The sequence below is a fragment of the Lycium barbarum genome, chromosome 12, assembly GCF_019175385.1.
Source record: "Lycium barbarum isolate Lr01 chromosome 12, ASM1917538v2, whole genome shotgun sequence".
NCBI lineage: Eukaryota > Viridiplantae > Streptophyta > Magnoliopsida > Solanales > Solanaceae > Lycium > Lycium barbarum.
Window position 1 is genome coordinate 100,522,788 of NC_083348.1, and position 132,436 is coordinate 100,655,223.

Sequence of the window (132,436 nt, forward strand, 5' to 3'; positions counted from 1 at the left end):
TACCGATAATGAGTCTTGTGATCATAGTATGAACGTGTTTCTTCAGACGGCTGAATCAACCAAGTCGCTTCCATCCTCTTCTGTAAGATCAAACTTCTATTATTCCTTTTTTTTTATAGTATTTTTTCTAGTTTTAACTCGGACTAATTGTAGGGTAAATATAGTTGAAGACATTCTTAGAAAAGGCTAAAAAAGAAAAGCACTAGGAAATAATAATCCATCCGTTTGCTTTTACTTGTCCACTTTTGACTCTACACATTCCTTAAGAAATAATAAATAAAGTACATAATTTACCAATTTACCCATATTAATTGGTGCATATTTTTATTGAATTTGAAAAATGATTTGGAGTGAGTATTTAATATTATGGGTAAAACAAAAAAAAATTGTCTAGTCTTAATATGCTAAAAGTGACAAGTAAATATGAAAATCTATTTTTATATTACAAAGTCACAAACATCACAATAATATAATTCTTGCAGCGGTTAAATAACTGGTTGATATCATAATTTTTACGTGTCAAAAAACACACACACACATATATATATATATATATATTACCATCAAAGATTGGGCTAGATATTAAGTATCCCTCTATTTTTTACTAGAGATTTCGTGTTAAAGACTTTGAAAATATATTTACCTTTCGTAGAGCATGCTTTGCCGTAAAGTGCAACCTACGGTACCCAATCAGGTACGGTACTCCCCAGTAGGAAACACAAAAACGTGTCATTTGCGTGGAATTTAAATAAAATAATTTATTCTTAGTTAACTTTTTCCTTAAGTTACGCCTATTTCTCCTAGAAAAACATGATTCCTAACGCAATTAAATTCTTTTTCATTGTCCTATTAACAAAATATACTCAGATTTACTTTTATGCCAAAAAACATTTTTAATATTTTTGAAAACGATAACTCCTTCTAGTTTTAATTCCAACTAATAGGGCTCTGAATTTCATAAGAACTCTATTTTTCAAACATTGCTTGCTGATAACAATTTTTTATTCCTATATTCATTGAATAACCTGATTCTTAACACAATAGTTTTAATTATCTAATTAGCGTCTATCAAATCTTTAATTTTCTCTATGAAATCACATAGAGTTTTGAAATGTGTATTGTGATGAAACAGGTGAGCTTTGTGGTAGTGAAGGTAACTGCACTTTGTACACCAAAGCTGCTCAAAAGAGTTAGCGATTTACTAAGATGGGAACACAAAAATCCTTCCTTCAATCTCCCATGGAAGCACAAGGCACTTCCACTTTTCGCCGATTCGAGCCCTCTTTATCAAACAACAGATAAACCTGAGCCTTTAACGGTTGATGAAGAGCGTGATCTCGAATTGGCTCATGATAGATTCATGAAAATATGCAAGAGATGCTTGGAACTTGATGTTCAATTACTAATTGATGCAGAGGATACATCTATTCAACCCGCAATCGATTACTTTGCTTATTCTGCAGCAATTAAGTACCACAAAGACGACCACCCTTTGATATTCGGAACAATTCAAGCTTACTTGAAAGACTCCAAGGAACGAATGGTGATCGCGAAAAAGGCTGCAGAGAAAATGGGAGTTCCAATGGGTTTTAAACTTGTGAGAGGTGCTTATATGTCAAGTGAAAATGAGTTGGCTTCTAGTTTAGGTTTTAAGTCTCCGATTCACGATAGTATTCAGCAAACACATGATTGCTACAATTCTTGTGCTGAGTTTATGATTGACGAGATTGCAAATGGCTCTGGTGCAGTTGTTCTTGCAACTCATAATATTGAGTCAGGTAAATTTCTAGACAATACACTTTTATTTACTCAATCATATAGTATTTGATGTGTCCTCTTAACCGATTATTTTAATGTTTTGGTTAATAGGAAACCTTGCTGCATCCAAGGCTATAGATTTAGGAATCAGGAAGGATAGTCAAAAGCTCCAATTTGCTCAGTTATATGGCATGGCACAAGGGCTTACATTTGGCCTGAGAAATGCAGGATTTCAGGTGAGCAAGTATTTGCCATTTGGACCTGTAGAGCAAGTTATGCCGTACCTTATAAGAAGAGCTGAAGAAAACAGAGGCCTCTTGTCTTCATCTGCCTTCGACAGGCAACTCATGAGGTAAACATCAGTAAATTGCAAACTCTAAAACAGATAAATATCCCAAATTAAATATTTTATTAATTTTGTATATAATGGTTTGCAGGAAGGAGTTAACCAGGAGATTTGAAGTGGCAACTTCATGAATCCATATTAATGGGAGTGGATATGCATATAGTACTACGAATAATGCGAGGAGCCATGTCCAAGCTTGTAACGGAGGCACAGGGCAATTGACGCTCCAATCCTTAATTCATTATTTTAGCACGTTAACGTTTTTTTTTTTTTTTTTTTTTTATTAAAAGCTGTCAGCAATATTATTGCACAGCACTATTTATTAAAGTTTTCGGCTTGTGGGCCTTGGTAAAAAAAAAAAGGGACCAAGCAAGGAAGTGCAACCATTGGCCTTACTAACAAAAGGGGGAAGTGAAGGAGATAATGAGCTCGCAATTGTAATAGCTAGTGCCTTTCGCACCAAGAACAGTCCGCTTGTAATAAGTGGAGTAGTATCTTTCTTCATGGGCAATAGGTAAGATCTAGTCATCTTTTTGTAGTACGGAAGTTTATTCCTCCTTTTGTATTACTCCTTTTGTTATTGGTTTACAATAATACAAACCAAAGCTGCCGAAATGATTAAAAGCATAGACCTTTATTTATTGCTCCATGTGATAATGTGTCATATTAAATCAAATTTACTTAAATATCTCTTAGTTAGCACTTTAGTGTCGGCGACAAGATGTTAAGGCATGAGCATCTTTACTGATTGGCTCTTTTTGTGTCAATGGACTTCCACAAGATGTGAGAATTGAACTTTGTGGTCCAACTAATCATATTATTATTGAGTAAATTTTTAAAAGGTCACTCATCTTCAATTAATATCACTTTTGCTTTTTTAGAGCTAAAATATCATTCAACTTTTATTATTTCCTCAGAATATACTAAACATACAAAATTCGCATTTCCTAGTTAACATGTCATGTCATATCCTTCTTTCCTAGTTGGCATACCATGTCATTTATCCAATCCATTTAACTCAACCGAAACCCATTTTACCCAACCAACCCATATCTTAATCCATTTAACCCATCAAACAAGTTCGTATTTTTACTCAATCGTTCATATTCCACAAGGAGATAACAACAGTATTCATATTTCAATGTTTTTATACCCTATTTTATTCACTCAAGTTAATGGCTTATATTACCAAATATAATTAGGAGGACAATATTTTCTCTCCATCCAAAGATTTGGTGTTTTAACTCTATTGAGGAGACAATTAGACTAGTTCTTTAAGATTGATCTAGAAAGAAAAACACTATAAAAAAAATGGGTAATTTGCGGAGGTTGAAAGTTGCAATTTGCGGAGCTTTTAGCCTCTACTAGTTGCTACAAGAGGCTAAAACCTCCGCAAATTACAACTTTTAACCTCCGCAAATTACCCATTTTTTTTGTAGTGAAACAGATTAAGCTAGTAACATTTTTACCATATGCCTTGTCAAAATATGTGCACAAACAAAGTTGATCTTCAAAAAAATAAATTACAGCAGTAATACTTCAAAGAAGCTTGTGAAGAAGTATGTCAAGTAACCTGCTTCAAACCATAAAATGACCGTGAGAATTTAACAAAAGAAGACACATAATGTGCCTAAAACAGTTTCACATAACTAACAAAAGACAGTAACACATAATCCCTATATTTTACTAGAGTTTCTATTCTTCTTAGCTTCTGCACAACAACTGCATAATCCTTCATAACTTTTCTTTTTAAAATGCCTTCCTCTCTTTGCCATAGGAGAGGGTCAATCAACAGATTCAACAGCAAAAGTTACGGACTTGTTTAATCGGTTAAATGGATTAAGATATGGGTTGGTTAGGTAAAATGGGTTTGAGTTGAGTTAAATGGACATGATGAGTTAAATAAATTTAATAGTATTAAAAATTTATATGACATGACATGCCAACTAGAAAAGAAGGAAAGTTTTGTGTGTTTAGTATATTCTGAGAAAAATAGTTAAAGTTGGGTGATATTCTTTTCCTAAAAGAAACAAAAATGATATTGATAGAGAATTCTCAATACATGAGTGACCTTTTAGGAGATTTACTCTATTATTATTAGATCAATTTGAGGCTTGAGGGTTTGATCTTGATGAATAAAGATCATCTGGTCATTAGAAAATTTGAGTGTACGTTAAAAAAGATCGATGGTGGTGCCGCTGCCAAAATAGTGACCATGTTCTTCAAAGTTTAAGGAAAAATTTGAATCATTCGTATAATCCAAGAACAAATTTAATTATTTTCACTTGTGATAACTCCTCACCTGTGGACACATCACGTCATTAGCTGCCAAACATTAATTGTTATTAGAGATTAAGTTTTTGTCGTTATTTAATGAAGATAAATTTAACTTAATATTCACGGTAAGGATTGATTTAATTAGTTTCAACTATTAACGGAACGAAAATTAGAACATTTTTTAGTTCAACTCCAAGAAGTAGTGCATCTCCACTAAAATAAGGTCACTTCTAGAGACTTCCTTCATGGTCCACATTTTCTAGCATCTTCTGTTATAGGGTTTACAAATCAAAGTTGCCTAAAGAAAAAAATTTCAAATGGTTCAGTAATTGCACCCACGTGATTATTCGGCATATCAAATCAATTTTACCACTTGCCAAAGAATCTTGGCCCAAGATTATGATATAAAGATTCCTCAACCGGAGTACGCCATACGAAAAGTCCCTTCTAGGGAATCTAGATGATTTGAAGGCGGAGATTCAGATTCCTTGACCCACATTTTTTATGCATTTCGAGTGTACCGCAATAGTTGAATAAAAAATTGGAATTTTGGAAAGCAAAACGCTAAAATCATCTGTCGACAATTCCGTCCGGATCGAAAAGAGTATTCACTTAGCTTTTTTTTTTTGATAAAAAAGAATGTTCATGTATCTAATCAAAAAAAAAATTAATCTTATTTTTTCAAATTTGCTTTATTAAGTGTTATGTGATCAAATCTCACTGCCTATTTAATTAGGAGTAATTTTATCAAATTATCTATTCTTATCTAAAAATTAACATTTTCTTAAGGTGGGTCAAAAGCTAAGAATGGAATAGTAAAGTGGGTATTAAAATTCTAACAAGAGGGCTTGACACTAGAAGAATAATCTAATTAGGAGTACCAATTTTCAAACAAGTGTGCTTTAAGAATAGAGATAAATTCAAAAAAGAGCCGCAAAGCAAGAGACAAGTTGTTGTACGAAGTGTTCACGAACTCAATATTAAGAAGTGTCCAAGAAACTAGGAAATTGGGAGGATTGAATCATAATTAAAGCAAAAGGCGGAATCCAAGACAAGTGGAAACAACATAACAGCTAAGAGATAGACATTTAACCGTGGAATACACATGGTGGTACTGACTATCTACAGTGATGCATCGTCGGTAACAGCACACCATCTACTCAGCATGATTTAAATATATTGGCAAATGCCGTAATTTAAGTTATCACCTTGACCAAATACCAACCCCACTCCTCTATAAATACCATGCAACTCTTACAAACGTAACATATCAATTTGAGAGAGAGAGAAAAAAAAAAAGAAAAAAAACACACAAAAATTTCTCATTCTGCCGCTCACCGTTGCATGGCAAATAAGGTTTTCTGTCCGAAACTCCTTAAGAACCTCGGATTTCATGTCCGCCGCTTAAACTCCGCTCCGTCACCTCTTTCCGCCGTTCCACCGTTGAATTTCACTGGCGATTTTAACGCCGCTACCGTTACCGAACCTAATTTGTTAGACACCACACCACAGATTAACACAGCCCTTCAAAACCATAATAACATTATCAATTTTGACGATGTTAAGGAGCTATTCCATGGGGTTCCAACCACAAAGTTGATTCGATCATCGCTAACGTTACAGATGGCGGCGATTGAACCAATGGTTGATTTGGGTATGTGGGTAATGAATTCTAAACTTATGGAAATGCCTGTTTTTAAGGAGGTAATGTTGGGGTTTGTTAAAAATACATTTTATGAACATTTTTGTGCCGGAAAAGACTTAACGGAAGTCCGTCGGACCGTTACAAATCTTTCTAATTCTGGCTTAAAAGCCATGCTTGATTATGGGGTGGAACATGCCACCGAAAATGAGTCGTGTGACCAGAGTATGAAGTCGTTTATTCAAACCATTGAATCAACGAAATCGCTTCCAGAATCTTCTGTAAGAATCTAACTTCTAATGATTTGATTATTCTTGATTCCATTAAATTTAATGTTTATTTAATACTAATATTCTATTGCTGAAAAGGAATGATCTGCTCTGCATAATTTAATACTTTTTCCAAGATTCACTTTTGTACTAAAGAGAATCTTTCAAATTCTTCCAATACTCTTGGATCTACTTCCATTTACAATAAAAATCTCCAACTTGTAGTATTGCATTATTTTTTCAAGGAATTTAGGAAGATCTCTGAAAATAGGTTAATTTTTTTGAAACAGGCTAGCTTTGTGGTAGCAAAGATAACAGCAATTTGTACACCAAGGCTGCTCAAAAGAATGAGTGATTTGCTTAGATGGGAACAAAAAGATCCTTCATTCAATCTCCCATGGAAGCAACAGTCACTTCCACTTTTCGCCGAAAACAGCCCTATTTATCATACGTCGAAAAAACCCGAACCTCTAACGGTAGAGGAAGAGCGTGATCTTCAATTAGCTCATCAAAGACTCGTGAAAATTTGCGAGAAATGTGTTGAACATGATGTTCCCTTACTTATTGATGCGGAAGATACAACTATTCAACCTGCAATCGATTACTTTGCGTATACTGCAGCTATTAAATACCACAGAGGCGATCAACCTTTGATTTTCGGAACAATTCAAGCGTACTTGAAAGACGCCAAGGAACGAATGGTTATCGCGAAAAAGGCTGCAGAGAAAATGGGAGTTCCAATGGGATTTAAGCTTGTGAGGGGAGCTTATATGTGTAGTGAAAAACAATTTGCTTCTAGTTTAGGTTTCAAGTCTCCGATTCACGATAGCATTGAGCAAACACACGCTTGTTTCAATTCATGTGCCGAGTTTATGATTGAAGAGATTGCAAATGGCTCTGGTGCAGTTGTTCTTGCTACTCATAACATTGAGTCAGGTACCAATCAAAAAAAGTTTAGTCTATTATTTATGTTGATTATTTTGAAAGCTGTTGTCTAACCAGTATAATGTGTTTGTTATATATAGGAAGACTTGCTGCAACCAAAGCTATAGACTTGGGAATCAAAAATGAGAGACAGAATCTCCAATTTGCTCAGCTCTATGGTATGGCTGAAGGGCTTTCTTTTGGGCTGAGAAATGCAGGATTTCAAGTGAGCAAGTATTTGCCATTTGGTCCTGTTGAGCAAATTATGCACTACCTAATGAGGCGAGCTGAAGAAAACAGAGGCCTCTTATCTACATCGGCTTTCGACAGGCAACTCATGAGGTAAAAATCATTAAAAAAAATCCAAAAATAGAGAAAAAACTTTGTTATACTCGAACGTTATTAATTTGATTCTGTAATGTGTTTGCAGGAAGGAATTGACCAGGAGATTCGAAGCGGCAACTTCTTGAATACATATTGGCATGGAAATTATATTAGTAAGTAAGAATAATAAGCGAGGAAACATCGCCAACTACTGTAAATAATTCAAATGGCGTGGGCAAAAAAGTTGATGATGATGATCAAGCAACCATGGATGGGAAAAATGCAAGGATTTATCTCCTTGTGTTATGAACATAAGCATGTATGTATCTAGCTTTTTTAGGTTCACTTGTAGTATCTTTCTCCATGTGCTATATTAGGTCCTGTTTATACTGTAGCACATTTGTTATAATTGGTATCGTATTAGAAAATGGAAGAAGGTACCCCAGAGTGGAACCGAAATGTTGAAATTACAAAGTGTGTATTGTTTCTCTCTCTCTCTCTCTCTCGACATTATGGTACAATAAATCAGATTTACTGTCCATTATTCAGATTTAAATTATCTCTCTCTCGAGACATTATGGTACAATAAATCAGATTTACTGTCCATTATTCAGATTTAAATTAAGCTCCTTAGTTATTAAATTAAAGTTGCAAAAAGTAGACTACTTAACTAAAATGACTGTGAAAAGAGCCGCAAAATGAACGACAAGTTGTAGAACCAGAAGCCACTAACTTAACATCAGAGAAATCGAAGAAACAAGAGTATTCGGGTTCAATCATGAAAAAGCAATTTGTTGTACAAAAAAGGATCAGGCACAACTGAAGGACCTACCAGTAAAAACATATTACTTGCTAGTTGGTTCCGAACGTCAATTTTGAAAAGGACATTGTTGAAAATGAAAAGCTCCCCACTAATACATTATCTATAATGGTACATAATTTTTTTCATGAAACATAAATTTTGGGATTCAAAATACGAGTTCTTAGACACAAAGATGCAACTTGATTTTAAAGGTTAAGCGTTATAACTAAGATATTGAGACTATCTCAAGACAATAGCGTTTTTTCTGTCCTAATTTATGTAATACTTTTCATTTCTCTCCTAATTTATGTAATACTTTTCATTTCTCGAGATTTAAATTATTTTAAAAGTTTAAAATATATTTTTTCATCTTATTAATATAAAAATAATTGCAATTTATAGTATTTTTTCTATATATTTTTTAATATCTAGATTTTAATTTTAAATTATGTTGTTGATCTAATCCAATATAATTTCAAATATTAGTCAAATTAACACTTGAGAGATAAACAATGATACATAAAGTGAGACGAAAAGAGTAACAAACGACTACTAATACGCTCAATCTCAAGTTTGTTGAGATTGCATGTGAATTCTCAATAATCATATCACTCCATTTATTCTTGTGTTAATCCATGATTTGAGGACTTCGGTTCTCTAAAAATACATTGAAAAATAAACTCATAAAATGAAGAACAAGTAAATTCAAATTAATGGAATTAGTAAATTTTGGGTACTAAATAGTTATAAATAGAAAACTAGTACTGACTACTGAGCAGATTGAGCGAATCTTTACGTACCACGTCGTACACTTTATATATCCCTACCTAACAGTTGTATAGATGCAAATATTTAATCAACCCTTATTTGCCAAAAATCTTCAGTAACTATTGTAACTTTCACAGTCCACAGACAAATACTGTCACTATCACAATCAATTAAACAAAGTTTCTATCAGTTATCATGATTATATTTTATTAACAGGTGTATTAAACAAAGCTATCTCAGGCTGCTTATTTCGCACCTACCCTCCAAAGGCAGATCTATCATTTTAATATGCATAATTCGACTTTAATATTTTTAGCACCGATCAACTTATTACTTTTTAAATTATGAATTAAAATCTGATATTTGTTGAAATTTTATACTCTTTGTCCTAATTTATATGACGTTCTTTCTTTTTAGTCTGTTTCAAAATAAATATGCTCTTATGCTATCTCCAAAATTTCATGGAAGGTGCATGAAGGACCAAGTAGGAAAATTAACTGGGGTAGTTGAATTTTAAGTTGCAAGTAAATCACATCACAACAACAATATTAGAGAGTACGTAGCTCCAGCTCATTTATTGTCCATGTCTCAACACCCACCGCTCACCTAACACCCTCTCGATAAGAAGATAGAAAAGGAGAAAAAGAAAACAATATTCAGCAAATTAATCATGTCCAAACAAATCTATCTCTGTTTCCACCTGCCAAACACATTCATTTGTTACAACTTTATGTACTAAGTATTAGTAATACATGAATTATTAGTTATGCAGGGATAAATTATGTAGGGTTTAGTTATTTGTGTATTTGTTATTTTCTCTTATATACACACACACACTCATAACTGGACACATTTTATTTATGTGGATTGTAAAATGATAATCAGACACCGTATTTGATGAGCTAGGTTATATGTATAAAAAAGTAAAATGCTTAGCTCTCTTCTTAACCAGCAACCAAACAACCCCTGAGTACTATATGTAGTCATGATTAAGAGCAAGAGCCAAGCAGAGGCGGGAGCCAGGATTTGAATCTTGTTAGTTCGAGGTTCTAATTTTTAAAGTTACTAGGTTCTAAATTAATAATTTGTACATATTTGAAAAAAAAAATTAATACAAATATATGGTTTGGACCAAAGCTATTGAGTTCTACCAAACTCATGCCCGAAGGACTAGCTCCGCCCCGGGAGCCAAGGCCTATCCTCAGCTGAGTCGAGGAAACCAGAGAGGAAACAATTTCTCTAGTTAATTCCTTGCCTTATTATAATGGAGGTGATTTGCTTATTATATGTCCGGTGTACAAAGTAGCCGTCTTAGCAGGGTTCCTGCTTTGGGTCGGGGAAGGGCCGCACCCTAAGGGGTATGATGTAAATTGTTTATCCTAATGCAAGCAATATTAGTGGCTGCTTCCACGGCGATTTGCTTATACAGTTGATCCAAGAATTTCTGCACTTAAACATGATCAGCTACTGTAGAATAATAGAAGTAACATTGCAGTTAGCTAGATGCTTCAGCCATAAAATCCTTCAGACACATTAACTACAATGCTCAACAAAGTTTATATTTTATGTTTGTGTTTTTGTATGAATCTAGCAAATTTTTGGAGAATTAGTTGCGTGTCGTGCAACTAGTACAAATAGTTACTACAACTTAAGCAAGGATTTATTCTTTGCCGAAATCATTTGGGGCAAGCATCTATGCGTCCACAAACATCTTTGCTAGAAAAAACAGATGAGTCATGATGAGTAGCATATTTCTGTTGCATGTATGTGTCACAACCCATCAGATATTACCAACACAATTAGCACACCCCAGCATGCATGAAAAAGTTTGGTAGTGGGATGACTCATTATTGTCTTCTATTGGACGTGCAGAATGCAGACTGATAACTGACTAATGCTAGTTTTTCATATAGAGCTGAAGGCAAAATGTGGAAAGGTGATCTCAACCGTTAATTTTGTTCACAGTATAAGTTATATAGAGACCGCTAGTATGAATATTATTTTATATTATTAAATTACTCGAAATATACTTTCAGGTAAACCTTCTTAAAATATAAGACTTTTGATTTTGAAAATAAAAATATATTATTTGCTGGTGTAAATTTTTACACTGGTAGTGTATAACAACAACAACATTTATACCGATATATTAAGAAATTTTAGAAATTGCTTATTAATATTTGATTAATTATTATTTTATACTAACTTAAGATCATTATAGGAATGGATAAAGTTACAAAATGTACACTTCTAAAAGTTAAAAGGAGACACATATACACAGAGTCATATTTTCAGATATACTCTAGATATATAGAAAGGACAATTTATGTTATTTTGTCCACTCTACATCAAGCTTGAAGGGAATCTAAAAGCCGCCTTTAGGTCACAAAGTAATCCCTGATGATGAGTATGGGCTAAAGTGGATCAAAATTCTTTACATTTACACTGGGATCTTTTATTATTTTCAAGACTTCGGCTATTGATCACTTGGACAAATCATCTATTGGGCCTAATTCGCTTAGCCCTTTCTCTTCGACCAGCCTAGCAGGTATCCTACTAGATTCGAACAGCAATATCGATCACCAGCCCAAATGAAATTAGAATAACTTGGAATCTAAAATTTACTTCGCATAACTTACAATATTATTTATGTATGGAACATAACTAAACTTTACAATAATTATATTTAGTAGCTAAAATATAACATATTTACTTCCTATAGCTACCACTTTTTTACCACTCATCTGATAACTTCCCACACCCCTAAATTTAAGCAAAAAAAAAAGTCCTTCTCTCCTATCCCTCTATATACACGCCATTACGCCCAATATTCCTTAATTTCCTCCAATTTCAAATCAGTTTTACAATAGTTCATATTCCTTGTATATCTCTAATTAACTACTTATTAATTTCACTCATAATTCAAATCTAATTCCCAAAAAAGGTAAGATTCTATACTAATTTTTACGTTTCACCGTGTATTTAACCTATATATTTATGTTGTATTTTCATTATATTTAGTTCGTTTGTATTTTTTAGTTCAGTTATTACAGATCTGTGACTTAACCAGATCTATATTTTATGTGCATTCTAAGTATACTTTGTATTGTTTGTTTTTTTCACACGTTTCTTCAGTTAATTCGTGTATATTGTTCTTCACCATAACTGTAATTTTTTGTAGTATATTTAACCATTTAAATACAGTCGAAATATACAGCAAATATAACTTAGATATATTCCATAAGCCCGCTTTTAATATACAGTGTGTTATAGAAGTTAAAATTTCATCTAAATACACTCCCAATATATGTAAAATATATATGAAATATAGTTAACAGTAAACCAAAATAAGTAGTACCTAACAGATCAGTCAAAATGCAACTAAAATATAGCCAAAATATATACGAAATACAACTATTAAAACATAAATCCAAAACAAAAGGTCAAATCAATTTATATAGAGTAGACTTTTCAAATCTTTTTAAACGACCAATATAACATAACATCTTGTTAGCTGTTTGAATGAGATATGAGATCAGATATGGAATGGGAGGATATTTGCGTGAACCAGGGAACATTAAAAACTGATTTTAATTTAAATTGGAATAGATTTTGTTTTCATAAATATAACACTTTCAGTTTTCTCAACATGTGTATTTCCGTTATATTTATCCTATATTTAAGTCGACGCGTCTACTAACTAAATATAGGGTCCTCCAGCTACGAATTGTAAATGTAGAAATGTAGTTATAAGTTGTTAGAAAGAGCTAAAAAGTAGCTATTTGTGAAAATTTTACATTTGGAATAGCAGTAGCAGTTGGCCCCTGTCCAGGCCCAAACAAATGCCCTTTGATATTATCAAGTTTCTTTTTTTGCATATAGTTAGCAGAAATTTTAGTTATACTCCTTGAATTATTAATGTCATTAAATATATAAGGACTACAAAATCAGATGATTAAGGATGGTATCACGATAAAGTTCTGAAAGTACCGTAAAAATGTTCGAATAGCATAGTCAACCAATAGCTGTTATTTTATTCAAGTGTATGTTTTTTTTTTCTTGATGAGCAAGTAATCATTAGCTGATAGATTGAGGAGCAAAGTTAGTATGACACGTTTGGATGTGTAGACTCTTTGCGGCCAAAGATAGCGAATCTCATCTTTAGAAAAAGTGACCATGTTTACTGAATTTTCAAACCAATCCCTGCTGGAATTGTCTACCATTTGCTATACATATTGCTAGTGTTGTCACTATCTTTTTTTTCTACGTATTTTATTCGGGAAAGGGTCAAATATACCCTTATATTATTGGAAAAGGATCAAATATAACCCTCGTTATACTTTAAGACTAAATATGCCCCTATTGTTATACTTTTGGTCCAAATACACTCCTCTCATTATACTTTGACACATACCTCTCATTTTAACGGAGGGATACGTGTCATCACCTATTTTAACTATGTGATTAATTAATTAAAATCTAAAACCCCTAACCCATACTTATACCCAGGAAAGCAAGCTTCAAAGGTTCTGCATCAATGGCTGTCAAGTTAGAAATAATAAACAAACTGTATACCAACAATAATGGTGATTGTTCCTGGTATAAGTATGGGTTAGGGGTTTTAGATTTGAATTAATTAATCACATAGTTAAAATAGGCCAATAAAATGATGACACGTATCCCTCCGTTAAAATGAGGGGTATGTGTCAAAGTATAATGGGAGGAATTCCATCTCTTTCCGCACACTATTGCAGACATGTCGTGCAAAAATTCATTCAGATTTCTCTGACCACCAAAATTTCCTCTTTTCCCTTTCCAATCATGCACATTTATATGAATTCAAACACTGAAATTTTTTTCCTTAAAAAATCACAAAATCAAAAGGAATCCCCTTCCAGATTAGCAAAACGTTGAAATTCCGTAGTACTTAATACTGTAGTAATGATTTGATTAAATTCAACAATCAGAATTTGAGATAGAATTCAGTTAACAATCATGGTAGCCATTGATGAAGAAGCTTTGAGCTTGCTTTCCCAGGTATAAGTATGGGTTAGGGTTTTAGATTTTAATTAATTAATCACATAGTTAAAATATGCTAATAAAATGATGACACGTGTCCCTCCGTTAAAATGAGAGGTATAATGTGTCAAAATATAATGAAAGAGGTATATTTGGACCGAGAGTATAACGGTAGCGATATATTTAGACCGAAAATATAATGAGGGTTATATTTGGTCCTTTTCCGAACAGTACAAGGTATATTTGGCCCTTTTCTGTATTTTATTTCTTCGCCAGCCTTCGTGGTATTCATTTGTCAAATTAATTTCAACCAAATCAATTGGCAGCAAACTAGCTTTTGATTACTCCTTCTATTCAAATTACACATTTTTCTTTTTAATCTGGTTAAAAAATAATGTCATTTTTTATAATTAGAATAATTTAATTATGGAGTATAAAATTTTATTTTACCCTTAATGATTTATAGCCATATAAATGTCTAAGGTTTATTTTAGACGACGACAAATTTCAAAATCTTTCTTTTTTCTTAAACTTGAGTCAAGTCAAATGATGTCATATAAATTAAGATGGAGCGAGTACTTTGTAACGAGTACAAAAATGACATGAGTGTTTTTATCTTCCTTGCTTGAAAAACGATATGAGATAGAAATGCTTGACATTATTACTGATAGATTGGTCTATTAGATTGAAGAAAAGTTCGAGAAACCAATGAGAGAAAGTGTGAACTTAATCATTTGCCTTTTGGTCATGTTAGGGGAAGAAAGACATGAGAAGAGAGAAACAGAGGATTTCAGGAAAAAAATATTTAATACTGTAATAAATTTCTTTTCTGTCCGAATTAACCTGTCAAGAACAAAGAAAAAAACGTGACCCAATTTAATCAAATCTTGTGATGCAAGAAGGATAAAAAAAAAAAAAAAGGCTAACAGCATATTATTTCATCTCGAGTATTAACGTCGAATTTCGCATTCCACAAGTTCATTATTTTTTATTTCTGTAGTCAATCTAGTACTAACAAAATACTATCATCCTTTCCTTAAAAAGAAATTTTTAAATGGTGTGAATCTTTTATCTTTTTTTTTTTTTTGTCCATCCTAAAGATTCATAAACATTAATTAGAAGGAAAAAAAATGAGTACCTTTGCAAGAAGCATCTAGGGGAGGCAAATCGGTAAAATAACATTGTTAAGTTTTTCCTTTTTTTATTTTTTTATTTTGTTGTGATGGTATCTCGTCTCGTGAATGGTAGGTAAAGAAAAAAGAAAAGGGAGAGATGCTTATGAGGAAGTTTAAACATAGACGTAAGTGTTAGTAAGTAGAATCTCAATTATATTAAACTATAATCTAAAGCTCAAAGTCGACATTCTTGGAAAATAGGCATTAGAAAAAGTCCTTATAGAATTTTTCAAAAGGTCCATATACAACCCACTAGAAAAGAGAAAAACCTAAAGACACTTTATATCCGAATTTGACTAAACCTATTCATATTCGCATTAGCATTTTATTCCCACTACTATTATTTTATTCCCATTCCTTTAAGTAAATTTCATTTTTAATCCCTCGAAAAATTCTAATTTTAATTCTTGTGTTAGTATTTACTAAGAACATTTTCAAATATACATAGATCGAAAGTCCATATTGCAATTGATTGGAGATTGATAAAGTGTCTTAACCAAATATTGCAAAAATCATAAGTAGAGGATATTTCAGGAACCAAAGTCGAATTTTCTCTTCTTTTTTTTTCTTTCTTTTCAATATATGGTTTGACGTGAATCATGTTTTACTTGATCACATCCCCCAACAACCAAAAAAATAAAAAAAAAAATGAAATTGTTTGGAGGGAGTGGTAGAGTCCAATCGAAACAAGAAGAAAACATACAGCTGTGTTTTTTGTATGTACTGACGAGTCCTGCGTTGTCACGACGCTCATATTACCACAAGAAATATACGTGGTCCACATAGTCTCAATATTTTCGCAAAAAAATGAGAGGTCACAAATTTCGCACTACACACGTGTCAAAGCCTCATTATACGCGCTTCCTTAGACCAACACCTCCAACCCTATATAAATAGGATCCACACGTCTCCATAATATTATGTGCTTCGCTCTCTTCAAAAAAAAAACAAATCCTAGACCTAATAATTCTCTCTTCCCACTTTGCTAATATTCTTTGATTCATAAATTCAAAGCTTTGTTCTAATCCCCTTTCAGATCTTGTTTATTATTTTCATCGTTGATTTAACCAGTAAGTCTTTTTTTTTTTGTTTGTTTCTTTTATGATTCTTGAATTTTGTGCAACTGCTGACATGGTTTGATTTTTAATTTGTGTTTTATAGGGTTTGATCAAAGAAGGTTTCATTGAAGGAGGTCTCTCTGCATCAACTTATAACACCAATTTTTGTACGTATAAATTTCGTTACTTTATATTCATCTTCCTGTATCGTTTTCTTGATAATGCTTGCCGTTGTTGTGATTAAAGTTCTAATTTTACCTTTTTACCTCTTATTTTGGTAGAATATCCCCTTTTTGTACGATAAATTCCTTGTCATCGTGTATAGAATTGATTTCTTGTTAGGAACTTGTTTTGTCAACTTTCATAAGTTTTATATGGATTCTTGAACCATATCAAAGGTTGAACCATATCAAAGGCCTCTTTAACAATTTATTTTTTCTTTTGATGTTACGAAGGCCCCTTTTTTCATTTATTTTTTCGTAAAGAAAATAGTTATGACTGTTAAGATTTGTCTATGGAAAATTAGTGTTTGATTTTGTCTTTTGAAGAACACATATCAAATCTGTAACATGAGTTCTTTTTCTTATGGGTGAAATCGACAGAATAAAACTGAATAAACCTTTAGATGCTATATACATATTCAATTTTGGGAAAATTATTTTTGGTTTGTCTGAAGAGAACATATCAAACCCTGAAAAATGAGTTTAATTTCTTATGTCTGAAATTGACAGAATAAAACCCGTTAAACCTCTAGATGCTATTATACATATATAATTAAAAAAAAAAAAAAAAAAAAAAAACTTAACAAGCTTCAAGGACTATTTGATATAAGGCAGCTTTTGTGGTTCTGTATAGAAAAATCCATCTTACAAACAGTAACAATAATTGGTGGCTTTGATTAAAGATTTAATAACATTTGTTACTAGCCACCTTAATCAGTTTCGTTGTTTAAGGGGTTATATCATATTTGTTGCTGATCTATTTGCTCGTTGTGTTTAACTATCCATGAAACTATCAAAGGCCAAACTTCTTAACTTTTCTGACCATCTTGTTTCTTTTGATGCTCTAAGCAGGTTTTGGGAATCGATGTGCTAATGGAATCCAAAGGTGGGAAGAAGAAGTCTAGCAGTAATTCCTTATTCTACGAAGCTCCCCTCGGTTACACTATTGAAGACGTTCGACCTGACGGCGGAATCAAGAAATTCAAATCAGCTGCTTACTCCAACGTGAGTTTATTTATCCTTTACCTTATGTATCTAAGTTGTTTGTGGTCTTCGTGTATACATACTGACTGTTTGCTCTGCTATGTTTTCTTCATATGCAGTGCACTCGCAAACCATCCTGAGATTTCCCGTGATCTAGAATAAACCACCAGAGGTGGTTCTAGTAAATAGTAGTTTAAATTTTAAAGTTCTGTTCTTCTCAACTTTTTTCCTTCATCCCTCATCCTCGTTATACTCTCCAAAAAGTAGTAGTCCTTCCCGAGCACTCTCTTTCAAGCAAGATGGAATTGCCGGTTTCTGCCATTGGATTTGAAGGTTACGAAAAGCGACTTGAGCTTTGCTTTTTCGAGTTAGGAAACTCTTATGGCCCTGGATTTGGTCTAAGGTCTCTCTCTAAAGACCAGCTGGATGAAATTCTGACACCTGCTGCATGCACCATAGTGTCTTCATTGGCTAATGATGAAGTCGACTCTTATGTCCTTTCGGAGTCTAGCCTCTTTGTCTACTCTTACAAGATCATAATCAAAACTTGTGGCACCACTAAACTGCTGCTTTCTATCCCGCCCATTCTTAAGTTAGCTGATGAACTTAACCTGAAAGTGAAGTCTGTGAGGTACACTCGTGGTAGTTTCATCTTTCCCGGGGCTCAGCCATACCCACATCGCCACTTCTCCGAAGAAGTGGCCGTGCTTGACGGATATTTTGGTAAGCTTGGTGCAGGCAGCAATGCTTATATGATGGGTGATGCTGATAAACAACAGAACTGGCATGTGTATTCTGCTTCAGCTGAATCTGCCGATGCCAATAATGTGAAACCAGTTTACACACTCGAGATGTGCATGACTAAATTGGACAAGAAGAAGGCATCCGTGTTTTTCAAGACTCAATCAAGCACTGCTGCTGAGATGACTGAAGTTTCGGGCATTCGGAGGATTCTTCCAGAATCAAACATATGCGACTTTGACTTTGATCCTTGCGGTTACTCAATGAATGCTATTGAGGGGTCAGCAATTTCTACTATTCACGTGACACCCGAGGATGGATTCAGCTATGCAAGTTTTGAAGCAGTGGGTTATGATTTCAGAGACTTCAACTTGACTGGAATGATTGAGAGGGTGTTGTCCTGCTTCGGACCTGCTGAGTTTTCTGTGTCATTGCACTGTGACACTCCTGGGAAGGAACTTTATACCGACTCTGGCCTGGACATTATTGGATACGCGAATGGAGAAAAGACTACTGAAGTGCTTGGTGAGGGAGGATCACTTACGTACCTCACATTCAGTAGCGGTGGTAGCTGCGGATCCCCTAGGTCAATCCTTAACAACTGCTGTTGGAGTGAGAACGAGGATGAGGAAATGGAGAAGATATATTAATGAGAAAATTTGTTTATTCTCCTTTTTAGTATGCAATACTATAGTCTGGTATAGATCCAGGCATGCAAATAATGTTTCTTTGTTTTTATCAAGTCTGTTAGTAGTATCAGTTTTTGGTATTTGAATTCAGTCCTGTGGTATTTTGTGTCATGAAATAAACTCTCTGCTGAGTTGATGAAGCTAGTAGCTTTATAAAGTTTGGTATTAATATTCAGTTGTCTGGTATGTGTAATAAAACTTTTCGGAGACTAATAAAGAATATTGTATTCTATGTTTTGATGTGTCCTTGAACATTCAGATGCAATGTTGGTTACCTTCCACCTTGAACAATCTTCAGTAGAAGGACACTTCCCAGATACAGGTTGTCTTATGAACTAAAACCTTGTGTATTGAAATGGCTTCTTCTATCTACTAGCAATAGCACTTGAAGGTTTGTAGTATTAATCTGTTAGTTTAATTGTGAGGCACACCCAGTATAATAGTTGTAGTCTGTTTCGTAAAGTTCGTTGCGTTTGCCATTATCAGTTTGCCCGTTGTATTCCAAGATGTCTAGAATACTTCTTAATGTCCTTTTCTTTAATTCGTCAAAAGATATACTTCAAAAAGAAAAAGATGTGCTAGGTTTCACTTCACTGTACTTCGCATCTAAAAACTGAACTTACATAAAATATCATAGAGAAACAAAATGCCCATATCATCATACTCTTGAAAATTATACTAGAAAAAATAATATCCAACTTAGTGAATAGGTTCCATTGATAAATAGAAGAAAAAAAAAAAAAAAAAAGGAGTCAATTTTATTTGATTTAATAGAATTCGTGATTATATTTGGAAATAAAGAATAGTTGATGTTGACATGAGCCCATGTCTCCATCTGGTGATGAGCAAATCAAAAAGCATAAGAAGGTGCTTTCATACAGGTTTCTCAATAGGAGCTTTTCCCATTAGATATCTGGGCTTACCACCCTCCTCAAAGAAGTGGAGTAAGTTGGAGTGTCACCAGCTGATGGACAAGATCACACATAGAATAAAAAATGGCTATGCTAAGCAACTTTCCTATGCTGGGAGGCTACAAGCCATTACTGCAGTACTATTCTCCATTCATAACTTCTGGGGAGCTGTCTTTATTCTTCCTCAAAGTGTGTTGAAAGAGGTTGGTAGACTATGCAAGGATTACTTATGGGGAGGCAAAGAGGAAAGGAGGAAAATTAAACAGGTCTCTTGGGATAAGGTGTGTAACCCTAAGAATGTTGGTGGATTAAACATTAAAGGATGTAGCCCTTGGAACATAGCACCTGTTAGTTAACTTCTCCATGTGGACACTGTTGAATTTGCTTATGTGTTGCACAAACTGCAGAAACTCACCTGGACTTGTTTGCAAAATGTGCCTAGACCAAACAGTTGAGAGATGACCTCTCTAGTTGGTTGGGCATTCAACTCAGGCTGGTGATATGAAGATGATCTTGGAGAGGATTACGGGAAAGCACTGGAAGTAGTTTATGGAGGAGATTGTAGCGGCTACATGGGAGGCAATTGTCTAGCATACTTGGAGGGCTAGGAACTGGAAAATCTTTAAACATTAAATTGTACATACTGAGGCAGCTTTGACACAGATCATAAGGAACATGTAGAGAGACTAAACCTGCTTAAGCATAGGAGGAAAGCTGATAGTTGCAATAGATTGATACAAAGGCTACTCTGTAATTAGTTTTATAGTGGAGGCCTAATTTTTCCTCACATCACCCTTCCTAGAAGGTGGTTGTGAGATTAGGTGTTCCCTTGGGTGTATTTGTTGTTACGGTAATTCTTTACGTTGGTTACCAAGAAAAAGCCAGTCCGTCATTAGCAAATTTTCCAAGTATCAACAGAGTTAAGTGCTTGAAAACAGAAGCGAGCAAAAATTTCACAACGTTTGTGAGATGGTAGTCAAAACTTCTGCCATCAAAATGTTGGCGCTTGGAACCTTCTAACAGTTGACAAATCTTAGCAAAACTTGCAGGCTTATTGACCAAACTCACCAGAAAGTATCGCTTTAAGATACATAGAAGGAGAGAATGCCATAGTAGAAAAAATAAAATAGTTTTTTATTTCCCTGACCCCGGGGAAAATCAGCCAACTCTAGGCTGAGATGTAAGTGAAATTCCTACCATTAACAGCATAAAGCATAAGCTTCGGTAACAAAAATTTTGCATCTAGCCCACTACAACGGGAACGGGAACTACATACAAGAAAAATAGCTCATCTATACTCATCTCACGCGTATCACATAACCTTATCAATCACCTCTGCTGTTAGTTAAGCTGGTTCTCTTTAAAGAAGCAGAATTTGAACTTAATAATTTCGAAACCGGTTCTCCTCCGGAAATTTTTTGTAGCTTACAACTCTGTTCCGGAAATTTTCTTTGTTCAGTAAGGTCGAAACTTTCTTGCAGCCCTCAACTGTTGTATCCGCTTCTTATCCTGCTCAAATTTGCTCTGCAGCACCATGATCTCTGTGCATAATACAAATGCCAACAATGATAAGTTACAAACAAAAGAAACAGAAATAACCATATTGAGATTCAATAAGGGAATTTATTGGAACTCAAACCAATGAGAAGCCAATTAGAGTAATATAGCAGTTATCAAATCATGGCATGTTCTTTAGAGGACCAGATGGATCAAGGAAATTTTTAACATTACTAGGCCAACATAACGTAATAAGATCAGGTTTACATTGACTCAAATTCTTTATACAACGTAATGTTCATAAAATCATGAAAAGGGAATCCCTACTGAGCCCTTGATGGGACTAATGACATAAAACAACAAATAGAATAACAGAAGAGAAACCATTGGTTTTAAAACCAGCAAACATAGGCAGCTTAATCAGTCCAACTTTTATGCAAATGAAAGATGAACCACAGTTCCACGATAGAGAGAAAAGGACTAGAAGTTCCATGACAGGAAAAGTTCACAGCCGTGATCACACACCGCATATATACAGGTAAGACAAAGTGAGTGCATGGACAACTCGATCTTGAAAAGAGAAGATTACAAGAACAAGCATGTGTGAAGGGTAACTCTTTTTCTCTCTACAATAAATTCTTTCTCCATAAAAAAGGGTGCACTCTTTAAACTAAAACAAATTGATGCTGCTTTTTCAGGTGGTTTTCAAGAGGTCAAATTTACTGATGTTTCAGGGATTATCTTCTCATTTCGGCTATCTTCCATGAATGACAGAAAAAATTGCTAAACCAATTTTATAACAAGTTTCCAAAACACAGCTGCCTTTTCAAGCATCCTAATATTGACTAACTTAGCTATGACACTTCCCTTCAAGCTTAGACACCCCTTCATGAGAAAATGTAAATACCTTTTCGTTATTTGATTTTCTGATAAATTTAAACTTTTGAGAATATTTAATCGAGGGAAACAAAGTCAGTTGGATATATGGACGCAGAAAGTATTGACAAAGGTAAAGATACAGTAAACAGACCGTTTCTCTTTGCTTCTCTTTTCTGAAACCGGTAGAAATCTAATCCCACGTCTTTATTTTTCTTTTTGGCCATATTATCCATAACTGCAGCCTGAGAAACAGAACCAACTGCAATTCCAGTTTCAGAATCCGTAGTCTTTTTCCTGCCTTTGTGATGTACAACAACGGTCCATCCATCTTCTGCAGCAAGGGCTTCTTTTTCTTTCTTTTCCTGTATGTACCAGAATAGAAAAAGATGTCAGGGTAAACATAACTTGAACATGCTCACCACATATACAACCTCTAGACTGTAAGAACATGATTAGTTGGCGGCAAGTAAACAAAACTTCTATGACATATCAGTATGAGGTGGTCACCAGAACCAACTTCATCAGCAAGGCCACAATATAAGTGGAAAAATATTTAAAGATAAGTCTTTCCAATATGAAAAAATAAGCTATTACTACAATGAGAACTTTTCCAAACCACTGATATGAAAAGGCTCATAAACACCCAAGCATTCTACACATACTCCAAAAAAGGATCATTAACAGCAATAAATGACATGATAATCTGGAAATCTGATGTACCTGTTCCTTTTTCGCCTCGTAGTCAGTTATAAACTCATCAATCCTTTGTTGCAACACTTCTAACCCTGGCCTATTCTGATGATAATCAGCAACCCATTCTGCACCAAGAAAAAAAGGAGATTTTCTATTTATCAATGTATAGATAAATATACAGCATTAAAAAATCATTTATGTAGTGTGTGCAAGCTAGCTTGGACACCAATATTATCCCCATTTTAAAAATTAAAAAAAAAAAAAAAAAAATTCAATTCATCACGTCTAAGAAAATAGCTGGCCAAACATTGAAGTAAAACCAGGCATGTATGAATCATGTCTCGAAATAAAAATAAAAAGAAATATTCAACAACAAGAACTTATTAATTAGCATACTTGATGAGGCAAATCTCATATCAAAATCACAACGAATATAACACTAGAAGCAAAAAGTATTTCGTTTATATTACTTTTTTGATATAATATTGCAGTTTTCCAAATTACAAAGCAACATGTATTTCGTTTATATTATATAGAAAATCATACTTTTCATTCCTTTGGAGTAATCCTCGTCCCCTGAAGATAGTTCATAAATCTCTTCTTCTTTAGCTTGTTCTCTCTCCACTGGAAAATTATCCTTAGCCATTGAAACTGGACGATCCTTCTCTACAACATCGTCGGCCTCTTTTAAATTGCCTAGAGGAAATAGACAGTATGGCAGGAAAAAAAAATCAAATATAGATCTTTAACATAAGATTTTTTCACGATCATACGCATCAAACGACTGTCACTAAATCAAAATGCATGATGCTCTTGGGTATAACTGTTATTTATGACACCATATGCGTTTAACTGAAGCAATGTAATTCATGTCAATTGATAAAAGTTTCATGTCACTACCTTTCAGCATTTAGAGTATTAAAGTTTATACTATATGGTTTAAAGTACTATACGTTACTACTGCGATTTCCTAAAATAATTCACAGTTTCCTAGGAGAAGTATGTGATTTCTTACAGTTTCCTGGAAATAAATATTTTAGGTATTGCAATCAGAGCTCACTTCATTATGTTCAAGAGTAAAACTTTTCAGAAGTTTCAATGCTGCATAACTAGAGACATTAAGGCATGCTAGCAAGTGCTACAGACTGCCTGGTTGCGAGAAAGTTTATTGACTCGCGTCACTTGCTTCACATTTTTCAATACCTTAGATATTTTAAATTTGAACAACATGATTAAGAAATCAGAGAGATAAACATGCAACTCAAGAATATTTTTCTTAAACCTCTTTGTCGTTTAGGGACACCGTCAGCTTCAGCTTTTCCAGCTCTCTTATCACTTTTTCTCTTCTTTTTCCTGGATTTCCTTGTCTCCTCATTACCAGGTTCACTCGATATGGTATTTTCTTCACCAATTCCATCCTCTATTTCATTAGATTGATTAACTCCACCACTTTCAGCAAGTGCGTGATTTTTCCTCTTCGGCTTTGATGATTTGCTTTTCTTCTTTTCGCCATTACTTGATTCATCTGCTAAAAACCTCAAATAAATCACCCATACAAACCAACAATTGATGCTCACAACATAAATTATTAATCAACTTTACCAATTCATTACCTTTATGATATGAGAGATGGCATTCATCTATCTCATCCTTGCTTCTTCTATTTTGCATTTCCAATTTGTTCTTCTTCCTTTTCTTTTCTTTTGTTACCTTGGGAAAATTTTCCTCTACAAAGGAAAAAGTCATCAATCAGCATCTATATTCAGGAAACAGAGATAAAGTAAATAAGTATTGGATGAGTGAAGAAGCACAAAAGATCCTGGTAGGCACATTTTTCTTTCAAGTTTATCCAACTTTCAGGATCCTTACTGTCACATCTTGTCTCATTGACATTATAGACAAAGTTGAACCCTAGATCTAACATAATTGTCCTTTTTGGGTATCAAGAGTGTAGGATTACACTGGGTATGTTGTTGTTGTTTTTGGGTATCAAGAGTGCTGATGATTTTGCATAAAAGACAATATCCTGATTAATATTCATGTGTGCAGAGTGCCAACAAAAAGACATTAAGACTTTCATCTAGGGGAGATAGGGCCATATTGCAGCTGAATGTATGAATCAACCAAAGTTTCTTCATAAGACAGCCTCAATATGAATAACTGAATTAAGTAAATAGATAAGCTTCACAGCAATGGATAACTCCCAAAGAATATCTGATGTGAGCAAGGAATAATTCATGGTTATGGTCAATGCATTGCCATAATGATTCCCTCAGTCTGCTGTTTCTAGTTCCTTGCATTTATAATACTAGCTAACGAACTTATTATGGCAGTTGACGGTTCACAGGTTCCCAGGGGACGCAAATTGATAAGGAGATGGTCGCTGAGCGTATTAGTCTGTTTGATATATAAGACCTGTCTACTGATGGAGTATACTATGAAAATCAAAAGCAATTAAATTATGCTTTCAACATAACCAACAAGATGCAGATCAATTAAGTTTTCAACCATTTAGGTACCCAGGCAGCAGTAGTTGGAAAAAAGGTATCTATAACTCAGAGAAAAGAGCTAAAAATCTAATACCTCTCAACAGTTAAACAAAGAATTTTTTTCACAGACTAGGTTGAATATGTATAAATTGTTCCCTTTTCTTTACATATAGGTAATTGCCCAACAAGATACCAATGAGATTCAAACTAAAAATGTGGCCTTTTTGCCTCTTGGGGTTTATTAGTTGGATGAAAAAAAAAGGGGGTTTATTGCAATGAAAACCTGTACAGAGAATAATACCATTTTGAACAAAGTTAGAGTTCATTGTTTGGGAGTCTCCATCTTTATTCTTCTTTTTCTTTAGCTTCTTCTGCAAGTCCTTAGCTCCCATCTTTCTCTCCCAAACGTCTGTTAATGGATACCAAAAATATTAGGAAAAATATTCTTTATAAAAAACAGGACCTTTACCATAGAAAAGAAATTCAATTGTACTAATAACTTGTGCACCAATATTAACCAGAAGCCTTAAAGAGAACTGTTGGACAATCTTTTACAGCCGCCAAGGCACGGAGAGGTCTCTCAAAGTATAAAGTTTGAGACTTGTGAGAAACTGGAGAATGAAGTGCCTCATAAAGTTTTAATTACAAGACTTTAACCCCCTCCTCTTCCTAACATTTAGAGCCCGTTTGGCTCAGCTGATTTAATTAGCTGATAAACATGAAGCGCTAATTTTTTTTATGTGCTGAAATAACAATAACAACATACTCAGTATAATCGAATACGGGAAGGGTACAGTATACGCATATCTTACCTCTATCTTTTGACGGGTAGAGAGGTTGTTTCCGGTAAAGAAACTAATTTAATAAAAAAGTTGTGTGTTTGAATAAAAGTGTTGAAACTAATAATAAGCAGTTGAAGTGTTTGATAAAGAATGCTAATAAACCCTTTTATAAAAAGGCTTAACTGCCCTTAGAATTATTTACATTAATAATGTTTACAGGATTTAAATTGCAGATACATTCAAATACAAAAGAATTTATCTCAATTTATTTTAATACAAAATTGATTATATAAGATAATTTTTTATAAATAGTTTATGATAAGCTATGATATCATAGTAAGTTATAATATAATAATTGATAATTTGAAAAAGGTTTGTTATCGAAAAAACAGAGTCAAATAGTACGAAGAATCATTGTGTAAAAACAACTAAAATAGAGAAAAGCAAACACCCCTAGAAAAATTATGAATATTCTAACAAGAAAAAAGGGTTAGATAAAAGTATCATATCATATCATATATAGAGAAAAAGAAAGAAGACTTGATTTTACTACTATATTAGAAGCACCAGTTTGGGCACTTCGTCGTCCGTTTGTGGGCTCAAAAAAAAATTATGGGCCCACATATTTTAAACAACAACTACTAATATTTTAAAAAAAAAATTGTGAGCCCACATATTTTAAACAACTACTAATATTTAAGGAATTTTTACTAGTTATAGCTTCTTATAAGACATATTTAATGATAATAACTGTCATTTTATTTATTTATATTTAGTAACTAATTTACTTTTTTTATTTAGCATTTATAACTACATCAGTAAATTACAGTTATTGGTAAATATACACAGTTAAATACACTGGTAACTGACCGTATTAGACGCTACCATATTCCCATATCCCAAGTTTAACGGATACATCATTATTCAACTTGATTTCTCTCTCATTCTCCATTAATTTTCACCGTTTTTTTTCTCCATTACCTCTTTCACGATCAACATTAGCAAAAGATTCTTCCGTGATTTTTGGGGAATGTATATTTCTTTAGATTTTTTCTTGCTCGGATAGTGTATTTTCATATTTTAGTCTTTTTCTTTCCACCAAATTCAAGTCAATTGAAGTATTAAATTGCTAGGGTTTAAAGCAATTGGAAGTTAAATGCTTATACATTAATGGTAGACGGAACAAAATCAAACATGGTTACTCGAGGTATACCTTCTACTCTTCAAAATTTTGGTTATCCTTCTTTTGATTTGGGGATTTCTCAACAACAACATGATGTTGTTGTAGGTTCGGCTGAGAGAATCAGTGCTGAAAGAAGGACAAAAAATAAGCATGATCCTTCCCACATGCAAAGGCATAAAAAACCGGTAGTCACAAAATCAACAAAGAAAATAGATACCGGAAAAGAGATGAAGAGGAAAAAAGTCGTACAACATGAAGCAGGAGAAGAGGAAGAGTTTGACCCAGCGATGAAGCAGGTATTTATGAACTTTCCAATTTTTTTGATGTATGTTATGTAATGATGTACGTTATGTATTGACGAATGTATTTGACATATTTTATGTATTGGTGAAGAGTGTTTTTTTTCGATTTTTTTTTAATATATGTTATGTATTTGCAAAATTGTTGAACTGAGAATCATATTTTATTCTGTGTATCTTATGTTATGTATTTGGAATATTGAAAAATTTATGAGCTGGGAAATTTGCTGAGTATTTGGATAATTTATGAACTGAGAATCGTATTTTTTGAATGTATGTTATGTATTTGGATAATTGATGAACTGAGAATCATTTTTGTTCAGTGTATTTGGAAAATTGGAAAATTGATGAACTGGAATCCCATATTTGGAAATTTGCTGAGTATTTGAAAAGGTTGGTGAACTGAGAATCATGTATTTGAATTTGGAAAATTGAAGAACCTGGAACCATTTTCAATGTATGTGATGTATTTATTAGAAAAATTGATGAATTGAGAACCACATACTTAAGCAATTTTACTGTGTAAAATTGATCAGTTTTATGAGAACCTCATAAATTTCTTCACCAGTTTCTTATGATATTCGTATACATATATTTGTTGTGTCTTCTTTTTAGTTAACTACTTGTATTTATACAGGATGTTAAATTCTTTGTACAATATCTGCCCAGTCATGCAATACGATATGCTTCTTACATGAACCCGAAAGTTAAAAAGGAATTGAAGGACAAGCTTACAGATAGACAGTTTGAACTCTTTTCCGAGACTATATTTGGGAAATACCTCGACATGCAGCATTGTGAAGTTCAACCACAGATGTTCAGGTGTTTTATGGTTAGAGAGCTGAAAAAAAGTACCCCTGCTGCTTTTGTTATTGATGTTAATGGTTTCGAATTGACGTTCCAGCTTTTCGATTTTGCATTAATGACTGGGTTGAAGTGTTTCGGGGAAGAAATTGTCGTTAACTCTAAGAAAAACACACTGTTGGATACATATTTTGGGGGTTCCGACAAAAGTGTGAAAAAGACTGAATTGCTTGAATGCTTTAAGGATCAGAATTGGGGCGTTGACAATGATGCAGACGGAGATGCTGTAAAGATTGCATTATTGTATTTTATCCATACATAAATCCTATCCGGTGAGAAAAACAATGTAGTGATTCCAAGGCTCCATTTTGACTTGGTAGAGAGTGGGCGGTACGTAGACTATACATGGGGAAAGGAAGCGTTTGATGATTTGGTCAGAAGTATTCACCATAAGATGGATAAGACAAAACAGTATTATTGTCTTCGTGGTTTTCCGTTTGCTATGCAAGCATGGCTATACGAGTGCTGCTCCAACGTTTCCCCAAATTTGGCAGTAAAAAATGGAGATCGTATTCCTAGAATGTTCAACTGGAAAACTATAGACGGGACTCCACATTTTAAAGATCTCATGACTAGAATGTTCAATGAAGAAGACGAGTCAGAGGTAATTTGCACTCATTATTTTTAATGCAAAATTACATGGATGTTCAAATTAAGACAACGTACTTTTCAACATGTATTTGAATCATAAATATCTATTTTGATATCCACATGTATCTGGAGCATAATTATGTATTTGAACTATGTATATGAAATTATGTATTTGAACCTATGTATATGAAATTATTCATAGACTCAATATGCATGAAAACAAGTGTACATCCACATGTATCTAAACATGTGTCAAGCAGATACATGTATCTGAACCTATGTCAATCAGATTACTAGTCATTTACAAATGTATAACCACATGTATCTGAACATAATTATGTATTTTCAACCTATGTATATTAAAATAAACATAAGTTCAAATACATGAAAAAAACCTTGAAATATTTGGTGTTTTTGTATATGACTTATTTAAGTACATTATTTTTGCAGGACCGTCTTACTTATACGAATATTGTGCCGACCATCAGTGAGATTGAGGAACTTGGATTGCGTCCATATCTCTCCGGTAATTCTACATCGACAAGTCAACAACAGGTGGCGGATGACTATGATGATTTTAGTTAGACACCACCACATGTTTCTACAACCAAGCAGCCTCAAAATAAAGGTGTATCACAATCTCCACCTCACAAGAAGCCTAGACAGATGTCAATGGTACCATCGCCATTGAAGAAGACCGCATCTCCAAATACACGTGTTGGTAGTCATCCGAGTGGTGGACGATTCACCAGACGTCATGGGCTGGCATCAACTGGGCATGCTTCAGCAGTGGAAAAGGAACCAGCTCCAATACCCAACCCCCCGACTGCTGTTCCTGTTGACGTCCCATCCACCAGCAAATCCGAGGATATCTCTGGTCTGACGGAGGAACTCAATGAGTTTAAGTATAAAGTAAGACTTATTATTTCTTCTTTATCATATTTTTGTTTGTTTGTATTATACAACTGTTTATTAAGGTATGCAGTTTTATGTTTATATTGTTTGAAACTTTAGGTTTTCGCCGAATTCAAGGATCTTCACAAAGCCATCAACGAAAACTTTGCCAAGGTTTTTGAATATAGGAAAGTGAATCAAACTACAGAAAAGGTATTAAAGATGCATACATATACAATTATTTGATATTTTGAAATACAACGGATAAATAAAAGTTAGCAATAAAAATGTTTTTATAGGGTGCTGACAGTGCGGCCCCGGTTCAGCCAGCCGACGAGTACATTCAACGGGAAGCTGGAGTACAAATGCAAACCGATACGGGTCATGCAGCGTCAACAGAGGTAATTTTTTGGTGAATTCGATGTATTGAAACTGTACTTGTATTTTCTGATTGACATAATTTTTTTTTGTTAAATGTTTTGGTGGTTGTTCTAAATGTATTTGTTTTCCATCAAAATACTTTGTTCTCTAAATGAATGTATTTGATGTATCTGTAAAACTATCCAGTGTATTTGGTTCAAGTTGATTCTGACATATTTTGAATTTACATTCCATGTATCTGGTTGCCTTTTTCCAAATACACCACAGTTTTCACTGTTTCATGTGTTTATTGGGTATCTTGAATTACGCTTTCATGTACATGCATGTACGTTGAATATACTTACATTTTATTGTTGTATTTGTATTATTTATTTATTTATTTATTTATTTAATTTCGCTATTTTTTTTTACAAAGGGAGAAGGCTTGCAACAATTTGAAGTGCCTAATATTGGAATGGATCACCGCAACGAAAGTGGGGAAACATTAAAGGCATCTACTGAAGAACTTCTGGAAGGTGGTGATAATTCTGGAGAACAAAAAGATTCGACGGTAGGCATAGATCAAATACATCTGACTGTTTCCTATTCCTTCACAATATATACTGTGTACTTAATGTATTTCTATTTCTTGAATAGGAATACATAGTTGAGTTTCCCGACGACACCGTATCTGTCAAATCGCCAGTCGTATCAGCAAACTCTGCTGACATAGCAGAGGTCCTAGCTGATATTTCTCGCACAGGCTGGTCTTCGGGTCCCACTCACGACAAGAGTGTTGTATTGCAGGAAGATCGTCATATTTTCGAGACGCCGCCCAAAGTTGGTGAGAATGTGATTCCCTTATCTCAGTTTCTTTTGCCTGACGAGCTGTTTCCAAGCTAAACTCCCGAAAGAAGAATGGTTTTGCATCCATCAATAGCCCGGAACAGGCGTCCTAGTAAATACCAAGTTTCCCCTTTCATGGAGAATTACGAGTCTGCTTCAGGAAAGTATATATAAAAAATCATTAATGCATTTATTTTTTTGTATTGCAAAGCATTTTTATATTGATCATATGTATTTTGAATATTTATAGTTGGTTCAAAACACATCACTGTCCGCATTTTTAAGAAGAAGCATCCATTCGCGGAAGATCCTATCACTGGCCCAATCGACACAAAGCTTTTTGATAAATACTTGGAGTGGATTCGCAAGGGACTTCTTGTCCGGCATGAAAATAAGTATGTTCTTCATGTAAATTTTGTAGATACATTTAGTGTTTATTATAAATATCATTCATTTATTTTTCATATCAACTAACTGTATGTATTTTGCATAATTCTTTCGTAGAAAGAACAATGAAGACCGTTACAGAAAGAAGATGGCAGCTTTGGAGAATGATGCAGATTATACTTATAATTTTGGCATCACAGTAGTAGAGAATAAAAACTGGTTCTACCAGTTATCAATGAGTGGCCAGCCGTGGAATGATGAGGTTCAATAAAGATATAGATACATAAAATACAAGATTCCATTGTTTTAAGATTTATGTTTTTGATGTTTTTAATGTTTATGTGTTTCAATTTTCAGCACATTGACGTGATTTTCTACTACTTGCGAAAGAAAGTAAAGTATGACAGAAGGAGCAATTTCAAATACACAGCAGTTGACTGTCTCTTCATGCGTAAGGTTGATCAAACATATCTTGCATATAACAACCCGGAAACTGGACCCAATGTAGCCAACGAAGAAGACGATATATGTCAATATGTTAAGGGCTACAGATTGCATGCAAATGTCCCTTGGCATTCAGTTGACAATATTTTTATACCTGTCAACATTAAAGAGGATAATCATTGGATTTTGGTCGTACTCTCATTCAATGACAGGTATTTTATGTATATATCTTTTATTAGTTAAGTATTTTCAGTAGTCGACTGAGTTTTAATGAGTCATATATATATATGTATACTCTTTTTGGATAATCATTGTTGGCATTCAGAGTGTATTTTATGTATCTGTAAAACTATCCAGTGTATCTGGTTGTCTATTTTTTTTTTCAAATACACACAGTTTTTAATGTTTCTTTTCGGTACGACAGACGACTTTATGTGTACAACTCATACCGAGGCAGCGTAGGCCACAATGCCGTTGTTAGAAAGGAAGTACAAAAGCTTGTTGCCCTCCTGCCACATTATCTACACATAAGTGGATTCTACACTAAAAAAAAACTGGCATAAATTGGCAGAATCATCCAGCTAATACGGACATGACACAGAATGAGAACCTTCAAGTGGAGTATGTAGAAAATCTGCCGCAGCAAGACACTACCAACATGTACGTATATTTTAATGTATTGCAATTTTTAATATATGGGGTTCATTCTAATAATTCTACATCTTTTATACCTTATCAGGGATTGTGGTGCATACATAGCAGCGTTCGCTGAATATCTAAGCACTGGTGAAGGTATCCCAGCACAAATCGATGCAACAATGATCCGCACTAGGTATGGCGCACTCCTTTGGGACTATGCTGCACGGAAGATCGATGAACATGCTATGAGCGACATTGAGGCGCCACCAAAACAAGTTAGGCCAGCAGTGGATTATGGCAAAGCTGTCAGAATTGATATTACTTAGGATTGATGTAGGAATATTTAATTGTAATTTCAGACTATGGCTATTTTGATAGCAAATACTTTAGCTTTAGTTAGTTTAAGACTATCTTATCATTATACTTAAGTTTTAACTGGAACATTTAAGTTTGCTCTAATTTATCAAAGTTGTGTGATTTTATTTTGGGAATTTAGATGGATGTGTATATCTAGCTATCTCTCGGAAGCGACTAAGTGAGGTACACTATAAATACGTACGCGTATTTAGATATTGAAACAAGGGTGTTATATGTATTTGAAAACGCCAAACCCATAAACATTAACATATTTCAAATACATCTGCAAGTTTTTTCAGATACACTGTTTAAATTACATGTATTTGATATATCTAGCTATATCTCGGAAGCGACTAAGTGAGGTACAGTATAAATACGTACGCGTATTTAGATATTGAAACAAGGGTGTTATATGTATTTGAAAACGCCAAAACCATAAACATTAACATATTTCAAATACATCTGCATGTTTTTTCAGATACACTGATTAAATTACATGTATTTGATGTATGTTGGAATCAATAATACATTTTAATATACGGTGACCATTTTTTGGATGAATGTGTAAATCTGCCTACATTCTAATATACAGTGACCATTGTGTGATTTTGTTAGTTCAATTTATATGAATGTGTATATCTTGCTATATGTATTTGAATTCGCCCAACCCATAAACACAACATATTTCAAATACATCTGCAACTTATTAAGATGGCAGAGTCAGATACACTTTCTACATTATATATATTTGATGTATTTTGGCACCATTATTACATATTAAAATATAGTAACTATTTTTTTTAAAAGAACTGATGCTGCCTTTTATATTCATTTGTGAATGAATTTAAAGATAACTATTCAATACAATTCTAAATGAAGATATCACACAAGTAGTACGTGAAACAGATTTCATTTTTCATTCAAAAAAAAAAAATGCAAACCAACAGTGTATTTAGTCTAACAAATCTAAACTTCTACAAACAAAAAAATAATTATTTCCTTCTAGGAGCATTACTACAAGATCGTCTATTGTGTCCAGTCTGTCCACAAGTACTGCAAGCATGTCTCTTTTTTTCAAGAAGCAATTCAAATAATGGCTTATCACGCTTTTTCTTCGGCCTACCAGGAGGTCTCTTGTATCTTGGTGGCAAAACAACATCCTCTGATATGTATGTTGGAATCTTCCATTCCCGCTCGTCAGGGAGAGGATCCACGGCGACATCACACGTCTTCACCACGGTGTGCGGTTTGAACAATTCGGAACAGTAATAATCAGCCATTAGATTTTTCTTCTTAATGACAGCCCATGCATGTGGGCATGGAATTTCGTCTATTTGAAACATCCGACAACTGCACGTTTTGTTGTCCAAGTTAACGATGAAACACCTTCCTGCATCATATACCGTGTACAAGTATTCGGTTGATGGTTCGGCCTACAACATATCAGTCAAAATCAACAAAAACATACTTCAGATACATCAAAAACACATAAGTTCATGATTGCAAAGATTAAACCATTATAGTCATAAACATATTGCTAATTATTATTCATAGCTGACTAATTGTATTTGATCAATCTAGTCACATACACCAAATATGTGAAAATATTTGACACACATATCCAGACTGCATATAATTAAATACAACAAATACAGTAATGTAATAGAATCAAAATACTTATTCAACTAATAAATACATGTTATCATTTTCACAAAGATCTCACAGATTCCATATGATAACTATATCAACTACAACGAACATAAATGAATCTCAATCGAACATACTTAAGCAATTTGAAAAGAAACATACCGTCATACGTAAACATAGATACTCATTTATTGACAACATCTCCTGAAACTTTTTACCGAGTGTTGTGAACGTGTATGTACCATTTTTCCGGTTATTATAATTCCATCTTCCAAACATCTTCCTCACTTCTTCTAGAAAATCAAATATAGGAAGCTCTCTTGCTGCTACAAGGTGATGATTAATACACTCTGCTATGTTTGAAGTCATTGTCCACCCTCGGTTAGCAGTTGCATACACTTTAGCCCACTTCTCTCTTCCAGCCAATTCCAAATACTCTGCCACCCGAAAATCTGCCTTCTCAACTTTGCCCATAAGCTCATCAAAATCTTCCTGCATGTACGCTTTTGCCATTGCATAAAACACAGGACTCAACACATCATGGCTCTTCTTATACTTCTTACATACGTTACCCCAAAGATGCCATATGCATGCATAATGCGGCACATTCGGATAGATTCTAGAAACAACTTTGTTTATGCTTTCATGCCTATCGGAAACAATACATATGTTCTCTCTCACACCATACGCTTCCCTGAATCGCTCAAAGAACCACGTCCAAGACCTGTCATTTTCTGAATCTATCACACCATATGCTAAAGGAAGTATATTACCTGCACAAACCGCGGCAATTAAAAACAATTAGTTCTACATATTCATTCTTTAGTATAATCAAGCTGAACCGTGTATTTGACTTACCTGCACCGTCTAACGTGCTTGCTGAAACGAACGTTCCGTTGTATGCTGTTTTGAGGTGGCTCCCGTCAACTACAACAATTGGCCTACAACAATCAAACCCTTTGATAAATGCATACAATGCTATAAAGAGATACAGAAACTCGTTTTCGTCAGATTTTCGCATTCTTATATGTGAACCTGGATACGTTTTATCCAAGATGTATAGGTACCCAGGTAATTTTTTGTAAGAATCCGATGGTTCACCTATTAAATCCTTCATTGCTTTTTCCTTAGCCCGCCAAGCAACCATATAGGACACATCCATTCCAAGATCATTTCTTACATCCTCCGCTATATCATTAGGTGTGTATTTCCTCTTATGGTTGGCTACTTTTGGTTTTACAATTCCACCTATAAACCAACTTGTCGCATTGCGTTGTGAATACACCTTATCTTTTAGCGAACATGTATGTTTGTCATGAAAATCCCTAACCCTGAACATTTCTGATTTACCAACGCTCGATGCCCTAAATTTCCAATCACACTCTTCAGACACACATACTAGTGTATAGCTTCAAATACAAACATGAAAACAAATACATTAGTTGACAATATATCAGATAACTACATTAAATTTAAAATATAATAGTTCAAAACAATTAAACACACCTTATCGCATTTGACCTCTCAGCACGAAAATTGAACCTGTTGGAAATTGCATAATTCGCCATAACAGCCTTCAATGTATCTTTGTCCTTGTAAACTTGATCAACAACAACCTCTTTTTGGTTCTTATCTGATATAACCAGATTTGTGTCGTTTTCGAACACAACAATGGCATTACCACAACTTGAAGAAGCTAAGTCTCCACTCACTACTGTTTCCATAGCATTTGTTTGTTTTATGTAACCAATTTGCAAAAATCCTCCTTCAATACAACTTTTACCAGATACACAAGTATCAACGCTTTTATCAGTTGTAGTTATGCACAAAGGATACATCGCTAACTGTTTGTTGTCTTTCTTCAATTCCACATACACCCTAACACTCATATCATTATGTATTTCCATTGGCGTATCGTTACCTTCAACTATATATTTGATGTATATGTTTTTCAGTTGCATGTCTATATTCAGCTGAGTTGCAACTGCTTGTAATAAATCAATATATGTCGAATATTCTTTAAACGCCACTGCATCGATTTTGAAATTCACATAGCAGTTTTCATTGTTCCAATTACTTGAGTGTCTTATCAACGACGATATACTGGACATTCTTGTACTCAAAATGAATGAATTAGTTGAGATTGAATACAACTTGAAATACATTATAAAATAATATACAAAATTAAATACACAAACCTACTACATACATATTTTCAAATACATTAACATTTATGTATCTGAGTTAGCTTATGAAAACACTATCTCAGATACATAAATACACACAGCCATATATACACATCTTGAAAGATACTTGAAGCAGAAACTGTGTTTATCAAATACGCACATAGTTTCGAACACACCAGTTCATATCATAATGAACACAAGGAACAGTCTACCAAATACATATAACCTACAGAATTATATATACAGCAATCCATTCTATACAGTATTCCAAATACATTAACACTCGTGACAAACGTAAGAGATATACAACACACTGTCTCAAATACAAAAATACATACAAAGACATCGTATTTATTAATGTATTTGGGATGGGAAAACAACAACACAGCAAAAACACCAAGATTTGTGTATTCACAAATTGAAACAAACTACATAAATACGAAAACAGAATGTATGTGTTTTCAACACACACTTCATCACTGGTCAAATACCCAACAAACATACAACACAAAGATACTACATTTAGTTTTTTACCGAACATATAACATTTATTTGAAGCTCATCACTGAAGAGGAATTCAAAGACGAAGGAACTTAGCAAGGTTTGACAAATAAAAAGTAAAAAAAACTACAAAAACCAATGCCAATCTGAAATACATTTTCAGTGTTTTTATTAAAAAAAAAAAAAAGGTACTTTCGAATTACCATTAGAATGATGGTATTTTGTTGTTTTGCTGTTTTTGCTCTGTAGTTGACTGGTTTGAATTTTTGAATTTTACGTTGCATTTGAAAAAGATGAGTGGAGAGAAGGAGAATCGTGAAGAATATGGAAATTGAAGCTAATTTTGTGGAGTAGATTATGAAAGATATTATTATGAAATATATTTTCCCATTTAAGACCAAATTAAATGCCTATTTCTAAGGGATCTGTTTTACTGGTTACAGCTTCTGAGTCTATTTACTATACTGTAAAATACACGCAATACATACGGTAATTAACTAAAAAGATAGCTACGAAATGTAATAAATAAAATGGTAGTTACTAATGGTAAGAACCTATAATAAGGTAGTCATTCCTGTAAGTTTGCCAATATTTAAAAACAACTACTAATAGTTAAAAAAAAAATTGTGGCCCACATATTTTAAACAACTATTAATATTTTTTTTAAAATTGTGGGCCCATATTAAACACCAAGGAGTAATAAAAAAAAAAAAAAAAGTGAAACCCACCACATTCAAACTCACGGGAAAAAAAAAATGGATCCCATATTAAACACCAACCAGTAATACGTCATCCGTTTGTGGGCCCAAAAAATAATTGTGGGCCCACATATTTTAAACAACAACTACTAATATTTAAAAAAAAAACTGTAGGCCCACATATTTTAATAAACTACTAATATTTAAAAGCAACTACTAATAGTTAAAAAAAAAATGTGGCCCACATATTTTAAACAACTACTAATATTTTAAAAAAAAATGTGGACCCATATTAAACACCAAGCAGTAATAAAAAATAAAAAAAATAGAACGCACCACATCCAAACTCACGGGAAAAAAAAGTGGATCACATATTAAACACCAACCAGTAATAAAAAAAAGAAAAAAAAAAGTGAAACCCACCACATCCAAACTCACGGGAAAAAAAAAAGTGGATCACATATTAACAAAATCAAGCAATATTAAAAAAAAAAGTGAATCCCATATTAAAAAAAACAAACAATGTTAAAAAAAAGTGCTTAGAAAATCAAACAATTAAATCAATAATGATGGATTCATCGCCACATGCGTATTAACCAATTAGAGGGAGCAAATGAAATTATTGTACAGCAACATACTTAAAATACAAAAATGCTTAGAAAATCAAACAATTAAATCAATAATGATGGATTTATTGCCACATGCGTATCAACCCATTAGTGGAGCAAATGAAATTATTGTACAGCAACATACTTGAAATACTTATATATATATCCGTTTTCCAATTTTTGAAAAAAAAAGTTATGGGCCCATATAGCCTGATGAATTCATTGTCACATGCGTATCAACCCATTAGAGGGAGCAAATAGAATTATTGTACAGCAACATACTTAAAATACAAAAGTGCTTAGAAAATCAAACAATTACATCAATAATGATGGATTTATTGCCACATACGTATTAACCCATTAGTAGGAGCAAATGAAATTATTGTACAGCAACATACTTAAAATACTTTAAAAAAAAAGTGTGGTCCCCATATTAAACACCAACCAATATTAAAAAATTTCAAAAAAACACCAACCAATTAAGCATTTAAAAAAAAGTGTGATCCCCATATTAAACACCAACCAATATTAAAAAAAAAAAAAAAAAACACCAACCAATATTAAAAAAAAAAGTAAATAAAGTGGAACCCACCATCTCCAAACTCACGGGAAAAAAAAGGTGGACTCCATATTAACAAAATCAAGCAATATAAAAAAAATGTGAATCCCATATTAAAAAAATAAACAATGTCAAAAAAAAGTGTTACATCCCGTATTTTCGTGCGTTGGGAAGCGTGCGAGTTAAATGACATTAGTAACGGAAGCGAGATTATCCCTCAACCTTATAGGCGGTATTGATGGTACAAATGTGTTATAAATATTAGAAGTTAAACAAAGCTAAGAAAATAAGTTTCGTCGAGGTTCTAAATTTATTTAAATGAAATACAGTCCAAGCTATAGTATCCTGTATTTTTGGACTAGGAAATCGAACCGTCCAGCATGAGCAAATTGTACCGACTGTAAGATTTGGTCATAGTCAAGTATGAAAATCAAGAACTCGGTGTATACGAGGAATGAAGTCCCGAAATGATTTAAGATGGAAAAGAGTGGCGATAATGATTACAAATAATATTTTATGTGTGGCAAGTGAGGTTCTGAACAAGTGCTATGCACACGGGTATAATAAATATATAAGCACTATTTAAATGGATTGAGATCAAGAGATTAATTATGCGGGTAAATTACCAAGTGTTGGATTGTGAGTGGGTACCAATTAAATAAATCTACCGAACCAAAAAAAAAAAGGGATAAACACTATCCTAGTGTGGCCACGTGGGGTCATGCCAAGAAAAAGAAAATATGACTCATTGACATATAAGTGGAAGCATTCTGATGAGTTTCCAAGGTAATAACACATGGAAAAGGTAGTTGGGCCCCACGGTGAAGGAATGATGAAAAGAGTTGAGCTTTCATTTCATTCAGATCAAAAGAAAAACGTGTGCAATATTTGTGCAACGTTGCTAACATGACTTGTTCTAATTTTATACGGATAAAGGGTATTTTAACAAAGTAATTAATTGAAGTGGTATCAGAGCAGTTCAATCCTAGGAAGTGTGTACGAGCCGTGTCTAGTAGAGTCTTGTTTATGGTGTGTTGCGCGCCACATTTATAAACAGGAAGCTACAAGACATTTAGGATGTTACCTTTCCCTCTTACTCTAGATCATGCGATAGAGCCAAGAGATAGGAAATGATATCCCTTATGTTCCAAGAGAATAAAGGAAAGGATATACACACTTGAGATCTGATTTCTTTTTCCTCACTTCTAATATAACAACTTTCATTTTATATTACATAGTCACGTAGGGAAGTGGTATGCAGCTTGTTTTTTTTTTTCACAATAAGTAGCAACGAAAATCTCATATTATGGCAGCGACGTGTGTTTCTGTTTTTGGAGAAAGAAAAGTATAATTTTCCTCAAGAATAACGTAAAGGTTATACCACGTTTGTTTCCTCCGGGCAATAGCAAGCCAGAGATTTGTTTGAAGTAAAGCAAAATGGAAGAATAGTATTTCTTGGCATACAAGGTAAGAATCCTCCTCTCCTCAGTATATTTAAATTCAACCCATTCATAGTTAAATTGTAAGACGGGAATTACTAAATTGATTGCAGGAAATTGGATAAATTGTTATTGTTATCATGTGGACTGTTTGGTGGTTGAATTGTTTGGTGTACGGGAATATCGTGAGATTGGCTGTAGTTGTTGTCGTTATTATATTATGGATATACGAAAATAAAGAAGTATATACAAGCATTGGCATCCGAATGAATATTGGGCTGTTTTGGAAATAATTTAAGGATGGATTTAATTCTAGTTTGATATGAAATTGTTGGTATTGTTGTTGTTGGTACTTTGATTGATGTTTGGCTAAATTGGAATTTCGAGGATTATTAAGTTTGCAGGGGAAATGCTGCCCAAATTTTGTTAAGTTTCATTCGTACTTGGATTGGTTAGTAAGTGATGTGGATAATCTAACTGTGGCCTATGTTATCTTAATTTTAGACCTGCGAGCTCGAGAAGTAGACGTTGGACATTAGATAGAGTTCAAGGTATGTGAGGCTAGTCCTTTCTTTCTATGGCATGAGTCTTATAGCTTGACTCTCTTTTTATCCATGAGTTCCCTTAAGTTCCGGAAAATATGAGTCTATGTCCATAATTAGCCACACAAGGTAATGAGTAAAGTATAGAAATCCCAATACTCATGTTGTGATGATCCTATGATGTTAATGATGCTATTTATTGCTTACACTCACCTTATATGCTAATTCCTTCAAGGTGAGGCAGGATGTCAATGAATGTTCCATAATGACGTCGGAAGCCACCGACCTTACGTCACTCCGATATAGTTATGGCTTTTGATTGGGCTCTTATGCATGCTTTATATATATATGTATGTATTTTCTCACACCGCGCCGCGCTATAGTCGGCCGGGCAGGCACGTAGATGTGCACACCACTATAGTGGGCAGCTTATACCCCGGACGCGGGAGGCCTGGACGCAGGCTATGATTATCACATCGCTCCTACATGGACGGACAGGTTGTACATTATCACACCGTACCTATATGGACGGGCAGATTATATATGTATACATACATGACATGATAATGATTATGAGTAAGTCAGCATGCATTATTTCAGTTATATTTGATAGCCAGTACAAATTGCTCTTTCTTGATGCCTCCTTATCTCATTGATGCCTTCATATTTCATTGATATATTGTTACTGTTTATGCCTCTCATACTCAGTACAATATTCGTACTGACGTCCGTTTTCTTCGGACGTTGTGTTCATGCCCACAGGTAGACAGGGAGGTGAGCTTGATCCAGACTCGTAGGGGCTAGTAGCTGATTTGAGAGCACTCCATTGTTCTGGAGGTGCTTATGATTATTTCTTTTGTGTATATTCGTATATTTTGGGCACGACGGGGTCTTGTCCCGTCCTTATGACTAGCACTCCAGTAGAGGCTCGTAGATACGCAGTGTGGGTTATATGGTCTCACGAGGTTGCTACTATCTTTATACATATATATTATTTTGATGGCCAGAAGGCTTATGTATATAATGGTATTTATATTTTTAAATGAAAGATGATTTTCTTATAATTTGAGTACGAAATTGATAAAAGAGCATCTAATGAGCATGATAAGTAGTAGAACAAGTGGTGCTCGGTGGTTAGCCCCGGGTACCCGTCACGGCCCCTAGTCGGGTCGTGACAGAAGAAAAAAATTGAACCATTTCTCAATTTGTGCGTGTCATCCTTGCGCAGGGGCCATGCTAATCTTCTCTGTATCATTCCAATTTTATCGGATGTCACTGACCTTTGATTTCAGCAGGAGAGTGGTGTCTACAAGTGAAGGTAAATAATGCTACTGGAAGTTACAGAGGCTAATATTTCATTGAGGTTACGTTATCAGAAATTTATACACAGAATGGCGACTGGTCATCATCAAGGTTAGTAATTGTGAATATAGTAAGAAAATGGATTGAATGTATATATATTGATGATAAGTTCAGTTATAAAGTGTGAACAGAAGAAGCTGAAGGAATTAGTAAAAAGATAAGTAAGCAGGGTATATGTTAGATATGGTGCGAATGTTGCATGTATGATTGAAATGTCGCTAAAGATTTAAAAGGGAAAGTAGACAGAAAAGTATAACGGGTACAGTTTGAGTTGGACATACGGGGTAAGTTCATCATTTTTTTATATACGGTTGTTGATATTGGGAGCCCTGTGTGGCTATGATATGATATATATATACATATATATACTGGCCCTGTGAGGCATTGTGGGTATTTCCTGCGTGCAGGTTTTGGGATAGTAAGAAATACAGAGGAAACTCTGCCGAATTTTTCCTAGAAATAAAGGAGAATGAGATATAGGTTCGTAAAAGGTCTTGAAAGGTCATGTCAACAGTAATGATAAGATTTGACTAAGTTGCGAGTATGGCTGACTTCAAAAAAAAAAAAGTTAACCGTTGAATTGATGGTAATAGTAATTATGAGGTCGATATCGATATGGTAAAAAGAAATGCTAGGACAATTTGGAAGGGCTTGTGATAATAAGAGATGATTTAAAAAAGGTTGGTAAATTTTAATAGAGTGTTATATTGAGGTATCAACTGAATTAATAAGCAGGGATAAATTACGATGAGTTTATAGTTAGAAGAAGTAATAGTATGATTGAGACAAGAGTACAGACAAAGAAGAATTGTGACGAATATGAATGTATTGATATGACAGCTTGTGAGGTATTAAGGATAAGATTGACCAGAAAGGGTAAAAGGTTAAGAAGTGTTACTTAAAATATGACTCCATAACATAAAAAAAAAAAAAACCAACTTAAGCTTCAAGCGTAGATGGACACAGTAAGTTGCAGTCAATTACAGAAGTATCTAAATTATGACTACCTTCTTTGGAAATCAAATATTAATCGGTGTCAAGTGGAGAATGGTATTAAGTTAAGCAAGGAGAGACATGACATGATAGAAGAGTAACTGATTCTTCATAAGGTCACCATATCCAGTATACTTATACAGGACTAGTTTAACATTCGAGGACGAATGTTCTAAAGGGGGGAAGAATGTTACATCCCGTATTTTCGTGCGTCGGGAAGCGTGCGAGTTAAATGACATTAGTAACGGAAGCGAGGTTATCCCTCAACCTTATAGGCGGTATTGATGGTATAGATGTGTTATAAATATTAGAAGTTAAACAAAGCTAAGAAAATAAGTTTCGTCGAGGTTCAAAATTTATTTAACTGAAATACAGTCCAAGCTATAATATCCTGTATTTTTGGACTAGGAAATCGAACCGTCCAGCATGAGCAAATTGTACCGACTGTAAGATTTGGTCATAGTCAAGCATGAAAATCAAGAACTCGGTGTATACGAGGAATGAAGTCCCGAAATGATTTAAGATGGAAAAGAGTGGCGATAATGATTACAAATAATATTTTATGTGTGGCAAGTGAGGTTATGAACAAGTGCTATGCACACGGGTATAATAAATATATAAGCACTATTTAAATGGATTGAGATCAAGAGATTAATTATGCGGGTAAATTACCAAATGTTGGATTGTGAGTGGGTACCAATTAAATAAATCTACCGAACCAAAAAAAAAAAGGGATAAACACTATCCTAGTGTGGCCACGTGGGGCCATGCCAAGAAAAAGAAAATATGACTCATTGACATATAAGTGGAAGCATTCTGATGAGTTTCCAAGATAATAACACATGGAAAAGGTAGTTGGGCCCCACGGTGAAGGAATGATGAAAAGAGTTGAGCTTTCATTTCATTCAGATCAAAAGAAAAACGTGTGCAATATTTGTGCAACGTTGCTAACATGACTTGTTCTAATTTTATACGACTAAAGGGTATTTTAACAAAGTAATTAATTAAAGTGATATCAGAGCAGTTCAGTCCTAGGAAGTGTCTACGAGCCATGTCTAGTAGAGTCTTGTTTATGGTGTGTTGCGCGCCACATTTATAAACAAGAAGCTACAGGACATTTAGGATGTTACCTTTCCCTCCTACTCTAGATCATGCGATAGAGCCAAGAGATAGGAAATGATATCCCTTATGTTCCAAGAGAATAAAAGAAAGGATATACACACTTGAGATCTGATTTCTTTTTCCTCACTTCTAATATAGCAACTTTCATTTTATATTACATAGTCACGTAGGGAAGTGGCATGCAACTTTCATTTTATATTACATAGTCACGTAGGGAAGTGGTACGCAGCTTGTTTTTTTTTCACAATAAGTAGCAACGAAAATCTCATATTATGGCAGCGACGTGTGTTTCTGTTTTTGGAGAAAGAAAAGTATAATTTTCCTCAAGAATAACGTAAAGGTTATACCACGTTTGTTTCCTCCGGGCAATAGCAAACTAGAGATTTGTTTGAAGTAAAGCAAAATGGAAGAATAGTATTTCTTGGGCAGCTTATACCCCGGACGCAGGAGGCCTGGACGCAAGCTATGATTATCACACCGCTCCTACATGGACGGGCAGCTTATACATTATCACACCGTACCTATATGGACGGGTAGCTTATATATGTATACATACATGACATGATAATGATTATGAGTAAGTCAGCATGCATTATTTCAGTTATATTTGATAGCCAGTACAAATTGCTCTTTCTTGATGCTTCCTTATCTCATTGATGCCTTCATATTTCATTGATATATTGTTACTGTTTATGCCTCTCATACTCAGTACAATATTCGTACTGACGTCCGTTTTCTTCGGACGCTGTGTTCATGCCCACAGGTAGACAGGGAGGTGAGCTTGATCCAGACTCGTAGGGGCTAGTAGCTGATTTGAGAGCACTCCATTGTTTCGGAGGTGCATATGATTATTTCTTTTGTGTATATTCGTATATTTTGGGCACGACGGGGTCTTGTCCCGTCCTTATGACTAGCACTCCAGTAGAGGCTCGTAGATACGCAGTGTGGGTTATATGGTCTCACGAGGTTGCTACTATCTTTATACATATATATTATTTTGATGGCCAGAAGGCTTATGTATATAATGGTATTTATATTTTTAAATGAAAGATGATTTTCTTATAATTTGAGTACGAAATTGATAAAAGAGCGTCTAATGAGCATGATAAGTAGTAGAACGAGTGGTGCTCGGTCGTTAGCCCCGGGTACCCGTCACGGCCCCTAGTCGGGTCGTTACAAAAAGAGTGCAGACTTTGTATTCGTAACAAACACTAATATAATAAAGTTTTAGATACGGAGCACAAACTACAATGTTATATTAATCGTGCTTTGAACATAGTATCTCATATTGACAAAATCAAGCAATATAAAAAAAAAAGTGAATCTCATATTAAAAAAACAAACAATGTCAAAAAAAAGTGCAGACTTTGTATTAATAGCAAACACTAATATAATAAAGTTTTAGATACGGAGCACGAACTATAATGTTATATTAATCGTGTTTTGAACATAATATATATATATATATATATATATATATATATATATATATATATATATATATATATATATATATATATATATATATATTCATAAAAATAGTGCAAACTAATAATGTCCATCTCCAAACTCATGGGGGAAATGGAACTCACCATCTCCAAACTCATGGGGGAAAAAAAGTGGACCCCATATTATCAAAATAAAGCAATATCAAAAAAGAAAAAAAAGTGAACCCCATACTAAAAAAATATAATGTTTTAAAAAAAAGTGCAGACTTTATATTCATAGCAAACACTAATATAATAAAATTTTAGATACGGAGCACAAACTACAATGTTATAGTAATCGTGTTTTGAACATAGTATATGTATATATATTATATGCATAAAAATAGTACAAACTAATAATGTCCAAAAACAAAAAAGTGCACCCCATACTAAACGACATCAAGCAATATATATATAAAAAAAAAAGTGAACCCCATATTAAAAAAAAATAATGTAAAAAAAAAGTGCGTGTTTTGAACATAGTATATATATATATATGCATAAAAATAGTGCAAATTAATAATGTCAAAAAAAAAAAGTGCACCCCCTATTAAAAAATCAAATAATATTCATGTAATTTTCAATGTATCTCATTAAGTTAATAATGATGAATTCATTACCACGTGCGTGTCAATCCATGAAATTGCTTTTCTTCAAAAGGTTAAGTAGTCAAACCATACAATTTTTTTTTTTTTTTTTATATTAGCCTGAGATCTAATCTAGATATTAAACTGTTGTATTTGCTATTCCGCCATGTCATTTATTTGTTATGTTTACTAAAATAAATATACTTAAAATATTTATATTTTAAAATAAGATAGAATTTAATTACTTTTTTATTTTTATTCTTACTCTAATAAATGTGAAAAGAAATTAATGTCATAAAAAAAAATATACCAAATGCAGATCAAATAATGAATAAGGTAAATTAGTCAAATTATAATTCTAATCGACGTTTTCTTAAAAAACCATGCAAAAGACAACATGACAAGTAAAATGAGCTAAACCGAGAATATTTACTAAAAATTAAAAAATAGTATTCCTTAGTTTAAATAAAAAATCAATTTCTACTTTGTTTCGTTTTAAACATGTAAAATTAATTTAATAATTTGAATTAGAATTGTCCAAATCAAAATTTGATAAAAAATAATAAGTATTTTACACCTTTAAGTTAATCAAATTAAAATTGAAAGTGTCAACTGATGCTTAAATATTGCTATTGTTTTATCTCAAAGAGAAGAAAATAGTTTCCTTTTAAACAAGTCTTCTCTTTTAAAAAATATTAATAAATTTGTTGATTTTGTGTTCATAGCGAACATTAATATAATAAAATTTTAGATACGGAACACAAACTACAATGTTATATTAATCGTGTTTTGAACATAATGTATACTTTATATATATATATATATATATATTATCACTATTAAAAAACAACTACATACAAATAAATGCACTATAATCTAAAGTGTTGGGCCCGTGCGCAACACGGGCATAGGGCGTCTAGTATAATAGAGAAAGCTTTCTCATCCAAGTTTGATTGCTTTTGATGTAGAAGAGTTTCAATTTCTTAATTGTTTATTGATAGTAGCCAGCAGAGTAGTTGGATTTTAAGACAAGTGAAAAGGGAGAGTTGGGTTTCCATTTCAGCAAGGGTATTTGAGTAACACAAAATAATATTAGAGATAGAATAGTAAAGATATTGGTTAAATCTAAAACACTTGTAAGCTGTAAAACAGTGAGTTAGAATGATAAAATCGTGAGTTTTGACTTAACTCTGTTTGGATGGTTGTTACATATTGTTTCATAATGTATCGTGTTGTGTTGTATTGTATCGTATTGTATTGTTTGATTAATACAATATTTGGACAGATTTTATCGTTTCCGTCTTTACATAATATCATTCATTAGTAATTTGAAGGATAAACCTGCAAGAAAAAAAAGGATAGGAGGTAGAGCTACCATAAAAAGGTAGGGTAAATGATAAAAAGAATTAGTAGATAATAAAAATGAGAAAAAAAATAAGGTAAAGACGTGATAATACCAAATCGATCATTACATAAAATGAGATTTTTCGTTATTACGTAACGATGAAATTAATGATACGATACATTAAAATTTAAATAACAATCAAAATAAATATTATATTTAAACTAATAGTACGATACAATACATAGGCTCATAAGCACTTTACTTATAAGCATTTCTTTTTATTTTCTCAAATGGATAGATAAGTCAAAAAGTAATTAAACATTTTTTATTTTCCCAAAAGCATAGGATAAGTCAAAAAGTAATAGTAAACTAGTTTGACCAGGGTTTAAGGCTAAAACCCTTGTGAAGCAGTAAATATGGAGATAGACCTTGGAAAGCTTCCATTTGACATTGATTTTCATCCATCTGACCACCTTGTTGCTGCTGCTCTCATCACTGGTGACCTCCTCTTGTAACTTCACTTCACCATTCTTTTTCTTTTCAAGACCTGGAATAAAATAGTCCAATAAATTTTATTATTCTTTGGGAAATAGATGATTCATATAGACTTAACTAGTTTAACATTGAGTTATACTCCCTCTGTTCCAATTTACATGGCACTTTCCTTTTTAAAGCATTTTCTTTATCATATTGACGTGAGAAAAATTCCAACTTATACTACTTATTGTGTCTAGTTTTAGAATATTGAGTTGATCCAATCCAATTTAGCTTCAAAGATTAGTCAATTTTGATTTTCGGGAAGTGAAAAATTGCCAAATAAATTGGGACGGATGGAGTAGTTTATTGTTTGATTGGCTTGGGTATGCGGGGCTGCTTCAAAAAAACAAAAGGAATTAAAGAAATTTATTTGTATCACGCAGGTACAGTTACAATGCTGATTCTCTGGCTCAAAAGTATTGTAAATTTACTTTCTTTTGGTTCTTTCAGTTCATCGTTGGATGGTTTTGGTTAATGATTTGTTCTGAATTGTGCAAATTTGTTTTATTTTTTGGTTTGATTAATAATAGGTTGTTGGAAGTTAAAGCTCATAGTGAATCATGTAGAGCTGTTCGGTTTATCAACGAGGGCCGTGGTAATATATCCAAACATACCATGCTGTTCTCTTTTAGTTGCTTGTAATTCGAATATACATGTTTCTGTTTCTTGTTGGTTAAATTATTTACTTGCCAATGACTTGTGCAAATTGACACCCTCTATAAGTTGGACATGAACCAACACTAAAATGAACTAGATAACTCTGATTGACTTAAACAGAAGACCAAGGTTTTCTATTAGGGGGAAAATGTCCTCTTGGCTAGATTTTTCTTTGGTTCTATTGTTTCCGTTAATTTCTGGTTTTTTTTTTGTTTCAATGTAGTGGTTAATTTCTACTTTGATTTGCTTCTTCTTAAATTGAATATGGATACAGCAATTGTGATGGGGTCTCTGGATTGTTCTATTCTTGCAACGGACGTTGAAACCGGCTCAGAAATTGTTCGCCTGGAGAATTGCCATGGGTGAGTGGCTGAGTGCTATAAATGAAGTGTTAGTGATGACATGTAACAGCTTTGATTTAGGCGTTTATTTAAATATTGCTCTTTAGAGGTTCTCACACAAGTGTCACTTTTGATTCAGGGCTGCTGTTAATCGAATTGTTAATACGAAAAAGGCTCAAATATGCCATCCAACTATCGGAAATGGCTCATTTATGCCACTCGTCAATAGTTTGGCTCATTTATGCCATCGAACTATAGGAAATGGCTCATTTATGCCACTCATCAATAGTTTGACTCATTTATGCCATCGCCCGTTACCAAAATGACTCATCCATGCCATTTTTTATTAACGCCAGTTTTATGATACCAGATATGACACATGGCTCCAATTAGAGGTCTACATCGTTTAATTAAACCAACCCAATTTTAAATACTGAATTAATAAAAAATCCGATCCATACACTTTACCCACCCACAACCATAATCTAGTTGGAGGCCACTCGTCATATATGGTATTGTAAAACCAGCTTTAATGAAATATGGCATGGATGAGTCATTTGGTAATGGGCGATGGCATAAATGAGTCAAACTATTGATGAGTGGCATAAATGAGCCATTTCTGATAGTTGGATGGCATATTTGAGCCTTTTCCGTTGTTAATATGATGGAGTCAACTATTGCTTCTGGAGACGATGAAGGGTGCATTAAGGTGAAGTTGATGTATTGATTTTTTTTCCTGACAAAAGAAGGCTAAGTTAATTGGATGATCTGAAGATATAAATCCTTTTGGTTGTATCTTCAAATTTTGATTCTTGAAGTTACTAGTGAAGTAGTCAACATTCTATTTTTTTTTAAAATTGTTTTTATTACATAGGGGGTCGGGGAAATGGGGAGGGGATTACAACGTGGGGATTCGAACCCTCAGGTGAAAGTTCAGGTAGCCAACCAACTGAGCTACTAGATCCCTAGTAGTCAACATTCTATCATTTAAATTGTACCGTGCTTGATAATCTTTGTTTTTTTCATTACACTATTTTAGATTGCTTCATTTACTATTGATAGGAAGTAGCAACAGCTTTGAGGTGTACATTGTACACAAGGTTGACCGGACACCACCGTTATTTAAAAAAATACGGAAGTAGCAAAATTTGGTGTGCCTTTTGTATTTTCTGGATTCCATCATCATAATTTACTTTGTTCTGTCAGCAACCTTGCGAACCCGGTGCATGGGACCATAAATTTTCTTATTCTTTGAAGAGGAATTTTTAGGAAGTAACAAAACATTGAAGTGTTCAAGCCTTAGTGCCTTATCTCTCAATATAGTTCGTGTCTAAATATTGCTCCTTCACGTTCTTCAGAAAAAAATTGCTCCTTCAGTTCATGAGCACTGTTGATCATTCTTGCTTTTTTCATTTTTCTTTAATTCTGTGGTTGGATTATGAAGATGAACAAAAACACAAATGTTTATGCTGTAATGCTACTTATTACAATTTAGAGCTTCATTGGGCTTTCTGAATGCCTCGTCAACATTGCAATCAGTAAAATGTTTGCTTTAGCCGACTTGGGACTAACAGAGACTTGAATCATTTGATGTTAAACTTCTGCTAAACCATTGATGATGTTGATACTTTTTTCCATGAAACTGATCACATTAGTTGCATCTCCATCACGCCATGTGTGCCTAATTGTGCCCCTTCCCTCGGGTCCCCTTCTCTTGTTTAAGATAATTCTGTTGCATGGTGTTTGAAGCACCATACCCGTAGAGTTCAATTAAGTTTTAGTTAGCCTTTCCAAACTACTATCTTGCAGGTATGGGATACCAGACAACGCTCGTGCTCCAATACTTTTAATGCTCATGAAGAATACATTTCAGACATAACCTTTGCAGCTGATTCCATGAAACTATTGGAAACAAGGTACATAATTCACTCTCTGTCGCTCAAAAGAATGCACGTGCTGCTCGGTGATTGTAAAATGTTTTTAAGTGGGATCCCCTGTTAAAGGTGAGACGAGGCACTCAAAGCTGTCATCCCCGCCCCACCATCTTGTTGACTTCTCATCATCCTTACTTGGAAATGGCTGTATGTGACTCTTTTTCTGGTTTTACCTTTGAATTTGAGTATGTAGATTTGCTAAGTTAGTCACATTTGTAATTACTGGAATGTACTACACAGGGACTAAATCTAACTCTTTATGTGCAAGTTGGAATGAATTTGCAAATCTTTTGTTGGTTCAGAAGATAACACGGCAGTTGACCTTTCTAAAGCGATGAAATGAAAATCAGGAGTCTTGCTGTTGCCAATTCTATTTTCTGTGTACATTAATCTGATTTTTAGACAGTTTCTTGCACTGGTTTTTGTTGCTCTATCATCCTGGACATCTTGTTTACTATTATTCTCAAAAGATGAAAGGGGTTGCTGATGTACCGTTTACTTGATGCATTTGAAACACAGTCATAGTTTATTAAGATTTATTTGAATTGGTTATCCATGGTTTAGAGTTAGAGTACAAGTGCTCCATTATTTATTTAGCAGCGTGCTGCATTTTTCCAAACTCTAGGGTTTGTATTCTAAACCACCAAAAACTTGAGAATGTTTTTCTTTTACGTCATGAAAATGATATATACTCTCTCTTTATTTTGAAGGGGAGCCTTGGCGTAACTGGTAAAGTTGCTGCCATGTGACCAGGAGGTCACGGGTTCGAGCCGTGGAAACAACCTCTTGCAGAAATGCAAGGTAAGGCTGCGTACAATAGACCCTTATGGTCCGGCCCTTCCCGGACCCCGCGCATTGCGGGAGCTTAGTGCACCGGGACTCTCTCTTTATTTTGTTACTTTTGGGTTCTTATGCTGCTAAGTCTGGCTCAGCTTAAGCAGCTCAGTGTCATGGAGTTTAAGTTAAGAACTCAGTGTAATTATCTGAATTGCGAATCTTCCTTTTCTCTGTAGTGGCGACGGGTCACTTTCTGTTTGCAATTTAAGGAGCAGTAAGGTAATGTAATTGTTTTGGTCGCTCTTAAAATAAAAAAAAGACTATCATTTCGACATTAGTTCCCCTCACTTTAAAAGTTGATACATCTCAATTTCAGATCCAAACTCGCTCTGAATTTTCTGAAGAGGAGCTGCTCTCTGTGGTAATTATGAAGGTAAGATTTTAATCGTCTACATGTAATGATGCCTTTTTCTTTTACACCTTCTCTTGTTCAGCTTCGAAGAAATGTCTTTAGAGAGTTGTTTTCATCTTACATTGTTTCTTCTTTAGATTTTCTGGTCAATTTTTATCCATATAATATCGTCTCTAGACATGCTTCAAACTCTTTTGGTGGACTAATAATACTGTTCCCATTTTTGTCATCAGAATGGTAGAAAAGTAATATGTGGTACTCAATCTGGAACTCTGTTACTGTATTCATGGGGATTCTTTAAAGATTGCAGGTATGTCTCCTATTCCCATTTTCGCTGCTTGAACTTCTTGTCAGGAGGTGATTCCAATATATTCCACTTCTTGTCATTTTCAGTGATCGCTTTGTTGATCCATCACCGAACTCTATAGATGCATTACTGAAAGTAAGTGTCTATTATGATTTTTTGTTGATAAGGGTGTCTGTCTACTGTAATTTTCTTTTCCCAATGATTAAAGCTTGAAATTAGCTTGATAATCATACATTGAAAGTTCAAAATGTTCTTTTTCTTCTGGATAAGCTTGACGAAGATAGAGTAATAACTGGGTCTGAGAATGGACTTATCAGGTGAGAGAACTCTCTACTGTGGTATAAGACTAGATTTTTCATTTGACAAATGAGATTCTATTTTCCTTGAACCAATGCTTCTTCTTGGTGTAGTCTGGTTGGCATTTTACCGAACAAGATTATTCAGCCAATTGCCGAGCATTCAGAATACCCTGTTGAACGTCTTGGTACGACTTTAAGTTGAAATTTTGGCATTTTGCAGTCTATTTGTGATGGCTGAATCTGTATATTTTGCAGTCAAAATGTCATACTTATATTGACATTTTCCTATTTGTGGTACCTTGTCATGTTGCAGCCTTTTCTCATGATAGAAAGTATCTTGGAAGTGCATCACATGACAACTTATTGAAAGTCCGTAAATATCTATGTTACCCCCTACAGTAGTTCCTTTGAAATTTTCAAGAAGATTGTGAATGTTGGAAATGGACCGCTAATATCTATATCCCTCCTTTTTCATATTACCTAGTTTTGGGATCTGAATGAGTTGCTGCAAGATTCTGAGGATGGTGCAAAGAATGATTCAACTGCTGAAGATAGTGATACGGATGGGATGGATGTTGATAATATTCCAAAATCTTCCAAAGGTATACAATCTTTCACATTTCTGAATGGAGAAAAGGATGTCATTATCATATTTGAATGTGGTAGATACAAGGTATAGAGATCGAAGGTCCTGAGATTCCCAACTTATTAATGAGTTTACTTCCCAAAGATTTTATATAAATCCCTTGTCAACGTTTTTATATGGGCCATTTTCTTGTAAACTAGTAGAGTCTCATCTGTGCTACACTATCGGGCTTGGCTCATCTGGTTTCATCATTTCTTTTTCTTTCTATTTCAAATAAAAGAATATATCTTAAAATGTCAAATTTCTTTCAAATTTTAGATCAGGTACCAGCTTCCTTGTGTTCTGGTGTTTGTTGGAACCATTAGGGATATTATCATCGTTTCATTAATGTATTCGAAGAAGACTTCCATTTCACATTGTTCATACTGATTATCAATAAATATTTAAAGGATTTAGAGTGTGAAGGCACGAGTGCACCTCTTTTAGAGTCTTTATTGTTTGGTTAGTGGATAGTCAATTATTAGTACATTGACTAATGTCATTTTCAGTATTTTTGATCCATTGCTGTTCTAGCGGTGACGTATAGAGGATGTGAAACTTATAGATGCGTCCCTAGTATTGGAGAAATATGTTTTAGGGCTTCATTTATTCTCTGTGAAAAATCTGAGAACAAGGAATTGCTTCTCAATGTTTCTTGCCTGGTAACCAAATTCAGTTAATTGGTGCAAGGGGCGAGAAAACTGCCATGCTTGCAATGGCCTGTACTAAATCTTACATCATGTTACTGAGGCGGCCTCAGTAACATGGTTTATTAGATTTATTGACTATATAATGGTAGAATCTTGTCAGGTACTTGGTGAATCACCAGAACACAATCAAAATTACTCTCAACCGTCCCTCGCTCCCCCTCTTTTGCTTCCTTTGCCATGTTGTTTGTCCCTCTACGTTATAAAAAAAAAGGTAGCCTACCCCTTAACTTCTTATATATTGCTCTTTCTACAGGGAGCAAGAAGAAAAATGTAAAGAAAGGGCAAGATCCTGGGACTTCGAACAATTTCTTTGCAGAATTATGATACGATATTTCATTGGTCTTGGAAAGGCACATCCATGGGTATTCAAACAAAAATTGTTCATCAATTCTGTCTTTTTGAGTGCTTCCTGGGTAGTTGGCACATGAACTGATGATTGCCGGAAAAAAGGAGGTATAAGTTAAAAACTGATGTCCCATCGCCTGCCCCTGTCCGTGTCCCCCCACAGGGTTTAGGAAGCTGAGGTCTAATGATGCGTTTGGAGATGTGTGTTATATAAGTTTTTGGAGACTCCATAGGTTAGCTTTCACTTATTTGTTTGAGGGATGTTGCCGCGATAAATATCAGTTCTGGTGGTAGGCTCGTGTAGTAGTGGTGCCTTGATTTTTAAAGATTATCCATATTTCATAGTTGTCATGTAATGGAATCTTAATTCCTGTGTAAAATGGTTTCTATCTATTGACCTCTGTATTTGTCTGTTGGCATCAGATGATGGAAGATGCTACTTAGGTACCTAGGTTCAAAGAATTCCTGCCATGACCCAATAGAGTGATAGCTAGTACCAGCAGATATAACTTTAAACGCAATAAAAAAAAAATGAAACATTCATCTTCAACAGAGTTACAGAGACAATACATTCTCACTCCTAATGAATCAGAATCAACATGCTCAAAGCAGGAGCAGCACATTTCTCTTTGAGACATCAGTAATTGAAGTATCAAAGTTTAATTGATTTGAAATTTTAAACATCAGGATCCATCAATTTCATAATTGGTCAAACAAATCCGCAAGTTGGATCATTATGTACATGTACTACTTCGACCAATTGATACTCTCAAATGAATGGATATATATATGCTCAATTTTTATTATATCCCATGGAATTTTTATTTCTTGCATGACATAGTGTTTGAGAATCATAAAGTTAATTACAACATATACATTCAGGTCGACCCAAGTATGAAATACATATAACATGATTGTTGAATGTATATGCCTTCCCCAATATGCTACACTTACAAGAAGTCATTAATATTTCCTCTAGAAACACCATTACGTCATCAGAGTTACATTTGGTTATCCCAGTCTTGGGAGATATTATTATAGAATCCTTCCAATACGTGTAAGTTAATGACTTCCATTAAGTGATAAGTTAATGACTTCTATTAAGTGATACTCCATAGTTTTCACAATAGTTCGAGTACATATACTTAATTCTTCAAATTCAAATGCAATAGTATTATAATACATAGCTTGCAAAATATAATTGGCATTTAGACACACTTTAGTCATAGTATAGTAGAGTGTTATAACTAAGCATACTTATTTGAATCTTTTTCTTAAGGTAGTAGAGTGTTAGAACTGGGTATACTTATTTGAATATAATTTTTATGGTATATAAAATTAGAGTAAAATATGCTTTAACTTTAAAGATTAGAACCGTATTCCGAGTTTTAAGAATCTGCCTTTTCATTTTTGTTTTTGAACCTTTAAAAGACTATCTTTGTGTAACTTCTTCCCCATATTGAGGCCTAGAATGTGTCTTACTTCAACAAATGTCAAGCATTGAATGTGTTTCAAGATCTATAAATACCACATTCTTCTTAAAACAACACATCAACAAGCAATTCCAAAATTAGTTTGATTTCTCTGAGTTTGTAACAGTAGTTGCTCATTTTTAATAATCACAAAATCATGAATAACTCTCAGAATGTAAGCTACCAAGCTGGCCAAGCCAAGGGCCAAGCCCAGGTAATCGATATATATGCGATAATTACTTGCGCATTCATTTTTCCTTTAACATGCTCACAGATAAGTCGAATATTATAATAAGTGCATATGAAAAAGAAAAAAAAGCAAGAATGCCTTATGGACTCGATACTGCGACATAAAGCAACAGTCGAGTCACCTTCCTGGCTACACTAAAGTTTTCCTCATGTCAAAAGGAGTCAACAATTTATGTGTATATAAAGAAAACTACTTTTTGCCTATTTGCATTACAATTTTCAAATAAGCTGAATATGTCCTATTCGGACTATGTAGCTCTGCCACTGATAAAACGTGATATATGTTGTTATGCGACAGGAAAAGGGTAACCAGATGATGGACAAGGCTGCCAATGCTGCACAGTCTGCCAAGGAAACAATGCAAGAGGTTTGGCCATTGATATTCCATTATATATTTGTTGTTCCATAGATATATATACACATCACTCTAAGTCTAATTCCTATACTCTTTGCTATTTATAAGACCAAAACATAATGTGTTATACTTGGTTGACATTTTGTAGGCGGGACAACAAATGCAGGCCAAGGCACAAGGGGCAGCTGATGCAGTTAAAAATGCCACTGGCATGAACAAATGAAATCCTATTTTCAATTGCAGCCAGATGGGCTCTTTTTTAAATCTTTTATCCCCCCTCCTTAATAAGTTTGAAGTTTTTTTTCTTTTCTTTTTAATTTTCAATTAGGGAAACAATTTTTGTTACCTAGGATTGAGTATTGTTGAGAGATTCTGTTTCTGAATCAAAGAAGAAGTTGTGTATAGGTCACATTGTCACAACCTTCTTAGTTTCACTCTAATAATAGTATTTGGTTATATTGAATCTTCGGACTTTGCATTTATGAGATGAGATAATATGATTATGACTTTGTTGTTCCAATTTGTTTAACACTTTTAACTTATCGAAGTAATACTTTATCAATTCCTTTGAGCTATATGTTAACAGATATAATTAACTTCTAGATTCAAAGTTAGACACTTATAAATCATGTCATAAATATTGAAAATTGGAATGCAATTTTTCTCCTATTAAACTAGGGAAGGACTACATATAAAAATAATTAATGAAAGTTCAATTAATTTGAAGTTCTGAACATGAGCAAGCGAAAAAATATTAAACATTTGGATAAAAAGTATTATCATATCGCAATATATGTGAAATGATTAACTCTGAGTATTTCGACATTTTAGTTATCAAAATCTTTCTCACATCACATTCCATCATAAAGATAATTGAAATAAATATCAGGACCGACAGTTGATGTGGCATTAATTAAAATTTCCTCTTATATTAAACATAGTGGATTTTTTTTATTTTTCTGAAAAACTATTTTCAATATTGCAAATATTGAAAAATTGTCGATTTCTTTTGCAACCTCAACATCATTAAAAAATATGTTTTTCAAGTTTTGTAAAAAGATTAAGTTACTCAAAAGGTACTTTTCATTTTCTGGAAAGTAAAAAAAAGCTCTAGAAATGATGTAGGGCTGAAAATTTTTCAAAAAATATTTTCAAGACTTTGAAAATAAACGCCAACTATTACTTTTACGACGCTAGTTAATTTATTCATTGTCTAATTAAACAAACCCAACTAATCAATGCGAAATAATGTATTTCAAACATATATAATGTGTTTCAATGACAGTATTTTGTAACATTGTTTTTTTTTTTTTTGTCAAGCATAAGAGCTAAAATAATAATTGATGAAAAACTCGTTAGAGCACAATGATATCAGCTTAAATGAGAAATGAAGTGGAAAAATTGGTATTGGTGGAAAAGTCATGAGTAACAAAATCAGGATCAAGATCAAGTCAAAGTATAATACAATGAATTTATATTAACAGTATTTCTTGATTATTTTCTAATGGTTTGAAGCCATAAAAATCATTAATAAACACTCATTAGGATTTGCATATTGATTTATGTATACTTTTTAAAAATCAAGGAAAGATAAAAGAATGCAAGAATGCATTCTATGATTACATACTTGAATGCAAATTTGGAATTGCACATAAGTTTGAAATAATGAATTACTATAGTTTTGTGTAGACACTAGATACAGGTAAATTTTATTTTATCAAAATTTGGCTAGTAGACCTGCAAGGGTGGCTCAGTTGGTTGAGCATGGGGCTTTCATAATGGAGGTCTCAGATTCGAAACCCCCTGTCAACGACAGCACGAGATTTGTCTTCTAGGTCAAGCTCGTCGCACGGGGCTTGCCTAGTGCGCGTTACCTCTCCTGTGTGGTTTGCGAGCTATTGCACAGAAGCTGGGTTTACCTTGTGCGCACCCAAAGAGTAGCGGCTGCGGGTTCTCATGTCATAAAAAAAAAAAAAAAAAATTGGCTAGTAGTTTACAGTTTACACTCACATTAGTAGTATTAATTGCGCTGATTAGCTCAATATTGAGTGGTAGATTAATCTAACATAATCTAGCTAAAATCAAAGATGTGTTTGCGAGCTCTGATATTGGAAGATTTGTCTATCAATTGCGAATTTGCTAGTTCTTCAAATGTTAAGCCCAATCTTTGATTAAAATGCTGGTAATAGTTACTCAATGTGTCCCAAGAATAATACATTTTTATATTTAAAAATAATTTAACCTAAAACTTTTTACGGCCGCACAAATATGCATGACTTGTTTTAGACCACAAGATGAGTAGCATTGGTATATATGTATCATTTTACCCCTCTTTTTTTACCTTACAAAAATAAAAATAAAAATCCAGAACCGTAGTAGCCCTAATCCAAATCCAAAAACCACATTCGGATCTTCCATGTGACCCGAATCTCATTCCATCTGAGTTTTTCCCTTCTCTCATCCTCCATAAACCCTACTAAAATCCCCTTTTTTTCATTCCAAAAAATACCAGCCGAAACTCTTTTCATTTATCACCAAATTAAATCTACTGACAACAATGCGAAATCAACAACGATGGCTTCTCCTTCTTCTCCGACATCACCATTCTCACATTTCCAGACGACACGTCATCAATCAATCTCCCTTTCAGGTAATAAATCCATCTCTTCGTTCACTCACTTACTCACGTGCATCTCACATGCTCCCTTACCAACCACGTTGTTTCTCTACATCTGAATTGCCTGTCCAACACAAAGAATCAGATCAAATCTCTGTTTTAACTGACATTTTCTCTAAACCAAACAAGACTAATGACGACATTAAGCTTGATTTAGACTCTAATAATGTTACTCTCACCCATGATTTGGTTATAAAAGCCTTACGGAGCTTTAATACTGCCCCTGACGTGGCACGGAGGGTTTTTAACTGGGTTAAGGATAATGAGAGTGAGAGGTTGAGTTCAAAGGTGTATAATTATATGTTGGGGATATTGGGGTCTAATGGATTTGTTAAGGAGTTTTGGGGTATGGTTCAAGTTATGAAAAGTAAAGGCTATGGGGTGTCGAGAGGTACGTTTAATCGGGCTATCGAGAGATTTGAGAAGGATAAGCTTAGCGACGATGTGAAGAAGCTAAAAGAATTGTATGGTGATAATTCGAGCGAGGAAGTTTGTTCCAAGGTTTGCAAATTGATTCGCGGAAATGTATGGGGAGATGACGTGGAAAAGAAGCTGCGAGAGTTGAATTTCGAGTTTTCTAGTGAATTGGTCAGTATGGTTTTGGAGAATCTTGAATGTGAAGCTAATAAGGCTTTGATATTCTTTAGGTGGATTGAAGAGAGTGGTTTGTTTAAGCATAATGACCGGACGTTTAATGCTATGGCGAGGGTCTTAGGTAGGGAAGAGTCCGGTGAGAAGTTCTGGAGGTTAGTTGATGAAATGAGAACCGCAGGTTTTGAAATGGAAAGAGAGATTTATGTTAGGGTTCTGGATAACTTTGTTAAGAGAAAAATGATTAAGGATGCCGTGGACTTGTATGAGTTTGCAATGGTCGGTGTAAACAAGCCATCCTCGCAGGACTGCACTTTTCTATTGAAGAAAATAGTTGTTAGTAAGGAGCTTGATTTGAACTTGTTCTCAAAAGTCTTAAGGGTCTTCACAGAAAGTGGCAATTCATTGACTGGTGCTAATCTCGATGCCGTTCTCAAGTCTTTGACCAGTGTTGATAGATTTGGTGAATGCAACAAGATATTGAAAGCAATGGAGGATGCTGGTTTCACACCTAGTCAGATTCAACAGAGCAAAATTGCTTTTAATTTGGGTAGCGGTGGGAAGGATAAGGAATCAAATGAGTTTATGAATTATATAGAATCAACGGGCACTATTCCAAAGTCTAAAACATGGACATCTTTAATTGAAGGATACTGTGAAGCTGGTGATCTGGCTAAAGCTTCAGATGCATTTGAAATGATGGTGGAAAAGGAAGGGACATCACATGCTGGGTATGCTTTAGAGCTCTTAGTGTCCTTGCACTGCCGCAAGAGAAGAGCGATTCATGCATTCAAGCTTGTCGAGAAGATGGCCAATGAGAAAGGCCTACGTGTGTGGCATACCACATATAAGTTTTTGGTAGGAAAATTATTGGCTCAGCGAGGTTTCGAGGAAGCTCTGAATGTTCTGCATTTGATGAAAATTCAAGATTACCCGCCTTTTCTGGATCCCTTCATCAAGTACCTTTCCAAGAGCGGAAGTGCTGACGAAGCCCTTGCATTTACTGAAACAGTGACAGTGAAGAAATTTCCATCAACTTCTGTATTTCTCAATTTGTTTGAAGCATACTTTAAAGCAGGAAAGCGGAGTGAAGCACAGGACTTCCTTGCAATATGTCCCAGATACATTAGGAACCATGCCGATGTTTTGAATCTTTTCTGTTCCATGAAACCTCAGAAAGCAACTGCTACTATTCCTGCGGCTGCATAGGTTCAGATGGATGCATTTAGTTTTTTGTGCTGCTAGGTATTTGGACATTTTCCCCCTAATATTTTCTTATAAAAGTTTGTAACCGCCTCTGTTTTTTTTTTAAAATATTGGGGCTTAGTTCCCTTAGAAACTCTTTTCCAATTATAGTTCACTTGGTGAAATTTAATTGACACAATAAAACATAATTGCATTGGACTCATCAAGGTTATTGGTGAACACTTCCTCATGTTACTTCATAGAAGTTATTGGTGAACGCTTTGTCTTGATTCCACTGAGTTGTTTATTTTGTGGTTTTCTGAGTAAGCTTGAGAAAAAAGGGATCTGTAATTGGTCTAGTTTACTGGATCCATCATAGAGATTGTCTTAATTCTGGCTTTACTAGATTATGTAAACAAACTTGGAGAATTTCATGTTCCTTCAACTCTTAACCATGCTCTTAAAGCTAAATGTCTGTTAAACTTATTTAGTTGGCATAATCAGGCCTCTGTATCTTGTTACTTGTAGTGTAAACTGTTGTATATGAGCAGATACTGTTTTTACTTTGCAACGTGCTGTTATGCATATTCTTGATGCTTTTTTGAATGAAATCCTGTAACTTCATAAAGAAACCTTAAGATTTTCAAGTTTATAAGGGTTTGCTAGGTGAATTGAATCCAACTCAACTTTTTCATTTGCTATCTCTCTAGCTACTTGTTGATCACTACAAATGCCCTTTAACTCCATGATATTATTGTTTAATTTAATTGTGCTGCGTTACTCAAGCTTTTGCTGGGCTTGGGGTGTTATAATTCATCTAAAAAATTGTGCTCCTTCATGGCAATGTCAATTGGGTGCTTCTCGAAGAGGAATATGATGAAGATCTTAGCTGTTTTCTGCTTTCTTCCTTCCCGAAGAATGTTAAAGATTGTTGCATGAAGCTTTTCTGTAGTTGCTTTGGAAATGGGCTGTCTGGGCTTGGTCTTATATTTCCTACTAGTCTTGTGAAGTCCGTGCTGAGCCCGGGCCCAAGATCCATGTAGAAAACTTTATAATAGTTTAATTAGAAAAAAGATATTTTGATATATTGTAAACTAACATAGTTGGAAGTATTTAAAATAATTCCAAATTGACTACAAGAGTAGTCGACAATTGTGTTTTGCTTCTTCTTCATAGTGATTCAAAGAAATCTATTATTTTCCAGCTAAGATTTTCGATAAGTAAAAGGATCCTTTTAATTCTTCACCACAAATTCTTGCATCATTTTCTTAAAAAGATATCATATTGATATCCGTAAAAGCCTATGTTTAGCTAAACTAAAATGGTTTAAGAGTTAGAAAATATTATAACAAAATTAAACTTCAAAAGTTACAACATTATTAAAAAGGTTAAAAGTTATTAAAAATAGATTAAGGAGCTGATCACTTAGTAGACACAGTTACATCTCTCTCCTTTTTACTCTCCTCCGAAACCCCCCGCCCTTACCAGTAGTGGCGGATCCAGGATTTTGAGTTCGGGGGTGCTGGACTCAGGAATTTTGAGTTCGGGGGTGCTGGACTCAGGAATTTTGAGTTCGGGGGTGCTCTATTAACTATTTATATCTGTTTCCTTTATATTTTCTATACAGCTATACACTCCGTGATTGAATTTATGGTGCTGGAGCACTCAAAAATTGTACATGGGTCCGCCACTGCTTACCAGCCCTCCTCTCTTTCCTCCACTTAATTATGAACATTAAATAAACCTTAAAAATTCTTTTATTTTCAAAGATCCTAATATATTAATTCTTGAAAAGCTTTGATACCTTAATATACTAAAAGCTATTGCATCAGAAAAAACTAAGATTAAAGCATGATTAGTAAAAACCATGTTTTATGAACTATAAACTACTTTTTACCAAAAAAAGAATACTAATATATAATTTGGTTCAAGAAAAAACTATCAAACCATACATTTTACATTTATTTTTCTGTTGAGAAATTGGTGAATTTACTTGTACATAAAGATAAAATTTAAAATTTTAAAAATTGAGACTTAAAATGATATTAATACATGCTAATTCTAATTAAATCATACAAAATATAAAAAACTGGTACTTTTCTTAATTTAAACTTTCTTTTTCTTTTCAAAAGATGCAGGTGAGAAAATGACATTTCTTTTCTATTCTTTTTTTAGAGTCTAAGTGGAATATAATTTTAATAATTTATGTCATAATAATATTATAACTATGCTATCAGTCCAAGAATGTTAGGATCAACTAAATTTTAATAAGTAAATCATGTCTCAATGCAACGACGTACCTAATAATTTTGTTCGTTCTCGCTTCTATTTTTCCAAAGGATCAATTTTGATTTTCTTTACTATACAAAATTATGTTAAAATACCATACCTAATTTATATTTTCAAAATAAAAAGATTATTAAGAGATAAGATCAAGATAAATCTAACTATAATCCTAAAATTTACGAAGTGAAAATATCATTTAAAGATTTCTCTCTCAATACCAAATGAGCTCTTCAAAGTTACTATTCCTTATGTACAATTTACGTGATACACTTTTCTTTTTAGTCTATCCAAAAAGAATGTCACTTTTCTACATTTAAAAACAATTTAACTTTATTAAGTGAATTACAACCACACTAATATCTAAAACTTGTTTTGGATCACAAATTTCAAATGTCTCAAACTCCGTGTCTAGTCAAACGGTGCCACAAAAATTGAGACAGAGGGAGCACTATTATTTATTTATCTTCATGGATAGTTGGTTCTTTTGGATGACATCATTACTATTCACAACTTTTTAAGTATCTTAAAGGGTCTCAAACTTTACTATATTTACCAAGTTGAAGGTGACAACCTAAGTAATAAACGAATATAGTAGGGCTAAATATATGACAAAAAGAAGTTATGGTACATATTTCACTTACAAAAAGTTGAATAAAGGGGCCATGTACAATATTACCAAAAAAGATTATCTTGATTTATTTGAAACATACTTTGGTATATCATGCAATAAATAATAAGTACACGGGTAGATGTGGAAGAGACAATCCTTTTAATTAGCAAGCACACAACTAAATGATTGAGATTCAACTAAGGACTACAAAATCTTTGCATTGTCCCTTATTATATATAGGAATTTGTCATTTCTTGGGTAGGAATTGCACCAGGTAGCCGTGCTGTTTAAAACATAACCAGATTAAGGTTTACTTAAAGTTTAGCTAGTATTGGCAAACTTCAGATCTGACAAACTTAGACCTGCACTACTGCTGCTCCTTCGCTTCTACTTCTGAAGTTAAAACTAAAAAACCCGTATTTTCAACTTCAGACATGCATGTCAGAAGTCCATTCTAAGGCGTCCAAATGTTAAAACTTTGTAAATTTTGGCTATTCTTGAAATACTATTTCGTTTCCAACCTATTTTCTCCACGGGCCCTAGTGTTACGGAGGCAGCAGTTAAGGATTCAATTTTTTGCGCGGGTTGTCCTTCAAAGGCAGTGGTCTTTAATTTTTGTCTTTTACTTAAAAAGATGGCCGAAAATACCTCGAGATTTTTGGTTTGAACCTCCGCTTAGTCAAAAAAAATAATAATTTCGCAAGGCAAGATTTTGCAAAAAGTCTGCCTTATGTGGCAAAGTTTGCCTAGACATAACTAAAGTCTGGCTTATGTGGCAGATGTTGTCTTAAGGCATAACTAAAAGTCTGCTGGATCCGGCAGACTTTTAGTTAGCCTTAATGCGAAGTTTGCTGCATAACACAGACTTTTTGTTATGCCTTAAGGCCGCATACGACAGATTTTTAGTTATGCCTTAGGCAAAGGCTGACCGACAACCCGACAGACTTTTCCTTAAGGCATAACTAAAAGTCTGCCTTATAAGGCAAAGTCTGGCGTGTCCGGCTGACATTTAGTAATGCCAGCGGTAGACTTTTCGCGAAGCCTTGACTTGCGAATATTTTTTTATTTTTATGATTAAGCTAGGGTTCGAACCCAGAATCTCGGAGTATTTTAGGCGTTGGGCAAAAAATAAAGATCAACAATTTGAGGGGCAAAAGTTAAAGAACGACCCCAAAGGACAATCGTGCAGATTAATTGTTTAACTAAGCAGCTTAATGCAAGTTATCATACCCATTTCTAAACCTGTTAACCGGTTCGGGTTAACCGGTAACCGGACCGGCTAAACCGGAACCGGAAGCGGTTAAACCGGTTAACCGGTTCCGGTTAACCGTGTAATAGTTTACCGGTCCGGTTCCGATATTTTAGAAACCGGAACCGGAACCGGACCGGTTAAACCGGTTTAACAGGTGAAAATAAAAAAAAAATAAAAAAAAAAAGGAAAGAGCCGTTGGGCCGCAGTGTCCGTTAATGGACCGTTGGCAACGGTCCATTTGCAAAAATGGCCGTTGCCAAACTGTCAGTTTTTTAATTTTTGGCCCCCAATTTTTTTTTTTTTTAACACTTTAACTCATCCCCACCCCTATATAAACCCTTCTTCATTTTCATTTTAATTCACATCAATTCACTCTTCTTCATCTTTCTCTCAAATCTCAATCTCTCAATTATAGTTACTTTGCAATAATTAGCCACAAAGTCTTATTATAGTTTCAACTTTCAATTATTAATTTTGCAATTATAATATTGTTGGTGGAGTTGGTGATTTTGCAACAATCCGAAGTAGCTTTGGTGGATTTGCAATGGAAATTAATTTGGCAATTTGGTACCTTCGTTCCAACTCTATCTTTATTTTTCGCAATTTAATTCTAGCAATTTATTTTTCGCAATTTAATTTACGCAATTTAATTATACCAATTTAATTTATTGTAATTTATTTTCTTGTGATTTATTTGATTGTGATTTAAATTAATTCTATTTAATAATGTCAAAGAGATTAAGACGTGGTGCCGGTAGTAGTAGTCGTATTGTTAGGGGTGCGCTTAATGAGGAAACATTTGTGGAAGAAACACCTAATTTAGGTATTGATGTTGGTGGAAATAATCCACCTTTAGGTCATGAGGCAATGCAACAACATTTTACCGACACTTTTGATGAAGACTTAGATGATGATGATGAAACACAACCCCCCGAAAATCCCATAGGAGATACATGTCATGCACAATCACATACACAAGACAAACCGCCTAGAACTCGTAAGCCAACAGCTAAAGTTTGGAAATTTATGACTAAGAATAGGGAAAATCAATCAGCTACATGTAACATATGTAGACAAGTATTTAGTTTTAAGCAAGGAACTGGTAAGGATGGTGGAACGGGTACACTAAATGCTCATATGAGAACCAAACATATGGATATTTGGGGAGAGCAAACAGGTTCAAATGTGGGGGGGATTCAAATGACGATAAACCCACGAACCGGTAGAAATTTTAAGTATGACAAGAAAAAAGAACGCGTAGAAATAGCTAAAATGGTAGCTTATGATTGTTTACCATTTTCCTTTCCCTCGGGTTTGGGGTTTGTTATTTACATTCAACGTTGTTATAATCCGTTATTTGAGGGTATTCCTAGAAGTACTTGTAGAGCCGATGTTATAGATTTGTTTAAAAAATATAGATTTTATTTGCGCCATGTATTTAATTCTTTAAATTGTAATGTTTGTCTTACCGCTGATTTGGGTCTTAGTATTAACCATTTAGATTTTTTTGCTATTACATGTCATTGGGTTGATGACAACTGGGTTATGCAAAAAAGAATTATAGCTTTTTTATATGATGAAGGAAAAGGTCGTCACGATGGAAAATTTTTAGCTGATTCAATGTCTACTATTATGAGATTTTTTAACATTTATAGAAAAACACTTTGTATTGCTCTAGATAATGCTTCTAATAATACAAAGGCGATAGGTCTTATAAAAAGAGAACTAAACCCTCCGCTAAGAAATATTTTTCATGTAAGATGTAGTTGTCACATTTTAAATTTAATTGTTAAAGATGGTCTTGCGCATTTTGATGATTCTGTTCAAAAAGTTAGAGATGCGGTTGCGTTTCTTTTTTGTAATGTTAATAGGGGAAGAATTAGAGATTTTAAGAATGCTTGTGTGGAAAATAACCTTAGACCTAAGAAAATTCAAGTAGAAATTAAGACTAGGTGGAACTACACTTACATTATGCTACAACAAGCATATGAGTATAGGATTCCTATACAACAAGTTCACAACAAATATAATACTGATAGTGATGATTGGTTAAATTATGCGCATTGGGAAGATGTTAAAGAATGTGTTGACCTCTTAGAATTTTTTTTATAATGCAACTCTTGCTTTTTCTAGACAATTCTATCCCACGGTAACCGGAATTTTAGCCTACTTAGCGGAAATAGCTAGAGTTTTACAAGAGTATAAATATAAACCCGATTATCAAGTGGCTATTTTTGAAATGACAATCAAATTTAAGAAGTATTTTTTTCCCATCCCAACTTTATTTATATTGGGTTCCCTTTTAAATCCTTGTTTAAAACTGTCTTTTACTAAAAATTTGGTTAGTCAAATTTATACATTTTTAGAAATTGAAGAGGGAGTTCAACCATCTTTAACTGAAGCCGATTTCGCTATTGATGATGAGTTTAGAAGAATTTTTACTCATTATTCTAGTTTGGAAGAACGAGCTACACCCGTTGCTCCACGCCCTACTACTTCTCAGAGTAGCAAAAAGGGCTTGTCGGGTTTAAAAGTTTTACATTCACAGCCAACTTCTTCTTCTACTGCAAACTTTGATGAATATAACTTTTATTTGATGCAGCCAAATGTGGATATCAACCAACAAGATGATTTGGACGTCTTAGCATGGTGGAAGAAGTGCAAGGCAAGCTATTCGGTACTTTCAAGAATGGCTCGAGATATCCTTACAGCTCAAGTATCAACCGTGGCTTCGGAGAGCGCATTTAGCCAAGGAAGACAGCAAATTGGAGACCATAGACATTCATTATCCGGCTTTAGCTTGCAAGTATTAGTGTGCATTCGCGATTGGATTAGATCGGAGCGATGCAACCAAAACTTACAAGCGGAGGAAGGCGAAGAGGAAGAAATTGAAGATTTGATAGCTAGTGGACCGGACCAAATGGAAGACTTTGAAGATATTTCCATGACCGAATATGATGTGGGGGAAATTAACGAAATGGTTCAAAATTGGTGATTTTATTATTCTACTATTTTTGTACAATTCATGTATTATTTGCAAGTTAAAAAAAAATACAACTTGCAAATAAATGTTTTCCAAGAATGAATAAAATATATGGCTCATTGAGCTTTCTTCTATTTACTTGTGTTCATATTTTTACTTTTATTAAGTTAGGAATACACCTAAAATATACTAAGAATATACGTATGATATATATATATATATATATATATATATATATATATATATATAAGTTATATAGTATACTTAAACATATATAAGTATATATAGTATATAAATATATATAGTTAGTATATATATTATACATATATATAAGTATATTAAGTTATACATATATATGTATACTAAAAACACTATTTTGTATTGCTGACTTGCTATTAGCCTGTTAGTCAGTAAATATTTAAACTTTAATTATAAAATTGTATAACATATGTAAATATACCTACAATATACTAATAAATACTATAATATATATATATATATATATATATAATACAAAAAACAAAAAAAAAAGTTTTAACTACTTAAAACCGGACCGGTTCCGGTTTGGAGTTTCAAACCGGTAAACCGGAACCGGTTAAACTGGAACCGGTTAACTGGAACCGGCCAGTTCCCTAACCGGTTACCGGTCCGGTTCCGGTTGGAACCGGTTGCCAGGCATACCCATTTCCCCCGGTTTTAGTTTTTGTATTTTTCTGGCTGTGTTCACTGCTGATATGGCACAACTGAATACTTTTCTGTTTATGTGATCATGATTTATTGCTAATATTTCGAGTTTTCTCCTTGGGCCAATTATCAAAGAAAGATGGTATGTGATAACTTATTTTACTATACTTGTTAGTCCTAATAATTCCGATTTGCATTTTATTAGGCTTATTAAAGGGGAGCCGTTCTTTATTCTCAAGGTTTGAACTTGGGATCTCTGATTAATGGTAGGTATATGCTAAATTTCATACGGATATCAGCTTTTCTTATCTATTCAACCGATCCATAAATTCAAACGGCTGATATTCGATTTGATTAGGTAAATGCCATCAAGATACAAAGACTTTCCTTCAAAACCATAGTCATTTGGGTATTTTTGTTCTCTAAATTGGAGACGTCATCATTGAGATCACTATTCTTGCTGTACCGGTATTTCACATTACTTCTTTTACTTCCAGAAGAAAGTCCCCACCAACATCAGTTGTACAAAGGAAAAAAAAAACATAATCACCAGTCAAAAATAAGGGAAGAAAAAGAATTTTAGATTTTAATAATTGTTTGTTGGCTGAAGGTGGACAGAGAGTAAGATTAGTCTATACTCCGCATTAAGATGTTTGGGAGTATTGTACCAAACACAAGAAGGAAAGTGATGCATCAATACTCCTACCAGACAAAGTCTCGTCATGGACCTTATTGTCACTTTGTGCTTTTTTATTTTCCTTCTTTAAATTGATGTACTGAAGATATTCGTATTAAATTTTGAAGTGACGTTTATGAACTTATTTACATAATATGCATATGTGATCTTAGGACAAATTTTTGCCACTCTGATCCTAGTTGGGTGGGATTGGAGTGAAGGGGACATCTCAATGAGCAAAACACGATGAGAGTGACCTAACAAACCTATTAATGAATTTTGTTCTTTATAAAGCTTTTTAATCTGATCAATATTTCAAATATATTGTCTCGCTATTTGACATGCGTATATTCACACTCTTCATATATTCATACTCTTCATAGTTTATATAGAAGCATGAGAGAGAAAATAAATCTCAGTTGGAGACTCCTATTTGTCATATTACAAATGGAGTTTTGGAATTTAGATTCACAGATTTGTAGACAACTGAGGTTCTTACAGTGCATAAGACAATTTGTCATCAACTTGTGATGATTAATAGCTGTTCAAAGTACCTAGTCCTTCAACACCCCCACCCCGCCACAAAGAACTTTGCTACCCCAGGGGAGACTATTACTACTTGGGAAAATTTAGGGGGGTAAGTTTAACTAAGATTAATGATGCAATTTTCTAGGCAAGTCCCTTATTTTCTGTTACAACGAAAAGGTGAATTAGTTATACGTTTTCTCTAATACAGAGTTTTTTTTTTAACTTAAGAGACCTCTCCTCTTATTTAGTATCAATATACTCTTCTAGTATATATTCTTTGATCAAAAAATACATTGGGTTTTTTGGTTTTTGTTTTTTTATTACAGTAATAATTTTCAGCAGAAACATAATTGAAACTAGAAAGTGAACACCACATGATAAGTATATAATAAGTTAGACTGATTGATTGTGAAGTTTGTTAGCAAATTACCTTTAGGAGTAGGCTAAAAGCGATATTTGTCCTAATTTCTCCATCTTATCTTTTTATAAGAGTGGTTTTTAAGTAAATACAAACTCGGAAGGTAGATTTGGAACAAGAACTTTAACTTTTTTAAGTGAAATTAATGCCAAGGGTCTGGCCTTGTGATTAATGAAGGACTAGTTAAAAATCATGAGGTCTCAGGTTCAAATCTCATCAAAAACAAAAATACTAAGTGATTTATTCTCATCTATCTTAACCTTGGATTGACAGAGCTTCGAGACTGTACTCTATGCATCAGTATTAGCTAGCTAATTAAGCTCAAATTTTCCTTTAGTGTCTCTTTCCTTTTCTTTTTCGTGGGTGAGACATCACAAGATAGAGGAGGAGGTAAGAGCAATGACTACGACAAGCCTTTTGTGTAAGGGGCATGCATGTTTTTGCGTAAGCTAAGGGACATGCATGTTTTTGTGTATCAAAAAAAAAAAAAACTTAAGGGCATGCATGATTTTGCAATTGGTACCATCATAATAATTCACATAGCTAGCCATCTTGGTTGCTTGCATTTTCCGTCAATTATGAAATGTTCGTAAACTATATCCATTTCTGGTGCCTGTGCAAATTCTGCTTTAAATCAACATGCTTCAGCCATTAAACTTAAAGTTAAGACTAATCAATCTAGCCATCTAGGACATCAATCTATAACGCCAGCATGTCTCCCTTCTTGCAAATTCAATTTGCTTCCTTTTGTCAATTGATGCTTTAGTTACGCTGTGTTCGAAAAACAGAAAAAAGGGCAAGTAAGGATAAAACGGTTAGAGAGAAAAAGATCAAACTAAAAAGGAAAAAGAAGAAGAAGATAAAGCCAAAATTAAAAAGAAGAAAAAAGAAGTGCTTTTGCTAAAGTGAAATTTCCACCAAGGTGGATTAGTTCAAAACTGAGTAGGCGGAAGCTTCGAAGAAGGGAAGGACCACTACTTATTAACGTCCCAATCCTTTTGGTTTCAAATGGAAAGTAAAACTCAAAAAAAAAAAAAAAAAAAAAAAAGTTTCTTATTGTCAGTATTATGATTCTATAATCTATATTGACAATCATATGTAACTGAATCAAATGCTAAAAGCGGACACTTTAGGATATATTCGATCTCGTTTTAGTATCAATTGCAAAATGAATATGAAATTTAAATAATACGAAGAAGAGAAAGGAGGATTTGAAAACTGTACAAGCTCGAATGTTTTATCCTTCATGTCTTTTGAACAAATGTGCTCATGGGATATATATTTATATCATGCGTATTTAACTTAAGAAAATGATAGTTTTCTTTGTCACGAGGAAGCAAGGTATTAATTTAATGGTAGTTCGAAAATCTTAAATTGGCGTCACAAGAACGCTAGCTTTCATTTAAAAATGTAACTTATATTCTCACATAGTTTAAGTTTTAACATAAAGAAGTTCATCACGAGAAGGCTTGGAGTAAATAGAACTATTGTGGAATTCAAGAATGGAATCTTAATATTTTTAGCCGGTTGCTAATTTTTTTTTTACTTGCCTAGCCGTAACAGTTTAAAATATCATTATTAATGCATACTCAGTGCATAACTGTATAAAATAAGTGTATAATGTATATACACTAATTATATATAGATTATGTATTGATAACACATCGTATACTGACTAAAAAACAATAATGTGAAAGAATTTTTTATTATGAATATATAAAAATCCCAAAATGTTAATTTGAAAGCTAAATGGTCCCAACTCCGAAGCAAGCAAGAATTCAGTAATAGAACGTAATGGCTTTTAGGATATATAGTAGTAGTGAACAAAGAAAGAGACAATTGATCCAGCTGTGATTCAATTCCTCTTAATACACCATTGCATATAAATGTGTTTTCCTTTTGTCATTTTGTCGTCTATATATGTATGGTTTTTTCTTTCTCACGTTTAGTCAATTCATATTCCCGTTGTTACAATGCTAGCTGTTGGTCCATTTCCTTGCATTTGTTTCTAGCAATTTCATAAAATTGGCTGTTGCTTTGCTTATACACTTTTGCTCTTCACACACACATGATAAACCCCTAAAAAGGAAATGAATAAAACTTGGCATGAAGAATCTACCCATTAACTTTATATTTTTTTCTTTAGTGTCCAAACAAAACAAGAAAAGCAAACGGTTGAGAGTGTCTATTCTTTTATTGGTTCACTTAAATTTGTGAGTACATTATAAATTTTAAGATTCGCCTGTTAGTTAATGGAACCCAATTAATTTTTTAAGAAAGGCCGTTGGGTACTAATAGGTTATGTGATCATCATATTCATTCGTTAGAATACATTATAGGTTCTTACTTTCCAATAAAACAAATTCTGACTAATTAACTGTTGCATGAAAGGAAAAAGGAAAAGTTAGAATAAAAGAAATAAATTCTTTGAGTGAGAGTTCTCACATTCTGTTTGGATAATTTAGGAGGGAAATTAAGTAGTAGAAAAAATGCATTATCCTGCATGTTTACCTTTCCTCCACTTTTTCTGTACTTCTATTTTGAATCAATTGGGTAAAGTGAAGGGAAATAAAAGAAGAAAAGTGAAAAGGAGAAAACAGAAAAACAAAAGTAAAATACAAGTTTACAAACTTTAGGTACCAATTGGGTGAAATGAAGGGAAAGAATATTAAAGGCAAAACATTTTAAACTTTGGATATAAATTGGCTGAAGCGAAGGAATAGAAGAGAAAAATGTTGAAGAAAACAATTGTAGAACTAACTAAGGTTTGGGTACAATTGGATTAATTAGGATTAGGTGGAAGTAAACAAAATGAGATAAGAATTTTGGTATAAGAAAAAATCAAGCAAAGTATAAATACATTTCTCTAACCTTTGAGTACCAATTAGGTTAAGGTGAACAAAAGAGAACAGTGAAATTGCTTTTGGAATCAATTTTTAATTTCCCCCTAATACTCAGCATATTTTAAAGAAATCACTTCTCATAAAATGTCTAAATTTTCCTCTCATATCTCACTTCCTACATGAAAAAAAAAGAAAAAAATTTCCATGCAAACGTCTTCATCTTTCTCAAGTAAATAAACTTCGGTTCAAATAGACTCTAGACACTGACACTTGACAGAGCCATCATTTTCTACTTTTTATTTTTTATTTTAGAGTTTTGATTTGCATATTCTGTGTGATATACACATGAGTCTTTTTATTTAGGACGAAATAATATTTGACACCAGAGGCGGATTTAGGATTTGAACGTAGTGAGTGCTACAATTTTCTTCATGTACATCGTGTTAGAAACGTGTAATTGGGTTGAGATCATCTCTTTTGAGTTTATTCGGGTTAACTTAATAGGCCATTTTTTATTTGCAAATATGAAAATTACATCTCAAAAATCAAGAAACGAACTTAATTAGTATCTTAAATAAGGAATCACATCCATTAACAACAGAAGTAAAATCAATATTTTCACCAAGGAGCTTACATCTTTTATGTATATTAAAAATGTACTTGCACAAGTAAAATAACATCTTCAATAAGGGAATTGCACCGATCAAAATAAGAAAAATAATAGAAAAACTCTTCAATAGGCAAATTACACCCTATAATTAAGTAAATGTAGAATTAGATAACTATAAGTTTTAAAAAATAAATCATAAATTTCATATTTTTTCTAAGCAATGCTTACGAAATTTTCATCACAATTCAAGCAGTAAAGTGATTTAAACTAAATTTAACAATTATAGAAAAACACGAATTTTTATAATACACTCCCTTCGTCCATTTTCATTTATCCACTATACTAAATAGATGTCTACTTTTATATGTAAGTTGTATAGTATGAAAACCCAAGACATAATTTACCATTTTATACCTCTTTTACCCTTATTATTAAGTACTCAAATTCATTTTTTATTTTATTTATTGCTTATTAGGAGTGTCTCAAGTCAAATATAGGCAATTAAACATGGACGGAGGGAGTAATCAACAAAAGAAATTATAAAAAGATTGACTTTTCACTCAATCCAAAATTCTCATTGAGACCCAAGTTTTTTAATTTAAATACTCACAGATTTGAGATTAAGCGAAATACTTAATTTAAGGGATTTTGAAGTTTCTATTTTGTGTATTCTCGCTAGAGATCACAGATAAAATAATAGAATAGAAGAAAGAAAATATAAATGATAAAAAGACAAATAGAAAATTGGGAGAGCCGAAAAGGGAAATGACTGGTGCAAATGAACTAAAAAGCACAAAGAGAAACGGGAGTTGAAAAATGTTCAAGATAGATTCAAACTTGTGTTTACCAGTCATGACACATTTGTCTAATTGGAGACTGGAGGTAGCAGGATCAAATATTTAATCTAGTTTAAGCAAATTGCAACATAGGTATATAAAAAATTTACCAATCTAGGGAGTGTCATGCCACGTCCACCCTAAAGGGTGGATCCGCCCCTGTTTGACACCATTTCAAACGTTTCACAATTTTCGTAATTCAATTCTGTTGAATTATTTTAATATGATATTTTATCTCTTAAAGGATATTTCTATATTAACTTTAAATTTTATTTTGGTAGTATTAACATAATACCTAAATCAAATTAAAACGTTGTGGAAAATGTGAAAGATTGGAACATGGTTTACCCTCAGTAGTGTACCTAATATTATTGACTGGTCTTGGGAGGGTCCATTTCACGAAGCAATGCGAACAAGCAGCAGTATACAAAACGACCACGTCAGCACCGCACCAACTCCGATTGCATAATTTGCACTTCCCCTTTGTACACTAAACACACATATTATCCCTTCGGAGGAGCCCGCACTTTTGTAACAAAAAAAAAAAAAAAAATTGAAACCAAACTAATCCATTAAAATTAAAAAAAAAAAAAAAAAATCAGACTAGGCTTCACGCACTGTGCGTGAAAGGGCCAAAGTGTACATTTATATTTTGGCCCTTTCATGCACAGAATCTGTGCGTGAAACCCTTCCCTAAAAACCCCCGACCCACCACATGCATTCTCTTCTCTTTCATTTCCTCCATCTTCACCCTTTCAACACACTTTTGCACTTCCAAAAACATGTCTCAAAGTTTTGAAACTTCAATGTTTGCTATGCAACCCAATATTTGCGAATGCAGTTATTACTGTAAACTAAAAACATCAAAGACCCAAGATAATCCGGGTCGCCGTTTTTGGCTTTGTAAAGTGCCTGAAGTAAGTATTTTTACATTTTTTAGTGTTTTTTTTCTTCACATTATTCATATATTTTACTTTAAAAAACTGATTTTCTTGTAATGTTTATAGAATATGGGCGGTTGCAAATACTTTCGGTGGGAAGATAGCATTCACGTGGATAAAATGGTGGCGGCAAAGTTTACAAATCCAGTTTTGGATAGAGATACCGCGACTTCACGTATCTCTAGAAATACCACTAAGTTGGACTCGAAATTTAAGCTTGTGGAAGCTGAAGAAAAAATTGAAGGTTTGGAGGTGTTGCTCACCGATTCCGAAAAAAAGCGAAATTTGCTTAAGGCTAAACTTAGAGAGGCTCAACACGAGAAAATAGCTTTGAAAGAAAAACTTAAATTGTGGAAGATTATTTGTGCTATGTTGTTGTTGTTTATTATTTATATGTATTTTGTTTATTAAGTTTAATATTTCTATGGATTATGTTTTTTACTAGTTGTACCTTTTCCCCTATAATATAATCCGCACCCTTTATGTACTAATTTATTTGTGAAATTGTCAATTAATAATAGACTTTAACAATAAACATTGAAGAATTAAAAACATGCCAAACTAATTCAAATTTATGACTTCATCATAAAATAAAAATACAAATTAACAGCCTTAGTCTGAAACTTAAATGACCCATAATCTAAGACAATGAGCCTAAATAGACCCTAATCGTCATCAGAATAGAAGTCCTCAATATCGTCCTCAGAACGATATTGGCAGTCTCTTAACACACATCTTTTTTCAGGAGATGCTAGTTCTCTACCGGTTGATGATGCTTGTTCTTCAGCCAACTTTAGCATGTAAAATCTACAACGTCTTGCCAACATTCCGTTGTTTTTCTTTTCTAATCCTTTGTACGACCATCTCGCAAGTTGTTGGACCTACTCGAGGCATGGTTAGTGAGTACCTTGTTGGGATTGGAGCGTTGAGATTTTCCAAGTCACGAACAAGACGTTCTGATTCGGCAATCCGATGTGACCATTCTCGGAATAAACCGCAATAATATTCTCGCGGATCTGAATATTTATCACGCCCCGAACCATGGCCTGGGCGAAACACGGCACTCGGTGCCTTAATGCATGTGACCGAGCGAACCACATGGCTTGCTGAATCATCATGAGGCATAACATGAGCGGAAATACAACATGAACGTGCTGAGCTTTTATAAAACATGAGATGTCATAATAATTTAATGAAACACTTGTTTAAATCATAAATGCGGAAATAACATGAGTTGAGCCAAAGATGGCTAAACACCTTGCATGTCTAACATAACTAAACTGACTAGTCTATGAAACCTCTAATCGTGAATCTTGACTGGAAAACGTACTTGCTGGGACAAGGCCCCCCAGCATACCTTTAAATGCATGACTAGTAGAATAAAGATAACTGACTAAACCCCGAATGAGATGGGGCTCACCAATGAGCTGATACGAGCAAATCCTACTGAGCAGATGCAGTGTCCTGTAAATACGTACCTGCATCGTGAAATGCAGCCCCCCGGGCAATAAAAAGGGGACGTCAGCACATTGAATGTACTGGTATGTAAAGCAACTGAAAGAAATAACATGGGACATGGAATAACATGGTAAGAACTGAAACTGAAAACCTGGACATGAACATGAGCATGAGCATGAGCATGAGTACATATATATATATAACATAAGTAAAACATGATAAGTAGGGAGAGCATTTCATAAACTGACATGTGATATCACCACGTGGGTACGTGGAGTCTGGTCTTCGCCGCGACTAGCAGAGCCCTCATACCTTGCCAGGGTATAAGATGGTATCGTGCCTGGTGGATCCATTCAGTGTAAAATTAAGGTATCGTCCTAACTGGGCGGAGCGATCCTTGTCCTATGGTGGCTACATAGTTTCAGGCTATCTGAGCCTTCTCGGTAATTCGTGCAACTCCCAAAAACATGAACATAATATAATTGGCTAAGAAGCCCATGATTTTCGTGAATAAACTTGTACTTGTCTTGTAATCATGATTTCACGAAATAACTTGTAAGCATGGTTTCATGAAATAAGTTGTAAACATGGTTTCATGAAATAAGTTGTAAACATGGTTTCATGAGATAACTTGTATTTAGTATGTATGTATCTTGTATCATAGCATGAAAGTAATTATATAATATAGTTGCATGAAAACTTGTAGACATTGTAGGATATTTATGAAATAATCATTCTTAGTCAAAACATGCATGCAAGAACCCATGAAATACAAGATATGGGTTTTCATAGATTACGAACGGATTCTCAATAATCATAAAGAAATATTAAGAACTCAATGATGGAATTATAACAATTCATACATAATATAATCATGGACATGGACCTAGGGTTATCATGAGCATGGTATTGAAACCCTAGTTTTAGTAGAGAATCATAATTTTATGGATTATGAGGCGTGGGGAAGAACAATGATGTTCCCACACGTAGATAGTAACTCTACATACCTTAGTCGCTCCAAAACTTGAATTAAAGACTTGAGCTTTGAAGAAGATTTCCAAAATCTAGAATTCTTGAACCTTGAGATGGGTTTTCTTGAAAACCCTAGTTTTTAGAATGATGATTTCTTGTTTAGATTACAAGGATATGTATTAGAATTGAGTTAGAATAATTAGAGTCGGCTTACCTTGATGTTCTTGATGATGGAGGATGGGTAGGAGGTCGTTCTAGGGCTTGAAGGAATGAAAAATAATGATTTGAACTGATATGGTCGAATATATACTGTTCTGAAAAAATTAATCTTTCGGCCCAGTTAAATACTGGCCGTATTTCAAAATACGGGCCGTATTTTGAAATACGGACAGCACTGCCTCTCTTCAGTAAAATGGCCATAACTCTTTGCACCGATGTCCGTTTGGCCCCCATAATATACCGTTGGAAAGGTATTTCAAATATCTACAACTTTCATGAAGGAAGGTTTCTCAAATTCCAAATAAGTTTTGAAATACGGGCTAAATTTTGAAATACGATCCGTATTTAACCATTTGACATCAAATTGCCAAATTCCAGAATGCTCAGAAATCCTTGGTTTTAGTTTACGACTTGGATTACGGCCCGTATACTGAAATACGGTCACTGTTCATGGGCGTAAACTCCCATCTTGCAACTGAACAGGGAAATTCCAATTCCCACATTCTTTATCTGATTTTCTAAGCCTAGGATCATGGTCAAAGCTTAGGTTAAAGGTACGGGGTGTTACAATATTTCACAGTGCATAAATCATCATTACGCTCTACAAGAAGGTGCGGATTTAGCTCGTCTGGTTTGAAATCACTGGTATCACTCGAAAAACTGCTATGATTTGAACTCTCATCATCACTGTTATTTGGTTCTTTTGGAAGGAGTAAAGACCAAGCTGAGTTTCTACTACTCGACATTGAATATGGTGTAGTCTAATAACAAAAGAAAGGGCTACTTATATAGTTGCAAACCCCAAGTACCCTCGGGGGAGGGGGGGGGGGGGGGGGGGGGGGGGGGGAGGGGATCTTTATGACCCTACCTACTTACCTTATTATAAGAAAAATATTAATCTTCATCGAACATTTCACAGTCCGAATCCCACTTGAATCTAAATCTTGTGCTACCATGTATACCATATTATACCCTATGGTAACGTATTTGCATCCGATTGTTCTCTTCGCGAAAACGATTAAGAGCAAAATTAAACTCTTGTGGAGTTCCGCGAGGCATTGACATAGCACGTTTTTTTGAGCGTTTAAGCCCTATTGAAGCTAACTTTTGCTCCAGTACTTCAGCCTCCCTAACACGTCAATTCCACTCTTCTCTCATTGTTTTATTGTATTCTTGATTGAATCTTTTGTTAGGGTTATTTGAGTAATGAAAATCATCATCATCTAGTTCTCATGTCTTGCCCATTGCTTCAAATATTTTTGCTGAGGTAAAACATGTAATAGAATCAAGATTTCCAAATTGGTTGTAGAATGTCATGATAGCTCGTTTTAAAGTGAATACTAGTTGTTTGTCAATCATGTTATATATAGTACTGCATTTTTTGACCGTTTATTTGAATTAAATTCATATTACGCAATGTTCTTGTGCGCAATAGGACATGATTTGACAACACATCATGCATGCCAATTTCAGCTTTTTTATGACACGTAAAAGACCGATTTGACAACACAATGCTGCATTTTTTACCGTTTATTTGAATTAAATTCATAATTTGACAACACATCATGCATGCCAATTTTAGTTTTTTTATGACACCTAAAGGACCGATTTGACAATACAATGTTGCATTTTTTACCGTTTATTTGAATTAAATTCATATTACGCAATGTACTTGTGCGCAACAGGACATGATTTGACAACACATCATGCATGCCAATTTCAGCTTTTTTATGACACCTAAAGGACCGATTTGACAACACAATGCTGCATTTTTGACCGTTTATATGAATTAAATTCATATTACGCAATGTTCTTGTGCGCAATAGGATATGATTTGACAACACATCATACATGCCAATTTCAGTTTTTTTATGACACCTAAAGGACCGATTTGACAACGCAATGCTGCATTTTTGACCGTTTATTTGAATTAAATTCACATTACACAATGTTCTTGTGCGCAATAGGGGTGAATATGAATCTATTTAAGAAGAATGTTGGACGAGGTAAAAACTCATCCATTTCATAAGTGTAAGTCTCTTAAGTCATTCAAAAAAACCTATCTTAAGTCATACAAAAAATGGCTCAAGATATTCCACCAGTTAAGGTTTCAATACATTGGGATAGTATTATCCTTGCTGACAATAATACAGTTCGTTACAATAAAAGACCAAATATTCATGTTAAATGTCCACTTGAAATGTCTTATGAATCACTAGTCACTTACATATATGAAAAAACGAAGGTTAGTACAGATGAGTATGAAATCTCTATAACAGACAAATATCCACAATCAGTTTCCAATGGTATAGTGCTTTATGGTAGGCATTATATCAATGATGATGATTCTTTAAGGGATTATTTGAATGCGCCAGAAGAATTAAAACATTTAGTCGCCCTTAATGTTCTGGAGATGTATGTTGAAAAAATACCAGAGAGGTCCTGCAAGAACAACCCAATCAAGCTAACACGTATGGAGATTTTAGTTCTTACGGGGGTATTTTGAGTGGCCAGGTGCCGCTGGAAAATCTTACCCAACAATTAAATCTAACTTGGTAAATATGCATTCCTATATTATTATTTTGTGCAGTAGCACGTGTTTATTGTATGTATTGTTAAATAACTATTTTTAAATCTTTGTAGGGGTTATAGACCTGATAGGAGTAATATTGGGCAGTCATCTCAATTTAGTGGAGCAACTCATTATTATCAGAACTCTCAGTTCAGTGGAGCTGATTATTACAATAATTCTCAATTCAGTGGAGCTGATTATTATAATAATTTCCAGTTCGGTGCAACTGATTATTATCAAAACTCGTCAGTGGTACCAACCGTGGATGAAAGGAAGTCCTCTCAGTTTGGTGGAGTTGATCATTCTCAATACCATGCTCATAATCAATATATGTAGGTTCATCACCTAGATGCTAAATAATATATATATATATATATATATATATATATATATATATATATATATATATATATGAATTTGGAATTTAACATATGTTTTTTATCGTCTAGGAGGAGGCCTTTTTTAGATGTCGCTGATTGTCCAAGTTATGTGGATACATCAGAGAGTGATGGCGATGAACCAGCTAATAACGCAGAGGTAACCGATGATGAAGATAGTAAAGGGGATGAAGAAAATACGCATTGTAGTCCCCAAAAGCTACCAGAACCAACTCACCACCACGTACCACCTCCGGTGGCCGAAAACCCAATTCCTGACAGCTCAATGCAATGGCATTCTGACTATATTCCATATCTTGATAGTCTCCAAGGTCGTGAGGATGCCAATGGGTCAATATTCCCTCTTGCTTTCGCAATTAACACCAACGAGAGCAACGAGACATGGGGGATGTTCTTGACTCATCTACAAACTCATGTTATTAAGGGTCGTCAGGGCATATGTGTCCTATCAGATCTTCATAAAGGCATACTGCACAATATGCGTACTCTGGAAGGGTGGCAACCTCCACATGCTTACTATCGATATTGCTTAAGGCACTTAAAGGCTAATTTGCAAACAAATTGATGTGGGGGGGCTGCGATGCAACATCAACAAAGAAAATGGCTGCAAAAATGAAGTTGCTAAAGGAAGAGTGAAGAGGCATATGTTTGGTTGATGAAATTAGAAGTTGAAAAATGGACACTTTATGCTGATGGAGGAAGGAGATGGAGCATGCTCACAACGAACATCTCATAGTCTTTCAATGGACTCCTCAAATCTACTCGAGGACTACCTGTCATCGCAATGGTAAGACTAACTTTCAGGCAGGCCGTGGAGCGATTTGCGGATAGGACAAGGCAGGCAAGAGCTATATTAGCGACGAGAGAACATGGATGCCAAAGCCCTATAAAAAGATAGAGCACCATAGAAGAAAGGCAGAAGGTCACCAAATGACCGAGTATGACGTCGTTCAACGAGTGTATGAAGTTAGAACGGGTTATTGCAATGGCAAAGGAGGAAACAAACATATCGTTACTGAGCGTACACAATCATGCACTTGTGGTAAGTGGCAAACGTACCACATGCCATGTTCTCATGCAGTCAAGTGCTTTGAGAGAATAGCCAGAAATGTAACTGATTATGTGGTGGAGGAATATAAGGTCGTAAAATACCTTAAGCATATTCCGGCCAATTTCGTCCCCTTAGTGATCAAGCTTATTGGCCAGCCGCGCCGTTTTCTATGATTGCGAACAAGAACCATATCCGTAAATTAGGAAAAAACAAGCTAACCCGTTATCACAATCAAAAGGATGTTAGCGAAAAGACTTACTCTCGCAAGTGCTCGACATGTAAGTAATTTGGGCATGATAAGCGTTCATGTGGGCAAAACTCCCGTGGTGGCAGCACATCTGGAAGTAGAAGAGTGTCTAGAACTTGATTTTTTTTTTAAGTCTATTGTAATTTAATGATGTATTTCGTTGCTGTCACACCCTCATCTTGATAGGGAATGATGGGCACCCGACTCTCATCAGAGTCGAGCGAACCCTTAAGCGTTCACTTTACCAAAACCTGTCATTTCAAAAACTTTTTAAAACATGGAACTTTTCCAAATAGAGATCATTGTCTTTATACAGATTATGAAAACTTTCAATCAATTACGTACTTTTTACCAACTGAAATCGTCTGAAAATACATACTCTTTTAACATCTATAAATGATTCGTACTTCTCGATACCCTATCCACAGGACATTGTCTGAAAAGTCTCTAACATATACAAAATACCATGACATAAGTACTTTGACCCGGCAATACTCCGAACTGAGATGGAACTCGCCAATCCCGCTGGAACACCTTTAGCAAAGTCTTCTACTCATCTGGGTGTACATGCGTGGCATGAAACGCAACCCCCGAAGAAAGGGGGTCAGTACGGAATATGTACTGAATATGTAAAGCATTACTGAATCATAAACAAGGAGAAGCATAACAGTAAACAAGTTTAGAAACAACCCGGGATTACCTGGAACAACATTTTGAACCATGCCATATAGTACTTTGCACAATTTCTAGCATACACAATATAAACACAGCATACACAAATTCTAGAACCCACAGTATAAATATAATATCACAATAGTCCCTTCGGACGGCCGCTTCCTGCTCAATAATAATGATGGCCCCTTCGGGCAGCCGCTTCCGGCTCAATAATAATGATGGCCCCTTCGGGCATAATAATAATAATGATGGCATGAAATGTAAACTTAAGTCGTAAATGGAATGAAATAGTAAAACCTCGCACCCCGTTCGGAGTGGTTTTGAAAAATTAATTAGTAAAATCTCGCACCCCCTTCGGAGTGGTTTTGAAAGTCTAAATAGTAAAATTTCGCACCCCCTTCGGAGTGGTTTTGGAAATCAAACTTTATATTTCCTTTAGTATAAAACTAGTTTTCTCGAAATCATTAGTAAAATCATAAACACGTTTCAAGTCAATCCGAGTTAGCATAAGAAAGTTATGGACATTATTCAAATCTAACTTTATGTTTCCTTTAGTATAAAACTAATTTCCTCGAAATTATTAGTGAAACCATATGCACAACTCAATTGGCATAACGTAAACTGAGGCCATATGTTATACAGCACGCTCAGACATAAGCTGAGGCCATAGCGCACTCAGTGATCAGCTGAGGCCATAGCACACTCAGACTTAAGCCGAGGCCATACGTTATATAGCACGCTCAGTCGCGTCATGAAATCATCTAGAAAAAAAAACTATTATGGGCGTCATGTATGCAATCAAACCCTTTTCATTTGTCTCCTTCGAGACTCACAAATTTAAATGTAAAATGCATAGTTAAGAGAAAGACCTTATGAACGTCCCCTTCGGGATTCAGACAGCATTATGAAGTCGCACAACTTGAAAATGCCCCTTCGGGCTTAAGAGGTCGAAGAACTCAGGATATCCTACATCTAGGAATGGATCCATTATGGGTATCGTTACGCTTCGTACTTGTCACAGATCATAAACACGTTTCGAGTCAATCCGACTTAGTATAAGAAAGTTATGAGCGTTTGAAGTACAGAACCTTCTACGAACGTTTCAGAAGCTATTTTTGGAAAATTAAAGCAACAATCATACCAAGTACCTTTCAAATATTGTTATGGACATCATTCATTATAGAACCCCCCATGAACGTTTCTAAAACAATCCGAGTTCGCTTAGAAATTTATGAACGTTATTCATTATAGGAACCTCTACAACCATTTTCAAGCAATCCGAGACCGTCTACGAAAAGTAGGGACATTACTACTTACAGAACTCTTTGGACTTTTCTCGTTATTCAGTCATACAATAAGCTCGGCTACACTAAGTATACTCACATCAAGAAGTGAATAATAATCATTAACAAGTTCGGAAACGAGAAAAGAGTTACCCCAAGATAAGTATCATAGCTTACTTAGCTCTAGGACATGCCAAAAGAAAGAAAAGGTAAGCTTTACATACCTGTCCCACGTCCAATTAGCTACGCTTATTCGTCCAAACTTGCTAGTCTACATTCAAGAGAATTGACATAATCATTAGACTCATCGACATATGCTTGCCTTAGTCCTTCAAATGAATTCATTTATATTCTGCCGAAATTTCGGCAGCATTTCCCCTGTAAATACACCATCCCCGAGAATCTAACTCGGCCAATTTATCAACAACAAATCCGAGAATTCAACTCGGCCAAATTATCAACAACAATACCAACAATCATATCTCCAACTTCAGCAATTATTTCAAATGCATTCTAACACTAGCAATCCTTTCTACACAATTCGACGACATTTCATTTATATTCAATTCAACCACACATAGTCAAGCTAACATCAATGATTTCACATTCAAGTATTAATCCGAAATCATTCTAATATGATTCAAGAACACTTCAAACAATTCAACCAACATACCACTTCACCCGAAACCTTCCAAATTCAATAAGAACAATAACAACATATTTTCTTTCCTTCCAAATTCATGAACTATACCAATAATTCACACACTAACAACATTACTTTCCATAAATACAAGAGACTACATTCAATCCCCTTTGGCTTCCAAAACAGCCCACAACAATTTCAACTTCAATTTGAATCATTAAACTCTCATTTTCATCATAGAATCCATGACGACAACAACCAAAATACTAGATAGAATTAATTCATTCTTGCCATACAAGGTAGCCTATATTCGGCCACCACCCCCAACACACAATTTTCGTGGTTTTCATCCATTTCCACACACTACAACATGTACAAAACATTCATAACATATGAAAAAGAAGATTGAACACATACCTCTTCCCACTCATCTTCTTTCTCAGCTAGAGTCCACAACTTGCACACGAATGTTTTGCTTACTCCAACAATTACTCCATGTTGTTAGGGACGTTCCACTTGGTTGAATTACTAGAAGAAGATATTTTTTTTTTATCAAGATTTTTCCAAGGCTTGTTTGGTATGCCATGGCCGAAATAGCTCTTGTGCTTTTTTCTCCAAGGTTCTTGAATTCTCTAAGGGATAAAGATGAAAAGTGTGATCAATAAGTCATCTTTACCATCTTATATTATGCATCCATGTGGGCCATGGCCCATACCACATTACATGTCCACTTGGCCCATTTATTTCATGAATTATAAGTTTCCAAAAATTCACTTTTAACCCCAAACTTTCCTTAACATTTCCATGAGCCAACTTGGGAATTTCCCTTTTTGCCCCTAACCTTTCTTAATATTTCCACGTCAAAAATTTTCATAAACAACTTGTGTGTTAAACAAGATCAAAAATATGGCCTTGCCCTTAACTTATCACAATTACCTTGAAATATCCGAATGTACAAAATACGGGATATAACAGTTGCTAATGATAAATATTTTTCAATTATTATGAACCGCTCGTCTTGAACCAAAAAAGTACTTTCATAGCTTTGGGAGTAAAACAAAAGAGATTAATCAAAACCCTATAAAATATGACACTTAAACCTAAATGTAACAAGTTTTCAAACGGACTTCGGAACACTTTACAACCCCTAAAACGACGATCCAAATGTATATGTATACTTGATGTAATGAGCCGATATTATTGTACACTAAAAAAAATATTAAGTTCTATATAAAATATTTTTATTCCGGTGTTTTGAAACGTGACTAATCCTCGGTCAAAGTACGCAAAAAACCTTAATTTTGAGTTTGATTTCCAAAGAATAAAGGTTGGGGCGGGGGTTTAGGGACGAGTTTCACGCATAGATTCTGTGCGTGAAAGGGCCAAAATGTAAATGTACACTTTGGCCCTTTCACGCACAGAATCTGTGCGTGAAGCCTAGTTTGGTTTTTTTTTTTTTAATGGGTTAGTTTGGTTCCAAATTATTTTTTTGGGTTACAAAAGTGCCGGACCCCCTTTGGAGAGTTACCATTATTCACTAATATTCTCATATCATGTATATATATGCATAATATATTTGAAATGTATAGATATATTGAGATTATATGTATTTTAAATCAATCCTAAATCCACATTTTTGTATTTAATGTTCTCAATCAAGGCTCTCAATTCTCAATAGGTCACTTGGAATTAGTTTCAAATCATACTCCCGCCCTTTTAATATACATCTTATTTTCTCTCTGTTTCTTCAAAAAAAATGTTTGTTTTTATCTATTTAGTAAATTCTTAATTCATATGTTCACATTTTACTTACTCTTGATGACATTTCTCTTCTAGGAATGATGATGACATTTAGGAATAATGACATGTTTATGCTAGAAAGTTCAAATAATATTCTTGGTATATTACTGATAAATATTGTAAATATGTAGTAAAAGAATATTTTGTAAATCTTCTATTTTAGGTTAGTATATTTTGTATCCTAATAGGACACTGTAACTATGATATATTTACCAACTCAATCAATGAGAATAATCACGGAATTAATCTCTTTTATGGTATCAGAGCACATTGAGATGGATATCCATTTTGTTCGTGAGAAGGTGGCGCGCGGACACGTACGTGTCCTCCATGTTCCGTCCCGATATCAGCTCGCCGATATTTTCACTAAAGGACTGCCACAGGTCTTATTTGAGGATTTTCGGGACAGTCTCAGCGTTCGTAAACCTCCAGTTTCGACTGCGGGGGTGTGATAAATATTGTAAATATGTAGTAAAAGAATATTTTGTAAATCTTCTATTTTAGGTTAGTATATTTTTATCCTAATAGGACACTGTAACTATGATATATTTACCAACTCAATCAATGAGAATAATCACGAAATTAATCTATTTTAATTACATATACACATCTTTATTTAACACCACAATATTCAAAACTTTTCTTTACATTTTCAAATTTCGTGCACAATTAGATTCAAACATATATAATGAATTAGTTTACTTTTCTTCATTATTTTATTGGGAGGAAACGAAAAGGAAAGCAAGAAAAGGAGAGATGCATGATATTGTCCACCCACAACAAATTGAAATTCCTCTCAATGATGTTTAGGGAGCATGAAAGGATGGAGGTGGGCAGCTTTAGCTTTATGAAATACTTTTCTCTTTTAGATTTATATAAGTTTCTTTGGAATGACTGTCTCATGAAGCGTGTAAAATCATGTTTTAACTAATCGGAACAACATATAGTGTGGTACTCGCTGGTGGAATCGATTAAAGTACATCCATCATGCCCCTCTTGCCCAAGCAATCAATCATATAGGTACTAGTAGCAATTTTGTGTGGTTAAAAATATATAAGTTTAATTTAAAATTTAAAAATAACTATATATAACTGTCCATAATAAATCAAACTAATTATTTTAAGGTTGATCGAATACATCAACAACTCCTTAAATTTGTCAATAGATTTCATTTAGACACGCAAACTATATCGTATTCAATTGAGCACCATACATGATAAAATGTTCATATTAGACACTTCTGACTCATATTTTGAAAAAGAATTTTGCGTGTGTTCTCCTTTAATTATACACATTAGCATTAATTGGAACATGTGTGAAGTTTTACGACTTAATAAAGCTAAGGCGTATATTTAAAGGAGGTGACCTATTTTAAGCCATTAACTTGTAATGTAATGGGCACCTGAGAACACGCGCAAAAGTTTCTTTAAAATTTTGAGTTAGGAGTATTTAATAGGAAAAAACAATAGTTTGAGTATCTAAATAAAATTTACTGACAAGTCTAAGAGATTATCGATGTATTTTACCTTAGTTCAAAGTTAAAACAGACAACGTGTTATAACATGTTAAATTACATTATTATAGTAAAAATGATTTATTCTGTAAATAATTAAAAATTTGTTTCAAGGACAACAAAGATGCCCCTCATCATGGGCGTGGTCTTTGGTCCCTGGCCTATGCGACTAGTCAGTTCACCAAAACCATTATCAATCTCGAGCCTAATTTTCTTGAGATTCCCACATTCTTAGGCTGTTCTTTAAAACATAGAATTTTAAAACAGATAATTTTTGGGATTTTGTTGAATGGCCAAACTCAGGGAATGTTGGATTCCCTTGCAAATCCAACCCCCGTAGCCATTACTTGCATTCTTACACATCACAAATGTTGGTTCCAATTTCTTTTTATAAAATATTATTACACATAATAAAGCTACCGTGTTAATGACAAAAAATAACTTGTTTCTAAGCCATAAGTTAGCTAGTGACTGACTCACCCATGAGGGATTTTTGGTCTTATTATAACAACCCCTTACACTAATATGCTTTTTTTATTTGTCTTCAAGAGTGATTTTGATTTAGGCTTAAAAGTAGAGGTCCATTAGAAACTTGTCATTTCTGTGTCTATACTTCAAGACAAAGTGCTTGATTAAGATAGCAGCAATCAGATTTGCATATCTCAGCTTAAAAAAATATTAAGACTAATGGTAATAGTATTCTACTTTATTAATGTTTACAAAATCTAAAATATTCTTTTCTTTACAAAGGTCTGTCCCAGTGACAGGCATGCTAAGTTCTCCTTTTTACAAAGACTGCTTTTTTCCTAAGGACTGACATGACAGTAATAAAATGATTTTCTGGTATACAAAAGCTATTGGAGTAGTTTTGTTCTCAATCTAAACACTACTACTATTAGATCACCCCCTAGAGGAAAATCCAATTGAGGGCTTTGTCTCTCTGCGTAGCTTCTGTATATTCATCAAGGCCTGATTATTGAGTTTCTGTTGCTTTCTTGCTTTCTGTGGATTCAAATTTAATGGAAAAAAGAAGAGAGATAAAAGCTGCATTCTTGTATGTGGCATTTTTGGCCCTTTGGAGCTCGGCAGCTGGATTGCTTTCTCCCAAAGGTGTCAACTTTGAAGGTAATTAGTCTTCCTGATGATAAAATTCTGAATAATATATACTCCATATTGCTTGGTTTAATGATTTTGTTCCTCTTTTTTTTTTTTTTTTTTTTTTTTTTTCAGTTCAAGCTTTAATGGCCATAAAAGTTGCTTTAAAGGATCCTCATGGGGTTCTTGATAATTGGGATACCACTTCTGTTGATCCATGTAGTTGGGCTATGGTCACTTGCTCTCCTGAGAGTTTGGTTATTGGCCTGTAAGTATAAAGATGATTTTTTATGTGTGTGTGTCTTTGTAATTTAGTGGTTGAATTTGTTTTTCTGTATCATGCAGAGGGTCACCAAGCCAGAATCTGTCTGGTGCGCTTTCACCTAGCATTGGCAATTTGACAAATCTTCAGATTATGTGAGTGTTAAAATAAGTGATTTCAAGCTTTCTTGATTGTTTAAATGGTACTTTCTTCCACATGATTAACCATTTTTTTGTTGACAGATTGCTGCAGAATAACAACATAACAGGACCAATCCCAAAAGAGATTGGAAGGCTCTCAAAGCTTCAGACTCTTGATCTTTCTGATAACTTCTTCACTGGTGATATTCCTCTTTCTTTGGGACACTTGAATAACCTCAAGTACATGTAAGTATTCTGAAATAGGCAGCCACTTTGCTTTTATTTTTTTCAATTTAAGTTCTAATCTAAGATGCATCTTATTAACTGGTTCAGGAGGCTCAACAATAACAGTCTATCAGGAGAAATTCCAGCCTCATTGGCCAACATGTCACAGCTCACTCTTGTGTAAATCCTTATTACTCTACTTAACTTTTCCTTTTTGCCCTCATTGTAATGTCCATTGCTTCAATACTTTAGATTGATTTTGGTATTCGACCTTTTGATTCAGGGACTTGTCCTTCAATAACTTGAGTGGACCAGTACCTAAGTTCCCTGCTAAGAAATTCAAGTAAGCTAATAAACAGTTTATTCATGGATCAATTGCTTCATGTCCTTTTAAACTTTCATGTTGAAAATAATATATGTTCTCTCGTTGTGCTTTCATTGTAGCATTATTGGAAATCCATTGATCTGCGAGACGGGGTCTGAGCCAGACTGCTATGGAATGCAATTGCTGCCCATGTCAATGACATTGAACAGCTCAGAAAGTATGCATTATAGAATGTCATTTTCCAAATCTAACCATTTTATCCAGCCTGTAATTTCTGAGTTTTCTTATTCTTATGTTTATCGTCACCTTATTGATCCGTGTTATCCAGCTTCGCCTTCTGGGAAGCAAAAAAGTCACAAAATCGCACTTGTATTTGGCTCGAGTCTTGGTTGCATTTCTTTGCTCGTTCTTGGAATTGGACTCTTTCTGTGGTCAAGGCATAGACACAACCAACAAGCCTTTTTTGATGTTAAAGGTTGGTAAACTTTAGCTCAATAATCTTATGAAATTTATGATCATCGCTTCATACTCATTTCCATAATTTGCTATTTTTAGACCGGCACCATGAAGAAGTTTCCCTTGGGAATTTGAGAAGATTTCAGTTCAAGGATCTCCAGATTGCAACCAAGAACTTCAGCAGCAAAAACATTTTGGGAAAAGGTGGTTTTGGGCATGTTTATAAAGGTCATCTCCCAGATGGAACTCCTGTGGCTGTAAAGAGGCTAAATGATGGCAGTACAATAGGTGGTGAGAAACAATTCCAGACAGAAGTCGAAATGATAAGCTTAGCAGTGCACCGTAACCTCCTCGGGCTCTACGGATTTTGCATGACACAGTCGGAGAAGCTTTTGGTTTACCCTTATATGTCCAATGGTAGTGTAGCTTCTCGTCTCAGAGGTAAAAAAAATGTACATATCATATTTCTTATTTGTCTTGTGCTGAAATAGTGAGTCCTTGTTACTTTCTATAGCGAAACCTGTGTTGGACTGGGGAACAAGGAAACGAATTGCTCTAGGAGCTGCTCGAGGACTGTTGTATCTTCACGAACAATGTGATCCAAAGATAATCCATAGGGATGTTAAGGCTGCAAATATATTGCTCGATGACTATTGTGAGGCGGTTGTGGGAGATTTTGGTCTGGCAAAGCTTTTGGATCACCAGGATACACATGTCACAACAGCTGTGCGCGGAACTGTGGGGCATATAGCCCCTGAATACCTGTCAACGGGCCAATCATCTGAGAAAACAGATGTGTTTGGATTTGGGATCCTTCTTCTTGAGCTGATCACAGGAATGAGAGCTATAGAATTTGGAAAAGCAGCTAACCAGAAGGGAGTAATGCTTGATTGGGTAAGTAAATATCAATTAGTCAAGCCTCAAATAAGTTAACCTTTCTATATTTGAAAACTTTTTAACTTTAAAATTTCTATTTTACCCTTAATGTCATTAGCTTATAATCAGAGATATGTTATGCCATGTTCAAGACCAGAAGTTCTAAGGATACTTTTGGTACATGAAAGACATTTGGCCTTAAATTCCTTGCCAAATCAAACACTACTATTTAAAATGAAATAGGGGGACTTATAATTTAACGCTCGTAATTGCATATCCTTTTTTTCTTTTATAGGTCATTCCCCTAGTATAACCTTTGGTGAACATTTATATCAGGTTAGGAAAATTCACCAAGAGAAGAAACTTGATGTCCTTGTTGATAAAGATTTGAAAATCAACTATGATCAAATTGAGCTAGAAGAAATGGTTCAAGTTGCTCTGCTATGCACACAATATTTTCCAGGCAACAGACCAAAAATGTCTGAAATCGTCCGAATGCTTGAAGGTGATGGACTTGCAGAGAGGTGGGAAGCATCCCAGAAATTTGATGGTAGTAGTAACAAGTACAAAACGAAAGAACTATCCTCATCCGAGAGATTTTCAGATCTCACGGATGATTCTTTGTTGCTTGTACAAGCCATGGAGCTGTCTGGTCCTAGGTGAGCCAGCCATTTACACAGATTTATAACTACGAGACGTAAAATTCACACTTAGAATTGTCAACATATTTCTAGCTAGAGGTAATTTATTAAACTATGTGTATTGTATAGTAATGAACCATCAAAGATTCAAAGAACTTTGATGTGTTTTTTTTAACTTTTCCGTGTATATGCTTATCTTTAAGTTAAATGATTTCAATCGAGAGTTCAATTTTTTTTTTTTTTTTGCTAAATCTTGTATTTGTAGTTTAGACAATGGTGTAATTTGGAAATCTGAAATGAGCTTTTAAGCATTATGGTGTGCATTAGCAATAATTTAGCATGCATAATGATTAGCAACGGCTATTGAAAGAGTAAAATGGATTTGGTGGTGCAGAAGCTAATGATTTCTGGAGTCTTAATTCTTTAAGAAAAAGTTGCTACTAGAACTATACTTTATTTTCCAGTGCAATGCACGAAGATACACTAAAGACATCATAAATATAATATTCATAATAGCAAGGAATCCAAGAAAACGCAGTGGTCCGGCTTGGAAATTTCATATTATTACATTATCCAATCATCTTTTTTTTTTTTAAATTAAAGTCCACTAGGCTTTTGGCCTAGGGCAAATTTTATAAATTTTATCAAAAAATTCTGTACAACTTAGCCAAAAAGGCTAATGAAAAATACAAAATTTAAACTAATGATCAAATTAAGACTTATAACTTGTCTTAATTTGATATTACAAATTGTTAAAAAATTACTAATAGAATGGAATTTGAAATAATTGTTCCATAAAGAACTTTTGTTTCTATATCTCACATGCTTTATATTTGGCCCTCTATATGCACCAAGGCAGTACGTTTTCTAACTAATGACCAGTTCTCAGTAGGATGAATGACCAGTTCTCAGTAGGATGAGCATCCCGGGGTGCTAATACCACCAACTAAAAAACAACCACTAAATAGAAACTGAATGCCCATGTGTACTCAAGAGGTATGTTGTGTTCCATGTGCTCAATTATTAAGAGCAGTAATTCCACTTCATGTCATTTGTCAAAAGTGCCTCCAACCAGTTGCAATTTATGCTGGTAAAACTTCTCAACATCCTGATTACACTGTGTTTCGCTGCTTGTTGGTATTCCTTCGGTGTGGTTGTTCTGTGATACCTGTTGAATTAAAATCCTCCATTTATGTTAGTTTGTGTACCTGCAACCATTAGCAAACAGTTAGTGTAAACCAAATCCTTCACATTCTCCTCCCAAAGGATTTGAGTGTGAGGACCTCCTTTTCTCCCACCTTCCCCCTATATTCAGTCTCCTTAACATGACCTAATTCTTAGATAGGACAGCTGTAATTTGTCACTGTTCACAATTCTTTTACAGTGGCTCTCCATGTCATGAGAGGAATTGAATTATAACTCTCTCCAGTTTGACGAGAGTGTAAGAAAAAAATAAAAAAAATAAAGATGAACTAAAGTAATATTTTTCATATAGAAATGGATGTAAAACATTTTGGGATAGGGGCTAGGGAGTCCTCCATAAATGATTAGCGGAGTCTCTTTTTTACTGATAGATGTAAGAAAACAAATCTCTCATCCTTTTTTCCCCTAATGGAGTATACAAGATAACACAATTTGACAAGCTTAGATCAGTGCAATTAATGATATCCGGAGAGAGTTACTATTTTTGTAGTACCCAACTTGATATTTCTTAACCAATTAGTGTCGCTTGGCCCGTGCTTAACATTCATTTTGTAGATATTTTCAATTTTTTTCTTGCTCTTACTTCTTTGTTTTTGTAACATCAGTTTGACACTTTTCGAAAGATTTCTAGACAATTAAAGTACAAAAACGTATCTGAAAGTTTTAAAAACAATTTCTTAGTTTATATATTATTATTTTTAAAAAAAATCAACAATTGAAAGCTCTTCTAATTTCTATCTTACTGAAATTTTCTAAGGTTAAAGTCTCTGCTGATAAAAATCAATCTTTTATATGCTAAATCAATCTCATTTGTTTCTTCGAATTGGACCATACTGGCTAACTTATTTTTTACCAAAAGATACTACATTATCCAATTAATATCAAAAATATTTAATGCAAAAATATTGCTTTATGATGATATCAATAAAGCTTAACTTACAAATAAATATAAATTAATAAATACCTTGATATTGAAAGATACTTTTGTAGACGTTCCTTTCATATTATACCACACAAAAAATACTGAAAAGTTAATAAAATTAAATTATTTTTACTTTAAGCTTTCGTTTTACTTCCAAAAGATGCATGTTAAAATATAACATATTCTTCATTTTCTTAATGTAATGAACTATTTTATGAAATTTACATTGCAATAAATTTTTTATGTCGAACTTAAATATTTTTTCCTAAATTATAGTATAAAATATTGATCATATGATATTTTGCACAATACTTTTATATTAAAAAAGTAAAAAAAAATGCAATTGTCTAGTATTATTACTATTTGGGGACCAATTTGTATTTTCTTTAACTACAATATTTTTTCGAACATTTTCATAATTTATATAAAATTAAATTTTTGTAGTTTCTCTTTTAATATAGTAATTTATTAAATAAATTTTATGTTAAAAGTGTGTGCATATAAAATTTGATTAATTAGGTGCCGTACTTCGGAATTCATATTTCAATTGAGACGAAAGGGCTACAATTTGCATTTTTTATACATTTTTAAAGTAACTAACTATGATATAAGTTATTTGTCTATTATTTTAATTTAAAACTTAATCCTACTTTAAGTGAAATCTTTGTTAACTATTTGTGTTTGCCAGCATGTACGACACAAAATTGCATTAAATGAAAAAGACTTAAATTTAATCAGACGAATAAAAATTTAAAATAACAAATGATAAATAGCAAATAACATCAATAAATAATAAATAATTTTATACGAATAATATTTTAATTCAATAATTAATCCTATATTAAGAAATAATTTGAATGACATGATATTTCTTTACATGTCTATAATAAATTTTTAAGAAAAAATATTGTTTAAAACAAATTAATAATATTTCCACATAAAAGACTTAAATATGTATGAGTAAGCTTTGTGGGGCCACTAAAACTTTATCATGACATCATCATTTTAGTGGCATGAAAAAAGCTCTTAAAGTTTTTAAAATTTACAAAAATATGTGAAGATTTAAAAAGTCATAAAAAACTTCAATTAGGGATAAAAACGGATAAAAAAATTATGTCAGGACTATAAAAAATGGGAATTCCTCTGTAACACCCTGTATCGTTAGAGTTCTAGTGAAAAAACTGAAGGTTTGAACGTTTTTCGAAAATGGTTGATAGGCCTACTTGGGGCAGCCATAACTCCTTGATTAGTTGAGAATTTGGGAAAGTACCCTTAATGAAAGTTGTAGTATGTAGAAATACCTTTCTAATGATATATGGACCAGGCCAATGAGAGATCGGAGCAAGGAGATATGATCGTCTCAATATGGCTAATAGTAAGACACTTAAAATTCTATAGAATCGGCTAAGTTTTCGATACGTTTGCCTTACGGTCAAATTTCATGAAACTCCGTTGGGAATTTGAGAAAACTTAAAACATGAAAGTTGTAGCTCTTTGAAATATCTTTCCAACGGTATATTCTGGAGCCCAAACAGAGCTCTGTACAATAAGTTATGACCATTTTACCGAACATTGCATAGAACCGACACACGTAGCTTTTCAGGGCGCGTGCGATGGCCCCGCGCCGCGGGCCGATCGGACAAAAACACCCTCTATGAGTATCGACCTGCAGAATGTCGCGCGATGCACGTGCGTCGCGGACCCATCGCGTAACAGGTCGGGTTTCGGGTTAAAAGTCGGGATTTCGCGTTTTAAGTTATATTTAACGTTGAGGTTTATTTTCGTAACACCCCTAGTCACGAAAAATTACCCTAAGCCTCAAGAACCCTACAAGGTAAGTTTTATCATGATTCTAGGTTGAATTCAAGTCCCTAATCTCTTTCTAACTTGAGTAAACCCTTCTAATCAATAGAGTTGTGAGTGGAACATTATTGTTAGGCGTGGAAACCCTAGAAACAGGAGGATTGAACGTCAAAAAGGTAATTTTTCTACACTCTAATCATTCATAATAGTGAATTGATGAGTTCTTGGGAGAATAGTAAATGAGTTTAGTAAAGAGAATTACACGAACTATAGTAGGGTTTTGAATTGTTGACTTAAGATTGTTATAATGATATGGGTGATGGAGAATGATGTTAATTACATCTAATTGAGATTGTAGAATCACCTAGAAGTAATAGAATGGGAATTGGGTGAAGAAACACCATTAATAGAGATTGTGGAGCTTTATGCCCACTAAGTCTTTGATAAAATGCTTAGATAACCAAAGCATGAATATTATTGCTAATATAAAATCCCTTTGACTTGTATTGATATAGATCAAAGTTGAAAGGGTTGACGAACATTGTATTACGCTCAAAGGCTGGAATTAAGGTATGTGAGGCCAACTATCTACGTTAGGGAATATTCATGATTCTCCCTACGCCTCATTCTTCATACTTGTTAGTAATTTGACTCAGAATATAGTTTAGCCCTAGTTTCATGGTATGATATAGAACTGTTATCTTCTAGGGTTGCAGTTACAGAATTCGTTCATGGTTGTCACTTTGAACATCATGAACTCAGCACGTAATCTTTATAGACTTATGCATTGTTATCACATGAGTTTCAGTCAGTGTATAACCAGTTATTTGCATGAGTCCCATAATCAGAAACAGTTATCATGCTATCAGCTATAGCCAGTCTCAGTCTTGTAAATTGTTAATGTTGAACACCTGTATCTGTATTTTTGGGCCTTAGGCCACAGTTTATGCATACGTATTGCTTGGGCCTGAGGCCACAGTTTTTGTGCACATTATTTGGGCCCTTGGCCACAGTTATATTTACAGTTTTACAGGTGATTTTTCATCCAGAACAGGGAGTACTTCAGCTTCTTGCTTTCCTGTTTAGTTCAGTTTCAGTTTCAGTGCCAGTATTTTATTGCTTCAGTTGCTTTACATACCAGTACAATTCAAATGTACTGATGTCCCTTTTTATTGCTTGGGGGCCTGCATCTCGCGATGCAAGTAACGACATACAGGTTGACGATCCAGCTACTTAGGAGTGTTCGTATCAGCTACTGTGGTGAGCCCCAGTTTCCTTCGGGGCGATATCAGTCATGCAGTTCTCACAACTTTCTAGACAATTACCTTTTTGTATTCATTAGAGGCTTCATAGACACAGTTCAGACAGTCAGATATTTGTTATGTTAGCCTTGTAGACAGTTATACTCGGTCGTTCAGTTGTTTTGGTTTAGCCATGTTGGCTACTTTCAGATATGTTCAGATTGTCTAAGTATTTCTACAATATGATATTTCAGTCAAACGTTTAGTTAATCATTATATGTTAGTTTTATTTTATAAATTAGTTATGTTTTGGTATCACATGTTGATTCAGCCAGCCAGTTGGTTCGCTCGGTCACATGCAATCAGGCACCGGGTGCCGTGTTACGTCCAGGCTCAGGTTCGGGGCGTGACATCCTCGTTATATATAGTAGTAATAAAGGTCGTTGGCTGGAATAATCTATTTGAACAGGCCGTACGAACGGCAATGTCAAAATATTTTATCATTTTTTATCAATATATCAACTAAAATTTACTTGGCATAGCTTACATTATTGCCTATTTATGGAACATAACTAAACTTTACAATAATTATATTTAGTAGCTAAAATATAACATATTTACTTCCTATAGCCACCACTTTTTTACCACTCATCTGATAACTTCCCACACCCCTAAATTTAAATTTAAAAAAAAAAAAACGTCTCTCTCTCCTATCCCCCTGAATACACGCCATTATGCCCATTATCCCTTAATTTCCTCCAATTTCAAATCAGTTTTACAATAGTTCATCTTCCTTGTTTATCTATAATTAACTACTCATTAATTTCACTCATAATTCAAATCTAATCCCCAAAAAAGGTAAGATTCTATACTGATTTTTACGTTTCACCGTGTATTTAACCTATATATTTATGTTGTATTTTTAGTATATTTAGTTCGTTTGTATTTTTTAATTCAGTTATTACAGATCTATGACTTAACCAGATATATATTTTATGTGCATTTTAAGTATATTTTGTATTGTTTATTTTTTTCACATGTTTCTTCAGTTAATTCGTGTTTATTGTTCTTCACCATAACTGTAATTTTTTGTAATATATTTAACTATTTAAATACAGTCAAAATATACAGCAAATATAACTTAGATATATTCCATAAGTCCACTTTTAATGTACAGTGTGTTACAGAAGTTAAAATTTCATCTAAATACACTCCCAATATATGTAAAATATATATGAAATATAGTTAACTGTAAACCAAAATAAGTAGTATCTAACAGATCAGTCAAAATGCAACTAAAATATAGCCAAAATATATACGAAATACAACTATTAAAACATAAATCCAAAACAAAAGGTCAAATCAGTTTATATAGAGTAGACTTTTCAAATCTTATTAAACCACTAATATTAACATAACATCTTCTTAGCTGTTTGAATGAGATATGAGATCAAATATGGAATGGGAGGATATTTGCGTGAATCAGGGAACATTAAAAACTGATTTTAATTTAAATTGGAATAGATTTTGTTTCCATAAATATAGCACTTTCAGTTTTCTCAGCATGTGTATTTCCGTTTTATTTATCCTATATTTAAGTCGACGCGTCTACTAGCTAAATATAGGGTCCTCCAGCTACGAATTGTAAATGTAGAACATGTAGTTATAGGTTGTTAGAAGTTGCTAAAAGGTATCTGTTTGTGAAAATTTTACATATATCAATCGAAATTTCCATCCGAATGGACCTGGAGTAATATAAGATTGGGCTACAAGAGATTTAATGGGCAATTTGTAGGATTGCATTTCGCTAGGGGTGGTCTTTAATTTTTTGACCTTCGCTAAAAATTTCTTGATTTCGGATTCGAGCTCTCGCTCAGTCAATTTTTTTTTTAAAAAATCGCAAGGTAGAGTTTTGCCTTAAAAAACTCTGCGTTAAAGAAATTTTTTGCCTTAAGGCAGAGTTTGCGAATCCAAACATCCGTCTTGCAAAAATTCCTTCTTTTTTTAACTGAGCTAGTGTTCGAACCCAGAATCAGGATATTAGGCGAATGACAAAAATTAAGGGGCAATTTACAGAATTGTCCTTTGCTAGGGGTGGTCTTTAATTTTTGTCCCTCAAAATAGTGGTCTTTAACTTTTGTCCTTTAGTGCCTTAAGGCAGAATTTGGACCTTAGAGGCAAAATTTGCACATGGCAAGAATTTGCAAAGGCAGAAATTTTGCCTGCATGGACTTTGTCCCTCAAAGTGGTGTTCTTTAACTTTTGTCCTTCTGCCTGTATGGAAAAATTTACAAAATTCTGCCTAAATGGACATAGTTCTGCATTGCGTTTTTTTTTTCTGAGCTAAAATTCGAACCCACAACCTCGGATATTAGGCGAAGGACAAAACTTAAAGACCACCAATTTGAAGGACAAAAATTAAAGACCACCCCAAATGAAGGACAATCCGCGCAAAAAAAAAAAACAAGGATTTTAATCCTACGAACCCAGAATGTGTTTGTCTGATAAGGCCCAGGTTCCGACTTGAATGGCCTACTTCCGACCCAATAATTTCATCTATTTATTTCTCTCCACGGCTACGCACTTCTTCCTGCTCTCAGTCAGAGGAATCTAAATCTCATCTGCTTTGTCATTAATTACTGATTATTCTCATTGAAACTATCCATCAATGTTGTATCATGGTTGATGAATTTCATGTTATCTTTCTCATTCCTGCTTCAAGAAATCAAAGGTTTTCTTGTTGCTATTGTTGTTAAATATAACAGTCTTCACCATTCGACCATTCAACCGCGCGCATAATTGATTGGATCTCTTGCAAGTTGCTATGTAATGTAAGAATGAAAAATACTAGATACTCTCGAGCTTGATTGATTTTATAGCCCTTTTAATTATTTTTTTAGTCATATAATATATTTTTTTTCACAAGACATTTTTATTTTTATAAACGAGAGATGTAAAAGTAAACAAAAAAAATCTTCATAGAATCACTTTCATTGAAATTGAAATGAGCTATGTTCACCTATTTGCTTCACGGGGAAATGGATAGGCTCACTGCTTAATCATTCATATAATAATGTGAAAAGAGTTTCTTATTCGTCACCTAACTTTGGATTATTTCAAGCCCCAAACAGACCAAAACTTTCCACACAATTCACTACTACTACCACCACCACTACCAGTATAGTAATTTTTGATGCATTGGAAAAACATAGAACGAGACTAGTATAAAAACTAAAAACTGGACTTGGTACATTAATTGTTTATTAGTTGTTACTGGGCGTGCCGGTAACGCCTAAGTCTTGCTTGTTCTCTTCCTCGCCGGCACCAAAAACAGGGCCACCTAAGCCGGCGGCATCTTTGACCTTGTCCTGAACTTTATCAATCTGAATACCACGCTCATCTTCACGGGAATGGATATCCATTCGAGGCTTGTTCTCCTCTCTCTGATCAACTGATTCATACGTGGTTGGTGTTAGATCTCCCTTTGGCTGTGCTCCTTGCGCCCCTGACATTATTATATTCTAGTATTGGCGTACTGGCTGAATCAATCTCGTCAATTCGCTAGCTTGTAGCTAACTAGCTAAGGTTATCATCGATTTGTATATTTATGAGTATGCATGCACGCTTCAATTGTCATTACGGATGATTGAACAAGCTGCCACGTTTCATACGTGAAACTTCCATGTGGCTAAAGTAGACAAGTTCCACCTGTGATATACGAGTATATGCACTGTCAGCACTCCTTCGAATGAGCGAGTTTTGTAAAACAAAAAAGGAATTAATCACTTAACTAGTACTATACGTACCAAGATGTTCACTTTAGTTATTCTGTTACAATGATTTATGTTTTTTTCATTAGATATAGTTGATTTGACTAAGCTTTAACGGTAGTATTAATGTATAGATATTTAAATGATGATTTATAAATCTTACTCAAATACTATTACTTGTCTAAATATGTAAATGGGCAAAGTACATATCTCACACGGTATTTCAAGCAAAAATCATCTAACCTATTTCTCAGAAAACTGCAACTACGATCGGGGTGCCAACAAAATATGAAAAATCGACCGAACCTAATCATATCAAACCGATTTATAAGATTTTTTCAATAAAATTGTGGATTTTATTTAAGCTTATAAGCGTCCCGAACAATTAAGGAGGTCTTTTTAATTTATAAAAAAATAAAAAAAAAATCCAAACTGAACCGAATAGTTTTACATGTATGAAATATATTTTATATATTAATGAATATGTTGAATATATCTTATATTACGTTTCAAATATAAGAAGGAATTTTGGCCAATGAACTTTGGGCCTTTGGGCCTTTAGTGGATTGGATTTAGTGTCAAAAGGATGTCTCATACTCATATACCAAGTAACCAAGCAATTAGTTGACAACCAAACTTACTTTTTTCTATTCACTATTGCACTCCTATCAAAAGTTTGAAACTAGATGCTTCAATTTATTACCTTGCTACTTGATAGTTAATATTTCAATTTAGTTACTCTATGTAGTTTTTTAATAGCTTTTATATTAAATGTTTCGGAAGAAACAAATAGAAGTTTTATTTGACGGTACAACAAATAGTTTTATGAAAGTCTGGGTTGTTACATTTTAATAATGGTGTATTTTGAGAGATGACATTTTAATAGTAAAATAATCGAAAACTAACCAAATCATATCGATACCGAAGAGAAACCGACATAATTAGGATGGTTTTAAAAAATGTAATTTTGGTTATACATTGTAAAATAACCGAAGAATTGGGATGATATAATTTTTTAAGAATAACCGACCGAAGCGTCCCATTGACACCCCTAGCCTGCAACTATAAAGATAGCCAAACATTACTCCTTCCGTCCCATATTAGTTATCCACATTGCTAAAAATATCCGTCCCACATTACTTGTCCATTTACAAAATCAAGATAGAATTAATTAAACTTTTCCTATTTTGTCCTTGATATTAATTATTTTTTAAAGTAATTAATATTGATTAAAGTACAACTCATTGGAGAGTGATAAGAGGTAATGTAATAAAAATACACCTTTATTTATGATTTCTTAAAAGGCGTGTAAAGAAAAAAAATGAACAAGTAATATGAGACGGAGGAAGTATAATTAAGTCAGCTTAAAAATTTAGATAAGAAAACAATGGCGCATGTCTTAACCCAAAGGTAAATTCAGAATTTTAAAATGTGTAGGTTTAGAGTTATCTGTGACAATGATCTGAACTCGGTATAAACATATGTTCTATCTTAACTAAAAAGAATTGACGTTATATATTAGAATTGCTGATCTAAAATCAAACTTAAGAGAACTCTTCTAACTTGTTTCATAAAATGTATACAATTAAAAAATAAAATCGTCAAAAACATGAAAAAGAAATAAATGAGCATAGAAAAGGAAAATTAGAATTAAAGAGGAAGATAAATATTTTTTTCCGGGTTAGTAATATACCAACTAACAAGAGAGAAAAATTTACCGTTACTCACTCATCTGTACAACTACAACCTCAATCAAATAAAAAATTAAAAATTTGAAAATTGTTATTAACAATAATTCTATAAATTATGTGTTATACATAATAATATAGTATGCTAGTATTTTGGGAGCCTAAGGTGATGATTTTTTCAGCCTCTCTGTATATTTAGTTCAAACTACTGGTAATGAATACGCATTCGTGCTCGCAGCTACCAAAGTTACATATGCAATGATAGACCTAATTAATTAGCACTATCGAGTACTCAAATACCTATTATTTTTAACCCAAGCACTATAATTTTACATAAGAAGGTAATATTAAGTTACAATTAGTTTGACTGAGCACCATATTGTGTTATTACTAATAAAATTTACACTAAGGTAAATGAGAACTCATGACTTAAAAGAAACCCAAGTCCTACGTGTACAAACTGGAGGAATGAGGATGATGGTCACAAGTCACAAGTCACCACTTGGGTCATATAGACAATTTAACCAAAAATACCTTTCTAGGGACTTTCGTAATTTAGTAAAGTTTTGAGTTTATCTAGACTGTATATATGCTAGTCATCAATCGATATACGCAAAGCTACCAATAACTAACAAATGAGAGTGAAAAGTTAAATCAGTATTTTGAGGCCAATTGCGATAAAAGGTGGGGATGAATAGCTTTTAATTGTTCATCTCTATCAAATTGTGACGCAACATTTTAAGTTGATCAAGACAGCAAATTCAAAGCTAATGAGGACAAAGCTAAGGATATTAGAGTAGTGGCTATAATGCTTGGGCTAGAAACGCCACAGCCACATCACTTAAGGTTTTGATTGCGGCTTTACCTTTCAACTGGGCCCAAAAGCCATGTGAATTGGGCCCTAACTCTAGCCCACTAAAACTTGTGGTTAAGGTGGATTTGAATCTAGCTGCACTCCCACGTGGCAGCAACCCATTGGATGAAATTCTTGCATATAACTCGTCTGAGTCAGCTATTCTAATGGTGTTAATGTCTTGACTGAGCAGCTGCCACGAGGTTCAAGAGAATTCGTTTTTGGTTTATCCTAAAAACATAGCATTTGAAGGTTTGAAAGACACAAGTGTGATAATTGTGCGCAAGAAATGAAGAGTTTGATGCAGACGTTTTTTCTCTGTGCATTAGGAATTGGTAACAGAAGCCCCACAAAAGACGCACGTAGCATTTGCAGTCGGTATTTTTGGAATGTGCTCTCAGAACAATTTGCTTAGCATGAGACTATGAGGCAAAAATGTGCATTATTATTTTCCAAAATTTCAATTCAAGAACGACAACTTCAGAGTAAACTATACTGAAGTTTGACGTCTACAAATTTCAAACTCTAGGACAGTGTTTTGGAAATTTGAAAAAGTGGGAAAAAAGAAGAAGGGGGTCAGCACTGTCTTTTAAAGTTATGGCTATTCTTCAATATGTTGGCTATATTTTGATTAGCAGTCTTAAAAGCAAAAAATTACAGCCAATGGCCTTAAAAAAAGTGGTCTCAAATTTTCAATTCCTACTTGTCTAATGGGCAAACCTTCAAGATCAAAAGTCAAAGTTCAAGATCAAGGCCATTCTTGTAAATCACCCCTTAAAAGTGATTACCTGATATCAATTTTTACAAAGAACTAAGTATCAAATAGTTTTCTTTAACAAAAAATAAAGGGAAAAGGGTTAAATATACCCTTCTACTTTAGTTTATTAGTCAATTTTGCCCTCCGTTAGTCAAAACGTACACATGTACCCTTAAGTGGATGGAAATCTCAATTCAGCCAAAATGATAATTTCACAGACTTCCCATCAGGTTCGGCTTCGTCTCACTCACTTCCCTTGTGGTTTACGATATTACGCTTGCCTCCTTTATTTTGATTTTTTTGTAACGATTCATTTAACTTATTAGTTATTAATATAAAAAATTATGATACGACTAAGTTGCCCTCTTTAATGTACTGTTCATTTTTAAAACTTTTTTAAAACTCTTTTAGAATCATTCTTTTTCCATCTTCCATTAGAACTTATTTTGTTTAAAAGGTCTTACTATTCATACTCTTCGTGGTAAAATCGCTCATAATAGTGTCAGCAATTAGGAAATATTTAAAAAATAAGAATGTTAGTTTAATATGACTCTAATCATTGAACGGGAAAAGAATTAAATTAGGACAAAGTGTGTGTTAATTTGTTTGCATTCCAACTGATAAGAAAAGGGTTTCGAGTTATTCAACATTTGATATTAAACTCTTCATCTTCAATAAAATTTAGACAAACAAATTAATTTTCAGTATCTCAAAGATCTTAACAAAGAGTGAATAATTTTTTTTTCTTAATTCATCAAAAGGAAGCTTCGAATTTCATGATTCTAGTGGTTCTGAGACTCTTACGAGTCGTTTGGACATGGTTTGAAATCATGATTTGAAACCATGTTTGAACATGCAATTTGAATTTCTTAAGTTATATTTTTTCTTATAGATATAAAAACCCCACAAGTTGTGAAAACTATCAAAATATTCTCAATTCTTATACAATATTACCAAATGAGCAAGTCATAGTTCATAACAAAATTAATATGCTACTAGAAGACCTTTTTAAAAAATACAAATTTAATTCATTTAACTTTAGTTCAATAAAAAAGAAAATTTAACATGAATAGTAATGTAACTACTCTTTAATATAATTCGAGGGCATTTTAGGCCCTTTTCCGTAATGAAATGGGTCCGTTAAAAATAAGGGTATTTTAGGCCCCAAAGGTTAACATCAGGGGTATTTTAGGCCCCAAAGATTAACGTCAAGAGTATTTTATACCCCAAAGGTTGATGGAGGGCATTTTTGCACCAAATATAATAGTTCAAAGGTATTTTAGGTCCTTTTCCATTTTACAAAATATAAACTTAAGGATCAAGTTTTATATTTAAATTTTTTAAACCATGGTTTGAAACCCCAAATCATGCCTTTTAGGATGATTTGGGATTTCAAACCATGATTTCAAACCATGAGATGAAATGCAAACTATGGTTTCAAATCGCATGTCCAAACGCCTACTTAATATTCACAAAAAACTCTGCTTGAAAGCTTATTAGAATAGGTCTTTCCGATAATGTTCCAACAGTTACATGTGGATTTGGGGGTGAAGGTGATGACCAAAGAAACTTGATCCCGATTGCATATATTTCGGAGGCGTTGGAATAGGTGGAACTTTGAATAAATCCTCCTCCTAATTAAGGAAACGACGGTGGCCAAATTGGTGGCATCAACTCTGAGTCTCCAATATGCCTTGTATTAATCCGATTTTCTTATCATGTTTAGTTTTTTTTTTTTTTTTAATATTTTATCTTTGTAGTTGGCTCATCATCTTCACGAGTTTAGCATAAGGTTTAATGGGAGATGGACCAATACTTTAAAGGAAGATGAAACAAAATTTGTTGAAAAGAGATTTTACAAAATAAATTAAATAAAATGATATATGAAAAAAGGGTAAATTAGTCAGATAATAATTTTTTACATTAATAATTAATAACTTAAATCAGCTGTTACAAAAAAAAAAATAAGAGAGGTAAATGTAATATCGTAAACCACAAGAGAGGTAAGTGAAACGAAGCCAAACCTGAGGAGAGGTCTATGAAATTATCATTTTGGCTGAATTGGGGATTTTCGTCCACTTAAGGGTACATGTGTGTATACGGTAAAAATCGGATACGAGACAAACCGGAGGAACGAAGCCGGAGGAAGGAATGAGAATGTGGTGGCGGTACCGTTCGCCCTTGACCGGGGTAATGCTTGGACCGGAGTTGGGCATGAGCACCGACAGGCCTGCCTTCGACATTGTTAGAACATCCAAGCCTGATGACCCGAGCATTCGTGGCCGTTAGTCCGAGTAGCCGTTGGTCCGTGTGACCGGTGTATGCGGGCCACGCGCTAGTAGCGTCCTGCCATAGTCAACTACCTACCTTGCGTGTGTCAGGCGGCGCCGTCAGTCCAGTCCCACCAAATCTGTGCAGAGCTGTCCTAGTTGCTATTATTTTACTAGTTCCCATTGTATGAGGACTCATGGAGGTGACACTATAAATATGACATATCCCCCTCCTTTAAGGGGGTTGGCTCCTTTTATTTTCCAAGAACACTTGTAGTAGAAGAATTTATATATACAATCTCTCTCATTATTTGATTCGGCCAAGGCCACCCGTTATTATTATTATTGTATTTCATCCATCGAGTATCATGCATTGTTCACAAACATTCGTATTACTAGCCAACTATCCTCATTAGCCGTTTCACTAAGGAACTCCCAAATATTTGTTTTCTCCACCTAACACACATCAAGAACAAAGCGCATATCCTATACCCATTTACAAATTTAATTGATTATCCGAATCCGGGGTAAACAGTTTGGCGCCCACCGTGGGGCTAGGATAATAGTGGTCTTTGGCCTTGATTTCTACCATATTCATCAAAACCAAAAGCGCCCCTACCCATCTCTGTGAAAACGGTCCAAATGGCTGACGTCGAACAATCCGGTCATGTCAATAATACCGAGATCGTGGCAGAAAACGAAGGGAGCGGACTGCGGGCATTGCCGAACCCCGTTGATTCAAGGAAAGGACTCAACCGGCAAAATACCGTAGATCAAGAGAACGCCACCCCACCGGCCACCGATCCTCTAAACACTCACCATTCCATTACGTTGTCCCGGGATCGAGGCCGGAGAGAACCGGACGCACCAAACGACGACATTAACTTATGTTTAATTCTTGAAATGTTGCAGGAACAGAGGGCGGCAATCGCCGAGCAAGGATTAGCAATTGCCCAACTGCAGAGCAGAAAGGGTGAAGCAGGGCCGGTAAAGGCAAAGGGTACAGTCGAAACCGGAAGAAACGAAGCACGAATGGTTGAGAGCGACGGCTCCGGAGCCGGCTCCTCAACTGAGGTCCTAAAGATGCTCAAAACCTTGGCGAAACGGGTGGATTCGACCAAAAAGAGGGTCGAGACATACAATTCTCGGGTGGACCAGATACCGGGGGCTCCACCCTTACTGAAGGGGCCGAATTCGAAAAGGTACATCCAAAGGCCTTTTCGCCGAGTGCGGCCCCGAAACTGATCCCGAAGAGGTTCAAAATGCCCGACATACAGAAGTATGACGGCACCACGGACCCGCACGAGCACGTGACCTCATATACTTGTGCTATAAAAGGCAATGGGGAAACTCTGTCGAAGGGAGCGTTGACGTGGTATGACCATCTACCCGAGCACTCGATCACTTCTTTCGAAATGCTCGTCAATGCCTTCGTAAAAGCACATGCCGGTGCCATAAAGGTGCAGGCCCGTAAGGCCGATATCTTCCGGATAAGTCAAAGGGACGATGAGCTACTACGGGAGTTCGTCACCCGGTTCTAGAGGGAACGGATGGAACTCCCCCCGGTGCCAGAAGAATGGGCCGCACAAGCTTTCACAAAAGGGCTCAACATGCTAAGTTCAGTTGCCTCGGCCAAGTTGAAGGAAAATTTGCTGGAATACGAGGCCGTGACATGGGCCGATGTCCACAACGGTATGAATCGAAGATTCGGGTAGAGGATGATCAGTTCGAGCTCTCCCCGGTAAAGTTAAAAGTGGATAGAGGATTCGAGAAGTCGAGGAAAGGTTATGAAGCGAAGTCTGAATCATCAAAAGAAAGGTTTCGGCCATACTCCCACTCGGAGAGACCAAATTTCAGGTCGGAAAGGTCAAGGGAAAGCCCAAACCACCTCTCCGGTCGAGGTAGCAAGCGGGTCGAGCGCCCGTCAAACAGCCGGGGACTCTCTTTCAGTAGCGATGCCGGAAGTTCCGTCAACAATAAGGGTCAACCGAAGATTTCGGAGTACAACTTCAACGTCAATACCTCGGGCCTTGTATCGGCCATCTGCCGCGTCCCGGATGTGCGATGGCCGAAACCACTAAGGTCAGACCCGGGACAGCGGGATCCGAGCGTGGTGTGTGAATATCACGGAACCCATGGTCACAAAACGGAGGATTGCCGCCAGTTTAGAGAAGAGGTATCCCGGTTAGTAAAGAACGGCCACCTCCGAGATCTATTGAGCGAGCGTGCCAAAAATCACTACAAAGAAAGGGAAGCTCATCGAAGGGTCGAACCGGTTGAACACCAACACACAATCAACATGATAGTTGGGGGTATTGACGTCCCTCGGGAACCGGTAATGAAACGGACCAAAGTCTCAATTGTTCGTGAAAAACGCATCCGAGACCATTCGACCAGGGGCTCTATCTTCTTCGATGACGAAGACGCGGAAGACGCCGTTCAACCGCACAACGATGCACTGGTAATTTCTGTACTTGTCTTTAAAACTAAGGTTAAACGTATTTTGGTTGACCCCGGTTGCTCGGCCAACATCATCCGACGGAGAGTGGTCGAACAGCTAGGGTTGCTCGATAGGATTGTACCGGTGGCTCGGGTACTCAGCGTGTTCAATATGGCCAGTGAAACCACGAAGGGATAAATCTCGTTGCCCGTGAACGTGGATGGCACCATTCAGCAAACAATGTTCTATGTGATCGAAGGGGACATGAAATATAATGCGTTATTGGGCAGGCCTTGGATACATAGTATGAAGGCAGTTCCCGCAACACTGCATCAGTTGCTGAAATTCCCCACTCCGGAGGGGGTGAAAACCATCCGGGGCGAGCAGCCCGCAGCAAAGGAAATGTTCGCAATAGAAGAGGCGACTCCCTGGCCCGAGGAGCCGACTCAGGAAGAGAAGGGTACAACCGTAGGAGAGGTCCCCCAATAGCAACTAAAGTATACTGGACCGGATCCAGTGCATGAAGAGGATGATTTCGGGATGCCCAGATCCTTTGTCATGCCGGATGACTCGGACGCGACCAAGTCAACCGTGGAGGAGCTGGAGCACGGGGCTTACCCCGGAGCTCAAGCGTAAATTAATTGAATTTCTTCAAGCTAACGCCAATTGCTTTGCATGGTCGCATATAGACATGACAGGTATATCACCGGAAATAGCGTCACACAAACTCAGCGTGGACGGAAAATTTCCCCCGGTGAAGCAAAAAAGAAGGCCCATGTCAAAGCAAAAACACGCCTTCGTGAAGGACGAGGTAACAAAGCTTTTGAATATAGGTTCCATCCGGGAGGTGAAATACCCAGATTGGCTTGCTAACGTGGCGGTGGTGCCCAAAAAAGGTAATAAACTTCAAATGTGTGTCGATTATAAGGATTTAAACAAGGCATGCCCGAAGGATTCATTTCCATTGCCTCACATCGACAGAATGATTGATGCGACGGCCAGGCATGAAATGTTATGTTTTCTCGATGCTTACTCCGGGTACAACCAAATCTGGATGCACCCGGAGGATCAAGAGAAAACATCCTTCATCACCCGTTATGGGATTTACTGTTATAATGTCATGCCTTTCGGATTAAAAAATAACGGTGCAACTTACCAATGCCTAGTTAATGGGATGTTCGAAGAACAAATGGGAAAACAATGGAAGTTTATGTTGACGATATGGTTGTTAAGTACCTGGAAACAGAAGACCATTTGAAGCATTTGCAGGAAACCTTCGATGTACTCCGCAGATACAACATGAAACTCAACCCGAAGAAGTGTGCCTTTGGCGTAAGGTCCGGTAAATTTCTGGGGTTCATGGTGTCAAACCGGGGAATTGAAATCAACCCGGACAAGATCAAGGCCATCGAGGACATCGAGGTCGTGAACAACATAAAGGGGGTACAAAAGCTCACCGGGCGGATAGCGGCGCTGAGTCGCTTCATTTCAAGGTCCTCTGACAAGAGTCACCGTTTCTTCTCTTTGCTCAGAAAAAAAACGACTTCGTTTGGACACCGGAGTGGCAAGAATCCCTAAGGGAGTTGAAGAAGTATCTATCCAGCCTCCCGTTGCTGCACACACCGAAGACCGATGAGCCACTTTTTCTCTACCTAGCAGTCTCCGAAATGGCGGTAAGCGGCGTTTTGGTCCGAGAAGAATCAGGTACGCAATTCGCTATCTATTATGTAAGTAGAACTTTGGGGGATGCAGAGACCTATTATCCCCATTTGGAAAAACTGGCATTAGCATTGGTAAGCGCTTCCAGAAAACTCAAACCTTATTTTCAATGTCACCGCATATGTGTAGTAACCACTTACCCTTTAAAAAACATCATGCATAAACCTGAGTTATCCGGTAGATTAACAAAATGGGCTGTAGAAATTAGCGGTGACGATATCGAGTACAAGCCTCGGACGGCCATCAAATCCCAAATCTTGACCGATTTTGTGGCAAACTTTACCCCAGCCATGGTCCCCGAGGTCGAGAAGGAACTTTTACTGACCTCGGGAAAGATCACGGGCATTTGGTCTCTACATACGGAAGGGGCCTCGAATCTTAGAGGTTCCGGACTAGGGATTGTCCTTAGGACCCCGGCCGGGGAGGTCATCCGACAGTCCGTTAGAACTGCTAGATTGACTAACAATGAAGCCGAGTATGAGGCTGTGATTGCAGGTTTGGAATTAGCTCGTAGAATGGGGGCCGAAACAATCGAGGCAAAGTGCGACTCGCTTTTGGTCGTGAACCAGGTGAACGACGTATTCGAGGTAAAGGACGAACGGATGCAGCGATACCTCGAAAAAACCCAAGTGGTACTTCATCAATTTAAATAATGGATCATGTAGCACGTACCGAGGGAGCAGAACTGCGAAGCCGATGCATTAGCAAACTTGAGATCCTCGGTCGAGGGGGAGGAAATCAACCTCGGAAAACGGTGCACTTATCGAATACGGCCATAGAAACCGGGCACGCCAAAATATATACAATGGGCTTGACCTGGGATTGGCGCAACAAGTACATCGACTACTTGCGTGATGGTAAGCTCCCAAAAGACCCGAAGGAGTCACGATCGCTATGGACCAAGGCTGCCCGCTTTTGCTTGGTGGACGGCCAACTGTATCGACGTTCTTTCCTCGGCCCTCTGGCTAAGTGTTTGGGCCCTGGTGAAACGGAATACGTGATAAGAGAGGTACACGAGGGAACCTGCGGCAACCACTCCGGTGCAGAAGCTTTGGTTCGAAAAATTGTCAGGGCCGGTTATTACTGGAACCGAATGGACGAGGACACGAAAAGTTTTGTCCGAAAATGTGACGGGTGTCAGAAGCATGCTCCGATGATTCACCAGCCCGGGGAGTTGCTGCATTCGGTCATCTCACATTGGCCTTTCATGAAGTGGGGAATGGACATTGTGGGTCCATTACCTCGGGCACCAGGTAAGGCCCGTTTCATTTTGTTTATGACTGACTATTTCTCTAAGTGGGTTGAAGCGCAGGCCTTCGAAAAGATAAGAGAGAAGGAAGTCATCGACTTCATATGGGATCACATCATCTGCCGTTTCAGCATCCCCTCCGAGATAACTTGTGATAATGGCCCCCAGTTTGTGGGTGGCAAGGTCAACAGTTTCCTCGAGGGGTTGAAGATCAAGAAAATTGTGTCGACCCCGTATCATCCATGTGCAAACGGACAGGCAGAATCAACGAACAAAACACTAATCCAAAATCTGAGGAAGAGACTTGAAGCATCGAAGCATCATTGGAGGGAGATACTTCCGGAGGTGTTGTGGGCTTACAGAACCACATCCAAGTCGAGCACGGGGGAAACCCCGTTATCATTGGTTTACGGAGCCGAAGCCCTCATCCCCGTGGAGGTTGGCGAACCGACCCTCCGTTTTAGGTATACCATCGAAGAGTCAAACGGGGAGGCCATGGCCGTGAAGCTCGACCTCACGGATAAACTGCGCGAAAGAGAGTCGGTCCGCATAGCGGCCCAAAAACAAAGGATGGAAAGATATTACAACCGAAGAGCCAACTTTCGGCACTTCCAAGTTGGGGATTTAGTACTCCGAAAAGTTACCTTGCACACCAAGAACCCCAACGAGGGAAAGCTGGGTCCGAATTGGGAAGGCCCGTACAAGATAACCGGTATAACGGGCAAAGGGTCGTATCAGTTGGAGTCCATGAACGAGCAGCGTCTGCGAAATAACTGGAACGGAGTACAACATATTGGAGATTCCTATATTATTTATTTTAAGGAGTCGCCACCTAATTAATTTTAAGGTGAATTAGGGCACCTAATTATTAACTAAGGTAAAACTAACTAAACCTCCGTTAATAGTCTGCTTAACCAGTATGATTCTAGGTAAGGGTTCTCTATTATCCTAAAGGGAAGGGGTTAGGCATCCTTTAGAATCCGTTAACTATGGTTATCCGGTCAAACTTAGGTTAATTAATTAAGGCTAAAGATGCGAATGCAGTGTTTGAATTTTAAGGAAAAAACGGCTAAGAAGTATTGCTAGATTTTAAGAAAATATGATGATATCGTGTAAAAATAAAATTTACAGAAAATAATAGTTTGCATAAAAGATGAGTTTAAATGCTATTTGAGAATAAGACTTATAAAAAGCTGCTTAGACTTTAAATGAGAGCAATAATGATGCTATTTAAGATAATGCCTGTAAAAATATAGTAACTTGTAAAAAAGAAGATTTTAAATGCTGTTTCAAATAAAGCTTATAAATGTTGCTATTGCTTCAAAGGGAAATATAATAATGCTAAAATAAGATTTGCAAAATATGATAATTTGCATATGAATAAAGGAAAATACGAATTTATGCGATATTTCAATAAATATTTGAAACAACTCAATAATGAGGTATCAATTGATTGTGCAATTTAAAACAAAATATAAAAATAGCTAACATGAACTTTCTTTGTACTTTATTAATTATACTTCAAACATATGTGTAATTAACTCAAAACTAAAAAGTTATTTATAAAACATATTTAAGTTTATATCTACGTGTTAGTGACGTTTTGAAATGTGTTTGATAGTAAGAATAAATATGATTCCCTTTACTTAAAATATAAAGTCATGCCATTTTGCAAATCAATTATTCTAAAAATAAATATTAGACATTTTTAACATGAAAAGAAGAAAGTGAAAACTTATGGAATTAATTTAGTCTTCCTTAAACTAACTACCCATTGCTAAAACTAAACCCACTAATTTCACTAAGGTTTATCTAAATTAACAAAACGAAAATGTTAGCCATGCAATACAAATTAAATGCATAAAGGAAATAAAATAGAGGAATGAATAAAATTGAATGGGTTCAGCCCATTCTTTGAACTGCTGCGATCCATTGCTATTGGGGTTTGGCCCAATTATTTTTAGACTGCTGAGGCTGTTCTTGTCTATTGGGCTTTGGCCCGGAATTTCGTTTCCATTTTTTCTTTGTTGCGGACAGAGCTGATGGGAAATGATCCGAGAAGATTGCATTGGGCTTTTAGCCCAACATCGAATGCAGGAGAAAAACGAGTCACGCGGACTCGTATATGACAGTCATGCATAAAACGAAAGGAAAAGGATTAGTATATAATCAACGAATAAGACCAACCATCTATAATGTAAACTTAAAACAGATCAGTAGATTATGTATATATATTGTATATATTCAAGCATACTTTATGTATACAGTTTCAGCAGATTATGTATATATATTGGAAAGCTTTCAGTAGGCAACAAATGGTTAATTCAGCAGGCAGTAAACGGTTAATTCAAATGCAACAGTTTCAGCAGTAAACAAAAACAACAACAACCACCACCCAGTTGAATCCCACAGTTTCAACAGTAAAATTTCAGCAAAAGACTCAGCTAAAAGCTATAGCAGAGATCTCCTCAGATTGTAGAACAACAACAGCAGTTTTGTCAAGGCATCAGTAGGCTAATTAAGTCAAGGCATGGCATGGCATGGCATGAAGGATTCAAAAATAGATAAGAAGGCATTTAACAAACATATGCAATGAAGCAAGAAGAAGGACCTATATGTTAACCAGTTACATCCAGATCATGATGCAAATGAGGTTATACCATATGCAGATGAGTAGATGATCATTGAAAATGAGTTCAGATGAAGTGATGTACAGACAAAGAAACAAACATGAAACATTTAAAGCTAAGGAGAAGAAATGGGTGAGCAGGGTCACACTTAGGGAGCACATCAACATACATAAGAAAAGGTTCTGGCAAGAAAACACTTTCAGGAACCAATTTGACTCGAGACTTGGGATACTCTTATAAGTACATGAGTGATAGTTCTTTTTAGGAGGAGCTTCAAACGAAATATATGCTCAGCCTTTTATCATCCAAAACAGAATTAAGCAAGGTTTGAACTATTGCATTTAATGTCCTCTATGAAAACAGATCGGGTGAACATGCACCACAGCTTATGAATCAAAGCATGTTTGGACATTTAAAACCTTTTGAAATCTTTCCTGGAAACCTATTGAGAAGGTATGTTGAGTTTGAGGAAGTACCAAAAGAACTTATTCTAACACAACAAGATCAGCACCTTATCACATTTTCAAATAACAAACATAAGTTAAAAAACTGGTCCAAACCTCCTTATTAGAACTTCCACATGCAAGAAAAGTATACTTAACAGATTTCAACACATCTTCAAAACAACCCTCTTAAACTAGGTATTTTATCATACAAAATTATAAAAAAAAACATGCTATAATAGTCAAAGTGCCCAGTTAACTGTTTGTACGTCAACACTTCCAAATGTTAGGATGTGAATTCATATGAAACTTCAACTGGCAAACTAATCGCAATAAATTCAACTTAAGTCAATCAGAAAGCAATAATCAGACTTAGATAAATAATAAGCCCTGAATCATTACTTATCTAAACCCTCTTGATCTTAAAAAAAATGGACAAGCAGATAAACTAAACCTAGGATGAGATTTATTGATTTAAATTTAGCTGAGAAACATTGCAAATGAACTGGCAACAGAGTGTTCATACAGTTAAAGCCATATGAACATCATCCACACTTGAACTTAAAACGATTAGTTCATGACTCATCTCTATTAGCTGAATTTTATTAAAGGAAGCTATACTGAGCTAAGCTAGCAGTTACACCAAACGATGCATAGAACCTTCTAAACAGGGACACAATCGTATGATTATAACTAATCTTCATCCTTATTATGTGGATAAGCTATAAACATAATAATCACTTGTCTGACTAATGCTAATCATTAAATAACCGCCTATCATACCCTAGTCAATATCAAAGACGATAATGAAAGTGGGTGCGGGGCTTCGATATCCACTCGAACACTACCAACTCCGAGCTTGCGATGCCCGATTCACAGCAACACCCAGATAACAAAAATTGGTCTGATATTTTGACTTGGTAATAAAACAAGATCGAAACTGCTGATAGAACTCGTATTTTAGGGAATCTTAGACGACTAAAAGACTTATCCTTTTTAGAGTTTTCGGGTTTCAAGAACTTGTTTTAGAGCTTAATTTTCCTGGGGGATTTTTGCGATTTTGAAAGCTTTGATTCTTAGGGGGTTTCTGCCATTCCAAAAGCCCTGTTTTTTTTTTCGTTCCTGTTCGTGTCCTTCTCCTTCGTTCCCCCCTCTCCTTTTATAGGTTTTTGCTTGAAAAAGGGAATGAGGAGCGGGAGAGAGAGAAGAGTGGGGGACAAGGGTGAGTGGGGAGGCGGGGAACAGGGACGAGTGGGGAAGCGGAGAAGGAGGGAAAAAGAGGAGGCGGCTAGGGTTTGGGTTGCGGAGAAGGGAGAAAGGAGGAGAAGAAGAGGGAATGAGAAAGAGGGGGTGCGGCGGTGGAAATGAGGAGATGAAGGGGAAACCCTAAAAGGGTTTCCCTTATTTGGCTGAAAAATGTATCGGACCCGGTCCATTTACGGACCGGGTCAAATTTTAGACTGGGTATTAAAGGGTGGACTAGTGAATTAAAACATGGACTGATCTAAAAAATTGAGATAAAAATATGGTCTAGTCCAAAAAATATTAGGAGTTAATCGGACTTTGATTTGGGGTCCGGTAAGTCAAAATACGGACTGAGTGCAAGAAATAGTTTGGCTTCTAAATTTGAATAAAAGTCCTATTTTGATTAACGATGTACCAAGGGTGCCAGAATATCACCTGGTACGAAAAAATGTGTCATTGTAAAAGACCCGGATAATAAAGTTATATGATGTTGCAATGACCGTGCAATAATGTTTTAAACAATAAATAAATTTATCATTTTAAATGTGCGAAATAAATGCGATGTGTACGCGAAAGTTGATAAAATGCCGGGAAATGCAAGTTTCAATAATACTAAATAATAGCAGTAAATAAATAGCGGTAGTAATACTGCTAATAATGATAATGGTGAAAATAATAATAGATATAATAATAATAGTAGATAACAAATATTGATAATTAATAACAAGATAACAATAGGAATAATGACAATAATTAATAATAAAAATACTAACAATAATAATAATAATAATAATGATAATGGAAATAACAAGAATAATAATAATTAATGACAAATTAGTAATAATAATAATAATAGTTATTATTAATAATAATAATAATAATAATGATAATAATAATAGTTGTAACAGAATAATGAAACGCCGTTATTGATAGGGACTAATAACTATAGTAAACATAATATATATATTATTATTATTATTATTTATTTATTTATTTATTTTTATTTTTATTTTTAAATATTAGAAGCGCAAATATGTATTTCGGAGGAGAGGCGGGACAAAATTGGGTGTCAACATAAGGTATGGTCTCCCCGTATCCTATTGTTAACTTTTCTCTTTTTGCAGGAGAGCAAAAGCGGGACATTATTAGAACCCAAATCTGAAAACACGTGTTGCACTCTTTTCCTTAGTACGATTTTGTCCCAAAATGGGTTTTCCGACAAGGTTTTTAACGAGGCAACGAGTGCAACGTGTTACTTGACAAATATGAAGGGCAGTACCCGGATACCCGGTGTCGCATCCTCCGATCGGGGACATGATAGCACTCACCCGACCTTGGAGATCGGATAAGTGCTAGGGGAGTACTATGTCACACCAAGGATGACACCGATTAAAACAAACGGAGAAGCTCAACATTTGCTACGGCAAAACTAAGGCCCGGCCACCGGCCATAGCCTCCGATGTAAGGACCAAACGATCATAATGAATCGTGTCCCATTCAACATTTGCTACGGCAAAACTAAGGCCCGGCCACCGGCCATAGCCTCCGATGTAAGGACCAAACGATCATAATGAATCGTGTCCCATTCAACATTTGCTACGGCAAAACTAAGGCCCGGCCACCGGCCATAGCCTCCGATGTAAGGACCAAACGATCATAATGAATCGTGTCCCATCTTACATTTGCTACGACTAAGGAAGAAAGTATTAAAATTCTCATGTGTACAAATATTTTGCAAACACAAGTTATCAAAAGTTGGGATAACAGCTCTCTGTTAAATATGCTTTGCCCAGTCGATAACCATCGTATCTCGACACTGCCTCATTCGCATACTCTACGCCGGGTACCTTGGTCGAAATTCGGCAAAGGCAACGACATCACTACGATCCAAACCAAAATTTGGTAAGCCACCAGCCCCAAAATATCGGATAAAACCGGCAAACACAATGAATTAACGACTATGAGTCGACCGGCCCTAGAACGGACCAACAACTATAGCAAAAACAGTAAACGAGCATTCAAACGAAGAAGCAAGAAAGATGCACTTTTCATTTATACAACGGATGTCCCTTACATCAAAAGAAAAACAAAGCCCTACAAAGGCAAAAAACAAAAACAAAAAGCAAGGCACAAGCCCTCATACTATCCGGCATGACTAGAGGTGGTTGAGTGCTCGGACTCAGTTCGCTCGGATTCGTCTGACTCGGACCCGAGGGCACGATTGGACTCTTCCTCCATCCTTCTGGCCTCGAGTATCAGGGCCGGAAGATCCGAGAGACCATGCTCGGCTTGCTCGAGGGTGATCCGCCGAGACTTCCACTTCTCATACTCGGCAACAATAGCAGTATGAGCCTCGGCCGCCTCAACACTTCTCCATGTTTCTTCCAAGTCGGTCTCAGCCTTGGCCAGTTTTGTTTCCAGATCATCCCGGTCCCCCTCAAGGACACTTATCCTACCAGTGGCCGCATCCAGTTCGGCCTTAAGGGCGTCATTGGCAAAAGCCGCCCCCTCGAGCTTGGTTCTTAGGCCTTGGCATATCCGAGATCGCTCATCGACTTTCTCTTTGAACACCCTCCTGCGCCTGTCGGACAAAGCAGCCTCGGACTCGAGCTGACGGTTCCTCTCGGCCAGGGTTGTTGCATCGGTATTCACTGAGTCCAGCTCCCCCCGGAGTCGAGAAACCGTGGTCTCCAGCTCATCTAGCCTCGAAGAAAACTGGGTTTTATCCCGGCTAAGGTCGATCTTCTCGGCCTCAAGGCTCTGGTTATAGTCGGTCATGGCGGCCAGTTCACTCTTCAAACGACGGTTTTCGTCCTTAGCCGCATCGAGCTCAGGACGGAGGTTGGCCAGCACGGCCGCCCGGTCCAACTCTTCCTCCTTCTCCTGAAGGAGATGCCGGTATTTCTCCGTTTCTCGGCCTTAGGCATCCAAGTGGCCTCGAAGATCATCTATCTCATGTTGGGCACGGATGAAAGCTTCATTAACAAGCACCACACTCTACAGGTAAAACAAGTCAGAAGGCTTAGGCGAAGTAAGGATAAAATCCACAGATAAATTGTACAAGGATGACAGAAGAGCTTACCCGGTTGCTTGCATGCATACCCTCGTTGATGAGGCACTGCCAAGTGAGCCCGGTCATTTTGCGCTTGTCCGAGTCAGAGATAAGGGGCCGCAAATAGCTCGCTACGCCCACCGGGCGCGACAGAAAGCTGCAGTCCTCGGGTACGGTGACTACGGCCGATCTGGTTCTCCTTGGCTCCACGCTCGGGGCTGGGAAAATATTTACCAAGCTGTCCCTGGCCCCTGAATCAGAGGTCCGGTTAGCCGGCCTTGTGGCCCGAGGAATAGGAAGATGACCAAAGCCCGCTGATTCTCCGGTAGGAGGGGGGGTGCTCGAGAACATATCACCAAAATCATCCACCCGCAGAGCCGGGGTAGATGAACTTGGAGCAGCCTCAATATTTTTGGCAAAGGCCGAGGGCTCCACAATTGTAGCAGACTCGTGCTCGGGAGACGGACGAGCGCCTGTGGGGGCTTCGCTCTCTGGAACCGGGGCGACCCCTTTATCGTCTTCAACGGCAACCGCTTCCCCGTGTCCGGTCGTCGTAGGGATGCTGGGCGAGGAGTACGGTGGCCCAATCGTTCAGGTTTCGGATGACCGGAGGAACGTACCCATTGACTGGCAAAAGTAAGAAAGAAATGGTGAGAAAGCAGAATCAAAATTTTGACGAAGCAATACCGGTGCAAATTGTTCGAGACTTCGGGCTTACGCTTGTTATTCCACTTCACCGGAAAAGGCATGTGCTCGGCTGGAATTATTTCCTCGGTCTTCACCCGGACGTATCGCTCCAACCATCCCCGGTCTCTATCTTCATCCATTTTCGAGAAGAATTGATTCCGGCTCCGCTTGGCCAGTTTCATTACGCCACCCCGGAACAGCCTCGGGGAGTAAAGGCGTATCAGATGGGCCAATGTGAACTCTTTCCCGGCGTTGTTGGCCAACATCCGGAGACACGCTACAACCCTCCAAACGTTTGGGCCGATCTGAGCCAGTGTAACGCCGTAAACCCGAGACATGTCGAGAATGACCGGGTCCACCGGGGGATCGAGTTTGAGAGTGAAGGAGTATGTATAAACATACAGGAACCCTTCACGATGGTCGGTAACAGATTCATCTGGTCCGGGGGCAAAAACCCGAACCGGACGGGTGTCCCACCCGCAATCGGCCCGCACTATGTCGAGCCTCTCCTCGGTGATAGACGAGGGATACCGCCTCACGTCATATCCCCTGTCTGAAACGGAGGAGGGCTTCTAGATCTCGAGGTTTTTATTAAAATTGAATTTAGCCGGTATGATATCCGAGGCTGTGGGCTCGAATTTAACCGGAGTCGCAGGCTTGGCCCCCGGGGACGATACCGGTGGAGCATCATGAGAAGTGGATTCAGACATCGTTATAACAGGAAAGAAGGATGGCCCAAGAAAGGGATTTTTAGAAAGATGAGGAGACTGGTAGCGACTAAAAGAAGGGGAAGCAGATTTGGTTCTTTTGCACGCTGAGTGAATCAATGAACAAGCTGCAGATCAGATGAGAAATCGATTGTGTGTGGTGCAAGTGGAAAAAACGCAGAATTGAAGTATGTTTGAAAAGGATGCAGAGCGTGAAAATGGTAAAATGAAGGGGTAAAAGGCCTTATATAGGCATGGGAGAGAAACGGTTACCGAGGACGACCAATCAGACGGCGCCACGTGCCCCATCATTAATGCGAAGCGACTCGAAACGACGTGAAAAAGGCGGTTGACAGAAATGGGCCACCAGGGTTGAGACACGTGGCCGATAAAAGGGCATGCGTTACACGATCGTTCCCGCCAAAATGTGAAGACAATGTCGGGATGACAGAGCCACCGGTTTAGGAACTTATCCACTCCCCGTTACTCCGATAGATCGGAGATCCGGGGAGTGTGGGGGCTATCTGTATACGGTAAAAATCGGATACGAGACAAACCGGAGGAACGAAGCCGGAGGAAGGAATGATAATGTGGTGGCGGTACCGTTCGCCCTTGACCGGGGTAATGCTTGGACCGGAGCTGGGCATGAGCACCGACAGGCCTGCCTTCGACATCGTTAGAACATCCAATCCCGATGACCCGAGCATTCGTGGCCGTTAGTCCGAGTAGCCGTTGGTCCGTGTGACCGGTGTATGTGGGCCACGCGCTAGTAGCGTCCTGCCATAGTCAACTACCTACCTTGCGTGTGTCAGGCGGCGCCGTCAGTCCAATCCCACCAAATCCGTGCAGAGCTATCCTAGTTGCTATTATTTTACTAGTTCCCATTGTATGAGGACTCATGGAGGTGACACTATAAATATGGCATATCCTCCTCCTTTAAGGGGGTTGGCTCCTTTTATTTTCCAAGAACACTTGTAGTAGAAGAATTTATATATACAATCTCTCTCATTATTTGATTCGGCCAAGGCCACCCGTTATTATTATTATTGCATTTCATCCATCGAGTATCATGCATTGTTCACAAACATTCGTATTACTAGCCAACTATCCTCATTAGCCGTTTCACTAAGGAACTCCCAAATATTTGTTTTCTCCGCCTAACACACATCAAGAACAAAGCGCATATCCTATACCCATTTACAAATTTAATTGATTATCCGAATCCGGGGTAAACAATGTGTACACTTAACGGAGGGATATATTTGATTATTTTAGCTAACGGAAAACAAATTTGACTAATAAATTAAAGTGGAGGAATATATTTGACCCTTTTCCCAAAAATAAAATCTAAGAATCCAGCTTTCAGTTTCAAACTTTTCGGAATGGATGTCTCATTCCATATTTGATATACCGCTTTAAGTATTAGTTGGACATTTATTTACTGTCTCGTAAGGTTCCCAATATAGAAAATCCAATAGATTTGTCTTGCAAATTAAATATTGCTAGTGGCTCCATCTCGCCAGCTAAAAGCAATGAAACTATACAACACGTTCTGGGCAAAGTCTCAATTAAAATCCAAATCAAAGAGAATTTCCCAAAATTTTACTGCTTCCCTTAGTTAATGATTGCTCGAGTATTTTTTTTTTTCCTCGTTGACTAGGATTGTTTACACCGATGGATCATTACTCTTCGTTTTTACATCTAAATCTCACACGAGGGCATGAAAGAATAAAACAAGGTATAAGCTTGTATTCATCGTTACGAAAATAGCAAATAGATCCAATTTTCAACGGATATCGATTTGGAAAACTGAAGTTCTCCGCATATAACTTATATACACCAATAATATAATTAAACTTTTACAGGTCTATCAAATCTCAAGTAGTTATAGGTAGTATTTTTCTTTCTTTCCAAATTCCCAACTTGGCGTTACTATGAACAATTACATGTTGCAAATTTCAGACTGTATGGCTGTAGGCGTACACAGCATACAGCAACACCTGATAAACAAGGGAAAGTGTGTCAGCATAGACTCCCCCTAAAAGGCAGTCTCTTGGAAAAAGCTCTCCCACCTCAATTGATTCCAAAAGCCAAAAGGCCCCCTGAACCCACTTTTGTTTCTACCTCCGTGTTGCCTGACCCCACTATCTGGCCCACCCAGAATCATCAGCCACCACAAGATAATGAAACAACTTTCCACCCATTAACTTCACTCCACGTGTCACGCGTGGATTCTCTTCCCACTTGGTAGTTGCCTACTGTTATTTTCCCTCCTTCCCCCCGCTTCACATAAGTCTACAGCATAGCCTGCTCAACTTCAGTACTCAAACTACAACAGAAAATAGAGAGCAACAAGAAGAGAGAAAAAAAAAAAAAAAAAAAAGAGAAACCAAAATTAGTTCAATGTTGAAAAAGGAGAATTTTGATGGCAACAGCAATAACTGGGCAAGGGTGTGCGACTCTTGCGGTTCCGCTGCATGTACCGTTTACTGCCGGGCGGATTCCGCCTATTTGTGTGCGGGCTGTGATGCCCGCATACATGCAGCAAGTCTCGTGGCTTCTCGTCACGAGCGTGTCTGGGTTTGCGAGGCCTGTGAGCGTGCCCCTGCAGCCTTTCTTTGCAAGGCGGATGCAGCCTCACTATGTGCCTCCTGCGACGCTGACATCCATTCTGCCAACCCCTTGGCGCGCCGTCACCACCGTGTCCCAATTATGCCCATTCCAGGTAGCCGCCATTTCTTTTTTCTTACACAACATAAATTATTCAGATCACCCTAAGGGCTATCAAATAGCCAAGTTCAAGAGTAAAAGACTATTGATAGTTGAGGGGAATCTGAATGAAATACGGCAAGTTTAGGTAGATCTTTAGGTATTCTGCCTAAATTATATAAATATGACTTCTGAACCATAATTTAAAAAATGTAACGTGTTAAGTAGCAAGAACCTTAAGAATTGAACTCATTAAACTTAAATTCTGAATCCGTCTCTGTTCCAATTTTCAGGAACCCTTTTTGGACCTCCAGCTGTTGACACCGTTGGCAGTGGTTCTATGATGATTGGTGGACCCACAGGGGAAGGAACGGAGGATGATGGGTTCTTGAGTTTGACTCAAGATGCAGATGATACGACCATAGATGACGAAGATGAAGACGAAGCTGCTTCATGGTTGTTGTTGAATCCTCCTGTTAAAAACAACAATAATAAGAACAACGTTAACAATAACAACCACAACAATCAAAATAACAACTATGGGATGTTGTTTGGTGGGGAAGTAGTGGATGACTACTTGGATCTTGCGGAGTACGGAGGGGATAGTCAGTTTAACGATCAGTACAGTGTTAATCAGCAGCAACAACATTACTCTCTTCCTCAAAAGAGCTATGGTGGAGATAGCGTGGTGCCAGTTCAGAATGGACAAGGAAAATCTTTAATGCTTTACCACCAACAGCAACGACAACAAAGTCACCATCTGAATTTTCAGCTGGGAATGGAGTATGGCAATTCTAACACTGGATATGGATACCCTGCTACTATGAGCCACAGTGTAAGTTTTCTTCACTTTATCCATATATCTCAATTCAGGCAATATGCACTTTCAATTCATGAGTTCTCTTACGAAGATACTACAAAATTTTCAAACTCAATTTGTTTTAAAACATTTTCCTTTTTTGCTTCTGAATTAATTTTTCCAGCCAGTCGTGCTTTTTCAACAGAGGATTTGTCATTTTAGCTGTCCATTTGCTATTATGTTGTTTTTACATACCTAAACTGGCCCGAACCTTTGTAGTATAAACCTTTCCGGAAGATTCCCTGCTATTTTTAAAAGCTTCTTTCCCAAATCAGCAAAGATGTTTAGATTCTTCTTCACTCTCCCTGTCACTGAAATAATATGTAATTAGTAATTCTTAGCAATCTTCCTTTACATTCAAGTCATACATAGTAATTCACTAGTATAATATTTGATGTTACTGTTTAGCTTTTTAACCCTGCGTTCTCATATTAACTACCAAAAAAAACTGTGTTCTCAAGATTCCTTTGATAAAAAAATTCCTCAAGGGTGGATACTTTAAAGAATCTTTACCTTTTCCGCTTTTCCATTGGCTTTCTTTGGACACTTTTGTTTTTAATACGAGGTTACTAGGTTTATGTTGTTAATCAGCGACATCCTACACAGATGTTGCTGTTGTTATATGTGCCGAATATCAGGATAAATCTTGTAGTCTTGCTAGTCTGTTTTCTTGAATGGACCAAGGAAAACTTTATGGAGCTAACTTATATATACTTAACATTATTAAAAAAAATACACTTTAATGTATTTTAACATGTCCCTAACCTGCCGTATTTTCAGATTACTAATTTTACTTTTTATGGACGGTTAACTATACTTATCTTTTAAGTGATATGTGAATCGGAAAGATGACATTTCTTTATCTGGATGTATCATCAGGTTTCCATTTCGTCGATGGATGTCAGTGTTGTCCCAGAATCTGCACTAAGTGAAACTTCAAACTCCCACCCACGACCACCAAAAGGGACCATTGATCTGTTCTCTGGCCCTTCAATTCAGATACCTCCCCAGCTTACTCCAATGGATAGAGAAGCCAGAGTCCTAAGGTACAGAGAGAAGAAGAAGAACCGTAAATTTGAGAAAACCATAAGGTATGCTTCAAGAAAAGCCTACGCAGAAACAAGGCCAAGAATCAAAGGCCGATTCGCGAAAAGAACGGACGTAGAGGCTGAAGTAGACCAGATGTTCTCCGCACAATTAATGGCAGATAGCAGTTATGGGATTGTGCCTTCATTCTGAAGGCGACAAAAAGAAGATCAACTACAAGTCCCTAAACCTAGTATTAATATTGTATCTCTTACATCATTATCGATCTAACTAGCTATTGAATAATGAGAAATGTAATACAGTAGTTTTCCACAGAGATTTGTTAAATTCTCTTCATTGTTGTATATGTAAAAAGAGTTCTTCCTTGTAGACCGTGTTGCAGTCAATACGTACAACTTTTTTGAGGAAGTAAAGAAAAAGCCCCTCCAGTGTAAAGGGATTGACCCAACAAGACAGAAAGTACTAGTTCTGCAAGAAGTAGAGAATTAACTGCAGTATCAAAGAGTGTAAAGAGTGTGGTGGAATGGATGAGAAATCTGCATCTAAAAACCTTCAAGGAGTGTGGTGGAATGTATGAGAAACCTGCATTTGAAAACCTTTTGGTACGAAATGTAACCTCCTTAGTGGACCTACCCGGCATAAATGCAGATACCGGATGCCTAAAGGGGAAAAGAAAAAAAAAAGAAAAGAAGAATTGACTGCAGTTAACTTTAAAAGAACTCGGTCCAGCCACAAGTAATGGGAAAACCACTATTACCGATAACCTCTGGATGCTCAGGAGCTGTATATGACAAATGTGTGCTGGTGCAATATAATTGAAGCTCAGTTCTGCTTTCTGCTTTCCACTGTGGTCATCTTTTTGTTGGAACATACTCTTTTTGAATGACATATAATGTCAATCAATAGCTGCTTTTGGTCCAGGGCCTCTCTCTCAACTAGTAGTATTTGTCCCAGATTCTCCTTCAGTACAATGAATGTCCCATCGCTGAAGATAAAGAATAAAATGTCCGGTTCTCCAAGGAAAGCAAAGCACGATTGCGCTATTTTTGCAGAAAATGGTACTCCATAAGCACCTTGTAAGCAAAATACTGCAATGATCATCTTAGTTGTAATGACAGAATAAAGGTGCATGATATCCCTAAAACAGCTAAAATATGGAGTAGCTTTTCATCTGTAATCAGCAAGGGAATAGAAGAAGCACCTCATTCAGTTGTGAAAGGTAAATTAAAGGCGATAGAAGTAACGGGAAGGACATAGTGCTAGATGGAAAAAAGTATTAGTTAACATAATGAAAATATCTAAGACCAATCATCTGTATTATCCCTTCACCTTTACTGAAACTTAAGAGTGGAAAGTGCATCAAGACAATCAACTATTAAAGCGATCCTCCTTTCTTGGAATCTAAAGTGTTATCTGTTTCATCCATTTCATTAATTGTTTATACATACATACATATATATATATATATATAACAACATATCCAGTGTAATCCCATAAGTATGGTCCGACGAGGGTAGGATGTATGCAGACCTTATCCCTACTGTTATGGGGTAGAGAGGTTGTTTCTGATAGAACCTCGGCTTAAAAGAAGTGCAATCAAAGCAGGATAGACAGGAAAATAACGACAATAAAATAGCAAGACAAACAAAGCAAATGAGGTAACAAGTAGTAGTAAAAATTAAAGAATAAGATACTATGCAAATGCTAGATAATACTACTAAATAAGGAGAAGATGGGAAGAGGAGACTAGCCCCCTGCCTCTCCCACGTAAAAGTATTACAACACTTGGCTACCTGCTACCCTTCTACTCTAATCCTCAACCTCCATACCTTCCTATCTAGGGTAATGTCCTCAGTAAGCTAAAAAAGTATCATGTCCTATCTAATCACCTCCCCCAGTCCTTCTTTGGCCTACCTCTACCTTAATTTTAAAATTCACCCATTTACCCTTAATGAAGTGATTTACAGCCACACAAATATCTAAGGTTAAAATCAATTAAAAATAATAGGCAGTATGAACATTAATGGATTCCACTGGGCTCTAGTTCCTGCAACAGAAAGGTATTGTCAAAAGCAAAAGGGGAGAAGAGCCAAGGTATGGTTGGGTTTTAAGTGCAAAGAACGACTAAAAAGCACAAGTTAGTGAAGGAAGATGGAGATGAAACAAAAATAAAAATAACCATAAAACAGGCAGTTATATAGACAAACGGAATGAGAAAGAAATTGCAAATGAAACATATATGAAGAATAAAACATGTTAATCAAGTTCAAATTCATTTTAAATGTTTTATTCCATTGTACAGATGCAAATTTAAGTTTCTAGTTCAATTTTATTGACTAATTGTCTTTGATAAAGTATTGTATTGACTAATTTTATCACTAAATTTCTAACTCCCTGTTTTTAATCACTAACATTTTTCCATAATGTTTTCTTAACAAGTGACATATCACTTAGATCTATAATTATTGTTTAAAAGGCTGCGATGCATCTAGCTTTGAGGTTTATGCATGCCTCATGCGCGTTTCTAACAAATTGCTACATAATCCACCATCACCCTGGTACTTCAAGGAATCTGCAGAATACTTTTGTTTAACAGAAATCAGAAGGGAAAAGGAAAAAAGGAACTGATACTAATACAACTGCTTTACAAACAAGCCCAATAATATGAAGCTTAGAATAGAATTCTCTCCTTCTACATCAATCATACATGGCTCGGAGTTGCTTTAATAGATTCTATGTGGCTCGCTTATTCCTGGATTACTCTATTTACTATCTTTATTAATCCTAACTGATCCAGTTTATTGGATTTCCAGATCACAGTAAACCGTGAAGCATAAAACGAGGAGTATTACATGGTCTAAACAATATCAGTAATCAAAACACAATGTCCTTCTATCAATCTTGAGCTGATACCACGGGCTCAACATACGCAACTGATTGAACAAGAGGCGAAGGAAAGCATATTGCACTTTTACCTTTTTTGATGTGAAATAGTCATTGAAAAAGTAACAATGCAAGTTCCAGCTTATCGAGGAATAAGATGAAAGTGTAAAGAGGTAAGAACTTTGTGGCTAAGAAATTTCATCCAAGAATAGGCTTGGACATCCACTTTTAGGTCCTTTTGGATCATTGGGCACTTTCAGTATCCGATTCTGCACTGCTATTCGTTGAACAGAAGAACTTTTATCCACCTCATAACTCACTAGCAAAGAAAAAGAATACTCATCAATGTGTCACGACCAATAGTATTCGCATCCAGAATAACAGACAAAAAACTCTGACTGTTTGAGATATTCCTGATCCAGAAATAGTTGATAGCTAACAACAGGATATTCAAGGTGCTCTGCTATCTTATACTTCCATTTAAATCGTGTCCAATTACTTTTCAGGACTTCAACAAAAATGTCTCATATCAATCGACTGTCAAAGGACCTGGAAGCTAATCTAGACCAGCATATAAAAGCATATAGTTTATAAGAAAAATGTAGCACTTTTTACTTTTGTGGAGGTAGAGTCCTGAGAAAAAGTGAAAAGAGTAGGTTCAATCTCAGCAAAGAACATTGAAGTTGTCGTGAAGCTGAAAATTTTGAGGCTCCAAAACATTATACCTGGTGTGTTCCACCTAAGTCACCTGAGCACAGCTAAGCCTTTCAAGTTTGAGGTCCCTCGGATTCCATGGGAACTTTAGCTATCTATTTCTGCCATGCCATTTGCTGAACATCAGCACTTTTTCCACAGCTCATAAATGCCAAGCAATCCACCATGGAGCAATTCTTGTGATTGCTATGGTTATAAAATTAGTAAAGAAACAAAACAATTTTCAGTGATTTTCTAATTAAATGTGAAAATATCGGGTTCATTCCACAACAAAATCCAGATATAGTAATCTTATTTCTTGTCTGTCAACAACTAATTTCGTGCAAGTTTGCTGCTTGAGATTATATCGTATATACACACACACAAAAGGTGGCGTCCAGATTGCTCAACTCCACCTGGTAATCCCACCAGCACAGGTATCAAATAATTCTGCCCACGAAGATTTAGGCAAATGGAAAGAATTTGTGTAAAGTCATTTCTGCTGGAATTTGAACCTTGGTTCCTGACTGCTAGCGGCAGAAGAAAATCAAATTAAATAACGATAGTTTTACTGGGTGTTGTTTTATGTATTATGTGAACCAAAGAAACCCACACGTAAGGCTTAGGCAAGGCTTAAATAAAAATTCCTCATTTTAGATTGTATCAGTTGAGGGTCAAAGTTTGCACCCGGAGGATAATCCCAACCAATATTCTAAAGATATAGTTTAAAAGGCAATGTGGCAATTTACACTTTTGTGGATCAAGAGTCTTAAGAAAAAGTGAAAAGAGTAGATTCTATCTCAGCAAGAACATTCAAGTTGTCATGCACCTGTTATGTTCCACAGAAGTAACCAGAGCATGGTAAGCCTTTCAAGTTTGAGGTCCCTCCTATATTATGGGTACTTTACATATCTATTCCTGCCCCGCCATTTGCTGAGCCTCAGCACTTTTTCTACAGCTCATAAATTCCAAGCAATCCACCATAGAGCAGTTCTTGTGATTCCTATGCTTAAAAATTATTGAAGGAACAAAACAAAAGTAGCTCATTTTAGATTATTTTAGTTAACTTGCAAAGTTTGCATTCAGAAGCTAATCCAGACCAACATATTTGGGGAAATTTTAATAATGTACAATCCAGCACAAGAAATTACATTCACGCAGACATATTTTTAATTTACATTCGCATAGCCAATTTTTCACAGTATACAATATTATACAGCAGTATACAACATTATACACTTATTGTAGACAATACATCAAACTCTTATAAAAGTGTATAATATTGTATAAAAGGTGTTTATACACATTTCTACACTGTTATACAATATTATACAATTTTATACAAGAGGTGTTTATACATGAGAGGTTATTATATCATAATGTACAGGAGGTGTTTATACACATTTCTACACTGTATAAAAGTGTGTAATAATGTATAAGAGGTGTTTGTACACACTTTACCCTTCAACCATGATACAATATTGATGGATAGTTTCAATGAGAATAATCAGCAATTAATGACAAAGCAGATGAAAAGCAAGATTCCTCTAACTGAGAGCAGGAACAAGTGCATAGCAGTGGAGAGAAATAAATAGATGAAATTATTGGGTTGAAAATAAATGGCCATTCGAGTAGGAACCTGGGCTTATCAGACAAACAACACCAACATTAAACCCTAACAATTGCTCACTAACCATGGTGTCGACTGTTTACAGCTAAGATCAAACTGAGCTATTACGGGTAAAATTAAAAATATGGGCTATTTCGGGTGATTATTTTCTCCAAATAGACATGGAGTGTCATTTTCCCATATTTAAAAGCATATGGTTTAAAAGACAATGTAGTGCTTTTTAACTTATGTGGATGAAGAATCCTAAGAAAAAGGTGAAAAGAGTAGATTCTATCTGATCAAGAACATTGAAGCTGTGGTCCTGTATGTTCCACAGAAGTTACCAGAGCCTGGCTAAGCCTTTCAAGTTTGCGGTCCCTCTTTATCCGTGGCACTATAGTACCTATTTCTGCTCTGCCATTCGCTGATACTCGGCACTTTTTAAAAGCTCATAAATGCCAAGCAATCCATAATGGAGCAATTCTTGTTATTCCGACATTCATAAAATCATTAAAGCAACAAAACATCCTTCACTGATTATTCCACTCAAAAACCAGATATAGTTATCTTATTTCTTGATGGTGAACAACTAATTTCATGCAAGTTCACTGGTCAAGATTGAAAGCTTGTGTCTTAAAATTGAAAATCCAAGATAATTTGATGACAAGCAAATTTATATACTATCTAAAGGTAATTATACTGGTCGTTGTTTGCGTATTATATGAACCAAAGTATTCCATACATTAGGCCAAGGCAAAGTAGTTCAATCCTTTAACTT

The 132,436-nt window shown here is 35.4% G+C and overlaps 11 protein-coding genes, 1 long non-coding RNA gene and 1 other non-coding gene across 14 annotated transcripts in view; 9 read left to right on the forward strand and 4 right to left on the reverse strand.

The window, feature by feature from the left end:
* LOC132622364 (proline dehydrogenase 2, mitochondrial-like) overlaps window positions 1-2,753 on the forward strand; it is a 3,305-nt gene extending 552 nt beyond the window's left edge. Inside the window, exons 1-4 of the mRNA XM_060336964.1 lie at window positions 1-82; window positions 1,133-1,778; window positions 1,870-2,110; window positions 2,196-2,753. The exon at window positions 1-82 is cut by the window's left edge and continues 552 nt beyond it. Of these exons, the coding sequence (XP_060192947.1) occupies window positions 1-82; window positions 1,133-1,778; window positions 1,870-2,110; window positions 2,196-2,235 (1,009 nt within the window). The 3' untranslated portion in view covers window positions 2,236-2,753. The remainder of the gene's footprint in view (window positions 83-1,132; window positions 1,779-1,869; window positions 2,111-2,195) is intronic.
* Window positions 2,754-5,638: 2,885 nt separating this feature from the next.
* Window positions 5,639-8,032, forward strand: LOC132621099 (proline dehydrogenase 2, mitochondrial-like). Its single transcript, XM_060335251.1, has 4 exons — window positions 5,639-6,304; window positions 6,583-7,228; window positions 7,318-7,558; window positions 7,647-8,032. The coding sequence occupies exons 1-4, from the start codon at window positions 5,726-5,728 to the stop codon at window positions 7,684-7,686; spliced, it is 1,506 nt and encodes a 501-aa protein (XP_060191234.1). The 5' UTR covers window positions 5,639-5,725; the 3' UTR covers window positions 7,687-8,032.
* A 7,726-nt stretch (window positions 8,033-15,758) lies between these two features.
* On the forward strand, window positions 15,759-16,505 carry LOC132621658 (uncharacterized). Its single transcript, XR_009575628.1, has 2 exons — window positions 15,759-16,374; window positions 16,466-16,505. It is a non-coding gene; the product is annotated as an uncharacterized LOC132621658 (long non-coding RNA).
* Window positions 16,506-17,704: 1,199 nt separating this feature from the next.
* On the forward strand, window positions 17,705-19,234 carry LOC132621656 (S-adenosylmethionine decarboxylase proenzyme-like). The gene has a single exon (XM_060335998.1). It carries the CDS (start codon window positions 17,867-17,869, stop codon window positions 18,956-18,958), a length of 1,092 nt encoding a protein of 363 aa, XP_060191981.1. The 5' UTR covers window positions 17,705-17,866; the 3' UTR covers window positions 18,959-19,234.
* A 1,784-nt stretch (window positions 19,235-21,018) lies between these two features.
* LOC132621657 (uncharacterized) lies at window positions 21,019-25,984 on the reverse strand. Its single transcript, XM_060335999.1, has 8 exons — window positions 25,960-25,984; window positions 25,768-25,875; window positions 24,591-24,704; window positions 24,260-24,502; window positions 23,524-23,673; window positions 23,005-23,102; window positions 22,436-22,646; window positions 21,019-21,449 (listed from the first exon to the last, which is right to left on the reverse strand). The coding sequence occupies exons 2-8, from the start codon at window positions 25,856-25,858 to the stop codon at window positions 21,364-21,366; spliced, it is 993 nt and encodes a 330-aa protein (XP_060191982.1). The 5' UTR covers window positions 25,859-25,875; window positions 25,960-25,984; the 3' UTR covers window positions 21,019-21,363.
* An 8,120-nt stretch (window positions 25,985-34,104) lies between these two features.
* Window positions 34,105-35,257, reverse strand: LOC132624732 (uncharacterized). Its single transcript, XM_060339463.1, has 2 exons — window positions 34,922-35,257; window positions 34,105-34,545 (listed from the first exon to the last, which is right to left on the reverse strand). The coding sequence occupies exons 1-2, from the start codon at window positions 35,255-35,257 to the stop codon at window positions 34,105-34,107; spliced, it is 777 nt and encodes a 258-aa protein (XP_060195446.1).
* Window positions 35,258-42,474: 7,217 nt separating this feature from the next.
* On the reverse strand, window positions 42,475-42,572 carry LOC132625282 (U6 spliceosomal RNA). Its single transcript, XR_009576724.1, has one exon. It is a non-coding gene; the product is annotated as a U6 spliceosomal RNA (small nuclear RNA).
* Window positions 42,573-48,550: 5,978 nt separating this feature from the next.
* On the forward strand, window positions 48,551-55,815 carry LOC132624855 (WD repeat-containing protein 55-like). Its single transcript, XM_060339589.1, has 16 exons — window positions 48,551-48,699; window positions 49,109-49,141; window positions 49,256-49,320; window positions 49,657-49,744; window positions 49,863-49,896; window positions 50,394-50,432; window positions 51,533-51,639; window positions 52,671-52,713; window positions 52,811-52,867; window positions 53,080-53,156; window positions 53,240-53,288; window positions 53,424-53,470; window positions 53,564-53,637; window positions 53,766-53,821; window positions 53,937-54,054; window positions 55,041-55,815. Exons 1-16 carry the CDS (start codon window positions 48,605-48,607, stop codon window positions 55,109-55,111), a joined length of 1,053 nt encoding a protein of 350 aa, XP_060195572.1. The 5' UTR covers window positions 48,551-48,604; the 3' UTR covers window positions 55,112-55,815.
* Window positions 55,816-56,664: 849 nt separating this feature from the next.
* LOC132623257 (stress-induced protein KIN2) lies at window positions 56,665-57,730 on the forward strand. Its single transcript, XM_060337990.1, has 3 exons — window positions 56,665-56,818; window positions 57,152-57,220; window positions 57,357-57,730. The coding sequence occupies exons 1-3, from the start codon at window positions 56,762-56,764 to the stop codon at window positions 57,429-57,431; spliced, it is 201 nt and encodes a 66-aa protein (XP_060193973.1). The 5' UTR covers window positions 56,665-56,761; the 3' UTR covers window positions 57,432-57,730.
* A 1,864-nt stretch (window positions 57,731-59,594) lies between these two features.
* On the forward strand, window positions 59,595-61,884 carry LOC132621862 (pentatricopeptide repeat-containing protein At3g02490, mitochondrial-like). Its single transcript, XM_060336328.1, has one exon. The coding sequence runs from the start codon at window positions 59,766-59,768 to the stop codon at window positions 61,683-61,685; it is 1,920 nt and encodes a 639-aa protein (XP_060192311.1). The 5' UTR covers window positions 59,595-59,765; the 3' UTR covers window positions 61,686-61,884.
* Window positions 61,885-89,746: 27,862 nt separating this feature from the next.
* LOC132621611 (protein NSP-INTERACTING KINASE 1-like) lies at window positions 89,747-93,413 on the forward strand. Of its 2 annotated transcripts, none has more exons than XM_060335947.1 (11): window positions 89,747-90,284; window positions 90,390-90,522; window positions 90,600-90,671; window positions 90,759-90,902; window positions 90,990-91,061; window positions 91,165-91,224; window positions 91,326-91,423; window positions 91,535-91,681; window positions 91,762-92,079; window positions 92,177-92,556; window positions 92,875-93,413. In XM_060335947.1, exons 1-11 carry the CDS (start codon window positions 90,179-90,181, stop codon window positions 93,199-93,201), a joined length of 1,857 nt encoding a protein of 618 aa, XP_060191930.1. In that variant the 5' UTR covers window positions 89,747-90,178; the 3' UTR covers window positions 93,202-93,413. The 2 variants fall into 2 exon arrangements, with proteins under 2 accessions (XP_060191930.1, XP_060191929.1); XM_060335946.1 differs by having other exon boundaries at window positions 89,754-90,284; window positions 91,762-92,103.
* A 7,974-nt stretch (window positions 93,414-101,387) lies between these two features.
* Window positions 101,388-101,931, reverse strand: LOC132622153 (uncharacterized). The gene has a single exon (XM_060336695.1). It carries the CDS (start codon window positions 101,858-101,860, stop codon window positions 101,612-101,614), a length of 249 nt encoding a protein of 82 aa, XP_060192678.1. The 5' UTR covers window positions 101,861-101,931; the 3' UTR covers window positions 101,388-101,611.
* A 22,237-nt stretch (window positions 101,932-124,168) lies between these two features.
* LOC132622965 (zinc finger protein CONSTANS-LIKE 2) lies at window positions 124,169-126,842 on the forward strand. The gene is made up of 3 exons (XM_060337658.1): window positions 124,169-124,583; window positions 124,861-125,402; window positions 126,306-126,842. The coding sequence occupies exons 1-3, from the start codon at window positions 124,262-124,264 to the stop codon at window positions 126,663-126,665; spliced, it is 1,224 nt and encodes a 407-aa protein (XP_060193641.1). The 5' UTR covers window positions 124,169-124,261; the 3' UTR covers window positions 126,666-126,842.
* Window positions 126,843-132,436: the final 5,594 nt, after the last annotated feature.

What these genes read in the sequence shown, in the direction of transcription:
- LOC132621099 (XM_060335251.1), top strand. Translation starts at nt 5,726, where the DNA reads ATGGCAAATAAGGTTTTCTGTCCGAAACTCCTTAAGAACCTCGGATTT. An exon ending in TACTCATAACATTGAGTCAG is followed by an intron (nt 7,229 to 7,317) that starts GTACCAATCAAA and finishes TGTTATATATAG; the next exon opens with GAAGACTTGCTGCAACCAAA. An exon ending in TTCGACAGGCAACTCATGAG is followed by an intron (nt 7,559 to 7,646) that starts GTAAAAATCATT and finishes ATGTGTTTGCAG; the next exon opens with GAAGGAATTGACCAGGAGAT.
- LOC132622153 (XM_060336695.1), bottom strand. Translation starts at nt 101,860, where the DNA reads ATGTCAGGGGCGCAAGGAGCACAGCCAAAGGGAGATCTAACACCAACC.
- LOC132621611 (XM_060335946.1), top strand. Translation starts at nt 90,179, where the DNA reads ATGGAAAAAAGAAGAGAGATAAAAGCTGCATTCTTGTATGTGGCATTT. An exon ending in GACATTGAACAGCTCAGAAA is followed by an intron (nt 91,424 to 91,534) that starts GTATGCATTATA and finishes CGTGTTATCCAG; the next exon opens with CTTCGCCTTCTGGGAAGCAA. An exon ending in AGGGAGTAATGCTTGATTGG is followed by an intron (nt 92,557 to 92,874) that starts GTAAGTAAATAT and finishes CATTTATATCAG; the next exon opens with GTTAGGAAAATTCACCAAGA.
- LOC132624855 (XM_060339589.1), top strand. Translation starts at nt 48,605, where the DNA reads ATGGAGATAGACCTTGGAAAGCTTCCATTTGACATTGATTTTCATCCA. An exon ending in TCTCTGTGGTAATTATGAAG is followed by an intron (nt 52,868 to 53,079) that starts GTAAGATTTTAA and finishes TTTTGTCATCAG; the next exon opens with AATGGTAGAAAAGTAATATG. An exon ending in TATTCCAAAATCTTCCAAAG is followed by an intron (nt 54,055 to 55,040) that starts GTATACAATCTT and finishes CTCTTTCTACAG; the next exon opens with GGAGCAAGAAGAAAAATGTA.
- LOC132621657 (XM_060335999.1), bottom strand. Translation starts at nt 25,858, where the DNA reads ATGGGAGCTAAGGACTTGCAGAAGAAGCTAAAGAAAAAGAAGAATAAA. An exon ending in TTACTCCAAAGGAATGAAAA is followed by an intron (nt 23,103 to 23,523) that starts GTATGATTTTCT and finishes TTCTTGGTGCAG; the next exon opens with AATGGGTTGCTGATTATCAT. An exon ending in ACGAGGCGAAAAAGGAACAG is followed by an intron (nt 22,647 to 23,004) that starts GTACATCAGATT and finishes TGGTACATACAG; the next exon opens with GAAAAGAAAGAAAAAGAAGC.
- LOC132621862 (XM_060336328.1), top strand. Translation starts at nt 59,766, where the DNA reads ATGCGAAATCAACAACGATGGCTTCTCCTTCTTCTCCGACATCACCAT.
- LOC132622965 (XM_060337658.1), top strand. Translation starts at nt 124,262, where the DNA reads ATGTTGAAAAAGGAGAATTTTGATGGCAACAGCAATAACTGGGCAAGG. An exon ending in CCCAATTATGCCCATTCCAG is followed by an intron (nt 124,584 to 124,860) that starts GTAGCCGCCATT and finishes TCCAATTTTCAG; the next exon opens with GAACCCTTTTTGGACCTCCA. An exon ending in CTGCTACTATGAGCCACAGT is followed by an intron (nt 125,403 to 126,305) that starts GTAAGTTTTCTT and finishes ATGTATCATCAG; the next exon opens with GTTTCCATTTCGTCGATGGA.
- LOC132623257 (XM_060337990.1), top strand. Translation starts at nt 56,762, where the DNA reads ATGAATAACTCTCAGAATGTAAGCTACCAAGCTGGCCAAGCCAAGGGC. An exon ending in AAGCCAAGGGCCAAGCCCAG is followed by an intron (nt 56,819 to 57,151) that starts GTAATCGATATA and finishes GTTATGCGACAG; the next exon opens with GAAAAGGGTAACCAGATGAT. An exon ending in CCAAGGAAACAATGCAAGAG is followed by an intron (nt 57,221 to 57,356) that starts GTTTGGCCATTG and finishes GACATTTTGTAG; the next exon opens with GCGGGACAACAAATGCAGGC.
- LOC132624732 (XM_060339463.1), bottom strand. Translation starts at nt 35,257, where the DNA reads ATGCAGGAAGATTTTGATGAGCTTATGGGCAAAGTTGAGAAGGCAGAT. An exon ending in ATCTATGTTTACGTATGACG is followed by an intron (nt 34,546 to 34,921) that starts GTATGTTTCTTT and finishes GATATGTTGTAG; the next exon opens with GCCGAACCATCAACCGAATA.
- LOC132621656 (XM_060335998.1), top strand. Translation starts at nt 17,867, where the DNA reads ATGGAATTGCCGGTTTCTGCCATTGGATTTGAAGGTTACGAAAAGCGA.